At 41.5% G+C, this 119,820-nt stretch overlaps 16 protein-coding genes across 20 annotated transcripts; 4 read left to right on the top strand and 12 right to left on the bottom strand.

The window, feature by feature from the left end:
* Positions 1–14,734: 14,734 nt before the first annotated feature.
* LOC102709961 lies at positions 14,735–18,580 on the bottom strand. The gene is made up of 7 exons (XM_040528380.1): positions 18,263–18,580; positions 17,152–17,301; positions 16,824–17,036; positions 15,967–16,088; positions 15,655–15,818; positions 15,319–15,473; positions 14,735–15,010 (listed from the first exon to the last, which is right to left on the bottom strand). The coding sequence occupies exons 1-7, from the start codon at positions 18,449–18,451 to the stop codon at positions 14,912–14,914; spliced, it is 1,092 nt and encodes a 363-aa protein (XP_040384314.1). The 5' UTR covers positions 18,452–18,580; the 3' UTR covers positions 14,735–14,911.
* Positions 18,581–19,788: 1,208 nt separating this feature from the next.
* On the bottom strand, positions 19,789–22,783 carry LOC102714220 (hypersensitive-induced reaction 1 protein-like). Its single transcript, XM_006661775.3, has 5 exons — positions 22,654–22,783; positions 21,628–21,875; positions 21,367–21,487; positions 20,665–20,853; positions 19,789–20,427 (listed from the first exon to the last, which is right to left on the bottom strand). Exons 2-5 carry the CDS (start codon positions 21,835–21,837, stop codon positions 20,063–20,065), a joined length of 885 nt encoding a protein of 294 aa, XP_006661838.1. The 5' UTR covers positions 21,838–21,875; positions 22,654–22,783; the 3' UTR covers positions 19,789–20,062.
* Positions 22,784–24,844: 2,061 nt separating this feature from the next.
* On the bottom strand, positions 24,845–29,519 carry LOC102714677 (WD repeat-containing protein 70). Its single transcript, XM_006661777.3, has 10 exons — positions 28,915–29,519; positions 27,666–27,878; positions 27,371–27,571; positions 27,128–27,235; positions 26,880–27,017; positions 26,455–26,706; positions 26,052–26,372; positions 25,747–25,918; positions 25,574–25,665; positions 24,845–25,241 (listed from the first exon to the last, which is right to left on the bottom strand). The coding sequence occupies exons 1-8, from the start codon at positions 29,419–29,421 to the stop codon at positions 25,748–25,750; spliced, it is 1,911 nt and encodes a 636-aa protein (XP_006661840.2). The 5' UTR covers positions 29,422–29,519; the 3' UTR covers positions 24,845–25,241; positions 25,574–25,665; position 25,747.
* A 2,422-nt stretch (positions 29,520–31,941) lies between these two features.
* On the bottom strand, positions 31,942–32,996 carry LOC102710243 (membrane protein PM19L-like). The gene has a single exon (XM_040528420.1). It carries the CDS (start codon positions 32,718–32,720, stop codon positions 32,163–32,165), a length of 558 nt encoding a protein of 185 aa, XP_040384354.1. The 5' UTR covers positions 32,721–32,996; the 3' UTR covers positions 31,942–32,162.
* A 2,735-nt stretch (positions 32,997–35,731) lies between these two features.
* On the bottom strand, positions 35,732–42,798 carry LOC102710530 (E3 ubiquitin-protein ligase WAV3-like). The gene is made up of 2 exons (XM_040528251.1): positions 42,416–42,798; positions 35,732–38,034 (listed from the first exon to the last, which is right to left on the bottom strand). The coding sequence occupies exons 1-2, from the start codon at positions 42,611–42,613 to the stop codon at positions 36,067–36,069; spliced, it is 2,166 nt and encodes a 721-aa protein (XP_040384185.1). The 5' UTR covers positions 42,614–42,798; the 3' UTR covers positions 35,732–36,066.
* Positions 42,799–49,493: 6,695 nt separating this feature from the next.
* On the bottom strand, positions 49,494–51,525 carry LOC102714954 (E3 ubiquitin-protein ligase WAV3-like). Its single transcript, XM_015841808.2, has one exon. It carries the CDS (start codon positions 51,510–51,512, stop codon positions 49,701–49,703), a length of 1,812 nt encoding a protein of 603 aa, XP_015697294.2. The 5' UTR covers positions 51,513–51,525; the 3' UTR covers positions 49,494–49,700.
* Positions 51,526–53,427: 1,902 nt separating this feature from the next.
* LOC102715240 (WD repeat-containing protein WDS homolog) lies at positions 53,428–58,786 on the bottom strand. Its single transcript, XM_015841910.1, has 4 exons — positions 57,722–58,786; positions 56,902–57,003; positions 54,598–55,242; positions 53,428–53,916 (listed from the first exon to the last, which is right to left on the bottom strand). Exons 1-4 carry the CDS (start codon positions 58,406–58,408, stop codon positions 53,734–53,736), a joined length of 1,617 nt encoding a protein of 538 aa, XP_015697396.1. The 5' UTR covers positions 58,409–58,786; the 3' UTR covers positions 53,428–53,733.
* A 5,931-nt stretch (positions 58,787–64,717) lies between these two features.
* LOC102715792 (beta-amylase 1, chloroplastic) lies at positions 64,718–74,537 on the top strand. The gene is made up of 18 exons (XM_040528011.1): positions 64,718–65,475; positions 65,594–65,804; positions 65,900–66,010; positions 66,097–66,886; positions 68,069–68,202; positions 68,321–68,617; positions 70,829–70,852; positions 70,933–71,022; positions 71,136–71,213; positions 71,377–71,451; positions 71,871–71,923; positions 72,590–72,740; positions 72,960–73,076; positions 73,184–73,310; positions 73,409–73,512; positions 73,636–73,771; positions 74,010–74,062; positions 74,163–74,537. The coding sequence occupies exons 1-18, from the start codon at positions 64,955–64,957 to the stop codon at positions 74,244–74,246; spliced, it is 3,156 nt and encodes a 1,051-aa protein (XP_040383945.1). The 5' UTR covers positions 64,718–64,954; the 3' UTR covers positions 74,247–74,537.
* On the bottom strand, positions 68,154–69,791 carry LOC102715515 (60S ribosomal protein L21-2). The gene is made up of 2 exons (XM_040528359.1): positions 69,454–69,791; positions 68,154–68,626 (listed from the first exon to the last, which is right to left on the bottom strand). Exons 1-2 carry the CDS (start codon positions 69,688–69,690, stop codon positions 68,369–68,371), a joined length of 495 nt encoding a protein of 164 aa, XP_040384293.1. The 5' UTR covers positions 69,691–69,791; the 3' UTR covers positions 68,154–68,368.
* Positions 74,538–75,616: 1,079 nt separating the features above from the next.
* LOC121055498 lies at positions 75,617–76,424 on the top strand. The gene is made up of 2 exons (XM_040528012.1): positions 75,617–75,750; positions 75,981–76,424. Exons 1-2 carry the CDS (start codon positions 75,617–75,619, stop codon positions 76,204–76,206), a joined length of 360 nt encoding a protein of 119 aa, XP_040383946.1. The 3' UTR covers positions 76,207–76,424.
* An 82-nt stretch (positions 76,425–76,506) lies between these two features.
* LOC102716070 lies at positions 76,507–79,944 on the bottom strand. 2 transcript variants are annotated; one of them, XM_040528277.1, is made up of 5 exons: positions 79,751–79,944; positions 79,610–79,664; positions 78,886–79,522; positions 78,267–78,353; positions 76,507–78,138 (listed from the first exon to the last, which is right to left on the bottom strand). In XM_040528277.1, exons 3-5 carry the CDS (start codon positions 79,231–79,233, stop codon positions 76,939–76,941), a joined length of 1,635 nt encoding a protein of 544 aa, XP_040384211.1. In that variant the 5' UTR covers positions 79,234–79,522; positions 79,610–79,664; positions 79,751–79,944; the 3' UTR covers positions 76,507–76,938. The 2 variants fall into 2 exon arrangements, with proteins under 2 accessions (XP_040384211.1, XP_006661843.1); XM_006661780.3 differs by lacking the exon at positions 79,610–79,664.
* Positions 79,945–83,177: 3,233 nt separating this feature from the next.
* Positions 83,178–85,591, top strand: LOC102711378. The gene is made up of 7 exons (XM_015841692.1): positions 83,178–83,286; positions 83,396–83,513; positions 83,598–83,641; positions 83,907–84,017; positions 84,439–84,531; positions 84,620–84,738; positions 85,055–85,591. Exons 1-7 carry the CDS (start codon positions 83,198–83,200, stop codon positions 85,177–85,179), a joined length of 699 nt encoding a protein of 232 aa, XP_015697178.1. The 5' UTR covers positions 83,178–83,197; the 3' UTR covers positions 85,180–85,591.
* A 289-nt stretch (positions 85,592–85,880) lies between these two features.
* Positions 85,881–87,373, bottom strand: LOC102716349 (54S ribosomal protein L19, mitochondrial). Of its 2 annotated transcripts, none has more exons than XM_006661781.3 (2): positions 87,159–87,373; positions 85,881–86,658 (listed from the first exon to the last, which is right to left on the bottom strand). In XM_006661781.3, the coding sequence occupies exon 2, from the start codon at positions 86,635–86,637 to the stop codon at positions 86,170–86,172; it is 468 nt and encodes a 155-aa protein (XP_006661844.1). In that variant the 5' UTR covers positions 86,638–86,658; positions 87,159–87,373; the 3' UTR covers positions 85,881–86,169. The 2 variants fall into 2 exon arrangements, with proteins under 2 accessions (XP_006661844.1, XP_015697177.1); XM_015841691.2 differs by having other exon boundaries at positions 85,881–86,663.
* Positions 87,374–87,990: 617 nt separating this feature from the next.
* On the bottom strand, positions 87,991–94,514 carry LOC102716627 (pre-mRNA-processing factor 19). Its single transcript, XM_006661782.3, has 18 exons — positions 94,482–94,514; positions 94,316–94,401; positions 94,151–94,222; positions 93,929–93,991; positions 93,275–93,361; positions 91,971–92,112; positions 91,764–91,882; positions 91,465–91,581; positions 91,073–91,168; positions 90,928–90,987; positions 90,054–90,128; positions 89,516–89,620; positions 89,273–89,389; positions 89,085–89,162; positions 88,913–89,009; positions 88,632–88,683; positions 88,471–88,541; positions 87,991–88,384 (listed from the first exon to the last, which is right to left on the bottom strand). Exons 1-18 carry the CDS (start codon positions 94,492–94,494, stop codon positions 88,251–88,253), a joined length of 1,584 nt encoding a protein of 527 aa, XP_006661845.2. The 5' UTR covers positions 94,495–94,514; the 3' UTR covers positions 87,991–88,250.
* A 10,495-nt stretch (positions 94,515–105,009) lies between these two features.
* Positions 105,010–109,432, top strand: LOC102716903. Of its 3 annotated transcripts, none has more exons than XM_015841678.2 (5): positions 105,010–105,078; positions 107,464–108,219; positions 108,321–108,488; positions 108,613–108,738; positions 108,857–109,432. In XM_015841678.2, the coding sequence occupies exons 1-5, from the start codon at positions 105,025–105,027 to the stop codon at positions 108,956–108,958; spliced, it is 1,206 nt and encodes a 401-aa protein (XP_015697164.1). In that variant the 5' UTR covers positions 105,010–105,024; the 3' UTR covers positions 108,959–109,432. The 3 variants fall into 3 exon arrangements, with proteins under 3 accessions (XP_015697164.1, XP_015697163.1, XP_015697162.1); XM_015841677.2 differs by lacking the exon at positions 105,010–105,078 and adding an exon at positions 106,526–106,782 and having other exon boundaries at positions 108,321–108,493; positions 108,857–108,950; XM_015841676.2 differs by lacking the exon at positions 105,010–105,078 and adding an exon at positions 106,624–106,782.
* A 1,475-nt stretch (positions 109,433–110,907) lies between these two features.
* Positions 110,908–112,949, bottom strand: LOC102717186 (60S ribosomal protein L23). Its single transcript, XM_006661784.2, has 4 exons — positions 112,873–112,949; positions 112,490–112,774; positions 111,240–111,281; positions 110,908–111,153 (listed from the first exon to the last, which is right to left on the bottom strand). Exons 1-4 carry the CDS (start codon positions 112,883–112,885, stop codon positions 111,071–111,073), a joined length of 423 nt encoding a protein of 140 aa, XP_006661847.1. The 5' UTR covers positions 112,886–112,949; the 3' UTR covers positions 110,908–111,070.
* Between the last annotated feature and the right edge of the window lie 6,871 nt (positions 112,950–119,820).

Here is a 119,820-nt window from a genome sequence, read left to right on the forward strand (position 1 = left end):
ATCTCACCAAATTAACTATTTTAACATTGTCTCATTACTTGTTTGTCTGTATACATAGCTCATGTGTTGCCTACTACCTCCGTCCCATAATAACCTCATTTTTCGATTCCTGTGTCCAATATTTTGACCATTGTCTTATTTAAAAAATTTATAAAAAAACTAAAAAAAATAGTCACGCATAAAGCACTATTCATGTTTTACCATCTAATAATAATAAAAATATTAATTGCAATTTTTTTAAATAAGATGAAAAGTCAAAATATTGTATCTAGAAACTAAAAATGAACTTAATATGGGACGGAACTAGTACATTTTAGTTATCTAAGTACGTAAAACAACCTCCGAAGAAATTATTGCCTCTAGGGAGGTTAAAATACCTTAAAACAGTACCTTTACACCCGAGGCAAATCATAGAGCGCCTAAAAAATACATTTACCGTATAGATATCACAAACATCCTAAAACTATGCTAAAAATGTCTTTAAAGTGTCTCTACGATGAAATTGTTGTTATAGTGTGGAGGATTGAGACTAAATAAGGTGACAAGAATGAGAAGATTAAAACTAACATTTTCCAGGGTGGCATATCACATCCCTAACCTATTTGCGGGGTGGAGCTAGCCTATTTTCCGGGATCAGTCTACCTTAGCAAAATTCCTAAAATCTTTACTAAAACTTTATTTCGATCCATAATTCCATGTGCTATCTAATTGGCCACGCTGACATTTTCAGCTGGCTTCGCCTATAATTGGCGGATATAATTTGTCCTCGTCTCTCGTAGCCATCTTATATCTTTAGAATTTTTATAGTATCTTAGAAGATCGTAATGATATTCCACAGCTAAAAGTTAACGTGCGTTCTCATTCGTAAGTTAATGCACTAATTAAAAGTAAATTATTATAGCTTGTTTTACTTTTGAATTAAATTAGATAACTTTAAAGTCCCTCCCAATTATTTTTATTTATATTTTCATACAGTAATAAAACTTATATTTATTTGCAATATACTTCATCCATTCCAAAATGTAAATATTTCTAGCGACGACCTTCTGCCTAGGTATGTAGCCTGCCTAGGTATGTAGCCAGAAATGTTTATATTTTAGAATTGAGGTTAGCACTAGATTAAAAGAAATGCAGTTTGCAAAAAATTCTAAAATATTGTAGCAATGCAATATATTACCACAATACCAACGGAACTTAAATTTTAAAAACCCACCCATTTAGGATTCAGCTTGGCATTGCTTTAAATATGAGTATATTTCTATTTAAAACAACCACAAAATTAGACAACTCACATGAATGACATTAGTCTACTCCTTATAAAAATATAATAGATGCATATTATTTATATGATCTTCAATAGTGCACTTGATATGCTTATAATACATTATCAACAAGTACAAAAATATCATATAAAATATGTTTAAATTCAAATCTAATGATACCACACATGACACGCTAAAATAATATTATTAATATTAGTTTTATGAAAACAAGACACCTTGTATTTTTTTGTATTTTTATACAGATGGGGTAAGATGTAAGGATGAAACCAAGTTAGGTGGGTGGGAATAGAATCTTTGGGGGTAGTTGTTTGTCTTTTTCGGAAAAAAAAAATCAAATGATATATTTGTAAATAAAAATAATTTATAAATAAAATTTTTTATACGTGTTTTTAGCGATCTAAAAGCCGATGCTAAAAAATAAACTGATGAAAAACCCTAAATTAACTCAAAATTTAAGGTTAAAAATTTAAATTTTAGTTTATAGGCATAGGCAAAAGCAAAAGAATGGATGTGCTTAATTTTCTAGTGGGCCGACCAACATTCACATTTCACCTAGCTCGGCGTATTTTGATGTGTTTTCCAGGGATCCAATAAACAAACAGCATATACATACGTGACTTTTTTTATTTTGGCTTATGAGCCAGCCTATAAGCCAAAAAGACCCATTTCTAAATAAATAGATAGTTTTTATTGGACATTTTTAAATTTATTTTTTTAAAGAAGAGTTTTTTTACCCACCCTTTATATCCAACTGGATATATGCAGATATTTCTTTTTGTTCGGAAACTTAGTCCAAGTAGAGGACCTAGCCCCTTAAATACCCTAGATGAAATTTATGCTCTTATAGAGATTTGAACCTCAGATCTTGGGTGCTACTCAGACATTTTTAAATTCATAAGGTACTATAACACTATTAAGTTAAAAGCTAGTTTCAAGCAACTTTTATTTCTTATGTGATTTATAAGTTACACATGCTTATAAACAATATAAGTAAAAAATAGTCAGCATCAAGCCAATAGACCAAAGGTAACGAGAAATGGGCCGTATATAGCTGCTGGTGCTTTCTTTCTTTAATCTGTTTTTTCACCCATAACTTTTTAACTTTTATCCTACCTATATGCTATCTGTATGCTATCTGTATGTACATACATATCCGTTCCAATCCAAACAGGGAGACATATACTCTCACCGTCCCAAAAAATTAGATTCCTAGAATTGAAAGGCAACACTAACAGGGAAAATACTCTTATATTAATATAAAAGTAATATTTGTTGATGAGTTTGGTAATGGATATTGAAAGAAAATAATTCTTGATATACGGATAGTATGTACGTACGCATGTAGAAATTTATTTATTTTAGGATAAAGATTAAACTTTTGAAATTAGTTTATTTTAAAATTGAAAGAGCTGATAGGATACATATACATATGCATTATCGTCTTTTCGCTTTTACTTAAACTTATAGCCAATTTTTTTATTTTTAAGTTTCTTTATTAAAATTTATTTACCCGTCTTTACTTATAGAAAAAACACATATATAAATTTTTATTTATAAATTATTTTATGTTTAAATTTATATCTATGAAAAAGACAATTTTTTTGAGAATTAACATTATTTTAATAAAAATCGCAAAATTAGAGGGCATCCGTGAAAAATCATAAATTTAGGGCTTTGTCGAACTGCTATAGTTCGATAGGACCCCTAACAAACGGCTAGCAGTCGACTGGAGAGGAGATCGGAATAGATCGCCAACATTACGGTTCGACAGGGCCTGTTGAACTGCCCCTGTTCGACAGAGGGTCTGTCGAACTGCCCATGTTCGACGGGGCCTGTCTAATTTCCAAAGTTCGACAGGGGTCTGTCTAACTTTGGTAGGCCAAGTCCGGCTGGCTCACTAGTCGAACGGGTGGTGGGCCCTGTCGAACTCCCTCCGTTCGATAGATCCCAGTCGAACGTTCGATAGACCCTTAAATTTAAGATTTTTACCGAATAACCTCTACTTTTGCGAATTTTGATTAAAATAATATTAATTCTTAAAAAAAATTCAAAAAGACAAACGATGGGGGGCAATGCTGTTCAGGGGAAAAAACGTATCGATCGCCCATGTGAACAAAGTGGCGTTTCACGTGACACCTACAACGACCTGAGTGTCGGCTGGGTCACTGTAAAAAAAGATAAAGAAAAAGAAGTCTGATCATTCCGTGGGTGAACCGATCACTCTATTGATCTTGGTTATATGTATTCGCTGGTTTAACCATAATCTTATGAGCAAAAAAGCAGCTAGTGATCTAGAGTTAAAATTTTGTGTAAGAATATATGAAAACATCTCACCTACTTGCTAATTTCTCAGCAAATCACAGCCATTCCTTTAATTTTTTTTCATCTAGATTTCTTTGTTAACCGATCACACGATCATCTCTAGTCTTATGCAACCCCAAGAAAACTTTAGATATTTTCATGTTTTTAAGACAAACATAGTAGTAAATAGTAAATCCACAGGTTTTGATTAAGGGCAGGTTTGGGCCAGTCCTGTTTATTACAGGCGAATTCGTTACCTAAACACAGCCCAAAATAGATTTTGGACCTAATTGGGCCAGGCCGGATTATCTCAGGTCTTAGTACAGTACAATGCTGAATTTATATTGCTATTTCTCCGGGGCAAAGTTATAGTTTGGGTAAAATTCCGTGCTTACTCCGTTCTCATTTACTCCCTCCTTTATTTAATGTGAGATTATTTAACTTTACCTGAATTTATATGAATGCTAATTGATAGAGACATATATATAAATCATATACATTGATCAATTGACAAATCTAATCAAGAAAATCTTTCACCGGTGACCAACACTATTTTAACATTACACATTAATAACTTAAACGATTAATATATGGCACATCACATATTATTAATATGAGAAATTTTATGGTTTTTGATATATCTAGATGTATCAAATTTTTAATGTAAAATTTTGGCAGCTCTAGGTACGTACCTCTGTCCTCAAATATAAGCATTTCTGGTTTGTTTAACAGAGATTAAGGCTGAAAAGAAAAGACTACGATGCTCACTACTAAATAAGAAATGGATAGGGGTAGAATGACATGTGTGAGTAAAATAGGAAGAATTTTGAATGTGAAATGATTGATAGGACAAGTGTTACTATGAATAGTGACTAGTATATATTTTGGTACCAGATTCAACTCTAATAAATAATTATATTTTGGAACAGAGCGAGTAAGTATTTAGAGGTATATTTGTTTACACGCGAAAGCATGACACGTTCAGATATCTTTCTAAGAATGGTAAAAAAAAGGCTTACTAATATAGAACTTTTAGGTATATATATATTATTTTTTTTAGAAAAGGTGAGATGTTAAATTTAACAAATGAATAGTAGCTAGTAATAATTATTTGAAACCATAAGAGTATATTTAGGGTTTGCAGATTTCAATTCATGGACTTTAATTTGTTTCACATATGCAGTAAATAATACTTGAGTATTGTATTAATAGTTAGCAATATGATGTGTTAGGATGTTCGCGTTAAGGTGAACGATTTTAAAATTCATTTAGTTAATTAACATCTGTAGGAAAACCTTTAAAACAATCTACTTAATAGTGTTTCCCGTGAATAAAGTGGATAAGAGCTCCTTGCATAGCTAAAAAAAAGGATGTTTGCAAGATGAAGGAGAACACACAACTCTAGACATCGAGCACGCATAGCTTAGCTAGAACGTTCTTACGATCCAACTATATACATATATGGTAAAGAGAGAATGAAAAACAAGGTGTGGTTCTCATACAAGAGCTATATCTTTGCGAATACTCCAAAATAGATACATAAATATATAAAAAAGAAAAAAAACTAATGTAACCTTATACTGTGATACATGATATTATAAGTTTATAAGTAGTAGTTGGCTCTACTATTAAATTTGTTATAAGAGTTGTATTCTCCTCCAGCTTCGGTGTGTCTTGTTTGTTTTATAATTGTTAGAGAAACCCTTACTCTTTGTTAAAATTATGCATTTGTGTCAGTAACGCCATATAAGTGCAAGCCTGAGGCCGTGCCTGTTCTCTCTCTCTCTCTCAATCAAACTTCCTTTCTCGAGGTTTGGTTCATGTTGAAACCACTGGTATTCCCAATATCATGCTTTATCTTCTATAGCTTTTAATTTTGTAGTTATATAATCACATCTGGCACTATTCTTTGATGTCTTCTTACATAAAGCCAAATTGTCCGAATATTTGATATATTAATCTTTTTATAAAACTTATGTTAAGAATAGATTGTGCTAAAAACCAATTTAAAATAAATTATCATCTCAGTGTCGTTGAGGTTAACGCTAAGCTATAACGCCTCAGCGTCACTGACATTGGTGTTGAGGCCCTATCAAAAAAAAACCGCCAAAACCATCAAAGCTCAACGCCATAGTCGATGGAACTAGACCAACAAGCAGCATATTATATGGGTGCATAGAGCAGGTGGACTGCATTGCCCTTCAACTCAATGATCTAGGTACGAACGCTGTTTACCTCCTCTTGTTTATATTTTTTGTTCTTTGTCTCTAGCGAGACTATTGCCCTAGTATTTTTATTTAAAAAATGACATGTTTTATTTCTAAGCTTATTCTATTTTGAATATGAAAATATATGAAAAAAAGTTTACTGTATGGTGTTCTCAAATTCTTATGTCATTTTCATATGAAAGAAACATATTACACCACCATTTTCAATTTCTCATAAAGGATATTAATTTTGTATATATTATCATAGTACTATAAATTTGGGTTCTCAACTTTACCATACAATATGGAGTATATGTCATCTTTTCATATGAAAGAAGCATGTAATACACCCCTTATAAATTTTCATCAAGAAAAAATAATTATAGTTGAAGTTATCATATTTGCGACATGCTAATATATTTTCTTTCAGACTGTTTTAAATTTAAAATAAAACACATCAATGTTTAAAAGAGTATTTTATGTTCATAAATTCAAACTAAAACATTTATAAATGAATCATGTTATGTATCAAAACAATATGAAAAGAGCGAAGGAAGATAGAGAAAAAAAAATAACACAAGGACGGGGGAATAGTGGTTCAGTCCCATGACCCTTGCCTTGCATCGATCAGAAGGCCTCGGCCACTGCACCAAACTAACATCTTTGCTCCTGTGGTCTACGCATTTATATAATAGTACAAATCTCAGCGTCAAAGACGATGACGCATAGATACGATGATTTGATAATTTTTCGCCATGTCGGATAGGAGCTCAACGCCAAACTTAGTAGGGTTGAGACGTTATAGCTAAGCAACAACCTCAATTACACTGAGCTGACGGTTCATTTACGTAATTTGGCATGTCTATTCTTTAAATATGTTTTCTAAAAGGGTTAATATGTCAAATTTTTGGGTCAAATTGTGGTGGTATATGATTGTGCAGTCTATTGCTTCGTTGCATTTCTTGTCGATTACTACCTCCGTCCCATAATTTCATTTCGTTTTTTTATGTCCAACATTTGATCATTCGTCTTATTTGAAAAATTTGTAAAAAAACTTAAAAAATAGTCACGTATAAATTACTATTTATGCTTTATCATCTAGTAAGAATAAAAATATTAATTACAAAAAAGTTTCAAATAAGACGAAGAGTCAAAACATTATATAAAAAACTGAAAAATGATATTTCAGGACAGAGGTAGTATTTAACTCAATAAACTAAGTTGATTTCTGTAAATAAACTTTTATATATTTGTCACTGGTTTTTCTATATTACAATGATATCATTAGATATCACTAGAATGACGGTTCTAGTATTTTTTATAGCTTTCTAGAGTTAGTTTTGCAGTAACAATTAAAACTGTTGATAAACTTGCAATTGCCCTTATTAAAACCAAAACTTAGTTCATTTAAGTTAAACAAGAGCCAAATATAAATTTCATCCGGATCTATCCACGGCCATCCCTATTTCTATTTGCTAGTTTTTAGTCGTTGGTTTTTTTTAATATTCCTTGCTTCAAATTTTTGTTGGTTTTTTCTCTTTTTTTTTTCAAAGCAGTATACCTTTGCCATGTGTTTCACTATTTCGTCCAAAAACCATTTAATAACGAAGTAGAATGCATTTCATTTCCTGGGATGGTCGTGGGCTAACCTGCTGGCAGTACTTGCCCCCATTTTATCTTACTTAAAAACTATTCCCTCCGTCCTTAAAAAAAACAACTTTCGGTTTTTTGTCGAGCATTTGACCATCCGTCTTATTTGAAAAATTTTCAAAAAATTTTAAAAAAAATTAGTCACATATAAAGTATTATTCATGTTTTATCATCTAATAAAACTAAAATTATTAATCGTAATTTTTTAATACGAGGAAGGATTAAAAATTATATCTAAAAAAATGTTTTAGGACCGAGGGAGTAAGTGTTTTTTTCTTTTGACTATTTAGTAAAACTAAAATATGCCAACTAGGACTACCATTCCTGAGTGGCTATATGCGATTTTTATTTTACAGGATCTACCTTGCATGCCTTCAATATTGAAAGAGCGAAAACTGAAATGTGAAAGACTGCCTTCAAAAGTAATCACCCATCACAGCTCAGTTGGAATAGGTTGTACATGCTGCAACAATAACACCCTCGTCTTTTCGCTTCCGCTTACATTTATAAGATAAAATTTAAATTTTCAACATTAAATTTTAAGTTGATTTTTGTATTTTTTTCACCAAAATTTATTTTTCAGCTTTAACTTTTAAGTCGTTAAGAATACATATATAAAATTTGGTTTACAAATATATCGTTTGACTTTTTTTATAAAAAAACCCCAAACAATTATCCCGTACTACCTCCATCTCCGTCCCGAATATAATCATTTTTCATTTTTCCGTGTCTAACGTTTGACCATTCGTCTTATTTAAAAATTTTGTATAAAAACTTAAAAAAATTAGTCACGCATAAAGTACTATTCATATTCATATTTTATCATTTAGTAAGAACAAAAATATTAATCGTAATTTTTTTCAAATAAGACGAATGGTTGGACACAAAAAACGAAAAAGATCTTATTTCGTTTAACGTTTGACCATTCATCTTATTTGAAAAATTTGTATAAAACTTAAAAAATTAGTCACGCATAAAGTACTATTCTTTTATTATCCAGTAAGAACAAAAATATTAATCGTAATTTTTTTAAATAAAACGAATGGTCAAACGTTAGACACGGAAAAATGAAAAATAATCTTATTTTGAAACGGAGGTATTAGTAAGCAAGTTACTCTCACACACATGCACACACGGAGAGAGACGCCTCTCGCTCCCTGATCTAAGAATACTGACTTGCTGCTGAGACCACTGATGATAATTATAGCTGTGAGAGAGACGAGAGAGGGAGGAAGAGACGATTCAACAATTCGCAACTAGTTGAACACGCCAAATGTCGGCGCAAAGAATCTGAATATGACAAGAGCATGGAAACGAATCGCATCATGGAAACCTCGCGTACAAATTTAAATTAATCCAGAATGTGGAAAATAATCACAAATCTCTGCATTTTTCTTCCATCTCCCAATCCACTTATCTCTTCTTTCCCTTCTCTTGACTTTATAACACATCACACACGCACACGACACATGGCCATGCCACACAGCACTGCCAACACAGCTCCAGACAAATGACAGCAGGACACAATCAACCAACCAACCAACTCAAGAGGAAAAAACTCAGAACAGCAGGACACATTCAGGCACACAAGTTAAGGTGGATACAGGAGAAGAGGGGAAAAAAAAAAGAAGGATCATACCCCTTTCAATTAAGTTCAACCACAGCCAAGAATCAGACTTGCATATGACACCCCCTTCCAATTAGGTTCAACCACACAGCCAAGAATCAGACTTGCCTACCACTAGCAGCAAATCCATCAGGTGATGATCATCTTCTTGCTCCTCCTGAGCCTCCCTACACCTAAACCTCCACCACCACCGGAGCCATCCTTCCTCCACCGCAGCCTCCAGCACCGTGCTCCCCAGAGCCGGCGATCGCCGCCGCGCCGTGCCGCCATCAATGAGCAAGCTTGGGAGGGTTGAGAGGATGATAGATAGCTTGCTATCTAGCTAGGCATGGGGGGAGAAATGGAAGAGGAAGATGTGGGCAGTTTCAAGTGCCAATTCCCTTGCCCTCTCTACTAGACAGGTGACAGGCACTTGCAGCTTCTGATTGGCAGAAAAGCAATCGAGGTGGAGGGGAATAAGTTAGGGCAGCGAATGAGGGGTACACCTCAGGTTTGGGAATTAAACTAATGGCAATGATTAGGGCGTGGTGGTGAAGAGAGGAGAAGGAAAAGAAAAAGCTCTCTTTGAATCTACAATCAGTGGAGTTAAACTACATAAGTTGGGATCTTCGGAAAATCATCCCTTTTGTATCACCATCCACTGCCACTGCCAATCCATGGAATCAAAAAAATTCACCAATGGGCTTTCGTCAACAAAGGTGTAGTCATGGAACACCCACTCTGGATAACAAACCACCATAAGCAATGCTTTGTTTACAGCTTAATTACGGTCACGTTGGCCATAACCATAAGTTAACTAAGCCTCTTTGTTGGGTGTGGAGTCTTTCATACTCGCATAGTACACTCCATGATCCTAACTGTTACCTCGCTATCCTTAACTACTTTGTCAATGTATGTTTGTTTTAGAACCCCGGTGTTTACCCTTGTCCAAATAAGTGTGCTACCTATCTAACAAACAAATATTCATCCTTTCTATTTCATACAAATAAAGGGCTACAAAGTTATTTAAATTATAACTTTAATTTTTTAATAGTTTGAAACTACTTGTAGTATTTTAAATTACAGTGAGAATACTCGTTGATGGGATTATTATAAATGACACGTCGCATCACACCCTAGTTAGGTGCTAATTGATTAACCAGACCGTTCACCAACTGTAGGTAGCGTACGGAGATTATTATTATTGTCAAGGAACAGTTGCGTCATTAATGAAATCTTGTGCAGCAACAGCGAGTCTACTAGTCTTTGTCGGTGCCAGTTTCCTCAGATCAGCAACAGTTGCGATGTACGTACATATTCCTGGTCTACGCCTAAATAGGGTGATCGGAAAAATTTGTAAAAGAATAATTTATATGGATAAAACTTTTATATTTATATTTTTAGTAATCTAAAAGATAATATTGAAAAATAGACTTTGGTGAAAAAATAACTTCCAAAATCAACTCCAAATTTAAGATTGAAAATTTAAATTTTACTACTCTGTCCCCGGAAAAAGGGATTTCTGGTTTTTCTAGGTCGAGCGTTCGATCATCCGTCTTATTTAAAAAATTTATTAAAAATTTGAAAAAAATTTATCACATGTAAAGTACTATTCATATTTTATTCATATTTTATCACGTAGTAACAATAAAAATATTAATTATAAATTTTTTTCAAATAAGACAAAAAGTCAAAATTTCTATAAAAACACAAGAATTCATTTATTTTGAGACGGAGATGGTACTTATAAGCATCAGCGAAAGCGAAAAGATAGGTGTACAATTGTGCAAATAAGTACAAACATAGAAATCAAACCTAAAGGTGTTCTAGGTTACTACAGACGAGTGTAGGCGTGGGCTAAATTATATATGTCTCTATTTTACATAAATTTAGAAAAAATATTCCTTTTTAAGGGTTTCCACTTATGGGATGATTTTCATGGGATATTCCCCATCTATAAGACTGAGGCATATAACAAAATTTCAAAACACTTGTCTAAACATATAGGTTCCTGTGGAACTCCATAGTATAGTTGCCCACCAGAAGTTTGGAAATCCAAGAACCTTAAAGGAAATAATTAAATTCCCCCATATTTCAGATATTTCCAATGGGAAAATATTTGTCTAAACACATAGGTTGCTGTAGTGCCACAACATAATTGCCCGTGGAAGTTTGGAAATCCAAGAATTTCCAAAGAAAATAATTAAATGCCTGCATATATCTATAATTTCAATGGGAAAATATTTTATATCTATAACACATTTATTTAAAAGAAAGTAACAGTGATGACAGTAAATCTAGCATCCCACCTACTTCTATTGTACCATATTTCTTTAGAAGAAGATAGTTGTGCTAAGAGTGTATCTACTGCCCATCTACTTTTATTTGAAATTTTGCAAATTACCACTTGAGCTTATTAATATTAAAAATCAATGCAATTTAAATACACAGCTAAATAAAATTAAGATGAATATTCTTATAGCAAAAGATGGGTAACACATTTCATTGAAAATATTTTTTCTTTATATTAGACAATAGTATATAATATTTTCTTTTTATTCATAGAAAGCACGGAGTTCTGAAAAGAAACTAAGAAAAGCAAATTTGTAATCCAAAGAGTAAGTTTTGTTTGGACCCTGACTGTGAGGCACTTGTCACTTCAGTTCAGACCCACAACGCTGTGATTCTAAAGCAAAGCATAATCTTCTCTTATCCAACATGCTTATCTGTTTTGCTAGAATAAACCGTGGGACTGCACTAGTTATAGAGATTGCAGAGGGAGATGAGAATCTAGGCGTTCATACGTGTTCAGCAGAGTTAGCAATAGATAATAAACACACAGCAAAAGCAGGGCCCTCTTCCTCTGCCTTTTAGCTTACTGCGTGCAGATGGAGATGGCATTGTGGAATCTGTGGGCCCAGCATGATTCTGCATTTCTATGCAATACCAAACGCTAAAAGGAGTATCTTTTGGTTTCTTATTGAAAAAAAAGTGAAAAGATATATTTACAAATACAAAATAATTTATAAATAAAAATTTTATATACGTGTTTTTAGCGATTTAAAAGCTAAAGTTGAAAAATAAACTACGAACAAATAGTCTAAAAAATCAACTCTAAATTTAAGTTTAAAAATTTAAATTTTAGTTTATAAACATAATCATAAGCGAAAAGATTAGAATGAAAGTCATATATACAGAGGGGAGGGCATGGATGGATAACACTTATTCCCGCCACACATACCGTAGTGACAAAGGAGGGGATATAGAAATTCTATTGGATTTGAATCGTGTGGGAGAACTTACAGAGCCTTTTGGAAGAAATGATTGATCTCTATAAATTCCTATGAAACGGAGTATTCTAGAGGAATTTTTATAAGGTCTTACGTCATGTTTTCTTCTTCTTATATGTTGAGTTCACGTTTATGTTTTCTTTCTGCCTTCCAAACAACAGTTTCAAGACATTCATGTATTTCTCTGTCACATAGAATTCAATCCTGCTTTGAGGGAAAAAAAATATGAACAGATCCTATAGAAAATAACCATATGGAACCCTTTAAAATAAAGGATTGATTTCTACCCATTCCTTTACAATTCCTATGAAATGGGTTATCTTAGAAGGGGTTTGGAGAAAAATTAGTATAAGATTGATAAGCCGATTCAGCAACATTCCGGTTCACTACCTAGCAAAGCTAACGATTCGTATGAACCTACCAGTTGCCAATTGTTTGAGCTAAGATTGATAAGCCGAGCAAAATAAACAAAACAGGTAAAAATAATTTATGTTCAGAACTTCATTAGTGATTTAAAATAATCATATAATAGAATACGATTAAAAAAAACAAGATCAACCCTAAAATGAGTTCTAAAATTTAAATTTTGGTAGCTAAAAGACACATAAGCAGACGATGAAAAGCTTTCGCTAAAGTGTAAGGGGGAAAATAGATCAATTATTATAATTAGTTAGGTAGATGCGACAAACCTCAGCATGCAACCGTGTTATGCGCACAGAGATCAGCAAAATCGTTTGCTTGACACCTATACATGCATGATAAAAAAGCTTAGTTTGCAGATGCACATGTCATGTTTAGATCACATAAATCCATAGTGGATATGAGATCACTGTTGGATTCAGACAGTGGCTGCCTGCCTAATGCCTGTGGCCATTATGTATTGGGGATCAGTTAACAGTGCTGATGTGTAAGTACATGTGAAAGTTCTCGCATGGATTGTGACAGGATGCTCCTATGAATAATGCAAGAGTTTGCCTTATTTTAAAACATAAAGAGCAGATAAACTTCAGCTAACTTTTTTCCAGTAGATGGGTTAGTACGTAAGACATGTTATTAGTCTGTCGTAACAGTTAATCTCTCTTAGAAATGCATTCCATTGATGCAATTCTGCAACTCTAAAGAAGAATACCGATGCAATACAAAGACTGTTACATTTCTAATGCAGAGTCCTCGACCTGAGATATCACGGATATGAAGATTAAAATACCTGATGGACCGCTGATCTGAATAAGAAGAATTATATTTTATTTGCGAAACTGCATGCGAATTGTACGATATAATCCTAGCCAAACTTGTCTCATTTAGGCTTAACTAGTTAACTATTTCGCAAGAGGAAAGGCTTAAGTAGGGCCTCTTCCAGATTTTATTTGTGACCATGCTCTTTTCTTCATATCCAAGCTCAGACAGAGTGCTGGAATTATGGTACATCTCTGCACGCAGACACAACTTTGTTGAATTGGAACAAATAATTATTTCTTCGTGCAGAAAATGTGACCCATAAAGCAGGGAGCTCTTTGGGATCCCAAGGACATTTGGACTGTTTAATGCTTTTCAGGACATATGAATTAATGCAAAGTGAGGTGTCGAGACAGATACTTTTGGTTTTGGTTCTCTTAGACCCTTTCATTTGCATCAAGAGTCAAGAGAGGAGTCTTCGTTGTGACTCTATTTGTTTATTTATCATTTTCCCCTTCTGGTACAATTGTAGTTGTATCAGGAGTCGCACAGAAAGGAAATTTGATTTTGGATGTTGATTGTATTTGTATCTATATATGTAGCTAGTCATATGAATATAAAACATATCTGCATTTATCATGGCAGGTCTTTAGCAGTTGAGAAGTTATTTTCAGTGGAAACCAACGTCCTTCAATTAATATTATACATGATTCTTTAGAATTCTGAAGTATGATATCAATCATACCTTGATGAAGCTCCATGAAGCTGATACTTCCTCGGTCACAACTCAGACACCACCAGATAATTATCCTTCTGTCAAGCATTTGAGGAAAACACCTGTAAATTGCATAGCATGATCTTAATTATGTTCTAAGATCGACCAGATATTTAAAGGTTTCACATGTAGACATGTAATAAGTAGTAGAGATAATTATTGGGCTGACAATCTCTAGTCCTACTTCCTAGAATCTTTCTTCAGATTAGCACAAATTGAAGCCCACAACCATAGTACACACCTGTCCTGAATTCCAAGTAGCAAAAGGTTGTCTTGACCTGCTGCTGTTCAGGATGTCCACAGAATTAAACAAATCTGTGCTAGGATATCCTCATTTTTTCTTAGAAGATGGAACTGGCTCCGCTTGCATGATATATTTACTCTAGGACATGAACTTTGCATCGGTGAAAGGCTGATCATATGCCAGTGGCAACCCAGAATAGGACTGTAGAGAAATTATTTTGTATACTTGTTTTCTCATTTCATTCAGCGATATACATTCAATATTTTATTCATTATAATGTTCGAATTTATCCAGGAAAATACAATTACTGCAGAGCACAAACTTTCAACACACTCCCGAGAGGGATGGCCCGCTTACAGAATAGTCGAGAGTTCACCATTTATGCTGATCTCCGGGTAAGCTGATCATTTGATGTGCTCTCAAATATCTTGTCCGCATTCCCTACCTCAAAACCATCACGCCTATGGTGCTCCTTGACCTTCAGCAGTTATTAAATAATGATTAGTCGATCAGGATGTTAGGATTCAGGATGAGTGTCAGACTGAGACTGGCCATGGAAGGGTGACTTATCTGTCTCTCAAAAGTTTAATGATGGTTACTTAAACAACAGTTTATGTTGGTAAATTTAGTGTTTAACAGGAAACAGTATATAAAACTTGTAAGGTTGGAGCGAAAGATGCACCATTGTAATATACTAGTACAGGGAAACAGAAATCTTGAAATGTAACGCCCCCAATTATGCTAAGCAATATCAATACCGAGAATAAAATATGCACAGTTGCACACCTCTTCATTTTGTAAATCTTTGAATTGGGGGAGTAGCAGCCGTTCAGCAAATTCGATATAGGACCGTGGGACAGATTCAGTGATTCCATCAGCAAAAGTAAACAATGCTGAATCAGCTACAGTTGAGCTTTGCTGGAGGAGACCATCAGGACTCACTGTTAAAAGGTAGATGAAATAAGAAAACCAAGTATACAAATTAACTTCTCAGCAAATGGTGAAATAATGGTAAAGAAAACAAATATGTTTCGTCGTACAATTTTTTCAACCTTACATAGAGTTGATACTATGCACATAAAGGAATATTTGAATCAAAATTAACAGAATTTAGCAATGGACCTTTCAACACCCCTCCTTCTGAATTTAACTTGAACCCATTGTCCTCCACAAATTTGTTGAACTTATTGATACTTCTGATGTCTGATGTCAAGCGATGAGTGGCAATTGTGGTATGATTTAGTGCATAGCCATTAACAAGAGTCCATGCAGCATATTCACTTTCCCTGGTACCCGAAAGAAAAGGAAAAGCAAATGTTAATTCAATAAAGAAACAAAACTGCAAGCAGCAAAACCAAGGATGCCACTCAGGATAAATATTGCTTGTTAAACAGCGTAAAGTTCAGTCAATGACTACAAAGATGAAATGTGTACCTAGATAAAACCTGGAAATCAGAGTAATTGGGCTTCTCCCATGTCAGCTCCCCTAAGGTACTTGCAAGAGTTGCATGTCTATTTCCCTTACCAGAAGTTCTAATGTATTTGTGTATAATGTCCTGCACAGAAAAATTGCCACATAAATGGATTTGAGCACAGAAGATATCTTCACATGAGCAAAGGTGGAAATATGAGCGACTCTAGTGGCAGTCAGTATCACAGACCAGAGAAATCCAGAATCCTTATACCCTACCTGATGCATGGACTGTTTGAATTTAAGGCCTGGTTCCCAAACCAGAATATGTGACTATCTTCAGTGGTGGAAGGAAATCAGGCTGCAAGTGAATAAGGAGGCTCGGAAAAGGTTTGATGGTATGGTGGTACACGTGGCTTGGGAGATTTGGCTACATCGAAATGCACGCATCTTCGACAACAACTACAACAACACCCCTCAACAAGCGGCAGATACGGTGTATCAACACTTGCGAGAATTTAACTCTTCTTAGTTCCTTGGTGGCCTGGGTTACCCCAGTTTTTCCAAGCTGGCTAAACCTAGAGGCTTTGTTGTAACTTGTGCTTCAAACTCCTAAATCTCTAATGAAAAGGCAGAGCTCCTGCCATTCACTTCAAAAAAAAATGACTATTAGTTTTATTAGTGTAGAGATATGTATTGACCCCACCAGACTTACTGTGTGATAGAAACAATGTAAAGTTCAATGACAACACCAGAAAACCATTGTTTTCTCCCTCAGCTTGCAAAATTTTAGTCACTTATGAAAGAAATGTGCAATAGTTTATAGTGGTAACTTCTACAAATATACGGACAACAAAGTGAAGTAAATAAGCAGGATTACCTGGCTCTGAGCACTCAACTCATCCACAAGTAGTTCTGATATGAATATCCTTGGCAAAGGGCCATAAACACCAGTTCCAGTGTATACGTCATTGGTGGGAGGAGAAAACCATAGTGCTCTTAGCTTTTTTGCTGGAAACCTTAGTTCTTCACGAGGAACATAACCAAAGTCAGTAAAAAATTCAGCGAGTGAATTTATACCATAACCATCAACCTGCATTATCAAAGATAACATATTACTTGTTTTTGCAGATCAAAACTGCACTTCACCTTAAGTAATAATTAGAGCATGCATCAAAATTTAAGCAGACTATCAATCTCATACTCACTCCAAATGTTCTGAAAGCAAAATGATCATAACAAATGTGGTCCCCATCATAAGAACGAACAAGTTCCAAGATGGTTTTGGCAGTTGGATTCCTGCTCAAGTATACTTTTTCCATGTTTGAGATAACTCTCCGGAAAAATGAATCAGCGCCCTGAAAAGGAATAAAATTAAGACATTGTGCACTTCATTCCCTTGGAAAGCTGAACAGTGAACTTTCAGTAATCTACACAGAAAAGGGGAAAAAAACACCAAAGCACACTCCAGATATGTGCAAAAGAATTGATTGGTCGTTGACAATTTTAAATTTTATACTGTTAAAATCAAAGTTTTGCATGCTACGCATAATATAATAGCCATTTTGAGCACCATTTAATACATTAATACGAACAAACCATGCCTACAGCACAATCTTAACAATATTCTGACACCAACAATTCATATTTGTAGCACATTCCAAGGATCCTTTATCTGTAACAACATCAAAACAACAAACATGTTTTATTCAACAAACTCTACAAAAAAAAGCTCTGTAATATGGTCCACAGTCTCCAAAAATCGAAGTCTCGGTTGTACCAGAGTGGCATATTAGAGGTTTATCATATAATCTAGATTAATAACTGAAAGCTCTGATTCTATTAATAACTCCATGACCAAGGACAGGATCTCTAGTTAAACACTTCCCCATGATGCTGACTTAAGGTACTAAACGAGACATAAGTGTGTGTGTGTAACAAATTAGTAGCAACAGTACATGCGGGGTTGTACTACAGAACTGATATTTCAGAGCACAGCCAACACACATGTCAACCTACAGATACAGATAGGGACACCCGCGCGCCCCACACCGGCGTCCCCATCCCCGTACAGCAGCAGTGAACGCATGAAACAGAAAACATTAGCAGAATAGCAGATTAGCAGCTACAGCCACTCGCACTCGCACACCGCACCACCCCACACGCTCTTTTGGGGGGGGGGGGGGGGGGGGGGGGCGAGAGGAATCCTAGAAACTCGCCGACCTCGATCGTTCGCCATGCAGGAGCACTGCTAAATAGTACTACTACTAGCTCGGTAATAGATAGTCACGGCCCCGTGCTTGTTGAGTCCGTACGCACCTTGGGGAGAGGATCGGCGGGCGCGGGCGGCGCGGAGGGGGCGGCGGACGCCGCCGCCGCCATGGCGACGCCGCGGCGGCCGGGACGTGGGGTTACGCCCAGACGCACGGGCGCCGCGGGGGCGAGGCGGCGGAGGCCGAGGATCGCTGCCGCCCCGGGGGATCTCGCGCCGGCAAGGGCCACGGCCATGGACACGCGAGCGAGCGGAGCCGGAGCGGGATAGAGCCAATGGTTGAGTGGTGCGCCACGGCAAGCAAGCAAGCGAGGCGAGGGCGACGCCGACGCGGCGAGCTGATCAGGATGCGAGAGAGAGAGAGAGAGAGAGAGTGGAATGGAGTGGACGAGTCGTCGCCGAGAAGGAACCGAATTCTCGTAGTCGTAGCGGAGAAGAGGATGCTCGTCGCTGACGTGGAAAGGTGCAGCAGTTGCCGACTGGACTTGTCCAGCGCCTGGGCTGGGCCCACACTTTCGTCTACTGGGCCCACCGGCGCCTCCGCGGTTTGTACACGTGGACATCTTGGTGGACCGGCCCATCCATGTAGTGGGCCTCTATTTCGGCCTAGGTCTTCATGCTGCCGGAAAATAAAATAAAATAAAGCGCGAAGCCTCCTTCCGTTACAAGCCATGGCGGAGGCGCCGGCGGCGGGCGCCTCGTCGTCGTCGGCAGAGGCCGTTCGGAGGCTCCCCAACACGGTGCTCCTCGCGAGCTCTTCGGTCGGGAGTCGGCGCGCGAGCACGGCGGCGGCGGGGCGAGGCGGGCGGGGGAGGGGGAGGGGGAAGGGAGGGGCGGCGGGTCCGGCGGCCGGGGCGGGAGGAGGAGGAGGGAGCCGGGTGGACAGCCTCGTGGAGGCGGTGAGGGTGGTCGGGAGGGGCGTCGACCCCGGGGTCGCCGGCGCCGACATCCTGGAGCTGGCGATGGCGAAGGGGCCCATGTTCTCGTGGCTGAGCTACTGGCCCGAGGAGGGTTTCCCCAAGGAAGACCACCCCTACTGATTCCATCGTCATGCATCCCCCTCTCCATAGGTACAATTATTGGTCTTATTCAGCACCAAATTTTGATCCGTGTCGCTGATTTTTCACTAGGAGTAATTTTCCCTGATTCGTTTGGTTCAGGGAGAGGATCTACCAAGCATTTACTGAACTGGTGGCTTATAGTAGATAGTTTGTGCTGCAGTTTATTTGAAACTGCGCTGGGGATTACCACTGCAAGGCAACAATAAATTCTTGAAATTTTGTTGCGAGATGGCAAGAACTTGAGGTGTCATATGTCAAATTCTGTTTGACATATGAGGTTCTCAGGTTCAGCTAATATTCATTGCTTAACCGACACATAACATTCTTTTATGCTCTTAAAAGGCTAGTCTCATGTTATACTTATACCCTTTGATGTGATTATTTAGTTTTATTGTTTATGCTTTCTGGGTGCTTTTTTTACTTGATTTGTTATTCCTATTTTGCTTAGTAGTGCATGATTTCCTACCTTATAAAATTCAAAATATGTTATCGCATATTTTAGATGGCCAAAATATGTAACCAAAGCTGTATATTGAGGTTATATAAGCTGTGACAACATTACTTTTTTCACACCACAATCATCAACTAGATTCATGTAAAGCACATATGCTCCATTGAGTCCATTCTGTATAGCTTGGAACCTATCCACGCAACAGAGAATAGCTTATCTTATCTATATGCTATTCTACAAGCTTGATACTTTTTTGAGAACCTCACACGACATCCTCAAGCACATACAAACCAGTGGACCTTTCACCAATCTAAGACACTGTTGACTTGGATTTATTACTTTGTGTGGTGAGACGATGCCTGAAGACATCCATCACGAATCTGACTGGCAATGTCTGCAACAGCTCCAGGGCCATGAGGGAGGAAAATTGCTGAAGATTTGGATGTTGAACCGATTTCTTTCATGGTGTCAAAGTACTGTGTCAAAAGAACTAAATCCATGACATCCTTGGCTGAAGTCCCAGGAACATTTCCAGAGAAGCCAAGCACACTGTCTCTTAGCCCATCAACTATAGCCTGCCGCTGCCTTGCAATACCAAGTCCAGACAGATACTTGGCTTCAGCCTCTCCCTCGGCCCTCTTGATCTGAATGATCTTCTCTGCCTCTGCCTTTTCATTTGCTGCGACACGTAATCTTGCAGCTGAACAAAATGACAGAAGGAAATAGTTAACAATATAAATCAAACTGCTATAGTGATTGGTTATTACTTTTTTTAAGACCAGTTGGAATTGGAAATGGATGACCAATTGGTATAGTGATATTACCTTCTATATAGATTACAGTACTAGATATTACCTACTAGATGTGAATTTTTCTTGACGTCATGCTAAATTGTGTCAGTTTCTAGTCCAAAAAAGTGTATGTGTTCAATACGTACCAGCATTGATTTCATTCATGGCCCTCTTAACTTTCTCATCTGGTTCTATATCAACAATCAGCGTTTGCACAATCTCATAACCGTAAGCAAGCATTGCCTTCTCAAGCTCCTCCTCCACAGCTTTTGCTATTTCATTCTTTTGCAAAAAAGCATCATCCAATTCTAATTTGGGAATACTTGCCCTGATAACTGAATAAGAAAACAAGTAAAATACAATACAATCTGTATTCATGTTCCTACATTTTAGAATCAATATAAATATGACATATTATACTACTATTAAAAGATAGTCGTGGTGGTGGTGAGTCTACTGCCGACACCACCACCACCATCACTAATATGAGGGTCATTAATCAGCACAACATATGTGAATGCTCTAATTGCTCTTTTCTACAAATTCTTAATTCTCTAAGCATGATATTTTTCTTTTTTTAGATGAACTTTTTTGTACTTTTTAAGTACAATATAAACATATGCGATCTTGTTTCAACTAATTAAAAAATATTTTTTCAAAAAGACTTAATTTTATTATTTTCAATAACATGTTGTAATGCACGGGTATTTAGCTAGTATATTTATAAATCCAACAACCTAATAGAGGATCTTTAGCATTGACAAACTTAAGTTTTGTGTGGATCCTTGATATTGTGATTTCAGATGTCCATAATGATTATATAGTAATTCGTGAGTTGTCGTCCTTACCATCAAAGACATAAGATTGGATTTGGGTTTTTGGGTTGCTCAGCTTGTAATATGCATCGCTTGCTTTGTCCTCCATTGCTCGATATTGAATGGACGCAACAACGGTAACAAAAACATTGTCCTGTGAGAGGATGCATAAGTAAAAATAAGTCAGCAAGCCGTAGTAGAAGACAGTAAGAATCCAACAGGAAATGTGGTGCATGGAGAAGATAAATGGCTACTCCAATTTCTTAGCTTGTGAGAAGTTATATGTCATAATACCTTTGTCTTTGTCTCACAACGTACATCTAGCTGCCTCAGCCGTAGTGTGAGTTCACCAGCGACACGGCTTCCAATGATCCATGGCACACAGTGACAGCCAGGATCAAGCACCTCCTCATATTTCCCAAATCTTTCTTTGATACCTACTGTTGACTGGTTCACTTGTACACAGCAGAGCAACTTGCCTATTGCTGCCACCAATTTTCCCATTTTGATGTACGCCTTGAAACAATCTTGCCAGTCACTTTCTGATAAAACTTACTACTGTCATTCACTGTTCTTTTCATTCAAATTATGTGTACAAACATTGAGAACAAACAATATCAAGCTCAGTATTCTTGTTTTATCAGAGCTGGCTATGGCTGCTGCTGAGGAGAGTCTGGGAGCAAGCTAGAGTCATCCCGAACACTTAAACACAAACTTAACCCACAATTGCTGAAGGACTGAGCTACATTAGTAATTCATTTTACATCAAACTATAATATTTGAAGATGTGTTATTATATACTAACAATTTCTGTGTTACTCTTTTATCTCTGTTCTGATCTCTTGTGCCAAATTTTGGTCCTTGATACTTCATGTTGTGCAGAAAATCTCATTTATGTCATTACAATGAAAGATTGCCATGATTTGTTCAGCAAAGGGCATAAACCATTTTCAGTGACAAAACCTAAAAGGGTTTCTATTCTCAACTTTATTTATAGCAGTATGATTTGTACTTTTATCATTTGAAGCATCTAACCTTTAAACTGTATGTGCGCTCAGATTTTTTTTGGATGTGGTCAAGGCGAGGGTGGGAGGGCGAGAAGCCCCACCTGAATTATATTAAAAACCTTAAGAGTGGCACTACAAGGAGGGAGATGGAGAAAGTAACATTCCCAGGGATGAGGGAAAGATTAAGCCATCGAAAAAAGATTTTTCCAATGGTGAAGGAAGGAAAATAGCCTTTTTTTACGAGAAGACGACATGGTTTCATTTCATCAAAGCCATGTACAGAGTTAAAGGGGATCAGAAACAGTCGACTTACATTTGGCCTTTGATCGATTGACCAATTGCTCTGCTGAAGATTTCAGCTTACTCGTGAAGAGCTGAACTCCCTCTTAAGCTATCCAGGAGGACCAGGAGCAGTGCTTTTATACTTGAGCTATATGTCTAAGGTCAACGTGTGCATTGCAGAAGGATTTGGTGTTTATCATATACAAGAAACCAGCATCCAATACCACGGGTGGCTTGTTCTCAGCTTCTTGGCCAAGTATCCATTTCATTATTCTTTTCAATATAATGTATTTTATGACATTCTTTAGATATATCTGCTGCCCGACTAGCACCTAGCGCACATTGATAAACAATGATTACTAGTTCAAACTTCAATGGTCAACTTGAAATATATCCAATCAAACTGAAGTTCTACTATAGATTTTAGACCATGATTTGTGATTCAGCAATTTAGCTTTGGCTCACTCTCAGTTTCAGGGTATCAAAAGGACTTCTTTACTGCTCAGAAGAATTGGCATGGTAAATGGCTAGTGATGCAAAGGATAAGGTCAGGAATTTTTGACCCTTGTTTTACCTCCTGCATTTCCCAAGCGATTTCTCCTGAGGATATCGAAAATTCCCCTTTGTCCATTTCAACTGTCATCTTGTCAAATGGTTTCAGTTAGTTGGCGATGGAAGCAAGGTAGTTCGTGTTTGGATATGGCCTTCGGGTAAGATTTGTCTATTTGGCCGCTCGTGTCAACTTGCCGTGCACAGAAATTCCCTGGAATATAAGGTGTTTAGACTTTGGAATATAAGGTGTTTAGACTTACCAAAGATTTGTCTATTTGGCCGTTCATGTCAACTTGCCATGCACAGAAATTCTCTGGAGTACAAGTTTTTTACACTTCGGCGGACGAGTAAGGGTGCGTTTGGTTAGTAGTTCAAGGTGGGATCAGGTGGGATCAGATATGGTCATCCATATTTTTTGGGATGGATATGGTGATACAGTTTCATGTTTGGTTAGATGGATGGGATGATCCAATTTTTTGTTTGGTTGGATGGATGGAATGGACATATTGAATTACTAATAAATAATAATATAAATTAATCATCATAGCTTTATTGTAATTAGTATAAATTATTAATAAAATATATCTATCATCATTAATTAACACTAATTTAAACTTGTTAATTACTAATTAATGATAAAACAAGTTAATTATTACTAAACAATCACTAATGATCATGGTTAGTGAGGGTGGATGAGCTCATCCGGTCAATTTGGTCGTGGAATATTTTCTTTCTGGGCCACCATATCCAATTTCGCCTATGAACCAAACACATCAAAAATCTAAACGGTCATCTCCCATCCAGGCATATCCCACTAACTAAACACATCCTAAGTGACTGCTCAAAGTTTGGCTGTCATCTTTTTGCTTTTTACAAGAATAAGTGAACCATCTTATTAACAATTGAAAAGTAATTTATGAATAAAATTTTTATATTTGTATTTTTAAGAACGAAGGCTGAAAAATAAATTACAATGAAAAATCTTAAAATCAATATTAAATTTAAGTTCTATAATAAATTTTAACACGTAAGTATAAGCCTAAGCGAAAAGCGAAGTGCTTTGTCCGAAGCGAGATGATTGAATAGGGTGATTATCGTCAAGGGACAAAATCAAGATGTCCTTATGCCATACGCGTTTTTCCGGGTCAAAGCACAAGCTTTGTTGGCTTGCTTGTTCTTGGATGATCTGATCATTTGAAATTGCCGTGTTCTTTAATAATAAAGGCTGGAAGGTTTGGAACTGATCGGTTTCGAGGTCTTTGACATGATCAATGAAGAATCTAACAGAATAATAGAAGCTGGAAGGTATGAAATTGATTGGATGGGTTCCATACCCGATTCATAACTAGAAAGCTTCACGGGTCCTTCGCGGTTCTTTGTCTGGATCAATGAAGTAATCTGCATGTATCCTGGTAATAACCCTCCAAATTCAATGAAGAATCTAAGTAATCTGCATAGGTAACATATTTATAAAAAGATAATCTATGAATAATTTTTTATAGATATGTTCTGAGTGATTTAAAAGTAAAGGCTGAAAATAAACTATAATAAAAAACCTAAAAACAACTCTAAATTAAAGGTTAAAAATTTAAATTTTAGCTTATAAGTATAAGAGAAAGCGAAAAAGCTGAGGATGCACATGTTCGCACAAGCAACGTCGTGGAAAAATATATAATGAAGAAAGCAACTGTATTAGTGTGTATTGATTACACTAGAAAATGAGCTAGAGTTACATCTGGTCATTGGGAACCGAACTGCGTTGATGTGTTTTGCACATCAGTTGCAAGTAACGATATAATTTTACACTGAACGTGTTCTTATGAGTTGCTGGCGCACAAACAGGAGTACATGATTAGTACAAAGAATGGAGCCATGGAGTATACATACGAATGGAAAATGTGTCGGTAACCCGTGAACCAAAGCCACGTCGTGCCAGACTGCTACAACATGAATATGCAACAATATTCTTCGCTCGCCATGGGGCCCAACGGGTACAATTTTACTTCAGCTATTCTCATCCCACAACTCTTTCATAAAGTTTTCTAAACAGGTTATCTCCAGTGTTATCTGAAAAATGAGACACAAGGTATGAAAAATGCCGTATTCAAGTAAAGACATCAACTTGCCAAAACTAATAATGATAAGCAGAGGTTTCTCCCAAACAGCATGGTATTCAAACATAAACACAAAAAATACAGCATCCGAGAAAGGCATGGGTGTCTTCTGGCTAGCACCACAAGGTGGTGGGCTAGCTAACCTAGGTTTGAGTCTCACTACCCCCTTAATAAGTACTGATATAAGAGCCATTTCTCTCATATCCAGCATTTTTTCAAAAATACAGCATCCAACAATCAAATAAAACACCACGTATCATTCAATATTAAAAAGACTTGCAGTACCTTTGCCTTAATGACGCTTTTGCACCCTCTTTAGTTACTCAGCAGTAAACACATTGTATTGCCAGGCTCATGCATGAAACTTAATATTGTCACTGCATTAGAGTGACTTGTCAGGAAAACAAAATACCAGTCATAATGTAGTAGTTTACGAAATAAGTAGATTAGAAGCACACATTATTTTTTTTCTTCGCCTTCAGAATCTGACTCTGCAAATAGAGGATTCGGCTGAGTTTGGGAATATGCTGGTGCAATGAACTTTGGATCTTTCTCTGCAGCATCAGCGTACTTCAAAATTGCCTCTCTTGGATCCTCATCCATCCATGTCTCCTTGATCAAACCACCTTCCTGTAATAAAGAAGGGGGAAAATATACACCAATGCGGCGTAAATTAGAAACAGATATACTTTGTTTTGAAGAATGGAAAAGACCAAAAGTTTGTCACACATAATACATAAGGAGCAATTAATGTGCATACTACCTTCAAGAGGTACTGTGTCAACAAGCTGCCTTTTGTAGTACCAACTCTTCCACCAAAGCCAGGTCCATTGACTGGAGCTTCCGGTTTATGAGATTTAAGTGGGTCTTTCAGTATCTTCTCTCTTTGCCGTTTCCGACTTGGTTGATCTCTAAATAGTGGCAGTGCATGTGGATTGTGAATTACAGGTTGCACCTCATAATCATCAACAGATTTTTTCCTCGGTGCTCGTCCAACACATACAAGTGCTCCTCTCTGACTAATAGAAGGATCATACAAGATATGAGTACCACCTTCCTTCTTGTCTCCAACTGTTGCAAATACCTGAATAAAAAACATAGAAGTTTAATTTGATATCCTAAAAGTGGTATTCAGCAGTTGTAATTCATCCAGGACTAAGAAATACCTGATTAATCCTTGGATGCCATAGACACCTTATCACACTATACTGTGGTGAAATCCCCACCCTTGATACAAGCTCAAGTTTCCTTCGGTCAAAGAAGCAAAGTAGGCCTCCATTTTCACCATCTTTCTCAATAGAAGTTCCTGTAAAGATAAGTTGCTCATCGGGGCTTAAAGCCACATTCGTTTCAGCATAGTGATTTGGTAAATCTTCAAAAACTTTCAACGGAGTTTTCATTTTCCTCAAATCCCATATCTGCATTGCATTTCCTGTATTAGAGCCCATTCATAAATTATAAATAAAAGAAGAGGGCACAGCAATGTTACGACCATGTCTATTTTCATATATTTACACAGAAACAGGTACAAAAAGTAACAAAAAAAAACTTTTTTAGAACGTCCTTAAAACCCAACAGCCATATAAATTACCTTCAGAGTACTATCCATACTTCTGGACAGAAGTGTCTGTCCGTCTGTAGAGAACTTGACCCCTGTAATATCTTCTGTATGTGTATTCGCAACATGTATATCTGGCCTGCTTCCCCATCCAGTCTTTACAGTCCAGAGCTGCAAAGGAGATACTGTTCATATCATAAAGCATTTTAACGAATGCATATCTGCCAGGACATAAAAAGTGATAGGAAAAGTTTGGTATTGTTATACAAAAAATAACATACCTGAATTGAACCATCCCCTATCCCACCAACAATTCGTTTGCCTTCATGATCCCATGCACATGTAGTAACAGGAATTCGCATTGGTCTTGCTAGCTTAGGTTTTATGACCTATTGAAGAAGAGCTGAGTTAGTATTTCACAGTACAACACTAAAACAAATGATTGGGCTTCAAGCAATTATTATTGCCAAACAGAACAGATGAGCTGCATTTCAGGGTTCTGATATCCTCAAAATTTTCTTTACCTGCTTTTGACTTTTAAAGTCTGATACATCCCACAGACGGATAGATCCATCTTCTGATGAGGTCAATATGGTTTCTTTTGACTTGGGATTCCATTCACCACCAGTAAGCCCAGAAATGTGCCCTTTTGTATTCTTCAGATCACGGATATACATATCACCCTTAATAAACTCGCCTAGTGTAAGCCCATCTCGATCATATATCTGATTACAACCATAATTTCAAACATCAATAACATTTTTCGAGTCATATGGAGAACACTTTTGGGAAGTTCTAGAAGATTATAAAGCAGGTTACCTTGGCCTGAGCCGAACCGGTAACACATAAGAACCGATCCGATGTTGGACTCCAACTTAAGCTGCGAACTTGGTGCCCCTCAAACGGTTCTAACTGCCTGAACGATTGTAGCTTTGAGTTCATACCTTGGAAGTCGTACATACGTACAGTGTAGTCATAGCTTCCAGAGAGCACTCGGGATCCTGTATGGTCAACAGCAAGAGCTGACACAACCTGAAAAGAAAATAATGTAATTATTAACAGGTAAATATAGCCTGTATGTTTAGTAATCTTATAACAAATTCAAATAGATGGTTCTGGATTAACCTATCCATCACCTGTGTACCTCAACTAAATTAAGAAATCAACAAAACTAAGTAAATTCCCTTGATGGCACCACCAGAAGGCCAAATTTCTGAGAGATCATCTCAAGAACAGACCAATTGATATTTTACTGATATTTACCATGGTTTACACAACATCTACCAAAGAACCTAAAGTCATTCTCAGTGCAAGCTTTCATTGTGCGGTTTGCAATAGTGCCATATCAACAAAACATATTTGAGTGGATGAATTAAACAAGTGTGCTCTCAATACAAAATTTCACTTCATGGTTTCATAGGCTAACATTTCAACATATCACTTAAATGTTGCATCCAAGTGTAGGAGTTGATTAAATGTGTGGAGCTGAAACAAATTACTTTTAATGACGATTTCAATCTAATTTCATGGTCTAGGTAACTATGTACACCAAGTTTCATTTCCACGAAACTCAACTCATCTCTTTCATCATAAATTATATGTCATATCACTATTTTTGCCTATGTGATGTGTCATTTAATAAGAATGAAACCCCCAATGAGACTGGCCTAAGATCACCAACAATTTTCTTTCAGACTAGCCAATAATTGGCTCAATTTATGCTGGTTAAATTGCTAACCTGCCAGCAGTTTTCAGTCATAAATCTACCTCCGAAACTTATCGTAGAATAATAAAATTACCAAGTGCAACAAAATGTGTAATTCCAGTTTGTTTAATTCAGATAAATTGTTCTGCTGAAGAAACCAACTTAATTGAGTGCAACAAAATGTTTAATTCCAGTGTGGTCAATTCAGATAAATTGTTCTGCTAAAGAAACCAACTTAATTGAGCTAAATTATTCATAACATTAAATAAATGTAAATAGCACAATGAATATAGGAAATTAAGACCACACCAACTTTAACAAGGACAACAAGAGATCATGTTGGAAGGGGATGCTTATGGCTACCTTGGTGTGCCCCCGCAGAACAATTTCGTTACTGAGAGGAATCCGATTGTAACCCTCGCCGCCATCCTCCATCTCGTCGTCGCTGTCATCCCCGTCGTCGTCCTCGTCCTCGTCCTCTTCCTCCTCCTCCTCCTCATCCACCTCCTTCACCGGAGGCGGCCGAGGCGGCCCAATCATGCCACCGTCAGCGTCCTCCCCCTCACCGCGAGAGGAGGACCGCGGAGGTGGCCGAGGCGGTCCAATCATCACCCCGCCGCCCTCTTCGTCGTCCTCCCCCTCCCCGGAAGTCCGGGGCGGCGCGCGAGGAGGCCCAACCATAACGCCGCCGTCGTCATCGTCGTCGTCGTCCGCGGCGGAGGGCCTGGCGCTAGGGTTTTGGGGCGGCTTGCGGAGGGTGGAGGCGTGGGCGGCGGAGGCGGCGCCGCTGGACCGCGCGGGCGCCTTGCCGAAGGACATGGGGAAGAAGGCCCGCATGGCCTCCTCGTCCATCTCGCCGCCGTCCGCCATCGGCCGCTCTCCGCTCGCCGCCGACGAGGCTTTCAGTTTTTTTTCTTCTCTTTCTCGAGCAGGTCGGTGCGTGCGTGTGGTTTCTCGCGTGTGTGCTGCGGCCGCCACGGGACGGTGAGGATTTAGGGTCCTCTGCAGGGGGAAATTTAGGTCCGCTTTCGTTCAAAAAAATTTCATATAAATTTTAGGGTCTCTTCGGTATAAAAGATTTTTAAAGGAAAATGAGAAGTTGAACTGTTTTTTCTGAAAATTCTATAAAATTTCTGTGATTCGAAAAAACCTTTTGAATAAAAGAAATAAATCCTATGAAATCCTATGAAATTTCTATGGAATGCATTTTCCTATACAAGTTTTGGAGGAAATTTAACGAGAGGTTGAACTTCATGGAAAAAATCATTTGAGTCTATATCTCTCCTCAAATTCCTGTGTTTTTTCTGTGGTCCAATCAAACGATCATTCCTACGTTTTCCATGTGTTTTGCAATCCTCTGTTTTACACATACATTCTTGTCAAAATCTCATGTTTTTCCTATTCCTCCGGTTTTTCATTCATGTGATTCAAAAGAGCTCTTAGCTTTTTGCCATAGTTACCAGTGATTAAAATAGATTTATCACTCGCCATCTATGACACGTGGGTCCTTATAAAACTATAACATATTGGTTCAATGGTAAATATGTTAAGAGTATTTTGTTTGAGTGGCAAAATGTTAAATGCTCCTCTGCAGGGAGCTAATGCTGAATCCAATGATAAAATTATTATAGCTCAGTAAGCACTACTGTAGAAGAATCTTATTTCATTTAAAGGTTTTGTGAAATTGGTCGACCAAATTATTTTTCCGTCGAGTTACAATTTGCAGCCGATCTGAAATGATTTTATAGTGGCTTGATTTTGGATTTTTCAGTTTTTGTGAAATGATTTCTCCCCCGCCTTATGTCGTCGCTATAAAGACAAGAATATATACCATTTATTTCATATTATGATCCACTTTAAGTTTATTTTAGGATAAAACTCTTTAAATTTATGAAAAATTATACTAGCATTTAGTACATTGTAAAATTGATTTTATCAAATACATCATTGTTTATATATAAAATGAAGGGAATGTTTTATACAGTATGCCGGCGAATAATTTGAACAACGGTATGCGTCCAAATTTCTAGATTATTGATATCTAAGTCGTAAATTACGCTTAGACTGTATCTCTTTCCTCTAGATTATTGAATAGACTTTGCGTTGCTAGCTACGACATGCCTTAAGCATCATTGATTAAAAAAAATGATATTCACTCGTTCTTTCTTTTATTTAACATTGTTAACTTTTAGGTTTATGTTTAACTATTCATCTTATTTAAAAATTTTATATTATTATTAATTATTTTGTTATAATATGATTTATTATTAAAGAAACATTAGCATTACTTATAATTTTTCATTAGTTTAAAAAGTTTGAATAAGACAAATGGGCAAATGCAAACACAAACGTTAAATGCGTTAAATAAGAAAAAACATGAGAGAGTAGTTTTCTAGAGTAAAAGGTAACTCACATTTCACATTAAACGTGAATCACAGAAACTAAAAGTATCTCCACTTCACTTAGGCATGTTTGTTTCTAATTTAGATTATTGTAATCTGGATTATTAAGATATATTACTGTAAGATGGATTACTATAAGATGAAATAGGTAATACATACTAATATATGTAATTAATTTAAAGTGTCTACGAATAGTGGGTCTTTAATCACTCACTAATCTTAAAACGCACAAGATACAATCACTAATCCCTAATCTCACCACCTAGGTTTAATCCTCGCCTTAATCACTCTAGGAAGTGTTAGGATTAGTGAGGGAGACTTAGTAGGGGCAAGAACTCACCTAGGAACCTAGAGTTTGAACTGTAAGTCTCACCCACTGCTAAAATCCTGAGATGGCTTATATAGGACTGTCAAACGTCAGCTAGCCGTTGCATAAGGTTACATGGACTAGACTGTCCAAGCCCATGGGCTAGACCGTCCAACCATCACTTATGCTCTGGCTACTGCCTGAGGCCGGTTTGTCGGACTGTCCGGTCCTCACCGGATTGTCCGGTCCAGGCTCTCTGGAATTCCTCTCATACAAGCCTCAAACACTCATCACTCTCTCATGGATGCATGTAGTGACTTGGTAACCTCTATTAATAGTACGGATTGTCTTATGACTCAAAGCGAAAAATAAAAACGCCTTCGATCGTCTTGATTCCGTTCGATTTTCGTGTTTTGGATCACTTCTCGCTTTAAGCAAATTTGCGCATTCCATGCCATGCCAGAGTCTAACTTCTCTGCAACCATAATTTGTTTGCGCACATATGCTTTGACTAGAATTATAGTTAATTATCCAAAACTTGTTTTGGAGGCTAGATGCACTTTTAGGTAGTTCGCATGGGATTATGGGAAGGCCAACACTTGGAGCAAGGGTGTGGTGCTTGTTCCTAAGGCATCGCAGTAGAGATTTGTTTGAAGCTAAAACAAAATCCGAGAAATAACTAGAGTAGTAAATACACAAATTGGAGCAGAAATTTGTTTATTTATTTATTGCACGCAAGTAGCCGTGCTGCGATACACATGACACGACGAACGAACGGCACTCGGGATGCGCATGCACGACACAAGCTTGTTGAGGTGTGCACCGGATGGATGCATGGATGCGTGCGTGCGAGCGTGCATAGCACATGAGGTTACAGGTGCTCTCGCGCGTCGCCTAGCTAGCTAGACGTCGCCGGGGCAGGCGAGGCCGCCGCAGCGTTCGCCGGCGACGGCGGCGTGCAGGAGGAGCACGTAGAGCAGCTGCGTGAACGCCAGCGTGACGGTCAGCCCCTCCAGCGCGCGCATCCGCCACCCGCGCGGGACCCCGGCCGCGGCGGCGTCGTGCATCTCCCTGCACGCCAGCCCGAACGCCAGCGCGGTGGCCGCCCACGCGGCGGTGCCGAGCGACGCCGCCGTGGCGAGCCCCTGCGGCTTCCACGACGCCCCCGCGCGGCCCCCGTGGTACGCCGCCGCGGCCTTCGCCGCCACGCCCAGCGCCCCCGCCAGCGCCGCGAACGTCGCGAAGTGGAACCTTGCGGCGGACCACGCGCTCTGCCGGTAGTACGGCGGCGCCCCCCACGGCTGCGGCTGCTCAGTACCCCAGCCGGCGTCGACGCCGGCGTTCTTGATGGAGCTGTTCAGCGCCCAGCCGGCGAACCCGAGCATGAAGACGTACATGAGGAGGTTGAGCAGCAGGAGCGACCCCGCCACCTTCCTCCTCCCCAGCTGCTCCAGAGCCATGGCAAGCTAGCTGCCTCCACACACACGACGATCGATCAGGGAAAAGCTCTTCACTATACCCAGTACGTAATGGAGGTGAGTTGGCAGCCGGCCGGCGAGAGCTGGGTCGAGTACTTGAAGAAGGTTCCGTGTGCGTGCACAGCCTCCGGCCGGTGGCACGTAGCTGTGGTTTTGCACGTCGCGGAGACGGCAGCGCCAGCGCGCGCTCGTCACGCCCCCGGTGCCGCGCCGGCGTCGATCGGTTGGCTTTAGCTTCGGCTCGCCGTTCACGGCGAGCAAAGATGGCCACATACAAACGAGGCCATCTTTTGGCTTTTTCATGAGAAAAAAAATGAACCAACGTATTTATAAGTAAAAAATAATCTATAAATAATTATATATATATATATATTATTAAGAATTTAAAATTAAATGCTAAAAATAAACTACGATAAAAATATCCTAAAACCAAGTCAAAATTTAAGGTTAAAAATTTTATTTATTTTTTTTTTCTTACAAGCACGAGTAAGCGGAAAAATGAGGTTAAAAATTAAGCCAGAAAGGCAAAGAGGAGCAAATAATTAACCTAAGCTCTTGCTAAGATCAACAAGTTGCATGCTGCTTTGATTTGGGGAGGGGAGGTTGGTGTGAGAAAGAAGTAGAAGCTACATGCATAATTGGCTTGGCTTGGCATGGTCTGTGCTTGGGGGAGAAGGGAAACAGTTTTTAGCACACGGGTATAAGTACATCCGTATGCTTCCATGCCATATAAATAATCATAAAAATATGAAAAAATTTGATAAGATAGATTAATATGATTTATATCACTTCACAAGCATGAAAGTTTAAATTTAACTTCAAAGTTATAGAAAAAAAAACAAAACTGAAACTAAGTATACGCATATTTATAATTGTTTTTGTTATTTTTGCTAACTTTTGAAAGTTGAATTTAAATTTGCATATTGGTGGAGTGTTATAACTCATATTAAACTATTTTGTTAAATTTTTTTATAATATTTGATAACTATTTAGATGGCATGCAAGCAACGGGTGTATATATAACTGTGTGCTAAAAGATTGCTTCCGTGGGAGAAGCTTTGCCACTGCCGTGTGCCATTCCAAGTGACAATGAACACTCGTGCATGTTCAACATGTTTTGTGTCGTTCTTTTTTTCAAAAAGTAGATACCTTTCTTTTCTCAAATTTGCAGAAATATCCCGCTCGTGCAAAATTTTGCAAAAAAAAGGAAAGAAAAACGGTTTCGCTGGCAATAATGACGACACAACGATACACCATGTCGCCACAGCCGCTGGCAAGACCAAGCGACCAGCCGACCGACCGTCCAACATGGAGATATATATATAGCTGCAAGGGTTGCGATCTCGTTCAAAAACGAAACTTTAATTCGGAAGAATATCCTTTATGTGTCCAAATATTGAGGACGATTTTGTGGTAGACTAGTAACATTGTTACTTTAATTTAAAGTAATTAGTATGCCATTCGCTTTTTCAAATAACAAAGGTGCTGATTGTTATGTTTTTTATGAAAAAAGCCGAGCGACATATTTGCCAACTAGATTGTCTTATAATTAAACATCCACCACAAAATTGAACGAAAGTGGATGGATGGTAAACACACCAAACCTCCTTCGTCCATCCATCATGTCTCTCCCATCTCTTCTTTCCTTCCTTTCTGGATTAGTGGTTGCTTCTCTCCTTCCGTCTTTTTCTTCTTAAGATTTGCTCCGATCCAATAACAAGTATCTCAAGGTACCGGTACCTCGCGATACCAAATTATTTTTGATCGTTAGATCTAAAAGTGTACATCCTATTTAGCTAGATCCAATAGTGGAAAATGATTTAGTATCTCGAGTTACTTTTTATTGGACCGGAGCAAATCTCTTCCTTCTTTCTCCTTCAACACTTCTTTCTGACTCGTGTCATATTGATCGGAATAGAATAGTGGTCGCTTCTCTCGTTTAGATCTTTTCCTCCTTGCTCCTTCAACATCTCTTCTGTCTGGTGTCACATGAATGAGCTAAACACCTAAGCGAGAATCTTGTCTAAACGAACTAGATATTTTAGTTGATGTAGAACCTAAGATCAGAGCCCTCCTCTTGATCACTGAACTAACTGGCTATTTCTGGAAGGGGGCCAACCTAAATCACATTGATGATGTAGTTGATATGAATGTTACTAGTACAAAGCAGCCCAATTGTTATTACTCAACTTCAAATGAATCTTATACTTCCTCTTAGCCCCTGCAATGAATACCCCAATAACGTAAGAAGTTTCTTCATATGCTTCTTAGCCGATTCCATATCACACTCCACCAAGATACAAAATAAATGGCTACTACATCAAGGGTTGCTGCACCTTTGAGGAAGAGGAACCTATTAGATTCTATCGTCATTCCTTAATTTTTCAAAGTGATGAAAACTAAGTTGTCTTCAAACTATGTGTGACTTTTGCTAGACTTGTATTGTCCTCTCTAAACCATGCCTCTTAGATGTAAGTGTTGCTATGACTTTTACTACCGAACAATGAAATGTTGCCACCACTGTGAGACTTCTATGTGCTGCTAGATTTGTATGTTTAATGAGTCAGGGGTATTTTTGTCCTGAGAAATAGTATCTCCACTCTCTCTCAAGTTATGTTACATGTTGTGCTATATTAGGGGACGTACAAAACTGTTTAATAGCTGACTCTCTCAATCGTCGCGTAAGCAAATTTGGTAACATGGAGGAAAGAGAGGGAAGAAGAGAGAAAAGTTGTTGTCATGCATGACAACGGCTTAAAATCGACTTTTAGCATTTATTAAAGGAAACTTTTTTGCATGAGGGTGGATAAAAAGGAAACTAGCGTAATAAAAATATTTTATTGCATTGATGTAGAAACTACACCTAACTCTACATTTGTATGTATCATTATAAAATAGATTTTTCTTACTGACGTGGCTTGAGATAGAACCCACTATGAACTCTACCATTGAACATGGTATTATTTGTCATAGGAAGAATCTGTGATATTTAATGGTATCGGAGAAAATTTTATGCTACATAGAGATATTTTTTCCCAAAAAAAATATCATTCCCTAATAAAAACATTCTTTTCAACAACCATGTCCATCCACTACATCATTCTTTTTCCTTCATTTACATCAACCAAACCATATGTATCCATGCGATTCTCTCTTAACTAAACGACGATGGCAAACTGAAACAAGTCGAACAACCTCACCGCAATGAAGAAACATATATAAAGGAAACGAACGAAACAATGGCGTCTAGGGTTCTCCTCTCCCACCTAGCTAGCTAGCTAGCTTCTAGCTTCACAAAGTTATTGTAGCCATGGCGAGTCATGCATCGCTAGTGCCGCCCGGGGAACGACCACGTCGGCCTGACAGAGCGGCGCCGCGGCGGCGGCGAGGCGGCGAGGCGTGACGGCGACGCGACGAGAGCCGGGGAGCTGCGGCTCATCGTCGCCATGACCACCTCGGCCGGCTGCAGCGTCTGCGACCGCTGCAGCATGTCGACCATGAAGGGCGTCTGGTAGGTGTGGATGGCGCTGGTGAGCTCCGTCGAGTCGCCGCGCGCCGTGGCGCGCTGCCACGAGTGGGAGCTCAGGCCGGCGAGCATGTACGCGCGGCCGGACTCCTCGTACCGCTGCCGCGAATCCACCCTGTCCTGCATCTCCGCCAGCTCGGCGACCAGCGCCGCGCACTGCGGGTCGTCGTTCAGCGCCGCCGCCCGCGACCCGAGCGCGCGGAGGCGCTCGTCCAGGATGGAGATGGCCAGCTCGAAGTCCCCACGCTCGGCGGCGGCGCGGGCGGCGGCCATGTCCTCCGTGGCGTGGAGACGGTGAAGCTCCCGCTCGACCTCCGGCGACATGTCGGAGCTCACGGGGTCCACCGTGCGAGGGACGGTCGCCGTGTTGCCTCCCACGCTAACGGTCTCCATGGTGACCGTGTTCCGGTAGGTGCAGCTCGGCGTGATCAGGGCGGACTCCCCGCGCGCGGCCGGGACGCGCACGGTGACCAGGAAGTCCCTCTCCTCGTCGGCGTAGAGGTCGCCGACGTCGATGAAGCCGCCACGCCCGTCGCCGTCCACGTGGCTGGCGTAGCCGCCCGAGATGAGAGAGGACAGCAGCACGCCGTCGTCGTCGCACTCGACGCTGAGCCGCAGCTCCTGCGCCACCACGCTGAGCAGGCCGCCGATGCACTGGGCGAACGCGTCCTGGATCGAGCCCGCCGCGTCGATGAACGAGAACGTGCCGCCGGACATCTCGGCGATGGAGTGCATCGCCGGCGAGTCGTGGTCGGCGCCGAAGCCGAAGGCGTGGACCTGCACGTGCTGGGCCGCTCCGCCGGGAAGGAGGGAGCTCGGGACAAGCACGGAGTAGTCCGTCTGGCCGCCGCCGAGTGGAGCCGGGACGGAGTAGGTGTCCCGGCCGTCGGAGAGGAGGACGATGCTGCACACGGGGTTCCTCTCCCACCGGTCCTCCATCACCCTCGTGGCTTTCTTCAGCGCGTCGGCGATGTTGGTGCCGCCATCGGCGACGAGGGAGTTCACCTTCTGCAACGCGCGCTGCCTCCCGGCCTCCGTCATCCTCTTCAGCGGGAACAGCCTCCTCGCCGCCGACGAGAACGTGACGACGGACAGCCGGTCACTGGGGCCGAGCGTCCGGATCACGAACCCCACGGCGCGCTTCAGGAGCGCGAGCTTCGTCCCAGCCATGCTCCAGCTCACGTCCAGCACACACACAAGGTCAACAGGCGCGCGGCGGGAGGTCGCCGGCGCCGGAGAAGACGGAGCCTTCAGGTGGATCAAGATGGCGAACTCCTCCTGCGCCACAGACTCCTCCATCGCCGGGAACGCGGTGTACGTCGTGATCCCAACAGAACCAACCACCATCGCGTCGACATCATCCTGGCTCTGAACCACATTCTCAGGCTGAAGATCCAGCTGTTCATCGTCGTCGAAAACGCCGCCGCCGTTCAGCGAACGGTAGACCGGAAGCTGCCATTGCCGGGTGACGCTGTCGGCGCGCGACAGCCTGCGGGCAACGGACATCCGCTGCTGCTGCCGCTGCTGCCTGTCGTCCAGTGGCCAGTCCAGTGGGTTCACTCGAGCCGTTCCATTGTTGGCGTCGGCTGCAGGGAGAGGGCCCTGGAATGGCAGCTCCTTCCACACGGCGCGGCAGATCGGGCAGACGAGATTGCCATGGCGGACACTCGACGAGATGCAGTGGAAGTGGAACTTGTGGGAGCATTCGGCGGTGAACAGGGCTTGGCCATTACCTGACCACATTCCTCCGAGGCAGATGGCACATATCCTCTGAAAAGTAACCAAGAAAAACCAGCAGAAGAAAGTCAGTAACTGATATCATATGAGAGTTCAGCAACAAGTAGTGTGGAGTTCTTGGAAAAGAAAAAAAAATACACTAACTAAAGATGAATCGTTGAAAAAAAATAATCATGGTTCCATGCTGAGAGCACGATCAATAAAAGAGCTAACTACTTGCTCTAAAATTTTTCTATGTCATTAACGACTAACATGTTAATCAACTTGTACAACATTTACACATAAACATATATATCATCAAAGTATGATCCACATCTCATACACACTCAGAGTCTTAAAGCATCACCAATATATATAGACTAATTGGTTCATATAGATGGGATCCACATAGGTGGTCTTTTACTATTTTAATTTGCACAATGTATAAAGATAACAATAGACATAAGGTAGGACCCACAGACCACATCCAATAGTATTAGTTCTCTCACAAGAGAGAAGAGAGAGGAGGAAGATAATATATTTTAATCCATATGGGTGGTCCTTATAGCTAGGGAAACAGTTTTTACCATACGAGTGTACGTACACCCGTATAGTTGCATGCTATCTAAATAGTTATAAAAAAATATAAAAAAAAATAACAAGATAGATTAGTATGAGTTATATCACTCAAAAACATACAAGTTTAAATTCAACTTCTATAAGTTGTAGCAAAAAAAAATAAAACTGAAATTAACTGTACGTATATTCATAATTGCTTTTGTTATTTTTCTATAACTTGTAGAAGATGAATTTAAACTTGCATCTTGGTGGAGTGATATAACTCATATTAAACTATCTTATTAAATTTTTTTCATATTTTTAATGACTATTTAGATAACATCCAAGCAACGGGTGTATATGCATCCATGTGCTAACAAACTACTTCCGTAGCTCATCCTATTTCACTCCCTTAGGCCTCCTCCAATGGGTATTTATAAGCTATCTATAAGGTATACTATATAATTTTTTAATAGAAGAGAGATAAAAACTATCTCTTAATCAAGAGATAGTCTCTTGCACATATTTTAATGTCAAGTGAGAATGAATTGTGGGGTCGCTTGTGCTATGAGTTAGTTACTAAAAACTAGACTATTGAAGAAGTTGTCTTTTAGATAGCTTAGAGATAATATGCTATCTCCATTGTTAAAGGTGGCCTTATAGCTAAGGTCTCCTTCTACAATGGTAAAGTAGTTTTTATAGAGCTATAAAGATCATTTTTATACACATTGTGGATGTTCTTATAGCTTATATTGTAGCTAGCTAAAAATTGTAGTATGTTTTTCTTATCTCTTATTTTTCTCTCCTCTTTATATAAGTATAAGTATGACGTGATAATTTTTAGAACCCGTTTATATCACTTATTGTATTTGCTTTAAGCTCGTGCACTAGCTTTAAGCTCGTGCACTAGAGTGAAGTGTACCAATTAGTTATTTCGCGTTATAGACGACGCAATGGATTGTTTTCAAAAGCATAAAGTATATTCGCAATGACTGAAATGAGGGAGGGGAGCTTAAATAATGACCAAACTGAATGTTCGTAGTGAGCCTTGGACAAAATTATAATAGTACTGACAGTGTCAACAGCATCAGCACAACTGCACAAGAGATTAATGTCAGTCCAAGTCATGCAATCCAACAAGGCAGATTGTAAATTGTAAAATTAGTATTATTAATTAATTAAACATCAAACACAATAGTCAACTCATGCAGCTGGACCCTGATATTATCAGGATGCTGAAAGATGGCAAGAATTTGAATTAATGCAGCCAATGAAACATTAGAAAAAGCACAACAATCGATGACAGCTATCTACTACGTGCTTATCCTTTCATTATTCAGCTCACCCCTTTCTGGAAAAGCATGCAGCACACAGGAAAAGATACATAGCACCGTATACTCTGAATTATACAACCAAATGCCAATCATTCAAGCAGAGCCTATTCTCAACAGAAATACTAGAAAAAGTCATTTTGTTGAAATTAGATATGTTGATACCACGTGTATCAGACCTGATATATAGATACCAGGCGATGATTGTTTGACTTTTTTTTATAAAAAACCAAATAACAAATTCTATAAATAAAAATAATTTATAAATAAAACTTTTATATACATAATCTTAGCGATCTAAAAGTCAAGACTATAAAATAAAGTTTAGTTAAAAAATTAAAATCAACTTTAAATTTAAAGTAAATATTTAAATTTTGGCCTATAATCGTGAACAGAAACGAAAAATTAGGGTGGAGATCGATCTCCACCGTTCTAGAATGAAATACCGTTCCGTGGTCTCCCTCTATTTCTCAAATAGATGCATCACTTTGACCAATTATTGATAAATAGAAAAGGATTTTGGTGTCTCCCTCTGACCCTCTCCTTGTCTTTGGATCATGTTGATATCTCCATCAAACCAACCAAGATCTTTTGCAGATCAATTTTAACCTAGAGTATGATAAGGTGGATAACTATATATGGCATCGGTGCATATCAAATCATGAAGTAGATCGATATGAGAAACTTTACTGTACTTTAGAAATTACCTAGAGATATTGAATTTTTAGTGTAAAATTTTAATATCTTTATGTAACTATTACCTTAATGCACTAAGCTTTTATACTACAAAATATATTACCTTTAGGTACCTTCAAATGGATGGTTAAAATGCCCAATTGAAATAATTGCCAAGTTAAAGTTTTGATTGCTGAGGTAAAACCTATCAAGTAAAGTATATGTTGACAAAATGTAATTTCTTTTCAAGTTTATTTCAAAAGCTCCATTGGAGAACAATATAAGATGATATATGACATGGCTGGCTAAATAACCGGCGCAAAAAATATAGTAGGAGATTAACCTATTATTAATTAATTAATAGCTAAAAATTGAAAAATAATTTTTTTAAAGCAATTTTTCTATATAAATTTTGTAAAAAATACATATTTAACAGTTTAGAAAGTGTACGCATGAAAAACAATGAAATTTGGCTCATTACTAGGGATGAACGAACACGCCTACCTCATAACATACTACCTAGGAATAACTTTTTTGTTGTGCTGTTCCAGTATTTGCTCATCAGTGTGATGTCAAGAGCTGAATTCCTAAAGAAAGGTTTCTATGAGCCTTATCTCCTACATGGCATCATCTAACTGATGAAAGAAAAAAACGTGGGCTGGAAAGGGAAAGAAAACAGCAGGCTTCAGAAGATGAGGAGGGAGTTGGTGAACAATAGAGGTCCTGCTCTTCCTAGGAATTGTAAACATAAGAATATCATAGAACAGGCAATCGAAATTTCCTTCCTTTTGTAGTCCTAAATAATGAAAAAAAAAACTATTGCATACTTGTCCGGTTGCTTACTCGCCCACAACACGCTACATTCATGATTTCAACGGAGAACAAAAAGAAACATAAAAGTACAGGCGCGAGGAATTCAAATGCAAGAATAAACCCAGGGACCAAAAAATCAGAGAAAAGGTCCATGTAAGCAACCGAGCAAGCAGAATTTTCCTAAAGTAAAAACTATTAAGGTCCACTGCAGGAGGCAATATACCAATCAAAGTACAAATGTATTTACATGATAAGATGTTAAGTAGTAACGACGTTTTCTCCAGGTTTCTGGCTAACTTTGTTGACATGATATGGTCTTTTGGCCAACCAAATGATACGAATCAAATAGCTAAAGCCCCATTTCAAATGAAGCACGAACTGCATAACTTGAGACCTTTGGTAGTATTATAATGAAACAAAAGGATCTGTTGATTTTGTGAAATATATGGCACAAGGAGCAAAATATATACTCCTACAAGGCTACAAGAATGCAGCAGAAAAAAAAAATCAGCTACTGTTCTTTTAAAAAGAGAAGTTGGTCAGGCCTTTGGGATCACTTCAGTTCTTTGTCGCAAAAGGATATGGGCATAAGAGGAACATCTGTTTACACAAAGAAATTCAATCAATCAAGTTTCAAAGATTCCAAACAGCAGATATGATTAAAATCCCCTTTATGTGAGGGGGGAACAAAAAGGACCAGTGAACACTGATTAAACTACAGTGTTTCCCTTATCTAAACCCTCCAAAGTTAGTGATAATCTAAACGGATGAAACCTTGATCATGGATCAATCGATAAAAAATTCTATCATATGAAATCTCAACAGGTGTATCCTGATTCCTGAGAATTCTATCAGATTTCAACACAACTCTTCTTGGGTTTAAACAAGAGCAGTTCATTCATCATGAGGCTGCAATTTTTTTAAAAAAAATTATATTGTTGTTTTGCACAGCAACGCAATCCCTATCAAAATCATTCGAGAGGATTCGCACCAAGAGCATGCACCCCGCAACGAGCGAGAGGAGGAACTGGACCAAAAAAAAAAACAAACGATCTCACCGTCGAACTCCTGCTCCCGGACCTCGACAGCCGCCGCGAGGCCGCACGCGAGGGCGGCGAGGCAGCCACCGTCCTTCCCCTCTCCTCCCCCTCCCCCTCCCCCTCCCTCTCCCCCTCCGCCGCAGCACGCACCCGTGGCGCGCGGACGCAGAGCCTGGCCGCCATGGCGCGCTTGGCGCGCTCCCACCCCGCCGCCATTCGGCGCCGCCCAAACCCCACCGAGCCCTCGGCTCCGAATCGTTGCCGCCCCCGATCACCGCACCACCGATCAGTGGACCGGATCGGAACCGTGTAGAGACCGCGAGCAGGGGTGTGGGGGTGGGGGGTGAGGGATTCGTGGGCTAGCGGTTGGGGGGTTTTGCGGCGAGGTGGTGAGAGGAGGAGGAGGAGGAGGAGGCGAGAGCGAATGCAGGGGGGAGGAGGAGGGAGGGAAACGCGGGCGGGCGGGCGGGCGAGAGGGGCAGGAATCTGTGGGTGTTTGACTTGTTCCCACTTTGCCCTTGGAATGTTCTTGTTTTTCCTTTTCTTTTTTATTATTTGTGGTTTTGAACTGAACTTGATTGTACATTGTTTTTATTCTTGACTGTACCAACGCCGTCTCCATAAAAATAGTGTCGCTTCCGACCATTTTTATCCCTATATGTGTTTTAGATATCATCATATAATATTTTTAGAATTTGCGGTTTGCACTTGTTAAATATTTAACCAAAAGCCTGACAATTTTACCATGACTACGTGATGTACTCCCCAAGTTTAACATGGCACGTACTTCCCCAACGACAACCGCCTAGTAGGCATAGACTAGGGACAAAACCGTAAAACTTACAAATTCTCTACGGGAGTGCATTTGTACTAGAATAAAGGAGTGCAACACGTTTTTAAACCATAATGAGTGGGGTCATTTGTTAGCAACTCGATCTGTCGTCACATTCTTATTATCTTTACAAATATAATAAAGCCACGTAAATGTACTGCCAATCTTTAGCACAATTGATTCCTACTAAACGTTTTAATGTTATTTTTGTCCATATTAGGTTGTATTTTTTATCTAAATTATTCATTCATATTTTGGTCCTGGTACGTTGAGGCATCGGGCTGGTATCGTAGTGTGGAGAATATACACCATGTTTCTTAAGAGAAAAGTCATAATTATCCCCCATCAACTATTATACTAGTTTGAATTACCTCATTAAACTATAAAATCAAACATTCTACATCTAAACTCTTCAATCTCGACAAATTACTCTCCTAACTCAATTTGGAGTGACTTTAGACCTATGTGATGCACACGTAGCAATCCAGTCAATATAAAGAATAAAAAAATTATAGGGCACATATGCCATCTTTCCCTCTCCCCAGCTGAAGCTTATATATGAGGTCACAAAGAGGAAGGAATCAAAGCTCAACCACTGTGTCCATCTCTTCAAGATCCACAACCTCCTTGCATCGAGACATGTGTCCATCTCTTCAAGATCCACAACCTCCTTGCATCGAGACAGATGGTGGAGTCTGCCCCCATCGATCTCGAGCTGATCTCCCTCTGCCTCTTTAGGCTCCATAGTTTCCTTGTGTCCGACATTGAGAACGAAATGCACGGTGGTGGTCTGCCTTTAACAGGGTGGAAGGGGCAGAGATCAAGGAGGAGGGGAAGCAACTCCAATAAGGCATTAAATGCACATATCACAATCCTCTTGGGGTCAATGGAGGTTGTCATTGCACGTAACATCCAAGACCACAACTATCCATGGATACGGGGAATAGGCCACCGACGAGCTGCAATGGGCACCCATGGTGGAGGATTAGAGGATGCCTCCATCACCCATGGCGGAATAGAGGGATGATTTGGGGCAAGAGTGGACACAACAAGATCACAGAATTTTGGTGAAAAATCGAAGACCGGTCCCATAAATTGGGTGCTCAAATTATCGATATAGGATCTTTCGGGTAAATGTTTAGGTAGTAATTTTAGAAGACGGATATTTTAAAAATTATACTAAATTATCAGTCTTAACCAAATGTCCATCCCTACCTCTGGCCGCGCATGGAGAGCATTGCCACCTTCCTCTCCTATCCCTGCGCCACTTTGGATGACCGCATAAGTGTCTCACTCTAAGGCGTTGCCTATTGTATCCCTTCCCCAAGCAACGCCTTTCACCATGCTGGAGGGAAGGGGAAGGGTGTTGCTGTGCTTGAGGGAAAGGAGATGGAGAGTGGCGTCATCGTATTGGAGGAAAAGGAGAGGGGTGCTATGACCTCGCATGATGTCATTACCCTTCACAAGACATGCATACAAGAGAGGACACTGAAAATAGGAAGTAGAAAGAATATTCAAAACTAATAGGTGATCTCTATCAATATTTTAGGCTAACTAGACAATCACGTGAGCATTAATTAGGTCTAAAACTACTCCGGATTAAGTCTAGTCACGAGAGTAATTCATTCAGATTGAAAGTTAAAAATATTAAATATCTAATTTTTAGGTTAATACAGACATTTTTCCCCTTTCTTTAGGAGCTATGTGTTTATGTGGCAACCGGTGCTGCCACACTCTAAAGAGCAGCCATTTTTTTTCTTCCATGTTATCAAAATACCTTACTCAAATGTATATGATCCTCCCTCAATATTGCATTCTGGGATGTGGGATCCCCTAGTGCTGCAACTTGTTTATTTTGAATTTTTATCTTAAATTCGGAGTTGATTTTGAGGGTTTTTCACCGAAGTCTATTTTCTAGACAAGGTTTTTAGATCTTTAAGAATACGTATATAAAAGTTTTATTAATAAATTATTTCTCTTTACAAATATGCAAATATGCTGTATAAAAAAGCCAAACCATCACCCTGTATTGTCTCATCGTCCCTATTGCTCTAGAAGAAAGAAAAATAAGATCCCTATTATTAAATAAATGTAGAAAAATGACCACACTCTAGTAATACGTCTGATTAATGATACTCTATTCGTTTCTAAATGTTTAACGCCATTGACATTTTTATAAACGTTTGACTATTCGTCTTATTTAAATTTTTTAATAAGTTTTTATAAACGTTTGACTGTTCGTCTTATTTAAATTTTTTAATAAGCTTTTGGGAAGGAGGGAGTATATAGCGTGGTAGTGTCAGCTCCAGTTCTTCAACCTCGGATCACACACTCGAGCGTTGTTCAATGTTCATGGCTTCGCTTCATTTTCTTCTCAATCTCTTCAGCTGCTGCTGCCCCGGGCATCGGCTGCTCGTTGCGCGACTTATGCGACTTGGACACCATGATCTCCATTGCCGGGGTCCCGTACAGCACCTCCCTCTCTCCGCCGCCGCGGCCTATGAGGCGGCCTGTCCTTCGGGAGGCGATCGATCAGGCGTACCTTGCTCGTCGTCGTCCCCGACGCGCGCTGCAGGCCGCGCGTGCGAGCTGATGCCGGCGAGCAGGCACTGCACGCGCGGCCGGTGCGCTCGTAGGGCACCTCGTCCTCCACCTCCTCCTCGAGGTCGCTCAGCTCCTCCGCCAGCGCAGATCGGGTCGCCGGCGCGCCCCGGGGCCGACTCCATCCATCACGTCCAGCCGCCAGCAATGGAGTGTACATGCCGCTTCGGCGTGGTCGCTGCTATAGTGGCAAATACTAACTCCGTCCTAAAAATAAGTTTTTTTTTAATTTTACGTATAATATTTTGACTCTTCGTCTTATTTGAATTTTTTTACGATTAATATTTTTGTTATTATTAGATGATTTATGTGTGACTATTTTTAAGTTTTTTTATAATTTTTTAAATAAGACGAACAATAAAACATTATACATAAATTGAAAAATAAAATTATTATGAAACGGAGGTAGTATTCCTTATAGATTGGGATAGGTTCTATAAAAAAATGGATTATAAGACAATAGAACAAAAGCAAAATCTTGCCGGGGTGAAAATAGTACAGGTCTAAGGAGAGGAATTCCAGTCAGATTATAATTGGATAGGGATTTCAGTGGGCTACGGGCCGAGACAAAAAGAATCGACAGTGCCACATCAAAAACAGCCCACCGTTCTACTACTCATTCGCATCGAAACGTGATAACGCCCCCATTTTCATAACTCCATTAGCACTAAATCATTCTGATGAGTGTGATATTGAGCCCCACCGGCATTAAGTCATTGTGGTGCTCGAGTAGATCAGTGAAAGTAGTTACTATCATTGGTGCCCGTTAATTACTTCCACCATGTATTTTCGCGTGCTCATATTTATAAGCCAAAATTTAAATTTTCAGCCTTAATTTTGAAGTTATTTAGGAGTTTTTTATTGTAGTTTATTTTCTGGTCTTTGACTTTTTGATCACCAAGAATATGTATATAAAAGTTTTATTTATAAATTATTTTTTATCTATAAATATATCGCTTGACTTTTGTGTGAAAAGCTAGACAATCTCCCCTAATACTTAAAAAAATTATAATCTTTTATGGCATTCGTTAGTTGGTGTGCAGAGAGCGTACAAGGGAAGTCTGCATGATATGTTCCCCATGTGCATCCCCTATTCTTATTTACAGCACTGTGTATCTGCAAAAAGTACACAGAGATAACATCATAACAAGATGCCTTATTTTAGCGAGGCTAATCGTGTGTCCCTCGAAAGAAAGTAGATAAAAATATGGGAAAAAAAACGAGTTATCCAAAACCAGAATTAACAGGCATCACGCCTGCACTAAAGCACACTGTTAAAATTATAAAATTGCACTACCATTTGAGCTGCAAGAATATCAAAATTATGGTGAAGTGAAGTAAACACACTGATGACAAAAGGCAGTCAAAAATTACACCTTGCATGTAAAAAAAGTTGTCAAGCAAAAACTGTCATGGTACTAGAGCTTTTTGGCACCACACTATTGTATGATATGATCTTTGGTTTTCAATACAAATGGTACATGTTTCACAACAACACTTGGATCAATTGCGCGTCGGATAAATATAAATGACAATTATAAAAAAAAGTTCAATCGTCCCTAGAGTTGGCAATGGGACATATCGACAGTGGGTTGGACCAGAACGGTCTCGGCTCCGACCCTAATATTGTCCCTCGGCCCTGGCCCCGAAGCAGAGGTGGGGGGAAATCTCCCCCGTTCATGTCCCCGTTGGCCCCCAGACTGCCACGTTCTTATGTGGAGAGTAGAGATGGATGTGTTGAGCCCCGTCAATGAAAACATCGAGTTGTCGTGCAGTTGGCTCGCCGCTTGCCTCCTGCTCACCACCACGGGATGGCCAATGAGGCAGAGAGCTACCGAGCCACAATGTGTCCTTTATAGTAGGGTTTATTTCAGTTAAATATATGTCTAGGATTAGATGCGAGTTAGGCTTTTGGGCCTCTAATCTGCGATATTCTTAAAGTCTGATATAGCTCCTAGGACCTACGAGTGTACCCTATCCCCCCCCCCCCGACCAAGACCGGAGCCCTAGCCCCAAAACCATGCGGGTCCAAAATCCCTCCTGACCCTAGCCCGTAGGGATGGGCCCTGACTAGGCCTGCTTGTGGGCTGACATCCAATTCGAATCCATTCCAGCCCACGTCAACATCATGCAGCCCACCATACCAATACACTCCATTTCCTCTCCTCCTGGATCCAAACCAAACCAGCCCACAGCCCACTTCAGATTTGAACCCAACCCACCCAAAACCATTACACAAAAGTGGATTGAATCCATTCCACTAAAATGGATTTAATCCCTGGATTTACTGCACTGAGCAACAGCAGGTCTGGGCATCGCTAGAGGCAGGAAACATGGATCGTAGGGGACGTAGCGTTGAATTTTTTGAATTTTTGAAATGCTCTTAGAGGACCGGAGGTCAGAAAACTAACTTATGTAATAACTTATGTAATTGTTTGATCAAAAGTACTCCCTTGGCCTAGTGGAAATCATCCTATTTTTCTATTTTTTTATCTAGGGGACCAGAGGTCGTGATTTTTTCTCGGGCCAACAAAAATAGAACCCTTGCAACAAGAGCATATTTTCTTTGATTTTTCTCGAGCCGACAAAAATAGGACCCTTCTTTGATTTTTTTCACGGGGCCGGCAAAAATAGGACCCTTGCAAGAGCAAGAAATATACTCTTCTAGGGATTCAACATCTAGTCTCCTAAATAGAAGAGTGGATGATGACCACTGAGCCAGGTAGTACTAAATAGTCTCATACATTATACATATATGTATCAAACCACGGTTAAATCACAAAAATTCCAAACGGCATGGCAAGTTTTGAATTTGCCGTGTCGCCTTTTCGGCCGTTCCTTGCGACCGAGTTACCGTTTGCCACGTCACCTTTCCACCCTACTAGAGGGTGGCAGGAGGTTAGTTTTGTGATTTTTTAAATACAAAATTAAATTTATAAATTATTTTAATAAATAAAATTCAAAAAATCATCGCCACGTCCCCCGCGATCCATCTTTCCTACCTCCAGCGACGTCAAGATTGTTGTTGACGGTGGTGGCTGCGTAGCACCTCTGTACGAATACGAATATACAATGATTTGCTGTGGTGTGCGTGATGCTGGTTATTTTTGGGGCAAGTCCATGGATTGAATCCATGCATCATTCCAATTTCCGCAGGCCGCATCCAGCCCAACCCAAGCCGCATTTTTTGTCAATCCAAACCTCCCCAGCCCAAAGTAAAGTCTAGCCCATTCAAATCCAACCAATACAATCCAAACTGACATCCAACCCATTACACCCAAACAAATCCAACCCACTGACAGGCCTAGCCCTGACCCTGCGGAGAAAATTACCTTCCCTAACCATTCCACTATTTTGCAAGGGAAATAGTTAAAATCCTCATAAAACCATGTCAAGTGACTCAAATCTCTCTCTTTTTTGCCAAATAGAATTGCCAATTTTATCACTTGACAGGGAGAAATACATTGATTTCTCGTTGGGGCGTGGAAGAAATACCACGATTGTTTCGCTTGTGCATCTGCTTAAAAAAAATAACTTTAAAACTTAATTCTGCAATTAATTTTATGGTTTTTTACCATGATTTATTTTACATAATTTGTTTTTAAATCATAACAGACACGCATATAAAAGTTATACGCACAATTGTTTTTTAAATCAGTTGTTTCGTTTATTCCTGCGATAAGCAACAAAATTGGTGCAACACACCGGAAACATTTTCTGGTTGCAAATTGCAATGTTTTGATATGAGCAAAATGGTCAAGTGTAATTCCAGCGATCAACGGAGGACGCAGGGAGGGGAGGGGGGGTTCATCAGTTCCAGCTTCTTCCCCTCTCCCGGTCGCGCTGGTGATGGTGGTGCTGCGGCTGCGGCTACGGCCGCGTCAGCTCTCGCGACCGCCGCGACCGGTCGAGCATGTCCAGCATCGCCGGCGTCACGTACGACACGGTGATCCCCGTCGGGAGCGGCGACCGCCGGAGCTCGCCGGACATCTGCCTCGACGTGGCCCGCTGCTGCGCGTGCGAGCTCAGCCCGGCGAGCACGTAGGCGCGCCCGGACAGCTCGTACTGCCGCCGGTCCGCCACGCGGGCGCGCATCTCCCGCAGCTCCCCCGACAGCGCCGCGCACATGGCGTCCCCCGCGCGCGCCGCCGCGGAGCGCGCCACCGCGCGCTGCCTGCTCCGGAGGATCTCCGCCGCCTCCGCGTACGCGCCGCGCTCGGCGGCCGCCCGCGCCAGAGCGATGTCGTCGATCGCCTCCACCCGGACCAGCTCCCGGTCGACCTCCACGGAGCGCTCGGCGACGCCGGCCTCCGCCCGCGACGGCCTGTCCACCACCGCCTCCTCGTCGCCGGCCACGCTCGTGGTCCGTCCGGTCTCCATGTCTCGGTAAGAGCAGCTCACTTCGACCAGGCGGGTGGCGTCGTCCCATGCCTCAGCTCTGGGGACGATGACGAACAGCAAGAAGCTCCTCTCCTCGTCGGCGTAGAGCTCGCCGACGTGAACCGTGGCGGCTCGGCCGTCCTCGTCGATGTGGCTCTTGTAGTTGCCGGACTTGATCGCCGTGACGCGCACGCCTGTGTCCACGCACGCGACGTCGAGGCGGAGCTCCTGCACAGCGACGGAGAGGAGGCCACCGATGCACTGAGCGAACCCGTCCTGGATTGCCGCCTCGTTCTCGATGAAGGAGAACGTCCCGCCGGTGACCTCGGCGATGGTGTGCATCGCCGCCGCGTCGTGGTCCTTCCCGAAGCCGAACGTGTGAACCGGCGGGGACCGGCCGCCGTCCTCGGTGCGCACGAAGGACGGCGGCACGAGCGCGTCGTAGTTGGCGTCGCGGTCGTAGCCCCCGCGCGCCGGCACGGTGTACGTGTCCTGGCCGTCGGAGAGGAGGATGACGCTCTCGACGGCGTTCCGGTACAGGCGCTCATCGAGCACCTTGGCAGCCTTGTGGAGCGCCGCCCCGATGTTTGTGCCGCCGCGCGCCGAGAGGGACTCCACGGCGCGCTTCGCGTGCGCCTTCCCGCCGTCCGTCATGCGCGTCAGCCGCATCAGGCGGCTCGAGCCGGAGGAGAAGGAGATGACGCAGAGGCGGTCGCCGGGGCCGAGGTTATCGATGACGAACCCCATCGCCTGCTTCAGCAGCACCAGCTTGTTCCCCACCATGCTCCCGCTCACATCGAGCACGGTCACTAGGTCGAGCGGCGCTCGCGGCGCCTCGGCGGCGGCGGCGGCGGCGCCACCCCCGGAAGGAGCCCTGGCGTGAACGAGCACGGCGAAGTCCTCCCGGGACACATCCCTCGCGACGGCCGAGTGCTCGCAGTGCGTCGCGAGCGCCACCGGCGACCCACCATCCGACGCCACACTCGCCGCCCCGACGCGCTTCCGCTCCCCGAGACGCCTCGGCGCCCGGACCAGCGGCTCGTCGTCGTCGAACACCCGTGGCTCCACAGGCCTAAAGAACGGCTGTGCCACCGACGCGCCCGCCGGCGCCGGTGCGTCCTTGCCGCGGAACGACGGGAACTCGCGCCACCGCGTGTGGCAGAGCGGGCAGGCGATGCGCCCGCGCGCGACGCTGCCGGAGATGCAGCTAAAGTGGAACTGGTGGTCGCACTCCGCCGTGAACACGGCCTCGCCGCGGCGGCGCATGTCGCCATGGCAGATGCCGCACGAGCTGCTCTCCATCCTTGACCAAACCGCGCGCTGTGCGCGGCGACGCCGACGATGGCATCTGATGATATTTCGACCAAGTTTTCAATTATTTTATGTGCTGTTGACTTAGTCGTCGGAATCGCGTTCACGTACGCGTTGGACATGTTTTTTAGGGTCGTAAACAAGTCATCGGTTTCTGCGAATTAGTCCCGAACCATCGATTTGATGCTGTTTTATAATAATCGTGTTTTTATCGTTAATGAATCGTGTTTTTATCGTTAATGAATCGTGTTTTTATCGTTAATAATCATTAGTTTCACCATTTCGCTTATAAACTATGATTTAAATTCTTAATGTTATATTTAAGGTTAATTTTATAGTCTTTTATCATAATTTATTTTAGTCTGTTTTATATCATTAAAAACACTTATATAAAAGTTTTATTTATAAATTATTTTTTGAACGCAAATATATTATTTTGTTTTTTAAGTAAAATAAATAAATAAATAAAAAGGGCGTGTTTTGGTTGACTAGTCAAGTGGATCTGATTTAGCTGGAGTATGATAATGTGTTTTACAGGTCCGGTGTGTTTTATTGAGCTGTCAGTCACTGTTTACTCAACATCCATGGATGCTCAGAAAGTCAAGCAACTGCAGGCAATAGGTGAATGCTTGTAGAAGCTGGAATTAGGGGTTATTTATCCATACAAAAGGGTAATTTATTATCGATCTTTTACTCCCCCCCCCTCTCTCTATTAAATGACCTGTGGTGTTTCTTTCAACATGCACTATTTTTTGTAATTCTAGAATTTTACTTACACGCATCTCAACATCATAACTGGTGCATTTTTTAATAATTTATACAATACATCATTTAATTTATATTATAAAATATTTTGTCTCTAATTAGAATCATTTGAAGCTATAAATATGCTTTATATATTAACCAAATTCATTAGCATCCATACAAAATTAGAGTGGACCAAAACATATTATACTATGAAATATGTCATAATTTGTTAACTTTTTACTACCTCCGTTTAATATCGTAAGATTTTCTAAACTTATCTAAATTCATCAATTGACGAACGTATATAATATATATATATATATATATATATATGTCTAGATTCATTAGCATATATGTGAATCTAGGTAAGGCTGGAAAGTATTATATTATGAAATGGAGGGAGTATGAGTTAATTTATTCGTTTGTACTGCCTATAAATAGATATTAAAAAATAGATAATCCATCAATTTCAACCATCTGAAATAATTTGAAGAATTCAAAATGTTATAGTACAATTTATAATGTCATGTGCAATTGTACCAAGTACTCTTTATTTAGAAACAAAGCAAGAAAAAATCTTCGTTGAAATTCCTGGCTGCCAGCTCTCTAGGACGTAAGTTGCTGCCATGTCTATTTTCATCACACCTTTGAAAGCTGTCATTGCTTCCGTTGTTGCAAGCCTGCAATTGGCATGGCAGGCGACAGCATGGAGCCAGAGTTTGCAAAGCCGTAGCTGGCAAACAAAACTAAAGTACCTTGAGGACAACAATTCCCAGTGCAGCTGCTTCAGCATTTTCTTCAAGTTACATGAAGCATTTCAATTCCCAAACCAAAATACAAGCATTGTTGTGACCAAAAACACATAAGAGTGATTGTGTAGCTTATTTAGGAAAAAGGTTAAACAGCATATTTACTAATAAAAAATATTTTATAAATAAAAAGTGTATATATATATATATATATATATGTAATCTTAGCAGTCTAAAAGGCAAGACTGAAAAATATACTACGATAAAAAAATACCCCCAAAATTTACTTCAAAATTAAGGTTAAAATTAAAATTTTAGCTTATAAACGTAATCAGAAGAAAAAGATGATGCTAATAATTGGAAACAAGTTCATGAACACTGAAACACTAAAACTACAGGAGCAAGAGGAATCCAGTCATCCAGACATATCAATACCAATGAGTACCAACTTCATAAAATATACAGTACCGAGTTCTGATGCATCTGTGATTCTTTACAGAGGGAACGAGCAAAACTTTTATCGGTACCAGGCATAATACATGTACTATACTACTGCTACCTCTGGGCCTCTGCCTGTTCAAAGTTTGCCTCTGAAGTAGCTAAAAAAGGTCCACGGGAAAAATTCTCAGCTGCTCTGTGCACACTACACTACTACATCCAAAATGTACAACTATACATTTTACAGGGAAATCATACAAAACTTCAGCGTCAAGCCGTCAACCATGGGCGATGCACCGATATGAACCTTTGTTCGCTAGCCAAATCCGAACTGTGCGGTCATCACTTGCAGAAGCCAGCATGTGTGGCCTAGCAGGGTTCCAGCTCACACAATTTACAGTAAGTGAATGGCCGTATAAAACCTTTATTGGTGTCTCCAGGTGTCTATTCCAAATGTAGACCTGCTCATGATTTTTACACATCAACAAGATGGAAAAAAGCTTGACAAGAGCAGCAATCCATGTATTAGCTATTTCGGTTTAATTTGTAGTCATATTCAGAGTATGACATTGTATCTCATAGTCCTGTAAATAGTGTTCGACAACAGGAGATCTGAGCTTTAGTACAATTGTTCACAGAATCATGTATATTGATAGTGCCAAATAATGTGAATTATGTGCTTCCATTAGCTAATGTCAATTAAACACACTGGAATTGACAAGAGCAAATATATTTCTCAGATAAATTGACGATTGCAAACCAAATTATGCCAGTCAACCTAGTAGGATCTTCAGCACTATTGATATTTCAGTTAAGCCATAAGTCAATGTAAGGCCTGGCGCCATGTTATAGAGTAATGTGGACATTGTCAGTGAAACTGCAATGTGTACATTATTTCCCACCTTGCGAGAGCACCAGGAGGCAGGAGCCAAGTAGCAAGGTGCTGCTGCTAATATGTCACCCTGCTACTCTACGCTAATACGTGTCACCCCTTACTCTATTATCGATGTACAGGCATGCTTGGGTGGGTAGTTCTGTTGCATATGCATATATAATTATATGATATATGAAAGAATTAAGGGGAGAGGTGCTGGCTAAGATTTTTGCCAAATGCAATGTCAAATTCCAGAAGAATGCTATACCTGGGAATCCTCACTGCCGCTAGCAATGAACATAGAATTTGATCCACCAAAGCAAGATCTAATCACAAACTTTAATTGCTTGTGTCCCTTGAATTTATCTGGCACAGTATTACTTTCACTGATTTTCCACAAATGAATTTCCTGGCTGTTAAGGTTGACGATCAGTGAATGCCCATCACCCGATAGAGAAAGCGATGAAATCGTTTGCTGCTCACGTATTTTCCATTCCCGTCCCTTTGGAAGTTCTCGAATCCAAATTTCACTGGAACATACACAGATAAGATGTTTGCTATCAGGAGTCACAGCTATATCACTGACTTTGGGTATTCTATCTCCAACCCATGCTTCCAGTTCTTGACCTTCTAGGTCACAGGTGAAGATCCTATTTGGAGAACTGTCAGGCTCACAGCTGGCACACACTATTTTCTCCGAATTAGGAAACCAAGCACATGAATTGATAATATGGTCCACTGAGCTGCTAAATTTAAGACTACATTCACCAGTAGCAACATTCCACAGTTTTACTGATTCCCCATTACCACAAGTGAGCAGCATTCTGTCATTCGGACTCCAGGCAACAAAAGAAATTGGATTTTTGTGACCCTCAAGACAGTGTTTCTTGGTTAGTGTATCATCCTCTTCCACCTAAAATCATCTTTGGAGGTTAGTCATGAGTCATGATGACAAGAATGTGGAGTTGTAAAGCAAGTAAAGAAATTAATTTGAAACATCAAACCTGGGTTTCCACTTGCCAATAAGAAACAGGAAAAAAAAAGAGAAGGAAGAAAAAATTGCTTTTAGCAAAAAGGTAGTAAAATAATCCATATCATCTGTCATCTGTTATAACTTTAGAGCAGCTGTAAAACCTCACCACAGAAGTTCCTTACTAATAACAAATGGACTTTCCAATTCACATACTTAAAGCATATGATCTCCATCTAGCCTAGAATATGATGCATCAATGACTACTATAAGAAATTAACGACATTTTTAGGCATGTACCACATCTTCGAATGTGTACACGAGACTATACAGTGTCATCAATTTGTTGACTAAGAAGTTCAAACAAGTTCTGCATGCGCATGACATACAAATGAAGACCAGTATATATGGCCTTTCATGAGTCTTGTTAATAAACTTTTCTATGGACTTAAGTTGTAAGCGGACATTGGCAGGAAATACAACTTTAAGGATATTATTATCAATTACTATGAAATATCTGTTTGAAATGATAGAAATGAGACCAAGATCTCACATAAGAAGCATGAACTTCCCAGGCTAAGGATTTGTACCAATCACTATTTGGTGGAATGTTCCCATCTTCCTACCATTGGAACAAAATTGGAAGAGAGGGTGGCAATTAACAATCTGAAGAGAGGTATTATGGTAATATGCCTGAGACAACCATACGATGAATCATGTGCAATGTGGTATTTTGGACAGTTCCTAAGAAGGGAATCAAAGTATGAACCAAAAGCATACCCCTATTCTGCTTTTTGGACATTTACACAGTATCCAGTATTTAACATTCACATCAAATTTTTGTGGTAACATTTTAAAAAAATGAAGTGATAACTACAACAGTGTCTGTTTCACCGGGGAAAAATAGTTCCGTGCATTAGTGGACAGAGTTTAAAAGGTATGATTGCAAATACAGTATAGAAGTCGCATACTTTTTGTAAAATATCTTATATGCCACTAGAAATTTGTGTTTCCTTCCATGACACTAAGTTTCAAGGCTTATCCCTTTTGTACAACTCCTGTTAGATCTGTTAGTTTCAGCTGCCATTAAGTCATTGGAAGCTGTCAGATGTTTTTCCCAAAAAACAGTCATACCTCAGTCAATAGTTGCTGGCCCACGTTATTGGAAACTTCAAGCTTCTTCTTTCCCCTATTCCTCCTCCAATGGTGGAGAGGGGACAGAGCTTCCATGGAGGTACAAAAGAAGATTAGCAGCAACAGGAATTGGGAAGTCTACATCAGACTTCAGAACAAGGCTAAGACTGAGGGATGCTGTATCTGCTAATCACTAAATCATGCTTGTTTTGTTTTCCAATAGCTTTCCCTATGTGACTTAAACCAAATGAGGGCAATGGGTATTATGCGGAGTTCATGCTATGTTTCCATGAAGTTAGTCTAAATGTTGTGGTCCAGAACTGGGTAAAATTACAAGATATTTTATATATTAGCAATGAGTTTACTTATAACTATCAAAGTTAATAAGACCAAGATGTAAAGTCATTTGCTGAAACAACACCAGCACAAAGCTTTATTACACAGCTGCTTTGGTACGCAAAAGAATACCTTCCATATGATGGCCGTGCAATCACTTGAAGATGATGCCAGGTAGTTTCCATCATTTGAGAACCTTACAAACCAAACTTCATTGTTATGACCACATAATATCTGCAAACAGGCATGGATGTGTCAAATATCCATCTTCGCATTATAGTCCCTGCCCCCAAGCATGAAACTTGTCTAGTCCTATAGATCCCTGAAAGAATACATAAATGAGTGTACCTGAATAGCAATCCCCTTTTGACTAAAAAGGAATCTAAGAACAATATAACATTACTTCTATTAGTTTTGAATTGTCTCAAACCATGCTCAGTTCATTTAAAATATAACATTAGTTGAAAAATAAAAAATCTACAGAAGACCTATGTACAGGCAGATGAAACACGGTTTTTAAGCATAGTAGAAAAGTTAAAGTTTACACTGTGCTGTTTGCAGTGTTTTTATTTTTCAAAACAAAACGCAGATGTCAAGTGCAAAGATTCTTAAATAATCCAAAACCCTGCCTCACTAGGGCATGAGAATATGCAGTACTTTTGAAGAGTAGTGTTTCCTATTAGCATGGTAATTTTATGCTTCCAATACTGGCACAGAAAGGAGCAAAGCTGCATATATATTGAACAAAATTACAGAAGATATTCCAGTTATTGAGATAGATAACATACAGAACTACTTTCTGAAAACTAGTCATAACATGTCCCAGTATCCAAAATGTACATTGCTGGCTCTAGTTTTTGAAATTCCTTGATTTCACATTCTTATAAACCTTCTCACTGAGGTAGTCGTACAAAACTGGAGTACAAACCAATATTTTTTTTTAAACTCGCACCTGCGAACATTTCGAAGGAATCTGTTCTTCAGGGCACTTATGATCCTCAAATAGAGTGATCTCATCCGGCGAGTTGTGATATACACAGGAGGAAACCTGCTGGATAACCGCATTCTCCACCAGAAGCTCAAGCCGACCGCTTGGCACATGGAACCATGGCGGGAAAGCATCAACCAGATCCAAGAAAAGCCCAATCCTCCACCCGACCACAGCATCGGGCGCGACCGCCCCCTCGCACGAGATCATTGCGCGTGCCAGCCAGTGCACGCACTCCCGGTCAATGACGAGAGGGGCGATCCGGCGCCAGAGCACCTCCCTCGCACGCGGCAGCCCAGCATCGCCGATCCCCAGAAGCTCCAAGAAGCACCCTCTCCACACCAGGAACTCCGCGGCCGCACGGTCCCCGTCCCCGAGGCCCGCGACGGAGCGAATCGTCGCCACGCACGCGTCCCACCGGCCAGACATTACGTCGAACAGGAGGCGGTCGTGCTCCGGCGGGTACAGCGGCACGCCGGACTCCGCCTCCAGCGCCGCCGCCGCCTTCCGGTACCCGAGCGAGTAGAGCGACTGCGCGATGACGCGCACCAGCTCCTCGCGGTCCACGAGCCCCCGCTCGCCGAGCCGGCGCCCGGCCGGCCCGCTCTGTGCCTCGCCACGGGAAGAGACAGAGCTCGCGGCCATGTCCATGGATCGCCAGCTTGAGGAATCTCACACCCCAAGCAGCCGCCAAAAACCCCACACTAAAAAATCCAAGCCTAAACCCAACAAAAGCCCCAATTTTTCGAGCGCAATACGCGGATCAATCAAAAAAAAGTAACAAAAAAGACACAAAATTTCCCCTCTCCAAAAACGAACTCAACCAAAAAAAACATCCACCTCGAAAACGATCAAAATCCCCACGCACTAACCGACACAAAACGACAGCGAAAGCTCCAAAATCCACAAAATTTATCGGATAATTCGAGCGAATTTGTGGGTGGCGGTGTGGATTCACACATTTACAAATGATCCGATCAAAAATTGAGGCGCTACGGGCTTCTCCCCCTCCGGATCTGTCCGGGCAAATCTGTGGGCGGAAAAAAGTTAGAATTTTTTTGGGGACGAGACGCACGGCTTCTGTATGCGCTGGAGCCATCGTGGCCGTCCGTTGGATGCTGGGGATTGAATCCGAGCCGTCGGAGATCTCGTGGACTAGGATAGGATCAGCGTTGCTGTCTTCTTCTGCTCACTGTAGCAGGTGGTGATAAGACCGGGAATCTGGTGTCTAGAATGTTCGGAGAAGATGCAGTTCAGCCAGTGATTTTGGATATTTTTGGCATGCTTTCTCAAGTTGGTTTAGAGCACGGCTATTAAGTCGATATAAGATGTTTTTAGTCTCTCTTAGCTCACTCATATACTTTCTCCTCGTAACGTAAGACTTTTTTCATTGTCTAGATTCATATGGATGCTAATGAATCTAGACACGTATATAAATTATATACATTCATCAATGAATAAATTTAGCCAAGTTTAGAAAGTCTTATAATATAAAACGGAGGTAGTAGTAGTTAGTTATTTATCATTAATATATGACCTACTTATCTCTTTCACAGAAAATTTCTTAGTTCTTGTGTCTAAGCTAGCTATAATCTTATAACTCGTTCTCCTCTCTCTACTCTTCTTTCTCCTTCATCTCAGCATTTAGTCGGTTTCCTCTCTCTACTCTTCTTTTTCCTTCATCTCAGCATTTAGTCGACTTACTGTCTATTATATTTGCTCTTAAGGGTTGGTTTAGCTTGGTTCTAACGGTTACTTTTTGATCGAAGGGCCTGACCATACAAGTTCTTAAGGATGCATTCGTTTGGACTATTCTGAAACTTTTCTCCTCCCTCGCAGGTAAAACCGAGTGACTTATATTAGTTTATGATAATATTCTTTTTAAAATAAGTGCAGATCCCTACTAATTACGTTTATTTTAGGACGAAGATAGTATTAGGTAAAAAAATTATAAAAGCAATTTTCATAAAGAAAACTTTTACAAAAATGATAGCTTAAGCAATTAAGTAAACATGGGCATGAAAATCGAGAGGAGAAGTTAAAACCGATACAAACAAACCAGGACTAAAACCACTTAATATCTCATAATTAGGATGACAGTATATAAATACTTTAGCGTTATAGATGAAGTCATTGTAATGCAGTGATAAGATGGTGTAGTCATGAACACATGACTCACATGACATAGGATTTAAATCCCGATGACATAATTATGTAAGTTAGATTTATCAAAATATTGGTATTATTATATTAAATTTTTGCAAGGCTAATTGGCAAAGTGCTCACCAAATTTTCCATAACAGGGTTATGTAGAAACTCCAGACATATTTTTCAATTTAATACAACTCTATATGACTCCACAACAGCAAAAAAAACCGGCATTATTCAACTGAAAAAGTTTAGGCATCAAACAATATGCTGGAACCCTTTTATACAATCAAGCAACTAAGATGTGTTTGGTTTCAGGGATGGGATGGGTTGGGACAGATCCAATCCATTTTTGACCCTGTTTGGTTGATGGATGGGTGGATGGGTTAAACCCAGGAGAGGAATATTTCTCCTAGATCTAGGTCCAACTCAGCCCATCAAAACGGTGGGACGAATCCGTCCCAGGACAACCACGACGTACAGAGGGGTGTTCATTTTATTTATTAAATTTATTTAAAATATATTACTTATATAAATATACATTCAATTACTTTAGTTTATTCATATATTAATCCTAGTATTTAATATTTTATTTTGGATGTGTAACCTGCTTTATCCCATCAAAGGACAGGTCCAACCCATCCTAATAGATCGTTACTTTTCATCAGGAACTGCTGATTAAACTAGATCTGCAGTACGGTGTTGAAGTGGCGCTCTACGGATGTTTGATGTGTGTTCATGTACATGATCTGCAATAGCGTGGAAACCATTTTCCTTTACCAGAGATCAAGCAGGCATTTATAAATTTGTCACTAGGTTTTCTATTTTACGATAATGACATTCAAATGGGAGTTTGGTGTTTTTTTTAATTTTTAGCACCAGTTTATACCAACAATTCAAATGGGAGTTTGGTGAAAATTTTACAATTGCACGTATGTACAAATTTATCACTATTTTTTATTTTACAACGATGTCATTCAAATAGGAGTTTTGTGTTATTTTTATAACTTTATAGTGCTAACTTTATAGTGCCAATTTTATAATAACAGTTAAGTCGGTCATAATTTTGCAATTGCCCAAGACCAAATGTCTTCTGGACGACAATTTTGCAATTTTATTTGCTTTTAGATAGTATTCATATGTATGTGACTTTTTCCATATAGGATTTAGTATAGAGTACTCCATCCAAGATAAGTACATGCCTATAAGTATCACATATCTATAACATTGACAGATATATTTTTAAGTACTAAAAGTGAGCATCATAGAATCAAACTTAGGTCAGGTGAATCTCGCAGCTTTTGTACCACTATACCACATGAATGTTTTCATGGGACTATAATTGTATCAATTACAGAGAGTCTCTGTCATAAAGACAGCAAGCTAAAGCAGTGTTCGGTAGGAAAAACCCTTATATTTTAGCTTTTGTTTAAAATTATAAACCAAAATTTGAATTTCCAGTTAGAGTTGATTTTGATATTTTCTCATCATAGTTTATTTTCAGTTTTTATATTGTTATGAACACATATATAAAAGTTATTTTCATAAATTATTTTTTATTTGTAAGTATGTCATTTGGTTTTTCCTTAAAAAGCCAAAAGATGACCCCCTCTCTCATGTTTTTCGTATGGCTAAACTATATATATTAAAAAATCAATAGAAAAAATGTTCTGAAATATATTTTAATATAACTTTAAGTTAAAATAAATGATACAAACTTATCATGTAATTATTGCTCACCTCATTTTACGTATCTCTTTTCTCTTTTCGAAGAAGCGTTAACTTCCTTGTCGAACTCTGTTAACCAGTACCTCATCTTTTTATTTATGTTTATGTTTATAAGCTAAAATTTAAACTTAAGGTTAAAGTTGATTTTAGGATTTTGCTTATCGTAGTTTAGTAATTTATTTTTCAGTCTTCACTCTTAGATCGCTAAGACACATAAATAAAAATATTATTCATAGATCATTTTTGTTTGCAAATATAAAGTTTGGTTTTTCCCCCATAGAAGTAAACAAAAAGAACAGGAGATATTCTATGTTGTCCTACCCGATGCATAAGACATTGAGCAGAATATTAGTTATATTTTTGACTGGTAGCAAGAATATTAGTCCTCTCTGAAATGTTGTACCAGAAGACATCCGGTAGTCTTATGTCTTGGTTTCTGTCACTTGTCTCAACCCCTCTCTCTCTCTCTTAATCCAATGTTATCTATCCATCACAATGTACTAGTGATGAGCCTTTTTTTTCTTTTCCCTTCCAACACACGCGTCTTGAGATCGAGAAGCAAATGGCTTCCTGAAACTATCCTCTCTGCCGTAGTAATCCAGCCGTCTCAGGCACGCTGATCAATCAATCGATCAAATAAAACAAACAACAAATAAATCAGTCGGTCATCCAATCGGGAAGACGCTTGCTAGCGTGCGCGGAAACGTCGCGTGAGGCGCCGCGCTTTACCTCCCGGGGAGGCATCCAACCCGCTCCGTCCATTCCGCTCGATCCCCTCCGCGTTTCTCGTCACCGAACTGTCCAGTATGGCTTGCCCACCCTTCACACTCTGCACATCGGCACCCCCAATCTTTTTAATCGTAAATTTAGAGTTGATTTTAAGTTTTTTTATTAAGTTTATTTTTCAGTATTGGCTTTAGATCATTATAAATACGCATATAAAAGTTTTATTCGTAAATTATTTTTCGTTTTTAAATATGTCATTTGGAATCACCCCCATCAAAAACCGGTATCTATGAATTTCGTGAAAACCACAAAAAAACCAAGGAAAACAGATGAAATCTAGGCAAATATTGTAAAAAAAATTAATAATTTCAGTTAATTTCTTTTAACTTCACTGAAAACCGATCGATTTGGTCTGAAAAATCCGATTATCATTGGTTGCGTAAACGACAGCATCTCCAACTTCAGCAGCTAGCCCAGTGATCATCGGCCAGACACACTACTCCAGTTCGGAGTACAAGCAATCAAACAATCAATCGGGTTTAGTAATACAGACGGCTTAAGCAAGCCAAAGACACTGGCCTCTGCGAGCTGTCGTATCTGGTCATTTGGAACTCGCCCAAGATTCGCTCGAATTTTTTTATTTTTTAAATCTTTTTAAAAAATAATTTTATTACTAAACCTCCGAGAAAAATGTTTTCACCAACTGAACCTTTTGACTATGTCACCAACATTGGCGTGACCAAACAGCTTACCACGCCATTAACGGTGGCATGCCAACATTGTCTTTACCACGCCAAGTCACGCCGAAAAGGCTGCGTAACAGCGTTGTATTGCCACGCCAATATAGATGACGTGGCCAAAACGTTCAGATTTAAAATATTTTTCCTGGAGGTTTAGTAATAAAATTATTTTTTAGAAAGATTTAAAAAATAAAAAATTTCGACTCCCTCTTACGTTCTTCAGCAGTTCGGCCCCGTCTTTTCACAGTTAATTTATTTTAACTTTACTGAAAACCGATCGATTTGTGTTACCGATCGGGTCTGAAAAATCCGATTATCATTGGTTAGGTTATGTAATATGAAATATTATCTGATTTGTTAAAGCTATTTATTTGTGTAAACGATAGTATAGAATTAGCTACTACAAAAATTAAAAATATATTTTATAGAAGTAAAATGATGAACTTTTATGTGTATTTTTTAACAATGCAATGTTCAATAATTTAAAAAACATGTGTGTGAAATTGAGGAAAATCTGAGAATAACGTGCAGCTAGCCCACTGACCTTCGGCCAGATACACCAGTCCAGTTCGGAGTACGAGCAATCAAATAATGGACTACAAATTTATCACTAGTTTAAAATATTATTATAAAACTAAACCTATTAAAAAAACTATTATAACTGTAATTCGAGGGATATCCTTTTAATTTAAAAAACAAATAATAAAATTTTAAAAGTCCCGATAATTAATCGGGTTAGGTATAGACGTGTAGTAATACATACGTTTAAGCAAGCCAAAGACTTTGGCCACTGCGAGCCGTCGTATCTGGTCATTTGGAACTCGCCCGAGCCACCGTCCGACGATATTTTCTTCCATCACTCGTAGATAAGAGAGAGTGGATGGATGCAACGCGCATGTACACGAGAGTTCAGATTCAGATTCTAGAACATGCGACGACGAACGATGACGATGCTGCTAATTGCATTGCATGTGTCCCCTCCCTCTCCACGGGCGTCTTGCCACGCGGGCTGGGTGACAGGCTCATGCTCCTCCCAGAACCTTTCTCTGATCGATTGATTGGAATTCCATCGAAATCCATGGCTCTAACGAATGCAACGTGTTGCTGAGATATCTGAGTCTGGAGTACCATGATGAACGACGATCTGTGTCTGAATTGAGAAATTTGAGATACGGATTAGTCTTGGTACCATCCGTGCACCATAGCTTAATCATCCTGCTACTCGAATCAAATCTTCAGCGAGTGAACTCAATTTTTTAAGAGATTAATATCTTGCCAAAAAAAGTAATAACCAATAAAATCACTATAATTAAACTCTTGGAGTCACCGGGAGAGTAGGAAAAAGACGAGCTAACTAATTAACTTGACTACTCTCCCAGGCATGAGGAAACGGTTAAAAACGGTCACTCCCGCGAGACCAGCTCTCGCCCGTCCACGTGCCCCTATCCACACCCGCCGCGCTCTCCGACAATCCTGGCCGTCCATCGCCGCGGCCCCGGGCTCATCCCGACCACTCGTTTCCTCCCTCGGATGCCACGTGGCACCCCTCCCGCCCCCGTGGCCCCGCGCGCGCGCCTATATAAACCGAGGCGCGAGAGCTTCTTCGCCTCATCGACCTCCGGCCCATTCAATAACTATTTAATAATTTTAGTATTTTTTTTGGCTAGATATATTCCCAATTTCCCAACCTCCCCATAATCCGATCTCTTCCCCCGTTCGATCGGATCGAAGCTGTGTCGATCGCAAAAAAATTTGAGTTCTTTTTCTTTTGGAAGTGGTTCATCTGTTGATCGCTTCTTTTCCCGCGTTTTCTTGGGGATTCGATTGAGAAAGGTTAAATTTCGAATTCGTAATAATGGCCTTGAACTTGGCTCAGAGCGCCGCGGCGGCAGCGTGCTTCGCGCCGTCCGCCGGCGCCGCGCCGCGCGGGCGTGCGCCTTCGGTGGTCGCCGTGCCGTCTTCGTCGAGCGCGGCGGCGACGACGGGCCTGAGGATGGCGAGGCAGGCGGCGTGCGAGCCGTCGGTGGCGCCCGCGAGGCCGTCGCTGGCGTGCCGGGCGGTGGCCGAGCACGTCGCGGCGGGCCGGAGGAACGGCGTGCCGGTGTTCGTGATGATGCCGCTTGACACGGTGAAGAAGTGCGGGAGCGCGCTGAACCGGAGGAAGGCGGTGGCGGCGAGCCTGGCGGCGCTGAAGAGCGCCGGCGTGGAGGGCGTCATGGTGGACGTGTGGTGGGGCATCGTGGAGAGCGAGGGCCCCGGCCGGTACAACTTCGACGGCTACATGGAGCTCATGGAGATGGCCCGCAAGACGGGGCTCAAGGTGCAGGCCGTCATGTCCTTCCACCAGTGCGGCGGCAACGTCGGTGACTCCGTCAAGTACGCACGCCGCCCCCGGCCGGCGGTCCATCTCATCTCGCCATATATGCTTCTTCTTCCTCCTCCTCTAACCTCTTGTTGGTGTGATGGTGGTGGTGGTGGTGGCGCGCGTGTGCAGCATCCCGCTCCCGAGGTGGGTGGTGGAGGAGATGGAGAAGGACCAGGACCTCGCCTACACCGACCAATGGGGCCGCCGGAACTTCGAGTACATCTCCCTCGGCTGCGACGCCATGCCCGTCTTCAAGGGCCGTACACCCGTCGAGTGCTACACCGACTTCATGCGCGCCTTCCGTGACCACTTCGCCTCCTTCCTCGGCGACACCATCGTCGTAAGTTCCCGCTCGATTAAAGAGAAAAAAAATGCTTCTTTTGATCTTTGCCGTTTCGCCGGCGGCGACGCTAATTAATCCGCCGCCGTGTGCAGGAAATCCAAGTCGGCATGGGCCCCGCCGGCGAGCTGCGGTACCCGTCTTACCCGGAGAGCAACGGCACCTGGAAGTTCCCCGGCATCGGCGCCTTCCAATGCAACGACAGGGTATATATACATATATATATCGCCGAAGAGCAAAAACTTCATTTGGATAAATTTTGACGGCTTTGTTTCATTCTGTGCTGCTGCAGTACATGCGTAGCAGCCTGAAGGCGGCGGCGGAGGCGGCAGGAAAGCCGGAGTGGGGACACGGCGGGCCGACGGACGCCGGCGGCTACAACAACTGGCCGGAGGACACGCTGTTCTTCCGCCGTGACGGCGGCGGGTGGAGCACCGAGTACGGCGAGTTCTTCCTATCGTGGTACTCGCAGATGCTGATGGAGCACGGCGAGCGCGTCCTGTCGGGCGCGACGTCCGTGTTCGGCGACGACGCGCCGGGGGGCGTGAAGGTCTCGGTGAAGGTCGCCGGGATCCACTGGCACTACGGCACCCGGTCGCACGCGCCGGAGCTCACGGCGGGGTACTACAACACGCGGCACCGCGACGGCTACCTCCCGATCGCGCGTATGCTGGCGCGCCACGGCGCGGTGCTCAACTTCACCTGCGTCGAGATGCGCGACCACGAGCAGCCGCAGGAGGCGGAGTGCATGCCCGAGGCCCTCGTCCGGCAGGTCGCCGCGGCGGCGCGCGCCGCCGGGGTCGGGCTCGCCGGAGAGAACGCGCTGCCCCGGTACGACGGGACGGCGCACGACCAGGTGGTCGCCGCCGCCGCCGACCGCGCGGCGGAGGACCGGATGGTGGCCTTCACCTACCTCCGGATGGGGCCCGACCTCTTCCACCCGGACAACTGGCGCCGGTTCGTCGCCTTCGTCCGCCGCATGACGGAGGCCGGCTCGCCGCCGGAGGCCGCCGAGAGGGTCGCCCACGGCGTCGCGCAGGCCACCGGCTCGCTCGTGCACGAGGCCGCGGCCGCGCTCCGGAGCTAGCCTGGTCACGGACTCATATACCGCGTCGCTTCGAGGTCGGATTCCGATGTGGGATCATTCGCCCATTTCTTCTCTTCTTTTTTTGCCATTTTGTACAGCCTTTTTGGGGAGCTTTTGGATTTGTGCTTCTTGTCTTTGGGGGAGGAAAACCGCTCGGAGGTCGAAAGAGCATTATTTCCTCCTGACGAAAACAGATCACGAATTATCATTACGTTAGAGATGATGTAATTAAGCCGGGAGAGGGAGGGGAAGACACAGGCACACACACAAAGTTGTTGTCACGCTTGGGGAATATATCCATTTCCAGCCAAAAAAAAAGGCGCAGAAATGCGTTGTGTTCTTGCTCTGGTTCGTTGCTGTTGGTCAGATTCAGTTCAGCTGCTGAAAAACTACAGTTCTACTGAAAACCTACTAGAGGGAGAGATTAAGCTAAGTTAATTTTGCACGAGAGGAGACTCCTCGGTGGTGTGTAGGGTCTACGTCGGCAGATTTTGCTTTCTGGTAGATCCTAACCTTATGTTTGTTGGGAATTTTTATAAAGGAAATCTTAAGTTTGCCTACTGCTTGCGAAACCTGCATCAGTGTCTCTGGTTTTTAGTGTTGGTTACTCACTACTCAGTTATTGTGTGCTTATGTCTTAAAAGCTAAGCGGTGTCAAAACAATTGAAAATTCTCGAGCGATTGATAAATACTATCAAACCTAGAAGTTATTTATTTCTGGCAAGAAATACGGAAAAATCCCCAGCACCAAATGATAGGTTTACTTAGATTATCAGGGGAATTTAACAAGTGAACAGCATCAAATATCAAGAACCAGAAGCATCACCATCCTCAGTCCTATCATAGTGAAAACTGGATAGCCTGCTCAGCTAATATTGTGACGCAGCAAGTTGGCAAAATGGCAATAATGCAGTTAATATAATGTCAGCCGCCAAAAAAAGGACAATCTTAGATCCTTAGCTAGCATCAAACAAGTTTTGGATAATATCAACCACATGGGAGGAAGTGAGGAACCAAGATGAGAGAAAATACATCAGCTCGCAGCCAAGACACAAACAAGGAAATAGAGCACGTCAAGATGATATCTAGGTCACGTAATGGAACAAATCAACTAGGCAAGCAGACTGACACTTGCAACAAAAGATAAAATTCGCACACATAATCCATCCTGTGACAGGATGGTTTGATCATCATCCTTCCCCAGGAAATATCGTGAAACGTGATCAGAATTCAGATCAGGCAAATTACAATCAGGCTGCACCAGAAGTTCAACAGAGCATATCTTCATTCTCAAAAGCAAATAGTAGCACAGTATAAAGCATTCTGCAAAACTCGCCACAATGATCTGCGACGAATATTTTTTTGACAGGAACCACACAGAACAAAGGTCCAGACTACTGCTCAGAGCGAGCAAACTTCTACTCATTAGAGTGACAGGGATATAGAATTGGTAGAGCAGGCAGATAGATCGAACATCCTAGTAACCACCCTTGAGATCATTGACCACATCATACGGGATGGGGGTGACAGTCTCAAGTGTGGCACCCTCAACCATGAAGCCAGGTTTAGGACCCTCCGGCTGCCTCTTCGTGCTGATGACCTCACCACGAGCCTTGGCATCAGCCTTGAGCTGGTCGTTCTTGATCTTCCTCAGGCGGAACTCCTCCGTGCACCTGGATGGCTGCACATGCTCCACACGGACATGGATCCTCTTCCTGATAATGCGGTTCCCGACCTGATAAGATATTAACCATCAGTAAAACAGGTACATTGCTTCAAAAAGAGTAACCCTTAACACTATATCTGCATCACTGAATACCACATGTACCAATCTAACTACACCAAAACCATCTGTCCTTCGATGGTAGGATGCTACTTATATGATTGAAACATATACCAACACATGACCACTAGAGATAAATGCACAATCAGAAGTATATGCACTTGATGTATCACAAAACCAAACTGATATATGCTTTCTGCATACGCTTATATACAATAATCGATGTAAAGTTGGACTACCACATACCTATAATAATAGGGTCGGTGCAAATTTCGATTGGTCTGTCGCTATCCTACTTGGGAGAATGAACATCTAGAAAAACAATGCAGCTAAAACCACAACTGCAATCTAGAAATACAGCAGGTGCTAATTTCGATTGTTTTGTTATTTGCGTAGTACATTGTGAAATGGAGGTAGTACTAGGTAAATAACAAATAGAGGCCAAATAATTCTAACTAATGCAAACCGTACAAATAAAAATATTACCAGTAAATATACCAACCAAACATCTAAGCTACACTGTTAATCAGATCTACGCAGAAAATTGCATCAGTATGAAATGATTCCCCTATTCCTGCAGCTGCCAAAATGAAATTGCCTTCGTACAACTAATGGCTTGCACAAAATCTTGAGAAAGCACATTGAGTCATGGGGCACATCACCATCTCATCGTCATTCTAAACTAAAATGGTTCCGAGCATTCGAGCGGCACAACCACAGATCCATCAGGAGCGCAAAGAGCAATTAGCACAGCACCGGGCGGTTTGAGAGTTTTATACCTGCTTGTTGATCTCGACGCCGATGGCGCGCTTGGTGACGTTCCAGACGCGGCCGGTGCGGCCGTGGTAGAACTTGTGCGGCATGCCCTTGTGCACGGCGCCATTCACCTTGACGTCGACGTGGTCGCCGATCTTGTAGGTGCGGAGGTAGGTGGTGAGCGGGATGTACCCCTTCTTCCTGAACGGGCGCGCGAACAGGTCGCGCGTCCGAGACCTCAGCCCGTGTCCCGCCGGCATCCTGGCTGCTCCCTTCGCGCGGCAGCGGCGGCGGCGGCGGCGGCGGCGGCGGGTGGAGAGGTGGTGTGAGCGAGCGTGTGTGCGGCGGCGCTAGGGTTAGCGAGGGTTTGGAGATGGCGCTGCCTTTTATAGGTGCGGTTTAGGCTTAGGTTGTGTGTGCTCTCCCCGTGGAGGAGTTGGGCTGGGCTTGTTGTGGGCTTATGGGCCCATAAAATGAAGCCCATGTACTGTGCAAATGTGGCCCATGAGCTTTGTGAAAGTGAAGGTGGAAGTGCAATTGTGAAAGAAAAATGTCATTTTGTTGCTGTGCTGCCATCCAATGTGAGCTCAATCCTGGTACAGTACTTGTGGAGATTTTTCAGCACCTGAAATGAATACGGAGAATCCCAAAATTTGCATGTGCATGTATTTTAAATTGAAGATTTGTTTCACTTTCTCTGGTGCTAAGGTTGTGAAACTGACGGCAAAAGCATCCCTTAATTTGACACCGTTATTTTCTGACGGTGGATTTTGAAATTTTGTTGCTTCCCTTCCCAATCTTCTAAATGATATAGTATTTTGTATGAAATTTTTCAATATAAAATTTCATGATCATGACTTTCCTAAAACAAAATTTTAACTTTATACTCCTAATAGTTAATTCAGCCATTTATATGCTTAATATTAGCTATCATAAAATCAAATAAGCTGAAGAATCTAAAAGAAACCTCCTAAGAAAAGCACTTCACATAAAACGGTATGATCTTTTTCTATTTACAATGGACAATTGTCTTTTCTTTCTTTTGAGATATGAAAGTTTCTGAACTTTTTCTTGAGCTCGAAATTGTCTGAATTGATTAGGCAATCCGTGCAATGATGCAACAACCAGTTCGAGGACACGGACAATGGAAGGTGACGACGCGACGACGAAGCGGCGAGCTGCCCACCAAACTCTCGTCGTCGTCTCCACCCGCAATCAATCGCTCACTCTCCTCCCCGGCCGCCGGTCTCCACTCTCCCGCCTCGTCTCGCCATGCCGCTCGCCCTCCGTTGCTCGCCGGCGGCGTCGCCCCTGCCCCCGCGCCGCCGCCGCAGCAGCAGCTACGTCCGCCCCGCCGCGCCGCCGGGGCGCCGGCTGCTGCAGCGGCTCCCCGCCGCCACCGCCGCCGCGGGCCGCGTCGTGGTGAGCTATTTGTTGTGTCCTGCTCCCGCCAGCCTTCGCATTGGGTTTGACCTGACCTCGCGCGAGGGGTTTTCTTGCAGCTCGGGTGCGGGCTGGTGACGCTGGACTACCTCGCGACGGTGGAGGCGTACCCGCGGCCCGACGACAAGATCCGCAGCGGCGAGCTCCAGGTCGACTAAAAGCTCAGCTCTTTTTTTATCAAGAAAGAGGGCGTCGCGGTGAATCTTGCGGCATTGCAGTGACCATCTCCATTTGTGCTTTCGTTGGTGTGCCATTGTTGCAGGTATCGGGAGGAGGCAACGCTGGGAACGCGCTGACCGGCGCGTCCCGCCTGGGCATGACCACGAGGCTCATCTCCAAGGTAATTCGTATCCGCTCGGTGCTCCGCTGACGTTCTCGAGCTGTGTCTTGTGATGATTTGGGTGGAGGCAACCTTCACGGCCTCACTGAATCGTGATCTGCTTGTCAGTTTGTACTGCACTGCCGAATTGCAGGTTTACAATCTTGCTTCTGTCTTTTGTCAGGTGGCTAATGATGAAATCGGGGGAACCGTGCTGTCTGATCTCAAGGAAGCTGGAATTGATACATCTCATGTTATAGTAAGGCTTGGTTTACAAATATGTAACTTGTACATCTTTGTTCATGGAGGGCAGCAAATAATCATGTGCATATTGGTTGGAAGTAATGTGCAATAAATTTATAACCGTTTCTTTGTAACAGAAAGCACTCAATGCAAAAATGTTGTGTTTGTTTGAAAGTTTCTAAAAAATGACTACTACAATGTATAGATAAGCTGTATACATATTCCTCAAATTTGTTCTTGTGCTGAAGAGATAAATGGAACTTGCGAGTGACAACATTAAAGGCCATTCTCCATATGAGTTTGATATGTGTTGCAAGGGTCAAAGATCAATAACAAAAAAGAAGATGCATAGTGAAAGATATTGGGTACTATCAACACCTTGGACTTTCTTCCATGCTCTCTTATGCTCATTATTTTGATAATTCTGCTGTGCAGATTTCTGATGGTGGAAACACAACATTTGTATATGTCATTATTGATAAGCAAACGTAAGAATATTTCTTTTTCATCATTACAGTAAGAAAACTAGCATGTAGCTTCATGAAGCAATACATGTAAATGGAACAATTGAGACATGCTCCTAGTTTGTAATGACAGGCATGACTGAAATATTCCAAATGAATTTTCTGGTCATCTGCACATTCAATCAGATACATTTTGGACAAATTTTTCAACCAATTTTAGTCTTATTACACCTATTTATATTAGAGTAATATGCATTACATTTATACATATAAAATAAGGTCTTTTCATAAATCCTGGTTCTTACACAACGTTCATCAATCATCATAATCTTTTCTTTCGTCATTCACTCGATTATTCTCAAAGACTGTGCATCTATACCAGATAATGGAAAATAAAGGCATGGCATAAACACATTAAGTAGATAGTAGATAAAATTTTACCCATACACGCATTCAGTACATAAATTACCCACCAACTGACCCTGTATACATAACCATTTTGATGTTTGGTCACTATTTTCGGTTTTGCTGGTTACTGAACATTATTTATATGGTTGAAGCTGTTACCTGTCTAAACAATAAGATCATTTAGCCACACTTACTCAATTATTGCTTTTGTTTACTTTAACACTTTATGTCAGCATAGCAAGTTTCTGTGCATACTCATAGAAGGGCCATTTACATTTGCAGAAAAACTCGGACATGTATAATCACATCAGGGTACCCTCCAATGGTTCCTAGCGACTTGACAATGTCAAGTCTGTCAACTGCACTGCAAGACGTAAGCTTATTATACTTAGATGGATACTCACATGAGATGGCCTTGGCAGCCGCTAAGCAGGTAATTTCGTTTGGAGTGTTGCAACATTAATCCACGCATATATCATGTAGCATCATGTAGTCTAGGTTGTTGAATCTTCATACATCTTAGTAGCTAGTACCGTCTAGGTAAATCCAATAGTATAAGTGTCCTTTGTATTACAAAGCAACAGTATCATAAACCTGTAGAGAATCAGATCATATTTTGATTTGTTGCTTGATTAAAACCAGATATGTACAGGCTGATCAGATGAAGATTCCAATTTTGGTTGATGCCGAACCAGAAAGAACAAGGGAAGAATTGGGAGGTTTGCTCAGTCTGGCAAGTTACATTGTCTGTTCTGGGAAATTTCCAGAGGTTTGTGATACACTATAACAAGCATTGATGGTCTTTAAAAGTTATGCTTTAGTAAAGTCACATTATTTTCTTCCTATCCACTACTTACAGTGTCTTCTTTATTATAGAAATGGACATCAATCCCATCTATTCCCTCTTCACTATTAGAAATCCTTCTGCAATATCCTCGTGCACAATTCGCTATTGTGACCCTTGGAGAAAATGGATGCATGATGCTTGAGAGGAGCAAATGTGGTTAGTTTGTTCTTGCCAGATAATATTAATTCCATGTTGGATAAAGCATATGCCTTTGTGACTTCAACTTATTTATTTGCAGTTGCACTCTTAAATAGGTGATGATTATGAAACTGAGGCAGTGGATATAGAGAATGTCGCTGAATCCTTAAGGCTGAAAGTGCATAAAGATGATATCCTGCCGACTTGTGTATCATCTAAGGTATGAGATATTTATGGCTATCAAAGTTGATTACATCATCGCATCATCAGAAGTGTGAGTGATATGATGACTACTTTGGATCTCTTTTACTGCTTTACCTACCTTTTCCATTTTACATTCTAGTTCATGAAACTTTCTGGAAGAGGCCCTGGGACTATATTTGCAAGACTGCTGATAGGAACAGCAGAAAGTATTCCAGCTTCAGAGCTTGTTGATACCACTGGTTGTGGCGATGCATTCATAGGAGCAGTACTTCATGGTGAGCCATTAACTACTTCCAGAATGTATATTTCTTCCTTCATTATGCTTCCCTAAGGAGCTAGAAAGTTAATATAAACAAATTCTTAAAATTACTATCTTGTTTGCTCAAGAATATGCTTTTTATATGGTGTTATTCAAGTATTTTTCTTTTAACTACATATTAAAATCTAGTTAGCTATCGCCTGTTATTAATAATTTATTCTAATCTCACTGTTTCCTCTATTGACTGTACTTAGGACTATCCACAGAGATGCCTCCTGAAATGATGCTGCCTTTTGCTTGTCAAGTGGTATAACAATTTGCTTCTTTTACAGAAATGAGACAAAACAAGTAGTACTAGTTTTTTCCACTTCTTACCTTGATTGACATGTTTGCTGTTCATGCTTCAGGCAGGCATCAAATGCAGAGCAATCGGTGCACGATCTGGTCTACCTTGGCTGTCCGATCCACGCTTGGCCAAGTTCCTGTGTTAAACATTGTCAGAGTTGTGAGGGACAAGGAAAAAAAAAGGATTTTCATTGCCTAGAATAATGATCCATGTTGATGTTTCAGCTATTGTTCAGAAGTCCACAGGTTGAAACTCGTGAGCACTAGTTACATTATGCCTTAATTGGTGATCTTTGTAACATTAGACTACCAGCTGAAGGAATGGACTTGTGATTTCTCCCTCTTGGAAATATCATCTGAAGTTCTAGACATCCTGTCTGGTTTGACAAAGCCTGCCTGAATTTAAGAGGAATTTGGTACATCTGGACGAAAAGGTTGAACAGCCGTTGTCAAAATTCAGACTTTCAATAGCAACGGCAAAACCTGCACTAGCAATCCTATATATGTTCATCCTCTGAATGGTCAAACACATAGGCCATATAATTTCTGCCCAATGTGGCAGCGGCACGTCATCATCCTGCAGCCTGCCGGACCGGTCATCCTGGCTAACCCGGTCTGAGGATTTACGTGCAGAACTTCATGCATTACCAATACATAGTGTGTTTCACATGAATTTAATAAAAAGAAACATAATTAATAGATTATAAAATTATCACCAATAGTTGAGAAGAGAAACACAAATTATCACCAAGCTAACATAATTTGTTAAAGTTCAAAGTCTTTAAATTGGCTAAGGAGGAAGGGCACATCAGAAATAAATCAAATAACCTAATTTATGTATCAAATATAAGTTATCCACGAATAAAATATATTTTTTCTGTTTCATATCATAAGACTTTTTGTTTTTATCTAGATTCATCCGTGTATCAATGTATATGTTTTGTATACGTGTCTAAATTTATTACTATCTCCGTCCTAAAATAAGATCATTTTTTAGTTTTTTGATATTATATTTTGACTTTTCATCTTATTTGAATTGTTTTTGCGATTAATATTTTTATTCTTACTAGACGATAAAACATGAATAGTACTTTATGCGTGACTAAATTTTTTAAATAAGACAAATGATCAATCGTTGGACATGGAAAAACGAAAAATAAGGTTATCATGAGACGGTAGTAATAATATATAAATAAATCCATTGGAATAAACATATATATAATCCTTCGCAATGAATAATCAGATATAAAAATTTAGTACCCACGGATAGCTGGGCCAGTGGGCGAAATTGACATCCCTACCTGCAGCCGACGTAGTGTCATCTCCAGCCGCCGCCGGCGGGCGCTGCCGACATGTCGAGGTGCGGTCCACGACAGCAGCGAGTCTTCGGAAAGTATGCTCCCTTGTTTCGTTCCCGGCAGGAACCCAAGTCAGCCTGCCGCGCTTCTCCGACACCTATAAAAAAAAACCAATATTATTCGAAAAAGACGCACCTGCGTCCCCGCTGGATTGGTCCATGGCTTCGAGCTCGGCCTCCGTCTCCGGCTCCGGCTCGCCGCCGCCGCCGCGCGCGGATGGCATCGCCATCGCCGTCGAGAGGAGGCCGCCAGCGTCTCGCCTGACGGAGCTCGGCGTCGGGTCATGGCCCAAGTTAGTTCACGAGCAATGAGTTCTTGCACAACAACCGTATATATACGAGTCTTCCTCTGATACGCGTATTTATACCGTATACCATAGCATATATACCGTATTTCTGACTGTCATCCGATGCATACATGTTTTTGTACCGTATATGCCGTGTATCGCTGACCGTACCCTGGTACACGTATTTGTACGGTATACCGTATCGCTGACCGTTCCTGTGACGAATACTTTGGTAGGTGGGGTGGTGGACCTGGGAGGATCGCGCTGAGCTACGACGCCCGGCAGACGTGCTACATCGTGAGAGGGAAGGTGACGGCGGCGGCGGCGGCGGCGGAGGGCTCGCCGGAGACGGGGCGCGTCGAGTTCGGCGCCGGCGACCTCGTCGTCTTCCCCAGGGGCACACGGTGCACCTGGCACATCGCCGTCGCCGTCGACATGCACTACGCCTTCGACCCTTCCTGACAAGAAGATTAGAGGAGCCAGGAAAAAAAAACTTGTCACTGCGTTGCGTACTTGCATTCTGAATTGCAATACATTTTACATACAGAATCTCTGTCAGATAAAGAAAAGGAAACATTTTTAGTACCACTGGTGCAGAGGCCGGAAGTTGTACTTTCCATTATAGAGAAAAAAAAAAGAGACATTTTTACCTCTGTGGAGGTAGAACAACACAAGCATCATTGCTTCTGCCCACATGCTCTGGTATTCTGCATAGCCAAATTTCAGCTATCTATAATAGAAATTTCACATTGCAATGAAAGATTAAGGCTTTTCAAGAGAAGATCACTCTTTTTGCCATTATCAAGCAAAACTATATATTGCTTCCCTGGATCAGCAGTTACTAGAGCCAATCCACACCAATGCTCAGAAGAAATTGCTTCAGTGCTACCTGAAACATGCATTCTGGCATTGGATTATGGATCATATAAATTGATAATCAACAACAGTTAGGGAATTGAACTTCATCCCTACTATTTCAGTGCGATAACTGTTAACATCGAAGGGCTAAAAGGCCTGTATAGCCGCTACTGTAAACAACCATCCAAGGAAAGAAAATATACATTTCTACCACCGAACCTACAGAGAATGTACAAGAAACATCTCTTCCTCTTCCTAGGAAGGAAGCCAACGAACCAGCTTGTCGGTAACGCCGGATTTATTGTCCATGAGGTTCAGAAATACAAAGGTTGTTTGTCATGGCTCTGCTGAATCCCAATCCTCAAACTCAAAGTCAAATAGAAAATCTAGAGAATCAGATCCTTGCGCATCTCTCAGATGAGCAGCTTTTATTGTTAATCCATTCGCAGGGGAACTTACATAATTATTAAGATGAGCTTCATCGGAAATAAGACTAGGCTGGTGAGTCAGATGAGGCAGAATTTGCGTTGTTTGTGTAGGACCATTGCTGCCTGTCATGCCATTGGACACGCTCTGCCCATTAGAAGGCATCACGTTTGCCATTGCTGGAACAGGCTCACTATGAAGACCTACCCCCTGGAAGGCAGAATCCAGAGGTTGGGAAGTCGTCCTGACTGGCTGCTGCAACTCACCGGTGCCCATATTGTAATCTGGTACCCCCAGATCAGTTGCTAGGCCATCAAATATGTCTTGCCAGCTTTTACCGAAAACATCCATAGCTGGCTCAGGCAGGAATTGTGTTCTCTGAGCTGTAAGAGAGGTGCACCGAGGAAATTGTGGTCCTGTAACATGCGTTCCATTTGCAGCAGCCTGATAGGATGATGCTGACTGATCTTGTTGCCCTTGAAATGCTATTGGAGCACTTAGCGATCTCTGAGGTGGATTTTTCTGAACAGCACCAAACAAAGCTCTTGGCGCAACTTGAACTGGCTGGGATGCATGTGGCGATGATGGCTGATGCAACAGGGTATTGTTTTGAGCAGTAGAACCAAACTGGTTATCATTTAGAGTTGCCAAGCCTGGAGAGGTAGCCCCTACTCTTTTGAATCTTGTGCGTGATTGAGTAATCTGAACAGTCAGAGGATTACCTTTTCCAGCCCTAGTTGCAGGAGAAGCTCTTGCTGAATTGACAGTTCTCCCTACACTCGGTGAGACTCTTGCTGAGGTATGTCTTGTTTGGTTTAAGCCCTGGTTTACAACATCCACAAGATTACTTTGGTCAGCAAAATAAGTCGGATGTGATTGTGCAAGTGGTATTTCACAGTTTGTATCTTGCTGTCCAGGTGACGTCATTGTTGGGTATACAACATTCTGGCGCTTTTCTGGATGAGATGTTGGCAGACTTTTGCTCTTGAATGTTTGTCTCAGTGTTTTCCACTTTTTTTCCTTATCTGTAGCATGACAATGATCAATTATCTCGGTGCCCTTACCCCAATAATTGCATGGGGCTGGAGTGTCACATACATAACAGTGGCACTGCATTTGAAAAGCAAACAGTGAGATCATGTCAAAACAAAAGCAATAGGCTGCTCAGTTAGCAGATTCACTGCATCAAATTGGCATATGAGCAACCGCACCAGGAGAGGAAACCATTTGCTACTTACCATGCTACAATACTTCACGTGAGAAGTGGTGCCGAAGGGCAAGTTAGAACATAAATGGCGGGAATGAGGGAAGTCCCTGCATGCTACCTGCGGATAAATAGACAATTGCTAGCTAAGGAAAATAATAAAAGATATGAATGCTACTGCATGTACACTCCACACTGTGGTTTCTGTAGAAAATTGTGAAAACATACACTTTGTTATTGAACGTGACATGAACGGTACATATATTCATAGACAAAATAGGCAAGCATAGATTGGAAATAAAATAATATACACGCACTAAATCAACCTACTTCCGCACTACAAGTTGAATAATGTATTTTAACCATTTTGAATTTATTCAAATCTCAATTCCACATCACTGAGCATAGTAAATTGAATTGAAGTATGCAATGAGTAACTAATCCTATAATGCCACGCATGCGAATTGGGCACAATACAGCCATCCAAAGTTATAAATGGCGTATTGCGAACATTTTCTCCCAAATATTAGGGTGCCTGAACATTTCCATTTCATCTCTATATACATAGCCTCCAATATACCAGGGAGTTGCTTCAATTTCATGCACAGATGCAACAGTACACATCAAAATAGAAGGAAGCAAATACTGCATACCGGTCCTTTCTCCGCAACGATCTGCAATTCATCGGAGCTTCCATCTCCCTCACTCCCCTTCTCCCCCGCGACGGCGGCAACCACGTCATCAGGGTCACCATCTAGGACCACGCAGTCGTCGTCGTCTTCCTCCTCGCCGCAACCAGGCTTGCTCTTCTTCTGCTGCGCCATCGGCGGCGCCGACAGCTCACCCATCACCTCGAGGTCATCAAAGTCATCCGAAATCGCCCTCTCCTCCTCGCCAAGAAGGTCCGCAATCCACCCAAGGGAATCGACGGGCGCCTTCTTGGTCGCCGCAAGCCCTTCCTCGTCGGAGCTGATATCCACAACATCAAACGCCGACGCCATCCACCACCCGAAACAACCGCACACCGCCGCTCTCCAAGAATCAGATTTCGCCCGGGATACCAAGAACTGGATCCAAACAAGTCGACGACCACCACGGATCCGGAACGAGAGACGGCTCCCAAGAAACTCCACCAGGAGCACGCCCTGCCCAATCGGAAAAAAAAACGCGATCTTGCGCTGCACAAGCCACCGATCGGCCGCCGCCGCTGCCGCCGCCGAGCTGAAAAGGGGTTTTGCCGCCGGAAAAAAGGTCGAATTCCGGATCGATTTGGGCGGTGAAGAAAGCTCCCTGCAAGCAAAACAAAAATCGTGAGAGGAAGAGCACGAAAAACCACTAATCACAGGAGAAATCGCTTTGCAACAAAGCCAAATCAACCTCCGACGCTCCGATTGAAGCAGCCGCAACGACTAGACTCCAAAAGCAAAAAAGTCTCGAGCCGAGCAAAATCGCCAGCCGAATCAGCCAGGAGTAGGAAGAAGAGAAGCGAGCTACTACTACTGCTAGTGCTAGTGCTACCTCAAGAAGAACCCCTCTTCTCCACCGTGGCGCCGACGAGGATGGGAGGGTGGCGATGATGAAGCCGAGACCTTTCTTCTTGCTCTCGCCGCATCCTCTCTAGTCTCTCCCTCCCTACCCCAACCGCGGACGGAGCGAGCATGGGAGCGGAAAGCAGCAGCAGGAGAAGCTAAACTGCTCCTGGGGCGTGTGCGCGTGTGTGTGGGGGAAAAGAAAAAGAAATACCGAGAGAAATTGATTTCTCGCGCTTAAAAATCTGGATTTTAATAGTACGTTTTATACATCGTCGTGATGGTTTTTTTTTTTTTTTGGAAACTATGGGCAAAAAGGCATTTGGTTTGCTTTTCTATAAGCGAAAAATTGGGGGTAGAGCGGTATCGGGTTACAGGGTTTGGAGCTCTGGGTTTGGATTGATTCGACATGGGCGGATGGCTTCGCTTTGACTTGACCTCGTGTTTAGTTCGCGGATAGGGTGGGATGTGTCAAATATATCATTAGATTGTGGGATATGTTAGTCTTAATTTTTTTTTTGGAAGGAGAATTTTTTTTAAAATATTTTAATAAATAATTTTATTACTAAACCTCGGAAAAAATATTTTTACCGTATGAACATTTTAGGTATGACAAGACAACGCTGTCACACGGTGTGGTTGACATGGCAGGCTTCGCCACGTCACTGACAATGGCGTGACAAGCCTGCCACACCAAAAACTCTGCGTGACAGAGTTGTTTAGCCACGCCAATATTGGTGGCGTGACCAAAAGGTTTATCCGGTGGAAATATTTTCTCCTAAGGTTTAGCAATAAATTTATTTATAAAAAGGTTTAAAAAATAAAAAATTTCTTGGAGGGATGGCCGGATGGGTTGGACCATGTTTTGCGTTTGGTTGGAGGGATAAGATGCGATGGAGTGGATCTATCATATGTTTGGTTTGAGGGATGGACATAGGATGGCTAGATGTGATTATATTTCTATAATGACTCGAATAAAATTACGAGATATTAGGATTAAGACGTGAATAAACTAAATTATTTTTTATGTATATTTATACAAATAATATATTTAAAATAAATTTAATAAATGGAGTGGATATTTCATAATTAATAAATGGATACATAGACGCGTAAATCTTTTGTGTATTCTCGACAAAAAAAATTTATATCACCCGGTAGCACATGCTCCTGCAGGACGCCTAGGATGAGTTGATCCCGCCGATTTGAAGGGATAGGTTAGATCCGAATCTATGAGAAATATTTCTTTTCGGGGTCTAACATATCCCACCCATCTCCAAACCAAACAGACTCAGCATGGAAGCTCGACAACTCGTTATTTTGCCAATAACTGATTATAAGCCATAGCAATTTATTAATAATAAAAAATAAGTTATAGGTAAAAACATCATGTAACTTTATTAATTTAAAATCAATACTGGAAAAAACTATGATTAAAAAACCATAAATCTACTCCACAATAAAGTTATAGAAATTAAATTTTGACAATAATTTATAATTAGAAAAACGTATTTCATCCATTTTAAAATTTATAGGGATTATTTTGTTTTGGTAGGATAAAATTTTAAAAATTTATTTTCTCTAACGAAGCCAAATGCATTATATTTTAAATTTTAAAGTAAATGGCCGGTCCTTAAACTTATGGCGTGGTACCACTTAGGTTTATAAACTTAGAAAATACATGTTTAAGTCCATAAACTTGTTTTAATGTACTATCCAGATCCGTAAACTTGTTTTAATGTACTATCTAAATGTATCATTCAGTCTATGATTTTAGACGTTAAAACGAGTTTATAGACCTAAACGTGTATTTTAACTTACCACGTGAGGGGCAGTTGGGTCAACTCTCAACGCTAATAAGTGTAATAGTTATCATATTAGGATGCATCTCCAAAAGATGCTGTAGTTGCGTAATCAGTTAGGAGTAGTTAAAATTTAGAAATGCAGCGTGCCCGTTCTGTTCACATAGGATTTCCAAGTTTATATCAGCCTTGTATTTTCCCTTCGAGTTATATTTATAAGCCAAAATTTAAATTTTTAATTTTAAATGAAAGTAGATTTTGAGTTCTTTATGTCCTAGTTTATTTTTTATTTTTTAATCTTAACTTTTAGATCGCTAAACATGTATATACAAGTTATCTTTATAAATTATTTTTTATTTTTAAATATATCGTTTGATTTTTTTTAAACAAACATCCTATTGTAGTAAATTACAGTTAAAATAGAGTAGTCAGAGCTAAGTGGGTTTGTGTATAAGATATTTTGGCTTTTCTTAAATTTATATAAATACTAACGAACCTATCTATATATATATATACATTTTATATTTTATATTGTAAAATATTTTAGCTATGCATAAATTGATCTATTTGATCTTTGTATATACATTTATATTCACTAGCATTTATGTAATTCTAGCAAATGCTACAAAATCTTAAATTATAAAATGAACATACATAATAGTATGTTGGCTTATAAATGAATTAGAAAAAAAGAACTTGTAACGAGCATCGATTATCGTAAAAAAGGATATCACATTCAGTAAGAGCATCTGATTTGCATTAGTGGGAGCCACTCGCCTACCCTTCTATGCATACGTTTTATCTCTTTCGTCCTTAGTGGGTTTTAAGCATCTAATTTCTTTTTATCTTAACATAACACGTAGTATGTCGACAATAAGATTTGTGTCCTTCGGACATGATTAGATAATGTTTCAGACAATCAATTAAAGAGTAGTCTTAAAATTTTGTCCGAAACAACAACCAAAGATGACCAGAGCATAATATGAGTTACAAAGAAGTGACGAATAATAAAACCATCTTTTCGTCCTGGTTAGCGAACGCGTTATTTTTTCCTTCAATATATTGTTTAGCATATGTATAAACCGAAAAAATAACGCAATAGTTTATAGGTCACCCATTTGACTTGGTCAATGTGCCAAATAGACAATCTTTTTATATAGTGATGTCCATTTCGGGAGCCAATAATTTGTGTCAAAATATTTAAACACCTGGTCGGAGTAACTTCTTCAAACACCATTGCCAATTTCTTTGAATTTTTAGTTTTTTTATTTATGAGAAGAAAAAACAACAGTGTCTCCCTTGCAATCTACCTTTAATCCTATTTGGAAGATTTTCTATCAAAATGTTCTAACGCCTCACCCAGATTATAAAAATACATAATTATAGAATTCAGAAAATAAAATAAGCTTTTTTTAAAAAAAAAACCAGCATTTGGATTTTCAACGGCTGCTTGTCATAATCCTTTTTTCCCAAACACCTTTGCCAAAAAGGTTGAGTCGATGATCCACACCGTTGGTTTAGATGAACGGCTAGGATGAGCCAAGCCATTGGCCGTGGCATTCTGCCAAACACCTCGCCGGCGCCGCCGTCTCCTCCTCATCCCGGCGAGCAAGAGCAATCCCCTCCCAGCAGCAATGGTGCATAGGTTCTTCCCCTGCACGTCCTCCGCCCCGCCGCCGGCCGAGAGCACCGGCATCGCCCTCGTCTCTGGTCCTCCTTGCTGGTACGCGCCTCACACTCCCGTTGGCTCGCTCGCTCGCATCGCATCGCTCAGACGAGCTCCCTCTCCTCTACCGTGATGAGCTCACTCCACTTCGGGGCGCTGCAAACAGCGGGAAGACCTCGCTTCTCTTCCAGTTCGCGATAAACCGTGCGACGGAGAGTGGACGAGGCGTGGTGTTCATCTGCAGGAAGGGGAGACTGGAGAACAGCCCCCCTTTCTTGTCCCATGTGAGATGCCCTGCTCCGCTCATTCACCTGTTCATCATTTCTGAAGCTAAATCTTTTCCTCTTATTTTTTCCTCTCTTTTTCAGGGTATTGATCCGTCACACAGTGTGCTTCAGAGAATCCACATCAAGTATGAGCTCTCTCTGGGTATAGTTTACTAGTATTTGTGAGAGAGAGAGAGAAAAAAAAACTTTTGTTGAAATGTGGATTCATAGTTCATTGGAAGTTTGATGGATGTTGGAAACTGATGGTCTGTGAAATTTGCTTGCTATTTTTCAGCTAACAATATGGTCTTTGATTGTGTTAATAATATGGCAGAACCTGATGGCTGATTCATGCTACTTCAAGATCAAAAGATGAGACTATGCTCAAACTTGGGTATTCTTTGCTTGTAGATACGTTGAAGATGATGAGGGTATCAGAAAGTACTTTGCTGCATTCCACCTGCTTGACAGCTTTCCTGCTGCCGTCATTGTTGATGATTTTGCAGATTTCTTCTCGGAAAGGTATATTTTTTTCCTGTTATCTTGCTTGATATTGACACTCATCTGTGTGCATCTCCAATTCCATGTTCCGTGAGACAGCGTGAACCTTCGTTATGCAATCCCCTTTCTGCGGATTTCATCATTCTAGATATATTTGTTCTCAACATCCCATATGAGAATTTGGGAAATTTTAGCTGTGATAATGATCTAAGTTTTTTTGTACAGAATGCTGCGTGTAGATTTGTCTCCCAGTTCTGTATGTTCCACTATTGATATGGTTATTGATTGCTTTACTGAAAGATGCATATAGACAACCTGTTTTCGCAATTTTACTTTAGGGACTATCTAATCTAAAGCACTAGGATTGATCCACATCAAAACAAGAACTTTATACACTACAGTAACACAATGACTAGTTCTGACCATGCTGAAACTACAATAGGAGCTGCCAGCAAAGATATGGAAATGCTAGGGCTCGGGATCTAGCAGTGATTCGCATGTTAGCTCTATGTCAAAATGCCATTACGCATGCCAAGTAAGTGATAGATTCAATGCCAGATCTTTAATTAATTTTCGTCATGTTCCTTTGTTCCTTGGAATAAACATCTCAATCTCTATCCTAGTGCAAAGCTCGGAACCCCTGGGTCTTGTAATCTCTTGCTCTCTGATGTACATCAAGGTGACACCCCAAGATCCCTGTTCATTTACAAGAGATGGATAAGTTCAATATATACAATCCAAGGTAAATTCCGCCAGTTGGCATTTTAGTGTTCAACTATATTTTTTTAAAAGTAAACCTTTGTTTCTATTTTGCTTACCATCAGCTCTTGGTTTCATATTAAGATAGAAAAACTTTTGCACTTACATAGAAATCGTTATGGTTTGGAGATTTTTCTCATCTTTTATATCGAAGTGAAATTACAGTTCACTCCATTTTTTTCCATGTGACCGAGTTATATCAGTTTCTGGTCTAAGACAGTTCCTGCCTTCCTGGCAGTTACTGTAAATTTCGTCTTGCTTTCTAGTATATGTTTGCATGATTTAGTTTACTTCCTTAGGTGATGGCCTAGGATCCTACATCCTCAAGAGCATTAACAGTTCAGAATGTGGGTCCAAAGGAAGAAGAGCCAAGTATTCAATAGCACTGCAATATCTAGTGCTTGAACATATTGGTTATGCATAGATCATGTTCTTTTGTTCAGCCCCAGCACCCCTAGATGTAGAATCATACCTTAGAGAAGCAGAACAAGAAGTCTGCAACAGCAGGCAGCAACTTATGAATGCATGAAGAGTATCAATTCCTACCGGCACAACTGTTGAGTTTGTTGTAAATGAGACTGCATGTTCACTTGAATGCTATTAGGTGAATAGATACTGTTCGGCTTTAGGAAGACACGATCTCCAGATACCCCATTTTTATTTTTATCCAGGAAACCCAGTAACTGTTCCTTCTACATAGTAGTCAGATTAATATATACAGATTTGAGATTTAGTTTTTAGGAAATACGGCCGTTTTATCTCCCAGTAAATGTTTATTTGCTACCAAGTAATTTTGTTTGATTCTCCTTTTGACAAAAGAAAAGAAAAGGGTGTGTGTGTTGGGGGGTCTCGAATTCTCTTCAATTCACTTCGAAAACAAGATGAATGTATGCCACAGTGAATCGAAATACACTGCTAAACCGACAATCTACGATTTCACTGAATAAAACCACCAGAAAGTTCTGGGATTAAAATTGAAACTGCGAGCAACATAATGGGCAGTTAAAGGGTGAAAGGCAAGCTAGATGAATCTTTAGAACCAGAATTCCACAAGAATCACAGATTAACTGGAAAATTATCCTGCTTATATGAGCAAATGGTGCATTCAGGGTTGGACTTGCAAAGTTCACCGAGGCCTGATGAGTTCCATCATCAGAGAAATCCATTATTTTCAATGTACCATGACTACATTTCATAAATCAGCATCGCTGAGAACCTTCTGTGGGAATTGCATATTTCAGTTCAGAATTGCAGAGAGAAAAATGCATGTACTGAAGGTTATTTCAGAGGCACGGGACTCATTAAGAGCTCAATAAAACAGTGCACACTCTACTTCCCCAACTAAAAATTAGTAATACACAAAATCATTGAGCAACCAGCCAACTCCCCCATGATCAAAGATGGGCCAACCTGCTCATAGATCTTTAACGATCTCGATGCCCATGGAGTTGGCTGTGCCAATGATTGATTTGCACAACGCCTCGACTGACATGTGCTTGCAGTAGGGGTCAGATTGCTTTAGCTTTGCTATCTCGTAGACATGGCGAAGCGTGAGCGATGACACCATGACATGACCTGGACGACTACTGGCGGTCTCAATCCCTGCTGCCTTCTTGAGGAACCATGCGACAGAGGGCGACTTGACTACGAACTCGAATGTGCTGTCCTTGTAAGCAGTTAAGGTAACCTGCATAGGAGTTTCTGCCTTGTACTTCTGAGTCCTTGCATTGAAATCTTTACAGAATGCCATCAAGTTCAGCCTATAGAAACCCAGCGCCGGACCAACTGGTGGCGCAGGGCGGGCAGCACCAGCCGGGACGATAAGGCGGATCGTTGCCAACACAGGCTTCCGTGCAACTGCATCTTTCAGAGTTGTTGCCATTGTTGTCTGACTTCCGAATATCTGCACTGAAACAAGAATCTCCATCAAAACCAGTAACGCTTTCAAAGAAAAGCAGCAGGAAATAAATGAAAGAGAATTCAGAGAAATATTTGGTGAAACTTGGAAGGCAAATTCAGTGGACGTAGGCTTCTATTATTGAATGAACTTGCCGTTAACTTAACAAGCTTCTAATGCCTCAAAGAACTTAAACTTCAGAAAGGAGTAATTTTCACATGGCCCTCTTACACTAGCAAATCATCTCTTCTCCCCTCTTCTCACCTCTATCTAGAAAGTTAAATCGGCACCAAACCCTGGCAGGTTCAGTTGAATCCCCATGCTTTTTGGGAACAAAAAAAATATATATATATTATTAGTCTGCCTTAAGGCTATTATTAAGGCAAATTAAGCCAGATCCAGAAGAGAACCTATCTAGGGTTGGTTCATGATGCAGGTTCATGATGAGAAAATAAGTGCGTGGATAGAGAGATGAGAAAAGAGGATGTGGGTGGATGGATGCTCACCGGTGAGGATGAAGGACGACAGCGCCCCTGCTCGCGGGAGATCGGCGCAGGCGGCGGGAGGAGAAGCCCGTCCTGGGCCGCCGCAAGGGAGAGCGCGGAGTCGGGGAGCTCGGGGCGGCGGCGGCGAGGAGCTCCGGGATCGATCGATGTGCGAGAGACGGCGGTGTCGCCGTAGTTTCTTAGGGTTTAAGCTCAAGGCCCATCCGGCCCATTAGTGTTACCAGTCAACTCGATGATTTAGGCTACTTTACTGGAGCAGATTAAGATAAACGATTTTCCTTGTTTTCTGTCTAAAATATAAGCATATATTTCTAGTATTCAGATTTTGTTTCACAAGCATTTTTATATTTACTCCTATGATTTTAATCATTCTAATGATTCCAGAGCTGATCAGATACTTAGTAAGAAAATTAATTTAATTTAAAACTCAAAATTTAGCAGTGAAATGACTAAAAAGAAATCTTTTAACATCATCTTACATTCATGCTAAACAAGTTAGCTCATCCAAAACATAATTTCCACCACCCAGTTCGTATCCAACGGCCCAAAGCATCTATGGTGGTAATAATCTACAGGTGTTCAACGTAATTCGAATGTCACCAGATTCACATTCAAAACATATTCTGTGAGGTTCAAATAAACAAGATGATAGATTCAAACGAAAAAGAATACGGTGGTTCAAAAGCTGATAAGCCGACTATAAAAATTCCATCCCATTCCATTGTTTCAAATTAAGAAGATTACCATAAGCTGCTCTGAGAAACATATATCTCCGTTAGCGCATGAACATAAGGTAATCGTGAATTTTAGACACATTCTAGATTAATTCACATGTCTGCAAAGTCGAGCACTAAAGCATTGTATTCATCTCCAAAACAAATCGTATCCTCATTAGGAAGTTAGTAAGGCCTACAAATACAATAACAATGTCGAATTTGTTTACATCGACCAAAGCCCAGACGACTGCTCCCGCGAAGGAACCTTCTGTCTCCCATTATATATGCCTCCAAACGCTCAGCCAGCCCAGCCACCGGTAAAACACACTGCAGGGAGCAGTTCGCACAGGTGAAAATGAAAGTACAATGGGTTTCATCACTCTTCCGATGGTATCGTCTCGCCCATTTGGTCATCATCTCCAGGAAGCCCGAATATCCGTAGGTTACGGTCCATCGAACCTACGGCGATGTACTTTGCATCAGCGCCAAACTTGACATTGGTCACTCTCCCTGCGAAAGGTAAGCCACAGAAGTTAACAAGTTAGCTGAACTCGAGCACGGATGGCAACTGGGAATGGGGGCAGAAGGGGACAAACCTGTGCCTGATAAATCAGGTAAGGTCTTGACAAGATTCCACTCGAGCTTAACATTAGCTACTTGGTAAACCCTGAAGCCACAAATAGAGGTATTAAATATCTTGGTTTACGATATATAACAAGCACCAAGAGGTGGCAATTTGCAGGTTTTAAAATAATACCTTGTATCTGAACCACCAACAGCTAGATAGCTTCCACTAAAATCAAATTCCACTGCAGGACATATGAAAAACATTTAGAGGCATCCTTCCAGCTACAACACTAAGCCAGAGTAACAAAATCCTCAAGAGCAACATATGTGTAGGGTGAACTACCAAAATAATCTGCCCTGTTTGCTATACCTATGCATATTGCACGTGTATCACTCACAATTTACAGTGATATTCTAAAGTTTTCTGCCGTGTTCTCCATGTGCACTGTTGAGTATGTACAAAGCTCTTACCAGAATTTGTCGGTGTGTCCGTGTCATACGGAGAGATGGTCCTAAAATTTCTTAATTTCCGAAGATCCCAAAGTTTGACGCCATCAAGAGCAGCAGTCTGTACAGATATGATAAAAATATCAGAACAAAGAAATTCGATATTTTGCAGACTGCATTATGGAGATATGCATACCGCTAGGAAGTAACCATTTTCAGAGAAGGACATAGCAGTTACTGGTCCAACATGCCCCTCAAACTTTGCAACATTTGACTAGAGACAAAAAAAAAAAAGATGATTGTTAGCAAGGTATTTCAAGAGCAGACAAGCTTGAATGTGTTTGACTCCATCAAAAACTTGAATGTGTTGCCAGAGTATCACACCTGTGTCTTCACATCCCAAATTTTGACAACAGCTTCAGTGGTCCCTGTACCCAGGATAAGACCATCTGGGTGGAAAGATGCAGATGTATATCCCTCTTCTCCTGAAGCCTCACCAACCTGGTAATAAAGATCGTCATTTAATTCATAAACATCTTGGGAGCTAACATAGAAAGCATGTGAGTGTGAACATGGCTGAATGGGAGCAAGAATGCATGTGTACATGAGAAAGATAATGGAATAAACCTGTGTGAGGCACGATCCTGTTGAAATATCATAGAAGCACCAAGTGTTATCCTTGGAAGCAGTCACAAAGTACTTCTGAGTCGCATGAACTGTAACAGCTTCAACCTGAGAGATTTTGAAAATCAGTTAAGTTTGAAACAACAGAATTTGCATTAACATTATTTATATTATATATATATAATGTGGTAGAAGTTTTAAAGGACTGCGGTGGAATTTTTCACATGTCTGGTAAGTAACTATAAAACATGAATGGACCAGAGTAGCTAACAGTAAAGATGGAAAAGAAAAGTTTGTTAGAGAACTGCATTCACAGTATGACTCTTTTATAGAAGAGTGTCCAGTTAAATATGCAAAAATGTGTTAGTAACATTTGTGACAGATCCTTGGTTGATCAAAAATTCGTAAATGTTTTCAAGTTTACTGTAGCAGATATATAAAAGGCACACAAAGGAAATATTAACCATACTCGTGCAAGAGAATACTCTATTGCCAAGAATGTGAATTTATTATCAGAAGAATAATCCACGCAATTGCTAACCTCGGCAGTATGATCTTTCAATGTATGGATGCAATTGTAGTTTCCCTCCTCACTTCCTTGCCAAATTCGAACAGTCTGCATATTTGCAAACAACTCAGTGAAGAATAAACCGCAGAAACTAATCATCAGACAGTTGGAACAACAATGAAGTTAACACTTTTCAATCTGCTTGAGACCTAAAAAGAACGAGCACCTACATATGTTTCCCCCATTACCTCCATATCATATTGTAAGGCTTTCCAGCCTTACCTAGATTCATCAATTGATCCATGTATATAATTTGTATATGTGTCTAGATTCATTAGCATTCATATGAATCTAGGCAAAGCTAAAAGGTCTTGCATTGTGAAACAGAGGAAGTAGAAAAGAACAGGAATAACATTAACAGCTCAATGAAAACATAATAAATTTACATTGTCTTTGCATTTCAGAAGCTAATCCATCATAAGAACCTTGAATCAATAAGCTATTAAAATACTTAGGAACTTCCAAAAAAATAGCACTGATGCCAATCCTTCTTTACTACCATGGTATACTTCCACATCTCCATAATCCATGATACACTCTGATTTACAGCAAACAAGTGTGTTCCGACAGTCACTGGAAGATCATCCAGTGATTCCAGCCTAAGCAGTTCGTTCATTTGGGTGGACAGTCGACAGGTATTAGGATTTCACAAATTTGAACTACTAGTTGGTTTGTATTGGTTAGTTGGCTGCAAGCCAACAACCAGCAGCATAAGGAACATAGATATGGTCCATTTGGTTTGCAAACATGCCTGATCCAGTCAAGTATGAAGCTAAATGACACAATCAACTTGCTAGCAAATTCAGAACTTGATTATTGTACAAATATCAGAGAAAAAAAGGCTTACCTTATCTGCCGATCCAGTTACAAAGAGCTCATCCCGAGGAACAAATTTCAAACTGGTTATCTACATACGAAGGTTCCAAGTTAAGATAAATTTAAGATTTAGACTAAAATTCAATAGAGCGCATCAAAATAAAATGAGGGAAAACCTTCTTTGAGTGACCAGTAAGTGTGCACAAAATTTGACCAGATGGCCTGTCAAAAAGCACTGCATTTGTATCGATGCCACCGGTTGCAATAATGTCCTGTTAATTCAGAATAAGAACAAACTAAAATAAGCATTTTAAACACAGTTTGCCATAACCATCAAACTACTAACTTAAATCCCAGACAAATCGAACAGATGAAAATATAAAATAAACTACATGCATACCAAGCTTTTATGGTTATAAGCAAGATGTAACATCAAGTTGCAGGTACAAATAGAAGCATTAGTAATGTAACATTCAAATAATGCAGAATCTTTCACCTAATTGAACTGAACAGGATTAGACCATAGAGTGTATGATATTCAAAGCAAGGTACTACCAGAAAAACTTACCTTTGAAGGATGAATATCCATAGACAAAATGCCTGGTTTGTTTGTCTTGTGAAGTGGATGACTGGAGATCTGAGTATGTTTCTCAATTGCATCAATTGATGCCAAAGTTGGAGGAACCTATGAGAAATATAGAGAACTGTTATCTTATTGAAATAAAGCGTAAGGATGATAACCAACACTGTGAAATAATGTCCTGGTGAGATGAGACAACATTCATGAGATGCCTTAACTTTCAGATAAAAATACCAAAGCATGCCTTAGACCTTGTTTGCAGCATAACTATGAGTACGGATATGTACCTGGCGTTTCTTACGGTGCGCAGAGAGCATGGTATTGCACTCTGTTAGTTCATCAATCATCACAGGGTTGATACCAGGACGAATCTTCTTCCCATCAGGTCCAATTTCATCTTCAAATGCTGAATCCAACAAAGGAGAGCTATGAAAAATCTGAAATTATAAGTAGAAATTTACTTGAACAATTTCAAACTGTCATAAGCTAGGAACCTCTTTTCCCGTTGGAGACAACAGCTGTAGGTGCAGCTCCTGCCATTGATGCAGGAATTTGTCTTTCAGCTTGAGCCAAAAGTGCTCTCGCTTCATCTCTTTCCTTCTTCAATCTAGCTATAACACGGCAGGCAGCATCATGCTGGAAGGGACATACAACAACTAAATGGATCAGATGCAGGAGATACTGAATGCTCCTAAAAGCAAGTGCATTAACCAATTGATAGCATTTCATTAAAACAATATTTAGCACTTAACCCGCAACAGAGCTTTTTAATCAAATACTGAACAAAAATACAGTTGTAAAGACAAGCAGGCTAAACAAAGTTTTGTACTTCAGACATTTTCCTCAATAGCCTCACTTCTTAACATACCAACCTAATAATAATAATAGTTCATTGTTTTCAAGCTCAAATCAAACCTTCGCCTAGAGCCCTAAGCTACCAAAATATCACCAGTTTATACGGTATGCACAAGAACCCAGAACAGTGAACAATCTTTGGAGAATGCAGTGTTGGATTAGCAAAAATTTCTAGAGCCAGTGAGTGATAAGCATCTTTCCTTCAGCTTATGAAAACATAAATTGCAGTACTCATTTTAATACATCGCACAACAGAACAAACAAGGACAAACATTTCAGTCAAATTAGCAATGCCAGTACAAAACTAGTGGTGGTTTGCAGATTGGCAAAGTTTAGTTAGATGGGTCAACAGACCAGGCCAACATTGTTGCCCACTTCACCACAGGATCAGTGCCAGAGTGCTAGGAAATAAGCCAACAGCTACACCTCGCACATATGCACAACAAGAAGCATAAAAGGAAAAATAATATGTAAATCATCACAAGCTGTGTTTGGTACTATAAGTGCAAAAGCACAAGCACCAGCAGGAAAATAACTCTGGCAAATGACAAATACAAAAAAGATATATAGTTATCAAGGGACAAAAGAATGAATCAAGATGGGTAATCACTAGTGCAGATTACAGAGATGAAGGCATATAGAAACAAGAGTCAAGTTAAATTCTGAATAAAAATTCAAAGAAATTTTTATTGTCTATGGAAGACCTGCATACTACTGCATCCACTCTGACCATAGACAAATCAGTAAATAACCACCAGAGTTCCTAAAAGAGAACAGCCTCTTCCATAACAATCAAACATGCTGCTCTGAACAGACCCTTCATCAGCTAAAGATGGTAAACTACGTACAAATACAATCAAATGCATAATTTGTTAAACGAAGGGTAGATTTTGACTTAATGTGATACAATATAAGAGAAATTTGGCATAGGTAAAAGGCATACCTGATATAGCGCATGACTAAGTTCTTGTCTAGCTGTATGAAGCTGCTGCTCCAAAGCAAAACTAGAAAGCATGAGAGCATCCCACTCCTGTAAAAGCCATGGCATAGTTCTAGTGAGAGCTAGAGTGAGCCATGATGGGTTCTTACATGATGTGTTTAGCTCCATGATTTTTTGACAGTGGAGAAACTGGAAAAATCCAAGCACGGTACTAGATGGTTCTACATAATAGTTAAATGAGATAATTTAAACTTAAGGGGATGCAAATTAAGGAAACAAATACCAGAAAATTAACACCACCACAGGATCTATGAGTCCACTTTAAATATAAGCAATGAGCAGGCAGTTTCCCAAGCTCCAATTATGAAGCTTAGAGAGTTTATCCCTCTATTAGCTTGACAATGATTGCAAACAGCAAATAACATTCTGCCGTATTATAGGCTGGTGTTCTATGGAGAAGGGCACCTAACATTAAGTCATCCCAAGTTCTCCATAAAGTTTTAATCTTTAACATTAGAAGCATAAGATAAGAATTACTTTAGGTTCAGTTCTAAATTTAAACAATGTAAAAATAATTACCAAAGATTCAAAACCAGATCTTAGATACCTATAAACAAGTAAAGCACAGATAGCTATGAAGTTTGCAGAATCACTTACATTTTGGAACATCCCCAGGAGTCCAGGAATGCTTGCAGCCTGCAAAGGTCTGGGCTTCACAACCTGTGAATAGTATTGCATATTTTAGGTTTACATGGAAAATTTTCAGCTGAAAGTAATAACAACATCAGTTCCTCGTACAAAACAAAGGAAACTCCACACCACATGCTGCCGAGAGACTGCCACTCCAAAATTTTATCAGCATTCCACGGAATGCCTCACCTTGTTGGTCTTCACCGGCACGATGTCGTCCATGGTGAGCTCCTCCTTTGTGACCGGGCACTTCCCATGGTCCTGCGCCATCGCCAGGGCCACCAACAAGCACATCAGCTCAAACACGACACGCAAACGCGACACGAGATCTAAACCCGCGGGAGACAACCGAACCTCGATGTAGCGCTCGACGAGCCTCCGCTCGAAGAGCAGGCCCGACTTCTTCGACACCACCGGCTCATCCGGCACCTCGCCGGAGACTTCAAACCAGAGGCAGGGCAGTTTAGAAGCTAGGATTTCGGGGGAGAAGTGAGAGCGCCAAGACAGTTTAGAAGCTTACTTGCGCAGATCATGGCGGCGACGGCGACAGGAAGAGGTTGGGTGGAGCGAGCGAGCGAGCGCGCGCGCGCACCGAGGCTCCTCCCCCCAGGCGACGGCGGGCGGGGCGGGGTGGTCTCCGGTAGTGGCGGCGCGCCGGCGGCGGGGGGAGCGAGCAGGCTAGGGTTTTAATCCAAGCGGAGCGCCTGCGGAAAATCTCCTCGTTCCGCCGCGGTCCATTCGCGGTGCCTGAAATCGCACGAGTTCGATCTCATCTCCCCATTGGAATAACTGGGCTTTCTCCGAATGGTCTAGTTGGGCCTTTTTTTAGCGTGGCCCGGGTAAGATTGGTGGGCCGTTGTTGGGCCTGGAAAGCAGTCCGTGGGCTCTAACTGTTGTGGGCTTGTGATTAAAAAATCTGGTCTGATTGGGTGCGGACGGATTGGTTCAAACTCGTGGTCTTAAAGTCACGTTTGTTTCGGCGAGAGATTATTGTAATCTAGATTATTGAGTCAAATTACTATAAGCTGGATTATTACAAGCTAAAGTAGAAAGAAATGATAAAGTTAGGTAATTATTTTAAAGTATTCAAGAACAGTGAGTCTAAAGCCACCCAATAATCTAAAAATGCATATTTGGAGGAGTTTATCAGATTATAGTAATTTGGGCTCTAAATTATAATAATGTCATCTGTTTGTTTCAACTTCTAATAAGCTAGATTATAATAATCTCGAGCTAAATCAACAGGGCCTTAACTAGTCGAGTCGAGCTAGCCTTTTAGCTCGTGAGTTTAACGAGTCAGCTCACGAGTTGCTCGTTTAACTCATTAGTACCAAAGATTGGTATATTTTTATATATTTATGAGTTATTTAATTATGCTTTATTCTATAATTGTACCCAAACTATTATATTTAGTGAGCTTTTGGTTAGTTAGTGTTCATTCTTATATTAATATATGATAAAATGAAAAGTTTATAAATTATAAGGCCTGTTAACGAGCCTAACAAGCTAACTCACGAGCCGAACCGAGTTGACCCGTTATCCACCTCTATTGTAGATATTGTCACTAGAGTATCTCCAACATAGTTGCTCTCTTATTGTCTATTAGGCTTAGGGGTGGACAGAAAGCTCGTGGCTCGTTAGCTCGCTCGACTCGTGACAAACTCGGCTCGGCTCATTCCATTTTTCTAACGAGCCAAGCTAGCATTTTAGCTCGTTAGAGATAACGAGCCAGCTCAAGTTAGCCTGTGAGCTGCTCGCGAGCCTAACGAGCTAGACCAAAGACACAAGATTCACCGGTGTTCATTAATTTTACCCTTAAATGTATGTGTCAGTACTTTATAGGTTCACCATGTGATTTGTTGGTTCAAACTTTAATATTTAAATACAATTTCATACGATTTGCATGTTTGAAATGAAAATTTTCTTGTATAACCTATTGAAAAATTATTTAGGTTAACTTTTTATGCATGGCTCACGAGCCTAACGAGCCAGCTCGAGCTTTATAACGAGCCGAGCTGAGTTTTTAGCTCGTTACAATAATGAGCCGAGCCAAGCCAGCTCGTTATCTTAACGAGCTGGACCGAGCCGAGCTAGCTCATTATCCAGCCCTAATTAGGCCAACTCAATAAAAAATAGTGAGTTAAATTTATCTCTTACTCCAACAACTTTGACATCACACTCTTTAATTTGACGGTGTGTTCCACATATATGTCTCTAAAAACTTTTTTCTCTTTCCTTGTAGTTTTTTCGTTTCCCCACTACATTGTTTCTCTACCCACTCAACACATCATTTCACTAGCACACGGGCGGACTAGAGTCCGATAGTTGCTATGGTAGTGATTGATGAGGATGAGGTGGTGCAAGAGCGCAGGAGAAGACAATGACGGGAATGAGGCAGCACATGAGGATGGGAGACAATGGTAGAGAGGATGCGGGGATGACGACACAAAGAGGTGTCGAACTTGGGGATGGTGTGTAAGGAGTAATTGGAGCTGGAGACGTGTGTAGGCCCTTTACTGTTAGGAGATTGTTGGCGAGAGAGGGCATGATGGCGATGAGTGAAGGCGTCGATGCCCAAATGTCAAGGGGCGGTTGGATCCAGATGGCCCAACGACCGTGGGAGGCAAACGACGCAACGTGTTACGGGTTGGATTTGTCTAGATCTACCGTAAAGATGTGGAGATATAGAGAAAAGAGACGGGATAGAGTGACGATGCCATGTTTGGCAAGGCAAAATAGCTCTCCGAGTTTGGTCGATGAGGGGAGAGATTCGACTAACAATATTGTTAAGTTGGTTGGAGCATGTTTTTAATCAAGTTTGTCAACTTTGGTTTGGATAGTCCTTCGACCATGTGGTTTGAGATGCTCCTAGGGCAAAACTAGCAGTAATGGAAAAAAATTCGTTGAAAATATTAACAATCATAAGCAATACACATGCAAAATTCACATGGCATCGTTACTTTCTTATACACCAGTAGCACATAGCAGCAGCGGAGCTAGCATCCAGCGTTTTAGACCGGTTCATCCTTCAATGCCCTTCATCGCTAGTATTGTTAGTTTGTTATCGTGGATTACTAAAAATATACGTAAAAAATTGTTGACAATCAGAGAACACTTTTCGTTGTCTGGGATTGGTATGAATGTTGTCTCTACCACGAATAAGATAAATCGCTTGCTCGACATCTATTATTATACCTTTTAAACTATTAAACGGTGGGTTTCGTGAAAAACTTTTCATATAAACGTTTCTTAAATAATTAAATAAAATTATTTTTCAACATTTTAATGTTTAATTTTTAATTAACATATATTACCTCTTTTATACAGAGAGTGCATTTTTACATTGTTTGTGTTCAAAATTTGACCATCCATTTTATGTTTTAAAAAAAATTATGATTAGTATTTTTATTGTTATTAGATGATGTTATAAAATATAAATAATACTTTATGTGTGACTATTTTTTAAATAAAACGAACGGTTAAACATTAGATACGGAAATCCACAAGTACAGTTATTACATTGAGAAGGGTAGCGCTGATTATGATTTTGCGTAGCTAATGAGCTAATAAGGGAAAAAGAAGATACGACATGTAGCTTAGTGGTTGCAGTGATCTGAGTAACATTCAATGTCCTGGGTTCAAATCTTCATAGGAATATGAATTTTAGATTGGGTTAATTTAGAGGCTAAGTTCCTAAATTTAAAAAAATGGATGTATATATTAGATTAATTAAATATAAAGATCGGATAAAAATACCTTTCTCTTAAAAAATAAAAAAGACCGTCGGAGCAGTGAGAGTTTACCGTGTCACCTCAACCGTTACGCATCGGCTCCCGTTGTTGCCGTCCATTTCGACCTAATATGTCCGGCTGTCTCCGAACCGATTTTCTACCCCCGCGCCCGCGCCCGCGCCTCGCGGAGCCGGCTGAGCCGACACGAAGTCACGTACGTACGTGCATACGCGACCGTTCGCACGCGATTCCCACCCGGTTTTGCGCGAGGAAAAGCCGCACCAGCGTAGTACTACACTAGTGGAGTAGTAGCGTCACCCAAGTACGTGCGCGCGACGCGACGCGACGCCACATGTATTAAAATACGAATTGGTATCCTATAGAGAAAAAAAACACGAATCGGTATAAATACCGATTCATATTTTAATAGGGCCTGGTTTTTTTTTCTCTATAGGATATCGATTCGTATTTTAATACATGTTGTTAGACTTTTATACAAGTTTAATCATTCATTTTATTAAAAAATTTATGTAATTATCAGTTATTTTTATGCGATTGAAATTATTATTGAATATATTTTAATTGTAACTTAAATCTTTACCTATTACGTAAAATTTTTAAATAAAATAAATAACTAAATATATGACAAAAAGTTAACATAGTTCTCTATTAATTACATCGCGACAGCCAAACAAGTAAAGCTCCAACCCATTGTTTCAATTCTGTTTATGTAAACCAAAATTTAAAATTTTAAGTTTAAATTTGAAGTTAATTTTAGAGGATTTTACCAAAATTTATTTTTTAGATTGGCTTCTAGATCGCTAAGAATATGTGTATAAAAATTTTACTCATAAAATATTTTTTGTTTGCAAATACTATACTGTTTAGACAAACAATCACACTCCCTTCGCTGCCTGCCTGCCTGCCTGCATAGCTAGCAGTAGCTACAACTCCTTGCGTGCATTAGAGCAGGTACAATAGCAAGCTATAAGTCATCTATAAGTATATTTTAAAGAGATAAAAGAGCAGGTACAATAGCAAGCTATAAGTTATTTATAAGTATATTTTAAAGAGATAAAAGAGGAGAGAGAAAAGAGGCGGGCTACTAATTTGTAGCCAGCTATATACAGACTCCAAGATAAAATATGTGCATAACATATGAGACCATGTATTGATATTTTGTAACTAACTATTGTATGAATTAACTATTAAATTGACTATAAATAAATTAGAGTTAGTAATTAGCTACAATGTTAAACTTCCTCTTACACATGCCCGTGTGTGCAAATGCAAAAGTGCAAGTCGATCGACACCTGGCCCAGGGCGATTTGGCCTAGTGATGCACCCATACAAAGATTCCCATCTATCATAGGCACATATATATCCATCTATCTGTCTAGCTAGTGTGCATGGTGTGTTGTGAACAAAAAAACAAAAAAAACATCCATCACCAGGTCGTGATTGATGGACGACATGGATCGATGGATGTGTAATGCACGGGGCCGTGCAAATGCATGGCTAGCTAGCTACTGAGCTACTGCATGCTACGTACCGAAACTACCTCCGTGCTATAATAATCTTATTTTTTATTTTTCCGTATCCAACGTCTGACCATTCGTCTTATTTAAATTTTTTGTGAATAATATTTTTATTGTTACTAGATAATAAAATATAAATAGTACTTTATACATGACTAATTTTTTAAGTTTTTATACAAATTTTTCAAATAAGACGAATGGTCAAACGTTAGATATGGAAAAACGAAAAATGAGATTGTAGTAAGCTGGAAGATAAGAGAGGCTTTTGGGGACTGATGGGCATTGGTTCTGTCTGGTGTGCATGCTACGGTAGCTTTTCGGTTGTGCGTCTTAATTTGTTCGATCGATCGATAGATCTTTGGACTAATGACTGATCCTTTGGGTGCTAAGTGTTTAATTTGTTTGATGAAATGATTGATTTGTAATCTTGGACGTTACACGGGGCCATCGCGTCGGGTGTGGTTCCTTATTTGATCCTTCCTTTTATTAGAATTTTAGATTTTTATGGATTATTTGATCGCACGATGACTATATAAATGACCAAATAGGTACCGAAAAGTTGAAAAATTATTTTAGAAAGATCATATAAGGATCTTTAATATACACAATTTTTTTTATTACGAGGAAGTGTGTCCGCAATAAGTACTCATCTTGTCGCTTTATGAGAGAGAAAAACAAAAAGACATATATGCAAACAAAAAGTAATTTATAAATAAAATTTTTATATCTTCAAAAGAAAAGACTGGAAATTAAAGTATGATAAAAGGAATAAAATTAACTCCTAATTTAAGGTTTAAATTTAAATTTTGTTTATAAGCAAAAGCAGAAGCGAAAAACTCAATCCGCATAACAGCAGAACCATGGTACCTATAACGCTTCTGTCTGACATAAATTATTAATGAATTATCTTCAAGGGTTTATATTTGATCTATGTTTTGATATGATTTTGCCTTTGTATATTATCTTCTTGTTCGATAATAATAGTATAATTATACTTGATTAAAAATTAAATTAGATGTTGGTCTTGGTTGTAATTAAACAGGGTTCAATCTCAATACTAATGTTGAACCCATCTATATGCAGTCTCTACACCATGTAGCTACCAGCTACCACGTAGCTAGCTAGCTAAGTTAGCATGGTTTAATACTCCTACGTGCTAACCATGGCTAATTTAGTTGGATGCTGGCTAGGTAGACAAAAGCCTCAAGCCTTTTTATCCAGGATTCTAACAAATATATCTCCAAAGATCGCCCAGTAATCTCCCGGTGATGACCGGACGAACGGTCGGTGCCCTAGATGCCGGATCAATCAAGATATGCGCTTTCACATCACATCGCATCTGAGCTAGGGCTAAACTAAGTTGTCTTGCCTACAATGATTTGCTGCTCGCCGTGCAGCCGACGTGACGATACCAAACGGCCGATCGGATTCGACGCTAGAGCCACGGCATGTCGCGTGTATTTGTCGTGCACCGCTGGGCCGTCGTCATCAGCTGGATCGCTTCCGCTCACAGCGAGGGGAAATGACAACTCTCACTCAGATCTTTTAACCTTTTGTTACTCTTTACCGGATGGATTTTGTCCATTGGACAATATTATGGTCATGTTTGATTTAGCCTAAGATTATTATGATCTAGTTTATTAAGAGTTAGGTAAAACAAATAAATAGATTAGTATAATAGATTATTACAATCTAGAGACTAGCTAGATTACTACAACCTGATAAGTTCATCCAAAGATACTTTTTTAGATTATTGGATGGATTTAAGCCTACTGCCCTTCAATACTTTAAAATAATTACATGTATTTATCATTTCTTTTTTACTTTGTTTTATAATAATACAGCTCACAATAATCTAACTTAATAATCCATATTACAATAATTTCTTGTTGAAACAAACATGTCCTATGTGAGATGAGAGTGACAAATCTATTGCCACTCCCCCGAAAGTAGGTCTCGTAACAATCTTAAGTTTTTGTCTAAAGATTTAAGAGTTGGATTCAAAATAAGGTGGACTGAAATTTATATATATAGTGGTTAAGTACACTTGTGAAAGGATCCAAGGACGTTGGTCCATTACCAACCCATTCCGTAAGAGTGCCAAATGTTAAATTTTCTACCATCGCTACCGCTGGAAGAGGTAACCCATGCATGACTGGCGTAACCAACGAGACGAAATCAACACGTTATCTAACGTGTAACCAACCAAACTAAATATTGTTTCATCCTTAGCCCAATTAGTGTAACCAACTAAACGACCCCTCTTACATGGTTGCACTCCTCTATTCAAGCCAACCCTAGCCTGGTAAAACATACAAGCTATGTTAGGATGGCAAGAACTGAACACACCTTTATTATCTACTACAATGATATACTTTACCGTGTACATGTGTTCATGATATACTTTACCGTGTACATGTGTTCCTCTACTCTATTTTTATAAAGTACCAAGATGTTCTATAGGTGTTTACAACTTACAAGATACTAGACATGTATCTCCACACTAAGTGTTCGATTGTGCCATTTCTTTATGTTATAGGTTACTCATGCCATGGCCATTGATGTGTAGCCTTTCACTTCATGTCTATCTTAGTATGGAAAGAGTGGAAACAATGCACCTGATGTTCTATGACTGGCCAAGAAGTAATTATTCATGTCAAGTTGTTAGTTTAAAAGCTGTAGAAAAATAAACAAAGCAACAAAAATTATATGTACACTGTTATATCCACATTATTAGCGGTTTAAATACCATTGATGAGAAATAAACGATGATGAAAATAAAATAAAATGTAACTTTAAAATTGAGTTATAAAATTCAATTTTGTGCCATGTTTGATAAGCTTGTAAGCAGATGAGATGTGAGCCTATTCGTATAGAAAAAATGCAAAGCATCAGCTAAATACACTTCCGCAAGTTAAATATTCTTGGAGAACGAGTTAGAAGAAAATGGTCCATCATAGTCTATTTAACTTGTGGAAGCGTGATTAGTTGATGACGCTCTTGTTAGCTGAACCTTTTATCGTGCGTGTACCATAGGCAGGAGGTGATTGCAAACTAAGACTAATTTATAAATAAAAACTAGCAGGTTGGCCCGTGCATTTGCGCGGCTAGATTTAAGTTACTTTTATGTATTTATCCTATCTTTTTTTTATCTTTAAACTGTAAAACATGTTATTGTTTATTTCTTTTAATTGTTGTCTATTTCAGTGTAATTCTATTAAATATTTTATCTATTTGTATTGATTCTTTAAGCATAGGATGCATATCAATCTTGCCATTGTGTGTCGCACCCATAGCTACATGTGAGATCTATTTATATGTTTTACTCGTATTTATTTGATAAACAAAATGATAACATGCTAATGTACATATGAGATATGTTTATCTGTTCTACATGCTTACAAACAGAACGATTATATTTGTATGTTTTAAGTTTGTTTATCTGTTTGTATCTCCAGAGCAAACGTGTATATTAATGATCTCTATTCCTATAAGACAGGACTTTAGTATTTGCCTCGTGTGGGCAATTAAATTTCGCACCTTGCTTTTAATTAGGCTATGCTGTCATGGTACATATCTACTTGTCAGATTTTGTTGCTATGCTTAAAAAATTTTGTGGGTGCCTAGTCAACAGTTATATAACTTTCCAAATTAGAGAGAAGAAAATCGAATCAAAATTTGATATAGTTTTCAATTAAATCTCAACTGCTAAAATATATATCTATTATAATCTAATGGTGTGTTTTTTTCTTTTTCTTATGCCTGTAAACTAAAGGCAAAACAATGGTCATGTAGATCTTTTATATATCATATATTAACTTTAAATTATCAAACATATTTTTCCACCATATGTTAGATTTTATTTTTGTACGCATAGTGATACTTGATATTTATTGGGAGCTGAGAACCAAGGTGAAAATCGGGGTTCCAAATCATACCCTGGACACAGTTTTTCCTATTGTATTTTATTATTGTTTGCTTCATGTTGTTAAGTTAGGAAAGAGAAGTCAACATGGCATTATCCACGTCATGTACGTGTATTTGTACCCGATTCAAGATTTTGAAAAACACTAAGCATTACTTTTTTCTCTCTTTTTTCGATTAACATGGTAATTTATAGTCTCCAGAACGAACGTGTGCCTACTCTTTTTTATTATTTTCGTTTTGTTCAATTCAAAAATTACATTTTTAATCGGATTATTTTTTATTGTGCGATTTTCTAGCCCATGAGACTAAACATGGTGCATTCTTTTTCTATTACTTCATATGTATTATACTTCTTATACAACTATATTTATTATAATCTGAACCTACTCTGATCTAACGATGCTCCTTTAACTACTTCTCTATTCGTAAACATGATACATAAATAAAATATTTTAATTCATAAACTTTACCCATAGATAAAATATTTTTTGTTATAGACTTTATGCATAGGTGTTCATGAACTTTAAACATAAGTAAAATATTTCCGTTCAAAAACTTTACACCTAAATAAAATAATTATATGTAGAAATAATTAGCTCGTCAACTTTGTACAGCAATCGAAAATCTACCTAAAATCATAATAATAATGATTTAGTTGGAGAATTTATTTAGATGTCAAAATTTTGGTGTTAAATTTATAATCTATTATTTGATAATTAAAAATATAAAAAATAACACTTTAAAGTAAGACTTAAATATAAATTTTAATTAATTACAGTAATGCTCGGCGTTGCTTGCCGTGGGAATCGAACTCAGGCCCTTTAGCCCCGGGAGGAGCGATTAGGTGGACGCCGCAACATTTTTCAATTTTATAACTAGAGATCAATCTGAACCATATTTTTTTATTTGAATAAATTGTACTTATACAACTATAGCTATCAATCTACACCGTTATAATCTGAACCCACCATGATCTAACGGTTCATTTTTTTTCTTTTTCTTCTATTAACGTGGGAATTTCTAGGCACCAGAACAAACGTGGAGCCTCCTTTTCGGGCTGTCTTTATATTATAAATTAATTAATAGATAGATAGATTCTATATGCGTATTCTTAGTGATTTAAAAGTCAAGGCTGAAAAATAAGCTACAATGAAAAACCCTCCAAAATCAATTATAAATTTTAAGGTTAAAAATTTAAAATAAGCAAAAGTGAAAAGATTGGGTGTTAAAATCCATTTTCCTGTATATTGATTCTAGAGAACGTTTAACTCGTTGACAGCATTAATGTCACTGTGTCAACTCTCTGCAATCGATCTTTCCTGATTTCTGTCTAGATAAAACTCAGCCGGGGGTCCGACAACAGACAGAGCCCGTCATGCAAAGTTACAAGGTGTCACCAAAAGAGAGGGAAAATCAGTACTGCAACTGCACATCTGAGTGTATGCAGGGTTGGCCTGAATCAGAATCAGATAAGCATTTGCTTCCATACCATCATTTCATTAGCAGAAACAGATTCCTTTGATCTCCATCAGTGTAAAAAACCCCAGTTGAGTTTTCGTGTACGTACTGTTCGCTGTCAGGGCGAACATTTTTTCACACAAAGCTGCAGCTAAGCTAGAGAGAGAGATTCAGAGATGCCAAGGATGGTACGCCCACAAAACACACACAAAACTTTGGTTATTCTTCTATGATCTATATATACTCATCTAGGTTCTTCTGCATCACTTCAGAGGCACCTCCGTTCTATATTGTTCTTCTCCCTTCATACACTTCCTTCCGGTTAATATTATATCCTGCATATATACATAAAGTTTTTCATCAAGAAAGTAGTGATCTCAGTTGATCATTTCTGCTTTGATCGGTAGAGATGATGATGATGTTCCAAGATCAGGATCTGATCGGTTTCGCCCCTTCCGCCATTGTAATTCCTCTCAACTTCTCCTGTGCCATCTTTTTCACTCATTTGCATGCTTATATGTACATGCGAGTTTCAGACCCGAAAAAAAAATGCATCTATGCATGTGAGTGTTCTTGTTATCTCTGATTCAATTGCAACGACGAACTGTGGTCAATCAATACGTTGAACATGGAGATCGATGCGTTTTTACTGTGGGTTTAGATAGAGGTGCATGCATCTTTTTCTCCTGACACTGACAGACATGCATTCGATCAGTCTGGAATCAGAATAGGTTCAGTTCTTTCGTTAGGCATCCATCTGCTTGGCGTCGCGGTTGCTTCCCAGCTTGGATGACTGCATGTGTGCATGCAAGAACTTGTGTGCTATTCTGGCAAGTGAGACCAGCTTCTGAGTTTCTTGCAATTCTTATTGACTCTTTTAGATAAAGTAAGTGTTTTTAGATAATGGGGAAAAAAACTCTGACTGAACTGGAGTGAAAAGTGATCAATTTATTCTCTTGTATCTTAGTATCTAGATAAAAGAACAACTTCATGAATGCATAGAGAGATATTAATCTATTATCATTGCACATCTCCATGCAATTTGACACATAAGAGCATATACAACTCTGTCACGTATGTGCTTTCCTGCTTTTTTCCATGACGTTTAGAATCCAGTTCTCCTGAAATATCTATAAACACATCTAAAGTTTAGTTAGATATGTCAGCGTGGTCTTTAAAGCAATATCGTCCTTTTGCTATCAGTTTATTAAGTTCCGGAATAATGAAGGAAGGAGAAATTAACATGAAAAGAACACCCCGAAGTCAAAATTCCATCCGGATAGCCACCGTTTTCGAACCGTTGAATCGGCTTATCGAATTTGAAACAAAACACAAAAACAACATATTCATACGTAGAAAAATGAGTCAATATTACCCATGATTTTGTTCATGTACTGTAATCAACTATATATCAACTATCTGTTGAATCTTATTTTTCTCGGAAAAGAAAATTAATTAAGACGTCCCGGTCAAAACTGATCTAGGAGTAAGGGAAAACTAATCTTAGAGGGACAAAGGGCGGTTTAATTGTTCGTTAGAAGACAAATTACGGCATACAACATGCACAAAAATAGGTGTTTTCCCATTCTCTTTTATCTAGCTTTGGGCATATGATGCTACATTTTCACCATGTGACATGTAAATAAATTTGTCCCTGTCCTAATTAAGTACTACGGTTACTTCGCATCTAGTTCAATTCTTGTTAAGGTCTCCCGCCTCTCATGGTGCTATAATTAGCCTGGATTATTACCGGCCTGCTTGTTCATGGCGTTATAAATAGACCACACTGCCATTAGCATGGTCGTGAGCTTTTCTCCTCTTCCGTTCCCATCCCATCATGCTCGACGACGTCGACGATCAGCCTTTCGCTGTAAATCTCCTTGAAGCATATCTAGGCTCAATTCTGCAGTTATTTGCAAGCTATAGAAATCATGCCACTTTTTTTTCAGCATGGATGTTTTTCAGTAGTTTCAATTCTGCAGTTATTTGCAAGCTTCAGAAATCATGGGACTTTTTTTTCAGCATGGGTCTTTCAGTTGTTTCAATTCTGCAGTTATTTGCAAGCTTCAGAAATCATGTCACTTTTTTCAGCTTGGGTCTTTCAGTAGTTTCAATTCTGCAGTTATTTGCAGACTTCAGAAACCATGGCGCATTTTTTTCAGCATGGGTATTTCACCAATTTTTGCTGTCGTTATTCTGCATGCATGGTCTGATCATTTGTGTGTGTGTTTCTTTTTTTTGCATTCTTCTTGTCCATGCATCCTATTGATTAGGATTACATAGCAAATGGCAAATGCCAGTGCTCTGATCAGATTTTGCTAGAGCAATAATTGTTAGGTGCCTATCAAACTAAAGCGGAAAGAGGCACCAGATCCTGTAGAAATCTTTTAGCTTTTTGGACCTCTTGCAGTACAAAGCCGAATCGATGCCACGACTTGATAGTTTCTGCTTCCTAACCTCCACGAGCTTTACGACATTGCACATTGCAATTGTTGATTAGTTCCCTGATCCTAAATAGTAACATTCGCCCAGCATACGGCATACGGACCTATACCTCCACTGTTCTTGACATCTTCAGAGATTTCAGATAGAACAGTATTTCTTGCAAATACAACAGTATGGCATTTGATTCTCTGCAAAGAGAGATTATAAAAGAATCATAGAAATGGGTTTAAATAGGCTAATCTAAATATGTAAATCCAGTGAATTGCTGTCTTGCCGGTTATTAGTTTTGAACATGAATGTTTGCATTGTACAGGCATGTAGAAGGATACAGTTCTCTTCTGAAGAAAGAAATGGTTACGAGTTTGTGGTTTGATGGGTTTTGTTGTCTGAATTTTCTTTCCAGGATGGCATCTCGAGCCCTATAGCTGCGCACATCTTGGACTTCTGTGACGACGGCAATGGTGGCGACCTCTTCGCTGCGGTGAACGCCACGGCCTCTCCTGAGGACGCGTCCGCCTCGTCGTCGTCCACGGCGACCACGCACGCCGACAGCCTGTCGCCGTTACCGTCGCTGGACTCCACGTTGTCGGCTCTGCTCGAGCAAGACGAGCCGACTGGCACCGAGGGGGAGCTCCTTCTTCCGCTCGAAGACTACACGTTCGCGGCGGCCGTTGATGACACGCAAACGCCAGAGGAGCAGCAGCAGTTCGGTCAAATGACGCTCCCGATGGTGCCAGCGCCGGCGGCGGAGCACCCGGCGCTGCAGACGCAGCTGAGCAGCACCGCGTCGGAGCTCATGCAATTCGCCTCCGGATACAACGACGAGTGCTTCGCCGCGGCATTGGCCGGGGCAGGAGTGGGAGCGGGAGGGTTTATGGGCATGGACGAGCCGCTTTGTCCACAACAGCAGGCGATGCTCCCTGCCGGAGCCGGTGAGGCTTTCTTCAGCAATAACGCCCACGCGCACCCAGCGCAGGCAGGCTTTTTCACTGGCGGCGGCGGCGGCGGAGGCTGTACTGGAAACATGATGATGTCAATGATGGGTATGGACGAGATCGGCGAGTACCAGCGGATGATGGAATGCGGCGGCGCGCTGCTCGGCGCCCACGCCACCGACGGCGCCGAGATGGCCTTCGGCAACGCCGCCGCAGAGATGCAGGTAGGATGATCCAGACCCAGAGACATTGCCGCCGCCATGCGAGAACCACACACTCAGCACAGAATCATGACCGGTTTCCATGGTGGTGGTGGTTGTGCCAGATGGGAGGAAACGGCAGCCCGGTGCGGCTGCCGGCGACGGGGACGGAGGTCACGAGCTTGGAGGACACCAGCTTCAAGACCGTCCGCCTCTCCAACGAGGAGAGGAAGGAGAAGATCCACAGGTACATCAAGAAGAGGAACGAGAGGAATTTCAGCAAGAAGATCAAGGTAAGGCAAGAACTTCCACAAAAACAGCAACCAAATCACCGAATCTTCCAACGAATTTCGCCACATTTTACTCACATCTCGACGTGTTCCTGCACTCCCCCAAAAAAACCGAAAAAATTTGCAGTACGCTTGCAGAAAAACCCTCGCAGACAGCCGGCCTCGCGTCCGCGGCAGGTTCGCCAAGAACGACGACTACTGCGAGGCATCCAGGTCGATCGGCTCGCAGAATCACGAAGAGTATGAACAGATTGTAAGTGCCCCATTCATCCAATCCAAAGAACTGGTTTTTCTTCATAAAAATGTGATATTTAACAAAGATTTCAGGAATTTCCCCATCATTTAACGAGCAATTGCATTCGATTTTGCAGGGCGGCGTGAAGGGGGAAGACATGCTTGATTCTGACGCTCTAGCTCATATCAGCGGGATGAGCTCTTACATGTACAATCACACAGTCGAATCCTGGATATAATTCATTCGACGACACAGCACTGAGGCTCTCGATCGAGTCGTTAATTTTTTTTATCTCACCTATTTTGTGCAGATTTTACCGGTCCTTTATTTCCAACCTCTGAATAATCTTGTAGAATTTGAGTTGTTGTAGGGTCGGTCTGTGTCATGTCAATCTACTTTTCACCTGTGCTGCCATTCTTGGAGGTGAATCAAATAGTTTAGAGTTGATTTGCAGATAAATAATCTGTATAGGTACAGTGTGGTGAAAATACATAGATATTAGGGAGGACCTAATATCAATTAAATAGATAGTGTGTATTGTTAGAAGGCATTTTTGAAATGCCTAAAAAATGTGTTGAGGTTGTCTTGGAAACGGTTGGAAAACTTGGAGATTGGAAAAAAAAAAAAGCAATGTAGCATTAGCAAAGGTTAATTTGTAAACAAAGAAAGAGACAGAATATTTGCAAATATATGAGCACATCTTTGACAAGTATTTTTTATGTGTCGTCCGGCTGGGAACGTAAAACCTGATCATTTTTGTCAAAAGAATAGCATGTTGGATAAAATTCAGAGAAAACTGATTCGGAAATCCTGGTTACAGAAAATGTTAATTCAAAAATCCATTAAGGCCCCAAAAGCTTTCCAAAAATTTCATGGGGAAAATAAATGAGGATCTGATGAAATACATGGCATCCAAAATACACGACTCTAGGCTTTCAGTTGGCTACAGAGAAACAATTAGAAAAGAGAAAGGATTATTTTTCTGGATTGCTTAAAAAATTTAAGTCATATCTTTACACTTATGCTTATGTTTATAAGCCAAAATTTAAATTTTAAATTTTAAATTTAGAATAGATTTTAGAGTTTTTCATCGTGATTTATTTTTACTTTTGGTTTTTAGATCGCTAAGAATACACATAAAAAATTAGTAACAAAATATTTTTCATTTGCAAATATCCTTTGATATCATATCATTTTTTTCTGAGTAAAAATGTGCATCCAGAGAGAATATTTGAAAATGTGCTAAAAACGAGAAATGCCCATGCAGCTTCAGAAAGTCACATGAGCATACATCAGAAATACAATGAGCGTACATCAGAAATACAGGGTGAAAACATGCCAGATGCCATGTCCGTCCTAGATATAAGGGTCGCGTGCCAAAATTTAAATTTTTAATTTTAAAATTAGAACTGCTTTTTAGAGTTTTTTTATTATACTTTATTTTTCAGTCAATGTTTTTAGACTACTAAAAATATAATTATAAAGTTTTATTTATTAATTATTTTTTTAAATATGTGTCTCGCTTTTTCAGGATAAATATGTTGCGTGGACGATAGTGAAAAGTTCGATGGGATAAAATGAGAAAAACTTTGAACAATGATTGATGTAACAAAGAAATGTATAATATTTCCAAATTTAAACTTAAATCACATTAATACTTATATTTTAAGATGGAGAGGGCATGGTACGCTGTACGCACTTATCTATACTACTTTAAATACCTCTATAGCGTTTATCTATACTACTTTAAATGTGTCTAGTGTTAAATCTAGCATCGTTTTTATATAGTTCTTATTATGCAATAGTCCATATTTAGTTCAAACAAGTAATATTATAATTGATAAAAAATTCCTATAATATTTTGTAATACATAGTAATTTATAAACTGAATAGCCAAATGCAGGAAAGAGACGAAAGGATCGGAATTCGGAAGCAGTTGAAGAGGTCGTCCCGTGACTCCCGTCCGCCGCCGCCGTCCTCACGCACACTCCCAATGAAGTACATGGGCCCAACTTAGACGCAATCCCGTCCCGGCCCATTTTATGATGGGACACGTCGAACCATAAAAACGAACAGCCCAATATAGGCAAACGAAGCAGAAACTAGACAAGTATATATAAGTCTTACCTACAAATTATTTTTTAATTATTAATAAGTCATTTGCAAAACAATGAGGCTCAATGAGGCTGATGTAAACCAGCAGCATGCAGAATGGGCAATTTCATGTTGAAAATTAACTGAAGGTTGCTTCAAGTTCAGGTTAACTTGCCGGTAAACAAAAAGACTACATCACATCCTCCTCATATCCAGGGTACACAACTGCAAACTGATACTACTACCATAACAAGCTCTAGACAATGGCATTTGCTGCGCTAGCAATTCTTGGCCAGAGGTCTGCGCACTCCTTACCGATGGGTCCAGTGATGGCAGAGCCTGGAAAAGAATACAAAGTGAAAGTGAATAAATTATCCCAAGGTAAACACCGAGGAAGATTACACACACAGGAGTAATAATAATACCTTTCATCTCACCCTTAGGATTCACAATCACCCCTGCATTGTCTGCACAACAAATTCACAAACAACATTAATACAATCCACCGCGAATGGAGAAACTGTAAAAAGAAGTTTCATGGGCAGCATAGATCCAAAAAAAATCGATGGCAATCGGCAACTATACGTATATTATAAATGAAACACTGTTGTGAAGAGTTCGATCAAAGAAGCGCACAAGCATGCAGAATGAATAAAACTAGTCTGTTATTATTTGTGATATTTGAAAAGATAAATTATATGTATGTCACATGGCCAGTCCCAAAGTTTCACAGCAGCGACGCCGCTACCTAGGGCAATGGAATATGTGACCGCCTCCAGATGGAGGAACACTTGTGAAGATAAAATCCTCACAAGAAAACCTCTACACCCAAAAAAGCTTTGTTTGTGACGTTTACTTAGGAATATGCAAACATGTAGGAGTTTGCTCCGGAAAGGCTGAAGGACCTCGCAGTCCTTCCGTCACTGTATTTCCTATGCACGTGGTGCAAGTAATAAAACAAGAGAACAGAGTAACTCCTGATGAACAAATTTATCAGTGAGCCTAAACAACACAACAATCAAACAAGTAACACCATTCACCTTTCACTGGAAAAAAATAATTTGAAAATAGGCAAAAATAAAGTGTACTGCCATCATGCCAAACTACTTGCAAAGACCATGTTCCCGACCAAAAGACACTACAATTGAAAACATTGTGACAAGGCTTCATTTTAGGAGGCATCCGAACTAGGCAATAACACGAATTTTACTTAGAAATATGACCAACTAGTTTAAGAATCAGGCCAAAGTGCCCAAAACATGTATACGCAGCATGAACAACTTCATTAAGTTTATGACCAACTAGCTTAAGGATTTGTACTGAACAAACAATCACAAAATAAGCATAGCATCAATCATGACTAGCGGGGAGAATCACAACTAATCAACATTCTTGGCAAATCGAGTTACCATAAGGAACAGCTTGTCAGTAATCTATGCAGCAGGATAACAAGATAACACTAATTCTGTAGGAACAAAACTGCAGTTCACAAAACAAAACAAAAAAAGAGCTGCTGCTGCTGGAATGTTAACACAACACATTGCTAACTACACTACGACGCCATTGCTTACTGCACTACGACACTAATCAAGAGATGAAATGAAAAGGGCAGTCTTTCAGGAGGAGTATCAGATCACATGGCCATACTAGAAAGCAACACGGATCGGCCTGTTACCTTCGAAGTACATGTAGACGCCGTCCTTGCGGCGCCACGGCTTGCGCTGGCGGACGATGACGGCGGGCATGACCTTCTTGCGGAGGTCGGGCTTGCCCTTCTTGACGGTGGCCATGACCATGTCGCCGACGCACGCCGACGGCAGCCGGTTGAGCCTGCCCTTGATGCCCTTCACGGAGATGATGTAGAGGTTCTTGGCGCCGGTGTTGTCGGCGCAGTTCACCGTCGCCGCCACCGGCAGACCCAGCGACATCCGGAACTTGTTCCCCGCCGACCCACCCCTCCCTGCACACCATTTCCGACAAGCTCAAGGATCGGACCAGCGAACATGGTAGACCACCCCAGCACAGCAGCGGAGGGGGAGAGAGGTGGCTGGTACGTACCTCGCTTCGACATGGCGTCGTCAGCAACGGCGACGGCGGCGGCGGCGGCGGGAGGAGGGTTCGGCTAGGGTTGCACTGTCTCGGCTACTTATAAGGCGAGGGGCATGTAGCCCTTGGGCTTTATGTTCATTCGGCGGCCCATTTAGTAAGCTGAGTTTGAGTTTAGAGTTTAATTGGGCCAAGGTTACTGGAAGAGTAAGGAAAAAGTACACCTAAGGTGTAGAAAGTAATCCTTGTGTGCTGATTAGTATCTACTTTATTTGGTTAGTTGCTTAAATTAGGTGCATCGTATCAGTAGTATGATCATGCATGTGTCGGCCTGATTGTAGGCTATTTCTTTCCATGTAATCGCATATTTAAGTAATGCAATAGAGTCTGGAAAAGCTGCCAAGTTTTTGCAGCACCAAATGAGATAGCGTTCCTTCTGTTCGCGTGAGTTTGTTTTTCTGTGATTGAGTTGGCCGTGATCTCGCTGGCGACGTGTTTTACGTCGTCTCTCCGGTGTGATTCTAACAAGTGGTATCAGAGCATCCGGTTACGAACCAGGGTGTTGCACTGATGGGTGATGGCAAGGGTGACGACAAGAAGCCGATCGACGGCACCTCCAAAGATGGCGTGGTGATCTAGCGGGTGATTCGTGAGGTAGGCGGCAGGAGTAGCTACCCCGTCCTTACCAAGACCAATTACTCCACTCCTGATGAAGGTGAAGTTGAAGGCCAGGGCACTCTGGCACGCCATCGAGGATGGTGGTGCTGATCCGCAAGAGGAGATGATGGCACTCGACGCTCTCTGTGGCACGGTGCCACCAGAGATGGTGTCCATGATCGCCGAGAAGGCCACGGCGAAAGAAGCGTGGGACGCCATCGCGACCATGCGGGTCGGGGACGACCGTGTTAAGAAGACGGCGGCGCAGAACCTCCGGTGCAAGTTCGACCTGGCGACATTCAACGATGGCAAGGCCATCGAGGACTTCGTGCTATGTCTCAACGGTATGGCCGCAACTCTAGCTACCTTGGGCGAAAAGCTGGAGAAGAGCACGATCGTTGATAAGATCATCCGCAGCGTGCCGAAACACCTTAAGCAGATCGTGGTTGCAATCACGACCTTGCTCGATGTGACGACGCTCACCGTCGAGGGCCTCACAGGGCGACTCCGCGCGGCGGAGGATGCGAACGAGGAGCCACCGGCGTCGCTACATCACGAGGGCAAACTGTACCTCATGGAGGAGGAATGGGATGCGCGGCGAAAGAAGCAAGAGGCAGAGAAGAACTTCGGCAATGGCTCCAACGGCAGCACAGGGCAAGGCGGAGGAGGCAAACCCGGTCGCGGACGCAGACGCGGATGCGGTAAGGGAAAAGGTTCTTCGTCGAGTGGGCCGTCTAATTCCAGCAAGCCCACAGGTAATGAATGCAGGAGATGTGGCAAACTGGGCCATTGGGCTCGTGAGTGCCGCTCGAAGCCCAAGAAAGAGGCAGCCCACGTTGTCCAGGAGGAAGAGAAGGCTACGTTGCTTCTCGTGAGATCGTCGCCAACAATATCTCTCTCGTCCCCACCACAGAATACGAGCGTACAAGCACGGCCTCGTTTCGGCGGCATCGTACATGCGGCGACGGCGACGGGATCTGGCGCGTCATCGGCAACGGCGAGGGCTGGCGCGCCTACGGCGGCGGCGGCAGCAAGAGCCGGCGCGCCCAACGCGGCGGCTGCGGCGAGGGCCAGCGTGCCCAGGGCTTCGGCGGACAGGGCCGGTGCGCCCGTGGCGGCGGCGGCGAGGGCCGGCGCGTCCACGGCTGCGGCAAGGACCGGCGCGCCCAGGGCGGCTGCAGCCGGCGCCGGTGCGGCCGTGGCAGCGGCCGGGGCCGGCGCGCCCGCGGCGGCGGCAGCCGGGGCCGGCATGCCCGGGGCCGCGGCGATGAAGGCCAGCACACCGGTGGCTGTTGCTGGGACCGGTGCGTCCGCAGCGGCGGCAGCGGCTGGAGCTGACGCGACCCCGGTAGCTGGATCCGGCGCCCTCGTCGAGCTTCGAGAATAGAAGGTGTTCGCCCACCTGGAAGATGAGAGCGAACATGACGCAGAGACTTGGGTCCTGGACACTGGCGCCACCAACCACATGTCGGGATCCCGGGCGGCGTTCGCAAAGCTGGACACGACGGTGCGCGGGTCAGTGCGCTTCGGCGACGACTCGGTGGCGCGGATCGAGGGTCGCGGGACTGTCGTGTTCGTCTGCAAGAATGGAGAGCTGCGGTCCTTCTCCAACGTCTACTACATCCCACGACTGACAACGAACATCGTCAGCCTCGGTCAGCTTGATGTGGGCCGATACAAGGTCGACATCAACAACGGCGTGCTGCGGATTCGTGAGCCCAACTGGCGATTGTTGGCGAGGGTAAGGCGCGAGGCAGATCGGTTGTACCTGCTGCAGATGAAGGTGCAACAGCCGGCGTGTCTGGCGGTACGCAGGCGCGGAGATGAGGTGGCATGGCGCTGGCACGAGCGCTTCGGTCACGTCAACATGGCGGCGCTGCGGAAGCTGTCTCGGGAGGAGCTGGTGCGAGGGCTGCCGGAGATCGGGCAGCTCGAGAAGCTGTGCGACGCGTGCCTGGCCGGGAAACAAAGGCGTATTTCGTTTCCCATACAGGCCGAGTACCGTGCGCAACAGCTGCTGGAGCTGGTACACGGTGACCTGTGTGGTCCGCTCACACCAGCGACTCCAAGCGGGAACAAATATTTTCTGCTATTGGTGGACGACCTCAGCAGATACATGTGGCTAGCCGTGATTCCTTCCAAGGATCGTGCAGCGGCTGCCATCAAAGACTTCCAGGCGCGTGCAGAAGGCGAATCCGGACTCAAGCTCAAGGGACTCCGCACTGATCGGGGAGGTGAGTTCACCTCGATCGAGTTCACGGAGTACTGCGCGGCTGAGGGGGTGCGTCGTCAACACACTGCGCCATACAGCCCACAGCAGAACGGCTTCGTCGAGTGTCGAAACGGCACGGTGGTGGCAACGGCTAGGAGCATGCTCAAGGCAAACGGCTTGCCGTTTGGTTCTGGGGCGAAGCTGTGCTTAGCTGCAAAGGGCTTGCCCGGTTGGTTCTGGGGCGAAGCAGTAAGCACAGCTGTGTATGTGCTTAACAGGTGCCCGACAAAGAGCATGGACGGTATGACACCATTCGAGGCGTGGCACGGGAAGAAGCCGGCGGTGCACCACCTGAGGACGTTCGGCTGCATCGTCTACGTCAGGAACACAACGCCGCACCTGACGAAGCTCGAGGATAAGCGGCCGCAAGATGATCTTCGTCGGCTACGAGCGCGGGTCAAAGGCATACCGCGCCTACGATCCCGTCACGAGGCGTGTCCATGTGACGCGCGACGTGGTGTTCGACGAGCAAGCCCAGTGGGATTGGGGTACCGGCAGTGATTCTGGAGATCAAGGCGGCAACGAAGACATCTTCACGGTGGAGTACTCCACTATGGACCCGATTACTCCTGTGGTTGATGGCCTCCACTGTGGAGTCGGGAGGGGGCGGCGACGAGGAGCTGGCACCGATCGAGCAGGATGGTGGCATTGAGCCAGAGCCCGGCTCACCACCAGGCATCGACGACGACAACTTGGATGCTGACCACGACGACGACGCCCCGCTCCGGTTCCGCAGCATCAACAACATCATCGGGCCAGCCTCGCCTCGTGGCTTCACACCACGTGCACTGGTGGCGGAACGCAGCCCGAGTTGGAGGGAGGCGATGATGGCAGAGATGGAAGCAATCGAGGACAACAACACTTGGTCGTTGGCTGATCTTCCACCTGGTCGCCGTGCGATTGGGCTGAAATGGGTGTTCATGGTTAAGCGGGACGAGCACGGGGCGGTGTCCAAGCACAAGGCGCGTCTCGTGGTGAAGGGCTACGCACAGCGGCAAGGCATTGACTATGATGAGGTGTATGCTCCTGTGGCGAGGTTGGACTCGGTGCGCCTACTCATCGCTCTTGCGGCGCACGAGGGGTGGGAGGTGCACCACATGGACGTCAAGTCTGCGTTACTCAACGAGGACCTGCAGGAAGAAGTCTATGTGGAGCAGCCTGCCGGGTTTGTCATCGCTGGCAAGGAGCACATGGTACTCAGGCTGCGGAAGGCGCTGTACGGGCTACATCAAGCACCACGTGCCTGGAACGCGAAGCTGGACGTCACGCTGCTGTCCCTTGGCTTCAAAAGGAGTCCGTCGGAGCACGCCGTCTACGCCAGGAGAAACGACAACACGCAGCTGGTGGTTGGGGTCTACGTCGATGACCTCATAATCACCGGCTCCAGCTGCGACGACATCAGCGTATTCAAGAAGGAGATGGCAGCTGCATTTAAAATGAGCGATCTTGGCCTACTTCACTACTACCTCGGTATTGAGGTGAAGCAGAGCGTGAGTGGAATTTCACTCTGCCAAGGAGCTTATGCTGCCAAGATTCTTGAGAGGAGCGGCATGGACGGGTGCAATCCATGCCAAGTGCCCATGGAGGCACGACTGAAACTGAGCAAGTTCAGTTCAGAGCCGGCGGTCGACGCGACGGCATACAGAAGCATCGTCGGGAGCTTAAGGTACCTGGTTAACACACGTCCTGATCTTGCTTTTGCTGTTGGGTATGTTAGTCGGTTCTTGGAGGGATCCCCGAGAGGACCACCATGCTACTTTGAAGCACATTCTTCGCTACGTGGCGGGAACCCAGAATTTGGGCGTTTGGTTCAGCAGGAAGGAGGAGAAGGAGGCTTACTTGACGGGGTTCTGTGACAGCGATTATGCTAGCGATGTCGATGCTAGGAAGAGCACGACAGGGGTAATTTTCTTCCGTGGCAGCAGCCCAATCACCTGGCTGCTGCAAACGCTGTGAGGCAGAAGGTGGTGTCGATGCTATGAAGCAGAAGGTGGTGACGCAATCAAGCTGTGAGGCAGAATATATAGCAGCGGCAAACGCTGCTTGTCAGGCATTGTGGCTTGCTCGTGTGCTGGCTAAAGTGCAGGGAGCAGCACCAAAAGCGCCAATGCTGAGGGTAGACAAACAAGTCTGCCATTTCGTTGACCAAGAATCCAGTACTCCATGGACAGAGTAAACACATTGAAGTGAAGTATCACCTAGTCCGGGAGTCTGTAGAGAAAGGGCTAATCGATGTGGAGTTCATCAGAAGTGAAGAACAACTGGGTGATATTCTAACAAAACCTCTCGGTAGAGTTAAGTTTCACGAGTTTCGCACCAAGATTGGCCTGATTAATACATGTAACGGGCACAGCAAGGTTTAGGAGGAGATTGTAGAAAGTAATCCTTGAGTGCTGATTAGTATCTACTTTATTTGGTTAGTTGCTTAAATTAGGTGCATCGTATCAGTAGTATGATCATGCATGCGTCAGCCTGATTGTAGGCTATTTCTTTCCATGTAATCGCATATTTAAGTAATGCAATAGAGTCTGGAAAAGCTGCCAAGTTTTTGCAGCACCAAATGAGATAGCGTTCCTTCTGTTCGCGTGAGTTTGTTTTTCTGTGATTGAGTTGGCCGTGATCTCGCCGACGACGTGTTTTGCGTCGTCTCTCCGGCCTGATTCTAACATCAGGTCCCTCATCTTATCACTAAGTTACAAAATAGTCCCTAAACTGCAAAACTTGATATAACACATCCTTCAACTTCCAAAACCGGTGCAAACTAGGTCCCTTGGTGGTTTTGTTCCCGGTTTTGACTGATGTGGTGCCTACGTGGCTCCTTGACTAGGTCATCGTCCTATATGGCATTGACATAGCGCGTACGTGGAAATTTGATTTGAAAAAAATAAAAAAAAAACATGAGGCCTACGTGTGAGTTACGCTAGAAAATAATTAAAAAAAAGATATATAGTCCCATGGAAAGCCCACATATCATCCTCTACTTCATCCTTTCTCCTTCCTCTCCTCCTTTCTCCTTGCCACACAACGTCAGGCGGAGAGGGCAAGCTCACCGGCCTCCCGCCCCTCTCGTCGGCCCTGACTCCTCTTCATTCCCCCTCTCTTGTCTTCCATGTCAGAAATACTCCGGAAGTGTCACTTTGTATTCCTTTTTTACTTTGCTTTACATTTTCTTTTGAGCTATAGTGTAGAACGCGATCTGAACTATTTTCAGTTGCGTGCGTCCGAGTCCTCCGGCTCGCGCGTAGAACGCTCGCAGTCGTGGGATGGCGCAACATCGTGTGAGAGCTGCATGTGTTTTAGTGAGGTGTGGGCATAATTGTGGGATGGCACAGTTGTTAGTGTGTTCGTGCCGCACATATCGGTTTTCAGTTAGTTAGTTAGTTTGTTGCTTATATATTCAGGCAATCAAATTGAAAAGACTCCTGCAAGTCATTCATCCACTGTGATTCGCGTGTGTTTTCCACTGCAAACTAACGGGTGCTTTGCTAGATTACTTACTACATTCCGGCCGATGAACTCCAACGAGCTACACTAAGACATCGTCGCCAGGGAAGCTGGAGGGGAGTAGCGGTTGTGGCGTCCACGGGCAAAAGCAAGCCGCAGCATTGGAGCCGAGCGCCGATGATGAATGCCATGTCGTGGTTGCTTAGTCGCCGGCCGCCGGACCTCCGCCGCCGCACCACCTCGTCGCCGGCTGCCGGACCTCCTCCTCTCCTGCCACTGCCTCGCAGCCTCCGCCACCGCCTCGTCGCCGGCCGCCGGACCTCCTCATCTCCTGTCACCAACTCGTAGCCACTGCCGCCTCGTCGCTGGCCGTCAGACCTCCTCCTCTCCAGCCTCGTCCCCGGCGACCTCCTCCCCATCCGTCGGCTGGATTGCCTAGAGGAGAAAAGTGTGTGTGAGAGAGAGGGGGAAGGCAGAGGGTCATGTCGTGGCATCAGGGCATGTGGGGCCCACGCGGGTCCCACGCTGCTTCGGCTGCCACCTCAGACAAAACCAGGGTCAAAACCACCGAAGGACCTGAAGTGAAC

The sequence above is a fragment of the Oryza brachyantha genome, chromosome 10, assembly GCF_000231095.2.
Source record: "Oryza brachyantha chromosome 10, ObraRS2, whole genome shotgun sequence".
In the NCBI taxonomy this organism is placed as follows: domain Eukaryota; kingdom Viridiplantae; phylum Streptophyta; class Magnoliopsida; order Poales; family Poaceae; genus Oryza; species Oryza brachyantha.

What these genes read in the sequence shown, in the direction of transcription:
- LOC121055498 (XM_040528012.1), top strand. Translation starts at nt 75,617, where the DNA reads ATGGCTTCGAGCTCGGCCTCCGTCTCCGGCTCCGGCTCGCCGCCGCCG. An exon ending in GGCGTCGGGTCATGGCCCAA is followed by an intron (nt 75,751 to 75,980) that starts GTTAGTTCACGA and finishes ATACTTTGGTAG; the next exon opens with GTGGGGTGGTGGACCTGGGA.
- LOC102709961 (XM_040528380.1), bottom strand. Translation starts at nt 18,451, where the DNA reads ATGGCCGTGGCCCTTGCCGGCGCGAGATCCCCCGGGGCGGCAGCGATC. An exon ending in TTGCTTTCAGAACATTTGGA is followed by an intron (nt 17,037 to 17,151) that starts GTGAGTATGAGA and finishes TTGATAATGCAG; the next exon opens with GTTGATGGTTATGGTATAAA. An exon ending in AAGATTTACAAAATGAAGAG is followed by an intron (nt 15,011 to 15,318) that starts GTGTGCAACTGT and finishes TAACTGCTGAAG; the next exon opens with GTCAAGGAGCACCATAGGCG.
- LOC102714220 (XM_006661775.3), bottom strand. Translation starts at nt 21,837, where the DNA reads ATGGGAAAATTGGTGGCAGCAATAGGCAAGTTGCTCTGCTGTGTACAA. An exon ending in GTTGTGAGACAAAGACAAAG is followed by an intron (nt 21,488 to 21,627) that starts GTATTATGACAT and finishes ATCCTCTCACAG; the next exon opens with GACAATGTTTTTGTTACCGT. An exon ending in CCAATCTTATGTCTTTGATG is followed by an intron (nt 20,854 to 21,366) that starts GTAAGGACGACA and finishes TTTCTTATTCAG; the next exon opens with TTATCAGGGCAAGTATTCCC.
- LOC102716627 (XM_006661782.3), bottom strand. An exon ending in CGCACCGTAAGAAACGCCAG is followed by an intron (nt 91,582 to 91,763) that starts GTACATATCCGT and finishes TATTTCTCATAG; the next exon opens with GTTCCTCCAACTTTGGCATC. An exon ending in AAAATGGTTACTTCCTAGCG is followed by an intron (nt 89,010 to 89,084) that starts GTATGCATATCT and finishes ATATCTGTACAG; the next exon opens with ACTGCTGCTCTTGATGGCGT.
- LOC102716070 (XM_006661780.3), bottom strand. Translation starts at nt 79,233, where the DNA reads ATGGCGTCGGCGTTTGATGTTGTGGATATCAGCTCCGACGAGGAAGGG. An exon ending in TCGTTGCGGAGAAAGGACCG is followed by an intron (nt 78,354 to 78,885) that starts GTATGCAGTATT and finishes ATTTATCCGCAG; the next exon opens with GTAGCATGCAGGGACTTCCC. An exon ending in ACGTGAAGTATTGTAGCATG is followed by an intron (nt 78,139 to 78,266) that starts GTAAGTAGCAAA and finishes TTTCAAATGCAG; the next exon opens with TGCCACTGTTATGTATGTGA.
- LOC102717186 (XM_006661784.2), bottom strand. An exon ending in CGTCTACATGTACTTCGAAG is followed by an intron (nt 111,282 to 112,489) that starts GTAACAGGCCGA and finishes TTTGTTGTGCAG; the next exon opens with ACAATGCAGGGGTGATTGTG. An exon ending in TCCTAAGGGTGAGATGAAAG is followed by an intron (nt 111,154 to 111,239) that starts GTATTATTATTA and finishes ATTCTTTTCCAG; the next exon opens with GCTCTGCCATCACTGGACCC.
- LOC102710243 (XM_040528420.1), bottom strand. Translation starts at nt 32,720, where the DNA reads ATGGCTCTGGAGCAGCTGGGGAGGAGGAAGGTGGCGGGGTCGCTCCTG.
- LOC102710530 (XM_040528251.1), bottom strand. Translation starts at nt 42,613, where the DNA reads ATGGCGGCGGGGTGGGAGCGCGCCAAGCGCGCCATGGCGGCCAGGCTC. An exon ending in CCGGGAGCAGGAGTTCGACG is followed by an intron (nt 38,035 to 42,415) that starts GTGAGATCGTTT and finishes GTTACTTTTCAG; the next exon opens with AGGATATGTGCCATCTGCCT.
- LOC102714954 (XM_015841808.2), bottom strand. Translation starts at nt 51,512, where the DNA reads ATGGAGAGCAGCTCGTGCGGCATCTGCCATGGCGACATGCGCCGCCGC.
- LOC102714677 (XM_006661777.3), bottom strand. Translation starts at nt 29,421, where the DNA reads ATGGCGGACGGCGGCGAGATGGACGAGGAGGCCATGCGGGCCTTCTTC. An exon ending in TAGGGGATGGTTCAATTCAG is followed by an intron (nt 27,018 to 27,127) that starts GTATGTTATTTT and finishes TCTCCTTTGCAG; the next exon opens with CTCTGGACTGTAAAGACTGG. An exon ending in GGCATCCAAGGATTAATCAG is followed by an intron (nt 26,373 to 26,454) that starts GTATTTCTTAGT and finishes TTTTTTATTCAG; the next exon opens with GTATTTGCAACAGTTGGAGA.
- LOC102715240 (XM_015841910.1), bottom strand. Translation starts at nt 58,408, where the DNA reads ATGGACATGGCCGCGAGCTCTGTCTCTTCCCGTGGCGAGGCACAGAGC. An exon ending in TTCCTTCGAAATGTTCGCAG is followed by an intron (nt 57,004 to 57,721) that starts GTGCGAGTTTAA and finishes GCCTGTTTGCAG; the next exon opens with ATATTATGTGGTCATAACAA. An exon ending in GCACGGCCATCATATGGAAG is followed by an intron (nt 55,243 to 56,901) that starts GTATTCTTTTGC and finishes AGATGATTTTAG; the next exon opens with GTGGAAGAGGATGATACACT.
- LOC102716903 (XM_015841676.2), top strand. Translation starts at nt 106,639, where the DNA reads ATGGGTCTTTCAGTTGTTTCAATTCTGCAGTTATTTGCAAGCTTCAGA. An exon ending in GCGCATTTTTTTCAGCATGG is followed by an intron (nt 106,783 to 107,463) that starts GTATTTCACCAA and finishes TTTTCTTTCCAG; the next exon opens with GATGGCATCTCGAGCCCTAT. An exon ending in ACGCCGCCGCAGAGATGCAG is followed by an intron (nt 108,220 to 108,320) that starts GTAGGATGATCC and finishes TGGTTGTGCCAG; the next exon opens with ATGGGAGGAAACGGCAGCCC.
- LOC102711378 (XM_015841692.1), top strand. Translation starts at nt 83,198, where the DNA reads ATGGTGCATAGGTTCTTCCCCTGCACGTCCTCCGCCCCGCCGCCGGCC. An exon ending in AATGCCATTACGCATGCCAA is followed by an intron (nt 84,532 to 84,619) that starts GTAAGTGATAGA and finishes TCTCTATCCTAG; the next exon opens with TGCAAAGCTCGGAACCCCTG. An exon ending in TTCAATATATACAATCCAAG is followed by an intron (nt 84,739 to 85,054) that starts GTAAATTCCGCC and finishes TTACTTCCTTAG; the next exon opens with GTGATGGCCTAGGATCCTAC.
- LOC102716349 (XM_006661781.3), bottom strand. Translation starts at nt 86,637, where the DNA reads ATGGCAACAACTCTGAAAGATGCAGTTGCACGGAAGCCTGTGTTGGCA.
- LOC102715515 (XM_040528359.1), bottom strand. Translation starts at nt 69,690, where the DNA reads ATGCCGGCGGGACACGGGCTGAGGTCTCGGACGCGCGACCTGTTCGCG. An exon ending in GCGTCGAGATCAACAAGCAG is followed by an intron (nt 68,627 to 69,453) that starts GTATAAAACTCT and finishes ATATCTTATCAG; the next exon opens with GTCGGGAACCGCATTATCAG.
- LOC102715792 (XM_040528011.1), top strand. Translation starts at nt 64,955, where the DNA reads ATGGCCTTGAACTTGGCTCAGAGCGCCGCGGCGGCAGCGTGCTTCGCG. An exon ending in CAAAAGCAAATAGTAGCACA is followed by an intron (nt 68,203 to 68,320) that starts GTATAAAGCATT and finishes TCTACTCATTAG; the next exon opens with AGTGACAGGGATATAGAATT. An exon ending in GCTTGAGAGGAGCAAATGTG is followed by an intron (nt 73,311 to 73,408) that starts GTTAGTTTGTTC and finishes ACTCTTAAATAG; the next exon opens with GTGATGATTATGAAACTGAG.